Source organism: Coturnix japonica, chromosome 5, assembly GCF_001577835.2.
Source record: "Coturnix japonica isolate 7356 chromosome 5, Coturnix japonica 2.1, whole genome shotgun sequence".
In the NCBI taxonomy this organism is placed as follows: domain Eukaryota; kingdom Metazoa; phylum Chordata; class Aves; order Galliformes; family Phasianidae; genus Coturnix; species Coturnix japonica.
The window spans coordinates 19,337,040-19,481,218 of record NC_029520.1 but is presented as its reverse complement, the minus strand read 5'-3'; the positions used below and the strand labels follow the sequence as shown (position 1 = coordinate 19,481,218).

General features: G+C 43.3%; 3 protein-coding genes across 4 annotated transcripts in view; 1 reads left to right on the top strand and 2 right to left on the bottom strand.

Annotated features, from left to right (window-relative positions):
- The first annotated feature begins 36,967 nt into the window (after positions 1 to 36,967).
- ALX4 (ALX homeobox 4) lies at positions 36,968 to 64,780 on the top strand. Its single transcript, XM_015864508.2, has 4 exons — positions 36,968 to 37,569; positions 55,873 to 56,183; positions 59,802 to 59,930; positions 60,257 to 64,780. The coding sequence occupies exons 1-4, from the start codon at positions 37,170 to 37,172 to the stop codon at positions 60,578 to 60,580; spliced, it is 1,164 nt and encodes a 387-aa protein (XP_015719994.1). The 5' UTR covers positions 36,968 to 37,169; the 3' UTR covers positions 60,581 to 64,780.
- Positions 64,781 to 68,661: 3,881 nt separating this feature from the next.
- On the bottom strand, positions 68,662 to 136,251 carry EXT2 (exostosin glycosyltransferase 2). Its single transcript, XM_015864507.2, has 14 exons — positions 136,118 to 136,251; positions 134,248 to 134,807; positions 133,990 to 134,079; positions 129,007 to 129,123; positions 125,799 to 125,994; positions 123,241 to 123,380; positions 122,325 to 122,418; positions 106,963 to 107,094; positions 96,251 to 96,440; positions 85,555 to 85,721; positions 79,423 to 79,566; positions 78,737 to 78,865; positions 76,224 to 76,306; positions 68,662 to 71,499 (listed from the first exon to the last, which is right to left on the bottom strand). Exons 2-14 carry the CDS (start codon positions 134,781 to 134,783, stop codon positions 71,361 to 71,363), a joined length of 2,157 nt encoding a protein of 718 aa, XP_015719993.1. The 5' UTR covers positions 134,784 to 134,807; positions 136,118 to 136,251; the 3' UTR covers positions 68,662 to 71,360.
- Positions 136,252 to 141,030: 4,779 nt separating this feature from the next.
- ACCS (1-aminocyclopropane-1-carboxylate synthase homolog (inactive)) overlaps positions 141,031 to 144,179 on the bottom strand; it is a 13,999-nt gene continuing 10,850 nt past the window's right edge. For both annotated transcript variants that reach the window (XM_015864552.2, XM_015864553.2), the window contains 5 exons: positions 143,757 to 143,802; positions 143,480 to 143,621; positions 142,772 to 142,914; positions 142,235 to 142,388; positions 141,031 to 142,014 (listed from right to left, as the gene is read on the bottom strand). In XM_015864552.2, the coding sequence (XP_015720038.1) occupies positions 141,767 to 142,014; positions 142,235 to 142,388; positions 142,772 to 142,914; positions 143,480 to 143,621; positions 143,757 to 143,802 (733 nt within the window). In that variant the 3' untranslated portion in view covers positions 141,031 to 141,766. The remainder of the gene's footprint in view (positions 142,015 to 142,234; positions 142,389 to 142,771; positions 142,915 to 143,479; positions 143,622 to 143,756; positions 143,803 to 144,179) is intronic.

The following is a 144,179-nucleotide window of genomic DNA, read 5'->3' as shown; positions in this document are numbered from 1 at the left end:
AAAGCTCATTATGTCACCAGACCAATACCAGCCTTCCTCAAGAAAATGTTTCTGCACTTTGGAGACCTTCTCAGCCCAGCAGCACAACACATATGGGCTCAGGCATGGCTCCGCTGGTGGGTGGCATGGAGCTGAGCAAGAATACCTCACCGGCACTGGCGGCAGCCTCTGGCACTAAAAACCCCCCTCCAGATGCCTCCATAGGTGGAAGGAGAACATCATAGACATCATGTCCTGCTGGTTGATGGCTCACCATCCCCAGCGGCATGGCACAGGAGCTGGAAAGCTCAGTTATGTGTCCAGGCCACTGCTTTGTTTGTTTTTGTGTAACTTCTTAAACTTATTAGGAGGCTGGGGAAAGGAGCCATTGTTTTGCTTTGGCTGTGAGGTCCTGGATGCTTCGCTTCCAGGCCTCTGTCCCAGTGATCCCAGAAATGAGGACAGACTGAGGGAAGATTAAGTCAGTGCCTTAGGAAATTTACATTTGGGGCCTGGAAGAGAAGACTGTCTTCTCCGGAGAATAGAGAAAAGTGTTAGAAATGCAAGTCAGAATATGTATGCATCTGTGTATATATACACACACATACATAAACACTATTTTTTTACATTTCTATGTGGTTAAGTCTGTATCTGCTTATTCCTGTATTTCTCTATTTTAAGGTTCAGATAGACAGAGGTGATTGAAGAATCATCCTCCCACGCACACCCCGCTAGCTATAATGAGGGAATAGCATCACTGTAATTAAGGATCAAGATTCAGTACTTCACAGCCAGTTTTTCTAAGTGCTTCAAAAATCCACATGCTTACTCAGGCTTTCTTAGAAACTGCTTGCCTTGAGGGATCCTGGGGAAGAACTGCAGTGCAGCCTCCTGTGTCTCTGGATAAGAATACTTCTAGAAAATGCAGCAGCAGCATTGCACCCCTCTCCTGGGGGTCCTGCACAACTGAAGCCAGTACCTCCCCCAGGCCCTACCCCATCACACCCCTCATTTAGGATTCAGATAGTGGCTTATTCTCTCCACTATGCCTCTTTCTTTTAAAGCTCTATTTTAACCTCTCTTCAGCATACTAACTGGACAGCCAGTCAAGGGGTGGGCTCTAAGCCAAGGCAAAGGGAGAAACTGCCTTTCACAACAGGCTGTTTATCATGGCAAACCAGCTCTGGCACAGCTGGATCAGGCTGGTGCTGCAGACACTCGGAGGTTCACTTATGGAGAGCAGCTGCCACTTCCCAGGAACCTGCAGAAATTGCCATTGCAGGCTCTCCACAGGGCTCTGCCTCCTCTCTTCCTTTTCCCATGGCAGGAGAGGTTCAGCTTCTCACTTCTAGGCAACGAAGTAATTTTGCCCATGCTGAGATGAATCTCAGGGTCTTGTATTGAGCCAGTGAGCCCACAATGATGGAGTAAGTCTCTTCTGAAGTACCAGGCTGCAGGGAACAAATCCAGGTATCTCCACAGCCAGTGATTTAAAACCTATGTAGGTGCTTTAATATTAGAGAATCTTCCTGAATGACTCAGGAGCTGTTCTAGAGGGAAAATCCTTGTTTTTTTCTATGCTCTTACATGTCTATTTCAGAAGACCAATTCTTGTGCTTTCATTGACATGAACCTTCTTCTTTCCTTCCTGACATAAAATTCTGTGCCTTGGGAGGCATGGTTGCCTTTTCCATCCCAGCAGTAGCTCTGTTCCAACACATGAGAGCCTTGCCGAGCTGCCGCATGTTAAGTGCATCAGGAAGTTTATAGTTACACAGGTACTGTTTCTAAAGCGTAGTGCAACACTTTCTGCCAAGAGACAAGGCTTTCACTTTCACTTATTAGCAGCTCCCTTGTGATAGGGTATACATACAAATACACTGTAGCATTTCCAAATGCCCTTTGCGGAGTTCAATTGTATTTGTGGCTGCTTAGGAGATGAAAGCTCCTTGGATGGTTAAGATGAGAGAGAGTTCAGGATTGCTCTTTCAAGGACCTGGGCTGAATACCCAGACACTGGAAACACAAAGGGAAGGAGGTGTTCTGAAAGAGTTTCAAATGGCAAAATCCATTTAGAAACAATAGGTATCTTCTCAATAATGCCTTTGACCTGACACAGAGTTGAACCTTTAACCACTAAATTGAATGAGCTGATTCAGGGCTAAAGGTGAAGCTGAGGCACTTCAGACCAGCACGGTTTGGGAAATTATCTAATTAGGACTTTTTAGCTGTGACGTCAAAAGCAGTTCCTGATTCCACAGCTGGTTTGTAACTGGAAAGGTTTTTGTGAAGGCTCGGGAGGTCTGAAAGGTCAGCGAGTCCCTGAAAGCTGGTCTGTTCTCTTCCCTATTGTGGCCTGTGCCCCTCGAGTCAAGACATCTGAGATGCCAGCAGCAGCTAAAACAAACCACAAAAATAGTTTATTTATCTTTCTTTTTTTTTTTTCCTAGTGCGCAGCTAGGAAGAAATATTTCCAGACTATGGCAATTGTCAATTGTAAAAGAGGAAGTTCAAACATAATCAAAACCACTGGTGCATCCCAAATTCCCCAGGCTATCCATGGCTGTTGGCTGGATGGAGCTGCTCCTGGCCTCATAGGCTCACAGCAGAGCATGAACCAGGCTGGTGTTATAGCACCAACCAGGACCCTGTTCACATTGGCCCAGAGATGCCCACAGCTGGTGGAGAAGTGCTACAGGGATCATACTCGCCCCTGCTGTGGCTTTCAGGAATGAGTATGGGCAAAATATGATCGTTTCCATGGGATCTTTCTGTCTCAGTTCTAACTCTCATGCCAGGTAGCAGTAGCCTTGACAGTATTATAGTCCATCCATCCTCCTCTGCTGGCTAGACATAAGCCCATAGAATTATCAAAGCCTCTGTCCTGCACCTCTCTTGCACAGACACATTATGTGGTGAAGATCTCTGTGTCACAGCATCTCACCATCAGCACAGCTTTTTTTATTCTCTGCTGAGAGGAGAAAGCAGCAGCTAACAATGATTTGTCCTCTAACTCAGATTCCTAAATCCTCTTTCCTGAGGTGCTTGTTGTTCACAGCCTCAGGATTTACAAAGCATGGCTCCATCAGGAGATCTCAAAGAATAGGTATGTGACAACTCATCATTGGACAGGCTGTAATAGGGAATGCCATCTGAGCAGTATTCGAAAATCTAAGGAGCTGAGGAACTACGATCACAACAGAAAAGGAGAATGGCCTGCCAGAGGGGCCTTTAGCTTGAAAACTTTGGATAGAAGATGAAGGTTGTTTTTAGGAATTTAATTTTCCCTTCTTTGTCTTGCCACTTGTCCTGTTTTCTGTGTTTTATCTCCTCCCTCCACGTGTCTCTTTCCTGCTGTGCCTTTGCTACATTAGAGGCAAACGTTGAGTAAATGTTCCTTTGTGACTTCTTTGTTCTTTGTCTGCCTTAACAGGCCCTAGGATCTCCGGGTAGAATGCAGCCTGCTCCCATGACTAACAGAGTTTAGAAGGAACAACATGCCATCTCAAATGACTTTTTCCACTATGGAAATGACTGCATATGTAACCCTGGAAGACTAAAACAGGCAGCCTGAGTATCCTTCTAAGGCCAGACTAAGTGTTCAGTGAAGCAAGTTTTTATTAAGGGAGCAAATTTCTCCCTGAAATTCAGCCAGTTGAGTGAAGAGACATACAAGTCTGTGGATTTGTGTACAACAAAACAAGGCATGGAGACCCCCGGTCTCTGGTGATGTGCACACATGCACAGAGCTAGGATAGAGCAGAGATACTGAATGAGAAGAGCAATGTCTGTACCATGTTACCTCTAGGCAGGTGTGGCCAGGCTACTTCCAGCTTCTACCTCTGTCTGCAAACACGTACTCCTAGTCTTGTTACCCAAACACCTTTCACAAGAGTGATAAAACCATACTAGTGACCATCACCTTTGGGAATAACAACAAATAAACCCTGTGTTTCATCGTGTTTGTTGCTCTGTGGATGTGAGTTTGGCTTCTGGGCCCATTAGCAAGGGTCCTTTGGCCCATGTTTAATTAGAGAATAAGCAAATGAATTATCTGCTCCAATTCTGCAGGATGAAAAATTCAGAGTTTTGAAACAGGGAAGAACCATGAAGGTAAATAAAGAAAAAGAACAAAGCTGAAGGAAGTATTTTCTGAACAGGTTCCTGCAGTGCAGCAATGACCAGAACACTAAGCTTCCTTCTTGGTGGATCTTTCTTGGCCCTTGTACTGTGGTGTTTTTTCTAGCTGCTCTAACTAAGGTGATAGAGTGGGGAGACTCCTAATGCTGAGTGATATGAGATTGCCATAGGCATATCTGCAGATATTTACTCAGATGATTATTTTTCTTACATGTTGATTTGCAAGGTATTCCAAAAGTGTAGTGAGCTTCTAAACTTCTGGGCCTCAAACATCAGACTGGTGTTTCTCCATCTTAAACAAGCAGCCATCAAGCTGAAGTTATGTGTGTACATGTATGGGGGGAGGCTGAAGACATGCTAATGTTTTTCGCCACAGGTTGAACTCATTTCAGGTCCAGTTTTGAAGGAGCTAAATATCCTTAATTTTCAGTTAACAGCATTGGCCAGCCAACAATGTAGAGCTCATAATCCATCAGATGATGCTACCCCATGTCAGGTAGAGCTGCTTGACCTGAAAGTTGAGCACTGCCTAGCAAGTATGAGATACAGATCAGGGGACATGGAAAAAGCTGCAAATGAGACTCTATGGGTACATGTGGGAGGTGGGGAGTGACAAACTGATTCTGTCTTCATGTTCAAAAATCTCTTTCTTCACATGCTATTAGAGAGGTTGTTGAACATCCTACTGGAGATTTTATAGTAAAAGGACACGACTGGGAAGCAAATTCTCAGCAGTTATTGCAGTCAAGATAAGGATGTGTTTCAGAGTGTTCTCTGGGTAACAATCTCAACCAAAGTAACAAATGCTGTTAAAGAATATTAGCAGAACATCACCTGGACCTCATTAATTTGGGGTGAAGGTCTCTCTGGCTTCCTATGATGGAAAGGAGAGAGTATTCCTGAAACTCATCCACTCTCATGCACGTGCCAGTGCACTGTATGTTCTACATTTTGGGAGGTGTTTTCAGCCCCTTTGCGTAGGGAACCCCAATTTCCCAGGCAAAGAGGGTATATATATGCCATTAAAGGCCCTGGGGAAAAACAGGAAAAATGCCATGCTCAAAACCGGTCCCCTTCTTTTCCAAAGAAAAGAGCTGTGTGACAGCTCAGACAACAGTTGAAAAGATATGCATGTACGTGTATATGTGGATGTACATATACACAGTTCCATAAAAACACTCTCACAAATCCAGTCACACATGTCACAATATGTACTCAATTCCTAGTCAAACTGGGGAAAAAAAAATATCTAGCTATCTTAGATGATTTGGTGACAGGCTTTGCTCAGGGCAGCCTCATTCCAGCAAGATTCATGCTGTCAGAATATGTCCCTGCTGTTCCTAGGCTACAGTGCTTTTACTGCATGCAGTATTCTCACTACCCAGAAAGTCTTTACTCAAAATGTTGTTTCTCAAAGATCAGCAAAGTGGTGATATACTCGTCACTGCATTAATTCCTAATCATACTGGGTAAAAGAGAGAGTGAAGACTGGAGAAAACTGGTTTACATCTCTTTTTCATTCGCTTTCATTTCTCTCCTTTCTTTTCTTCCCCCAAATGGCGGCACTCCCACTTACCAACCCTAAAGCAATTAAGCTGAAGCAAGATAGTAGTGTGCAGAGGGTGATCCGAGACAACCCTTTTATATCAATCTCAGTTTCTGCTGGTCATTCTTCTGACATTTCAAAAGACTGTGATCCTAATGAAAACCACACAAGCCCTCAAAATTAAGTTAACTCCTTTTGTAAAAATGCAAAAGGGTAGAGAAGAAACGGAAAGGAAAAGGGGAAGAGGAAGGGAAAGGGAAAGTGAAGGAAAATTCTTTTCAGGTTGCAGTGGTGCACACAAGTACCATATTGTCTATCAAGCCATGCTCTGCCTTATAACCCCCAAAAACCTATAGTTGTCACAGCTCAGAAAAGCTACAGATATTTCCTGCTCCATCATTTTTTTGTCTCAAGAAAACAAAATAAAATATGTTTGGCATTACTGGTGTAAAGTGTAAGGAACGGATCTGTCAAAAGGAAAATAAAATACAAAACTATGCTATTGTAGCACTTCTTGGCTCATTTTTAAGTTAAGGTTTCCTCGGTAATCTGCAGTCATAAAGCACAAATGAAATGAACCACAGAATCACAGAATTGTAGGGGTTAGAAGGGACCTCTAGAGATCATCGAGTCCAACCCCCTTGCCAAAGCAGGAAGTTTCATCTGTGACTAGATTTCCTCTATTAGAGCTGTGTGAGATCCCTATGAGCCCATCAAAAGGGTGACAGCTCTGTGCCTCCCATTTCAGCAAACCCAGCTGGACAGAATCCGGCCCATCCAAAGGAGTTGGGCTGGCAGTCCACTTGGGCACACACCCTGATGCAAGCTAACATTTTCTTCCACCCTGTGTTACCCAAGAGTTTTAAAATTTCACTCCTGAAACTTGCTATTTGATAGAGTTCTGGAGTTGTATTCTGGAAGTTTGGTGCTTGATGCCTTTCAGTCTGCTGAGGAATAAACAGAACCAATCTTGTTTCTTGTTCCTGACAAGGCAAAGAAAATCAGAATCGAAAATCATAAGCAAATGTTGGACTTTCATTGTCTCTTTATTATACGGAGATTTTTTTAGATCACTTGCAAATAAAGCATTTGCTTTTTTCATCATTTTTCAAGGATTTTGACCATCAGATTTTCCAACATCTGACAGTTCTTCAAGTGCTCACCTTTTAGGTCCTTATCGGAAACTGCTTCTGCGAAACACAGGTCAGTCTGAAAGCAACACAATCCAAAGGAGGTTTGGACACAGGTTATAAACTCAGACACAGAACACACTCTGGAAACTCTCTGATGTCTGTGGATTTGCTTTGGCTATAAGTCCATGACCTCACTCTTTCTGAGTCACCTTGTGGCTCACATCAACACTGACAAAAAATTGGAAAAGCTTCCTTTTGTTCTTGTTTTCTAACCAACTCAAAGACAGCAAAAGACTTTTAACCATACAATGACTGGAGACTTGTAGCAGGTTTTTGCTTGTGTTTCTCATAATTTCTGTTGAGTATAGCAGAAAACAACCTCTCACTGTTGTGATGGGCTCCGTGTCATACTCCAATTGTGAAATCTTCCAGAGTTTCAACATAAGAATGTGGCAATGCAGAGCTCAGACTCCTAGGTATGAACGTCAAGAAAGATGAAACTTGATTGTGCGGAGAACACTACATGCACTTTCTTATAGACAGTGTTATCTACTCCAATGCCAAGAGAAACAGAGAGAACAGAGGTTTTTGGTGTTCTTGGTTTTTGCTTTTATTTTATTTTTTTTCATTTTGTTTTTGATTTCATTTTTTTAAAGAAAGATTTGAAGGTAAATTAAGTTCCCCATAAGAAACTTCATACTCTGGATCTGACCCAGAACACACGCTGCAGAGGCCTCCGGTAGACAGGCTCTCCAGAGGTTTTTAAGAGCAAGTAAGTGAAAGAAAACATGTCACCTTGAGGATGGAAACTTCAAAACAGGCATTTTCTCTCTTTCCATCTCCCCCTCTCTCTGTCTTCACCAATATCCTCAGGCAGCTGGAAGAACCACCAGGGTGATCTCAGTGGTAAACAACGTCCAACATGTTTTTCCCCGCTTTTGATAATGAGTTGGTTTCATCAAAGCTTGGCCCATTTGGAGAGGCTCATGGGGAGTTCAGACCCACGAGGCTTCCTCCTTCACAATGTGCTTTCAAAAGTTTCCAGGACAATGACATCATGAGAAAAATGCCTGTCTTGTGTTGCCTAGACAAGTTTCGGGAGAGGTGCGTTTTCCCACTATTCTGCTTCTCTTCAGGTAGGTGAGTTGGACACAGTAAGCTCAGTTTTTCAGAAAAAATTAGCAGCAACTCATCTGTCCAGAGGCGCTGTAACACAGTCATTCATGAACCAACCTGATTTCCAGACTCCTGGAACAGCTCACAGCAACCTCAGCATTCCCCCAACACAGACTTACAAACCTGATGATGTAAATTGGAGGTCTTGGGTGCTAAACACTTAATTTAACATGACCCGTGGCCATGTGAATTTCACTCTAGGTAGGGACCCAGTATGGAGGTGCTATTGTTGTTGGCTAGAGTTGCCCACAAGCTCCTGGCCAAAAAGTAACTCCTGCAGCCCTTCCATTTGGATCAGCCATTACCTCCCTGCTTCTCTATCTAGGCTGCTATGCTGCAGACTCTTCAATGAGGGGGTTAAATGACTTAGCAAATATACTGGCCACAAGAGTGAGGAACTTGTATGGGGTGTATGTTAGTGGGTGGCCCATCCTGAGCCCCACAGTGCTGCAGCACATCCACATTGCAGTGATGGATCCTTTCAACCGCACTAGATGAGCTCAGGGTTTCTTGGCAGCATAGGCTAAACGCCAAGAAAGATCTGGATCTGGAGCTAATCCTGGCATTTCTGCTGGCAGAAGGACTGGAGCTGGGACAGACACACCTTGTAGGACAGGGCTAATGGCTTTGTTGTCACAGTGAGGGGATAGAACTCTATTTCAGAGGAAAGTCCCAGGAGATGACATTTCTAACCTGTGTAATGCTAATTTTATACTAGTGGGCTTTATTTACGTACCTTAAATGGACCAAATTCTCATCCCTCAAGCCTGCAGCCACACAGATAGGGTGTAATTCCCAAGATCTTTTCATACATAGCAAAAAACATATACATAGATCCGGATCCCTTAGAAATGCACAGCAGTTTGCAGGGCTGGGAACCACAGATGATAACAAAGCTCCTTCACAGCTGACACCTAGCAGCTAAGTTAATTCTCCTGATAAGCAATTGCCACATGGTCAGGCCACAAAGAAGAGCTGAGGGGCCACAGGGGTAAAGAAATACCATGCTCTGGGCCAGTATCTGGGAGACATAGACTGCAACATTTTCACTTTGCTGCATTCTCTCCTCCCTCCCAGATCTTGGTTTGTCACTTCATTTTCCTTAGTTCTCTTCCTGTAAGTTAAAAACAGAAAAACTCAATAAGGAGAGACAGATGATCAGAAGTAGCTATTTCTACAGCCCTGCTGTATGTGCTCAGCTGTATCAGATCCAGCAGCAGGTGGGAGCCCTGAATCAAATAAATAAAGCCATTGCCTTCTGAGTGCTTGATGTTTGAGTATTCCTTACAGTGTTTTCTCGTACTCTGTTTCCTCTCTCTGGACCTGGTGCCTGATTGTTTCCCTCCAAGCACTGGGCTGAGGATCCCCTACAGGCAGATCTTCACAGTGATTGATTTTTTCCTGATTGCTACTGCTGTTTTCAGGTAACTACCATATTTGCCTTTATTCTGTGGATGTAATCTAGTTAAAGACTGTTCTTTGGTTTGTCTGGTCAAGACTATTTTTTCTTACAAGTTACTTATGCAACACTTAATTTCTTGTTTTGTAGATTGCTATTTGTAGGTGTTTTGCAACCCTTTCAATTTATTTGTTTGTTTGACTACCAAGATTTTACTGTATCCTCTGTATTCTATCACCTCCCTCAAGAAGGCTTATGCTTTTTTTCTGGAAGATGGTTTCTGAACACATATGGTCACAGAAAAATTCTTGAAGGACCCTATGGGTAACCTCCTTCTATTGTGAAAACTGACTATTTGAGCCTATTCTTTTTCTTTCCACATTACTTCAAGAAAGTTTACTTTCTTTAGTTAGCATTTGTAAAGCATTTAAGTCTGTTAGGTTACCTTCTTCCATGAACTTCCTGATTCTTTGAAGAGTTCTGTTAGATTAGTGAGATTTGCTTTCCCTGTTCAAAAGACATTTGTCTCACTATATTATGTTTATTTGTATCAATTGCAACTACTGATTACAAAAATTTTGCCTCGAGCCTTCCCTAAAGTCTGGCATCACACTTGCCACTTTCAGGGGCTGATCTAAGCTGAGTACCCTTCACATCAGTGCCCACATCTGGGTGTTCTCAACGACTTTGCAGATGCTGGTGTGGATGCCATCTCCTCTGCATCTCACTTCCATCTCATCTTTTCCTGGTACTTTCACCTAAGCTAGCATCTTCACTTTAAGCAGTGCAAGAGCTGGATCTGGTGTGAGAATTACTAACAGCTTAACAGAAAGTTGCTGCATTTCCAAGATAGAGTTGTGGGGTCTGACAGTGTAGCGCCCTGTGATACCCTTATAAAGCATTAGTCATATTAGCTTAGGGATGCTCAGAGTTCCCTCTTGTGCCTTTTCCCTTTGCAGCTTCTTAAATTCCCTTTAACTTTTTGTAAACACTACCAAAAACTGACAGGCTGATCAATACTACCTCCCAAGCCCACTAGTACTAGCAGTCCCTAATGATTCTTCCTCCTACTCTCTAGAGTGATGGTAAATAGAGGCTGTGGTAGGTGTTGATGTGATTAGCTTGTTTCCCTTATTTGACATGATCCTATAGAGGTCCACCCCCTGCAAGCTCTATCAGATCTGTCTTCCAACCCCTGGGTGGTAAATTAATGTTGTCATTCATAGTTAACCATGAGTAAGTACTCTGAAATGCAGGCTGTTAAGGGGCCCTGAGTGTCAGCTGAGAGCCATAAGTACCCCAGGGCAGAGATGGCATCTTTGCTGTGAATGTAACTAAACTGTGCAACTTCCAGCCTTCACCATTAGTGATGGGGTTTGGCTGAACCACAGTGCTCAAAGATTAAACAGCTTAAAGTTTTCCAGTTCTCCAGGTTACATGCAGCCAGCTCCAACAAAAAGCCTTGTGAACCTCTGGGAGCTTTTTGATGAACTTCTGCTGAATTTGTGGATGCTCACTGAAACATAACCCCAGATATATTTAACAGCACTTCTGAGTTTGCAGCTGAAGTTTAAATGTGATCTCTTTCATCAGAGTCACTCTCAAGCTGAAATGCTGTCTCACCATATCTTAGTGATGATTCTGAGCCAGTTTTGCCTCTCAGGTCAACACTTTGCGAAGAGCAGATATTAACATATGTTGTTCTGCTTCTGCCTCCCACAACGCAATGCTACACTTCGCTAACTTTCTCCAGACCCGGAAAGATTCTCCTTTGCTTGGTTACGGCAATGGCACAGCATGTCTGGATCTCTTTCAAGTGACTCCTTTATCTTTCACAATTGTTTTTTCCTAACCTCTCTTTTCCTCTGCTTATACAAAGTCAAAGATTTGAACATGTTGTATTAGTTAACAGAAAAAAAAATCAACATAGTTAAACTATGCCGTAAGCTCCTCTTCTACTCCTCTTCTCCTCTGCAAAGGAAGAACAAAGGTTCAGCTCCATGAAGGCAGAAGGTGGAGGAGGAGGGAAGGAGGCATCTGTGGGGTTGTGGTCCTATGCTCCTCTGCAGACAGATGCCTGAGGATGGAAGGGAAGGAAGAAAAGGAAAGAAAGAAGGAAGAAAGGAATATTGCAGTAACCACAGGGGTGGATTGGGGGAAGGCATCTGCTTATGAGGTTTCTTTGAATCCTCAGATTCACAAGAATGAAGTTATGAAATGAACAAACTGCTTAGATGCAAAGTGGGCAGTGATGTTATGTAAAGTGTTCTCTCTGGGATTAACCACTGTCATTCACAGTCATTTATCTCATTTTCAGAAGGTTTGGGACACTTGGAGGAAGGGGAAGAAGAACAGATACTCCAAGACTGTGTGTCTCAATGTTCCCCATGTTTGTGGGGAATTATATTACAGCTTTTAGATTCTGTAGATGAAAACTAGGAGGGTTTAGGAGGCAGGAGATGGGTATCTTGTAAAAAGAGAAAATAAACCCCTGTGTCAAGGTTCATTTTTGTTGAACACAGGAGCATTGACCGTTGTCTGGTTTTCTAAGCTATTGAGTTAGGAGGGGCTGAAAGATCCTGGGGGGAGCTGGTGGTTAAGTGGCAGAACAAACGCATCAATTCATAGTTCATGCTACGGTGTGTTAAACAGCTCTAAGTAGCTTGAAGACTGACTGAAATACAGCCTACGGCTGTCTGTCTTCTAACAGTTCATCTTTTATGGCCAATTGCCTACTATGAAACAGAACATTTATGGCATAGTCCAAGTAAAGAGGCAAATGATTCATCCAGATCCAAGATTTAGAGAACAGAATTGAGAGGCTGGTTAAGTTTTAAATCATAAAGAAAATAAGAAAGCATGAAAAGATCAGGTGGCAGGTTTGGTTTGGTATAGAAGGCTGAATTCTATAAGTAGTACCCCAGTGCTGTCTTGCCTTCTTACATTCCTGCTCCTTCCATTCCTATTGTGCCCTTTCCTGCATCATCTAAAGAGTCTCAGCTCTGATGGAAAGTAGATCACAAAATTGTTCAGTCTGTCTGTGAGATGGGCCAGCTAAGGACTGAATATCTCATGCAACAAGTCTGATGTTGTGTGAAACAGGCAGAAAGTCAGCATGAGACCAGTGCAGTACTTAAGTCTCATCTCATCCCTCAGAAAAGCACAGGTGTAGTGAGCAAAGCTTTCCATCAACCATTAGTGAAGGCAGTCAACACTCAAAATCATATTACTGCCCCCACAATGAGACAGGGCACCTCAAGACATATTAAAGTTCTTGTGACACAAACAAAGCTGTTTCTGTGCACAGTCTCCTTCTGGAGTTGTACGGCTTCTGTGTGTTCCCCTTCATCTGGCTGCTGTCTCCCCATTGTGCACCTGCCTTTCCTCTCTTTCCTCTTACCCTGTAAACAAATTATATTCTACAAGCCAGGACGTATAAGCCTCCTGTTTTAACCCATGACCTAAAATCTTGTGAGGGAGTTTTAAAAGCTTTTTAATGATCAGAGGTAAAATGACACGTTAATAACATACCCATCCTACACTATCAGTCTTATCTGAAAAATGATCACCCACATCATAAGGAAGCTCAAACAGCTGAAAATCCAGCAGATGGTAGAAGGTTTGCCCAGAGATGTTGGGCTGAGGTCTGCAAAGACGTCAGTGTGGGAAGGAGGCTCAAGTGCAGAAAAAAAACACATCTGTCTCAAATACCAGCAGCTTCTGCCTTTTTCCCTGGCATCTTCACCAGAAACGTACAGGCAGGAAGGTCATCTCATGTCAGGGGAGTATTGTTTGGTTGCTGATGCAAAGAGGATTTCTTTGCCAGTTTGGGAAGTTCAGCACTACCTTACTCATGCTCAGCTGGCTTATGTTGTACCGCTTAAGGCTACCTATGTATCTACATTCTCGTGCATTCACTGCATATCTTCACATTGCATAGCATGACATTTTATTTCCTAGGCATGTGAAGGGAGTGGCTACACTAGACAAGCAGCTGTGGAGCTGGACTGGTGATCACGGTGTATGCAGAGCTCCCAAATGATACAAGTTCTTCCTTAGGTAACAGATGTCTGAGGTCAGAGTGGTGAGGAATACCCAAAGTTATTGGTTTTTTCAAGTGCTGTTTTCTGCTCACTCTGAAGAATACACTGTAGCCATCACTGAACAGCAGACAACAGCCACAGAAACCAATGCAGTGTTCTGGGAACAAAACATTCCAGTATGTTTTGCTTGTGATCGCTTCTGCCACAATGACTGTGGTTTTCATTAGCTGATCAAGGCTTTTAAAAAGTATACCTGTGTTCTTCCACCAAAGGGTAAAGATTTGTCTTCTCCAGCTCACAGGGAGATAGTTTATCAAATAACAACATTAAGCAATTTCCTCCACTTAGATATGCACAAAGCTTGAAATTCAAGTATGCTGTAAATATGTTAATTGGTTGTTACTTGAAATTATTATGATTCCTGTTATAACCTTATAGAAAGTGATAACTGCATGCAAGTATGATTCAGTGGGTGCTTTAGTGGGATCTTGCCTACCATTCTAATGCCTAGTGTTGTCTACATAGAGGAGACTGAATACTTACAATGAGAATATCCAGATATCTCTTATTGCTAATTGCCTTAGTGCCAGCATGCTTCAAGGCAGGCCAAATTCAAGTCACCTGAAGTTTGAAGGAAAAAAGAAATCTCTTAAGAATGCAGCCTACAGTCAGAACACAGGCAAACAAGCAGCAGCACCTCAGAGCATAGGGACTAAAACAAATAATGGTACCCCACCTGATGCTTAGCTTTGTCTCCAAGTGTGAGGTTGAGGGCTTTCTCCACAGAAGGAATTAAAGATCAGATCTTTAGAAAAGTGCAAGATGAATATCTACAGACTTTTCTTAAAATCAATCAATAAATAAAAATTCTTAGGAACGAGAGGCATAGAAATCAAAAATGTACCTGAACTGGTATTAAATCTTTCTCCCTTTCTGGTCTGTCTTTCATCCTCTCACTTTCCCTGCTGTTCCCATTCACCTTTTAAAATGTATTTATTGACTGTGTTTTCCAGCTCTACCTACTCTCTCAGCTCTGCATTTCTCCTTAGCCACGTCTGCCGGTGCCCACCTTTTCTTTCTCCTGCCCTTGCTGACACTGCTCTTCTTGTCACTCTCTGTGCTCTTGTGCCTTGTGCTCCTGCTCTTTGACACTTTCCTTCTACCTGGATTTCTCAGAAGAGCTTGGTTTATGAGATTTCAGTTTGTAAGGAGCAGCAGATCAGGACCAACACTGCTACGGATGACAGCATTGCTCTGGATCTGCACCATGTGTAGGAGATGCTTATTGAAACCTAGGAGAACCTACCTCTATTATGCAGTCTTTCCTTGCAGAGATGCTCTGTCTTGATCCATCCTCTCGCCAATTGCTCACTGTTATCGTACACAGATAACAATTGTACCAGCATGCGTGATGTGGTGCCCTTTGTTACTGGGGAACATAAGGTGTAGAGTATAGCATGCGAGCATTTCTTCCTTCTGAGAGCAGAGGAAAAACCATAAGAACTGTTATCTGGTCTTTTAATCTCTATCTCCTCTTTCTGGATTACCATATTCTTAGTTTTCTTCTATTTCTTCTATGGATGGAATTGAATAGAAGGTGACTATGTAGATCGATTGAGCTTTGTAGTAATACAATGCATCTATCGCCACTAATTTTCTTCAATAGCTATCTGCCTGATCCGGTTATTTCAGAAGTAAGTTATCTCTATTTCTCTTGCCAAATGTACTAGAAACACACAGTTCAAGCTGATCAGAACATGTCTGTTTTCTTTGGTGGCAGGCTGTAAACCACACAGAAATGCACTGTGTGTGCTGTCAGTTCACTTGCTCTGAAGTGAAAGACTGATGTGCTTCAGCAAACTCAAGAATTTCATGGCCTCTTTGGTTGGTGGCTATCAGTTTCAGGGGCTTTCTCAAGGGGAAAATGCACCAATTTCACGCAGATTCTGGTGAACAGATAAATTTCACAACTTTACTTCCCAAGAGGCATGAAACTTGTCACAGACATGAGGAAAGCAGAGCTCTATCACTGCTGCATTGGAGATGCCCTCAAAAGAAGCAAATTTTTTTCAGGTTGGAAAGGATGCCTGAACTCACTGGATGCGTACTACAGCCTTTATTGGTCATAGTATCACCTAGGCAGTTGAACTGAGCCTCTGCTGATCTGTACTTTCCTATTTAAAACTTTACCTTCTTCTTATGAGCCCAGGTATATCTTTATGTCTCCTTACTTCAGTGGTCAGCAACAGGAACTCATCTCACCCTGCCTAATCTTCCATACCCTTCTGAATTCCAGAAGCACTTCCTTACTACACAGATGACAGAGCAGTGGTGTACATTGCCTAGAGAAGTAACGAGTCTCCCTCCCTGATATGTTCAAAAGCCCCCAGATGTGGTTCTGCACACCCTGGGCTGTTTCTACAGCTGGAATTGTCAGCAAGGCAGTGAAAGTCCACCCTTGAGGGTTCTAACACATCTGCTTATCCTTGGTCTCTATATAGGATTCAGAGATTTATACAAGACTGGGTAATAACATGATTTTTGCAGATAAACCATTCTTTTCTACTGGGAAGTATGGGTGCTTTTAATTATGCCACAGCCGCTCCAGTTGCACCACCATGTCCCATATCCACCAGTGAACCATAGCCTTCAGCTGTTGTCGGTGTGCAGAAGAAGAGCTATTTCCTGCTTTGGCAGATGCCAATAGCTAGGCCAGGGAATGACTGATATTCATCAGCACAAGAAATAAGTCTGGTGCACAAAACCTCAGGAAGAGCCTTGGTTAAAGGGATGAATCCAAGGTATGACTAGATCTGAGCAGATCATGTAGCTCAGTGCTAGAGCTGAACAAGTGAGGTGATTTTTAGTTCAGATGCCAAACTGAAATTTGGGCTAGGCTGAAACTGATCATTAAATTTGTTTTAAGTTGGATCTTTTGTGCTTTAAGAGAGCAATGAAAACTCTGCCCATCTTCTTTTTTGTTTCAGCTCCAAATGCTTTCTTAAAATCAAAGCGATTTGGAGCTATTTATTTTTCTCTCTCTTTCATTTTTTATCTTGTCTTTTTGTTCAGCTATGTTGCAGTTTTAGCTTCTGAGCTGAAGCACATCAGTGCAAGAAAAAAAAAAAAAGTACAAAAATGTTTAAAAAAAAAAGTTTGATTTTTTTTAAATCATTTTTTTTAATCCAAATCTTTCAGCTAAAGCAACTTGTTCATTGTTCTTGTCTTTCCAGAACTCCCTTTTCTGTGTAATTTGTCATTTGAAGGAGCAGTTCAGGTTCACCCTGCTAAGAACAATGCGTGCCCTTCTGCTTGAAACAAGAGCAGGCAGTTACTGTCTGTCAGAGCAGTAGGCATCCCTGTGCTGAGCGGCTCTGGCAGCCAAGGCCGCCAGCAGCAACAGGGCAATGCAAAGAACTCAAGCTGCTGCATCAGTTTAATGCGTTGCCATCTGCAAGACTTGATGCTGAGCAGTAAGGAGGAGAGAAGGCAAGACAAAAATTGTGTTTAAATAACCACCTAGCCCAGTTGGCAATAAGCAGGTTCTTTTTTTCTCTGATGGTTTATACCCTCTTTGTGTTTTTGTTCGACCCAGCCTTTTCCTGAGCTGAAGCCAAGGGATTTTTCCATGTCCCCGAGGAGTGTGTTAGAAAAGCGGTGTTTATGTTAGGGGACTTCATTAACATTATGAGTAAGTTGTAGTACCCAGAGACTATCACAGGCTCAGCAGAATGGAGCAAACGAGTCCTTGTTCCTTTGCGTCATTGGCCCAAGCAGCCACCAGGCTGAAACCCAACCCTGGCTGCTTGCCTTTAGGGGAAAAAATAAGAAGGGTAAAGTAAACAAGGCCCCTGTTCAGCTTTCCTGGACCTCGATGGGAATTGCTTGCAATTATACATCAAAACTATGAGCTGGCTCTGAGCAGGCACAGCTCTGCTCCACTGAGGCTGCAACCTTGTACAGAAACCTCCTGCCCACAGCTTGTAGCCACTCCGGCTGGCCTCTATGTCCTGGACCACAAAGCCAGGAAACTATTAAGTATATGCTTAAACCTGCTGCTCCTCAGGACAGCGCTGATTTGACACCCGCATAGCTTAAAAGCAGGCGTGAGGTTACAGGCTTTCCTGAACATGGTGGCTTTGCCCAGGCTAGGTCTCAGCCGCTCGTTATTTTATCCCGATGACAGCTGAGGTTTGGGGTTTTTTTGCCTGCAGAGTTCCCTCTTGCTCTGCATTCCCATTCCCTTATCCCCTCTCCATCAGGGCACGTGCAGCTGTGCTGTACCCAGGACGCCTCCTGCCTCTGCAGTCTCTCCCTGTCAGCATACCAACATCTCCACACCCATGGTGGAGAAGGCCTAGGCTGCCAGGACAGAGAGAGCAAAAAAGTCATGGATGCAGGTGCCCCAAGATCCTCTGAGCTGCTCCATTCCCTTCTGTCCCACCGCAGAGCCCCAGAGCTTTTCCCTGTTCCCTCACCAGCACAGGTCTTACATATATACGTTGAGGGAGCCCAGCACCTTTGCTCTCCTAAAGAAGTCATAATTTTATACGTTTATAACTAATTTCTTCAAACATATGCTTTCAGAATATAGAGGTGCTGGTATTGCCTACATTTTATTTGGATTACAGAAAAATTTAAGCTTTGGATTTGATGCAACTGCTGAAGCCTTACTTCACTATTAATTTCCCCTCCTTTCCAATAGTGTGGACTCCATGCATCCTCTCCTCTCTTCTCCTTTCCTCTCCTTTAGTAGTGATGCATTTAATTAATAGTAAATGCACATCAGATTTTTTCTGGGCAACTGTACGACAGCCACATTAACACCAGATGAGCCCCAAACAGTTTATTGTTATTACAGTAAATACTGAGTGAATTAAGAATGACTGATCAGACGTTTATTGTGACTGGACTAAATATATGCATCTTCAGTAACAAGATTTTTCAGAAGAAGAAAGAAAAATGCTGGCAGAAGAAAAGTTTCAAATATATTTGCCTCTCTTTTTGTTGTTGTTGTTTTAAAAAAGAACTAATTAGCCAAATTACGTGGCTAGAATTTGAAAGAAAGTATTCACTCCATTCAATACTGCTGTGCTAACCCAAGGTGACACCTACAGAAATAACTTGGAAGTGTCACTTGATGATCAATCAGTTCCTTATGGTTGCAAACGTTTTTTGTTTTGTTTTAAAGAAAAAAACAAACCTGTAGCACTGGGAGTATTAATAAAACTAATAGGGCATTTAAAATCGTGCTGAAAGGCAGAACTGCATTTGGTCGGCAGAAAGGCAGGGGCAGAAGTCCTTGCCCCACGTTCCCCTCACGCTGCCTGCAGCAAAGTGAATGGAAAGCCGGCGCTTCCCTGGTGTGGAGTGCCCCGTGCTCGCCTGGGAACAAAAAGGCAGGAACCCTTATTGAAAAGATTATCTTCCCCATCAATAATCCCCCTCTAAGAGTTCTTTATTAGTAAACCCCACGGCAAAACCTGACATATTTACAGCTTGCAGTAAACTTTATGTATCTGCAACGATATTAATAATAAAGAGCCAGTGACCACAGCAAATCATTCCGGCCTTCAAAATGATCAAGTGAAAGCTTAATTGTACTGAAAAGAGAGAACCCTGACAAGTTTGAAATCCTTCCCGCACACCCTTGCCGAAAAAAAAAAAAAAAAAGAGAACTTAACTGAGATGAAAAAAGTGTGCCGGAGGATTGGAAACATAAGAATACATATTTAGGGGAAAAAAAAACCCAGCCTGATATCACAGGCTGAGCTGAGACAGAAACCCGATCTTTTACATGGAATGGGCAACATTTGGGTCTGTTTTATGTGAATTGCTCCAAGCTGTTTTGGTTAGAAATGCATAGATTTTAAGGTAAGGCGTACCGTAGAGGCAGTGCAGGTCATACCAATTTTTGGAACGCTTTCCCCATTACTTTCCAGCTGACAAAGGTAGGGTCCGAACTTTTCTTTCTTTGCTGAGTAACGTCTTTGCTTTAGCACCGAGCTGGCTTTGGCAGCAAGACACTCATGTTTGCTGCCTGATTGTGCTTTTCAGCACTTTCTCATTCCCTTTCTGCTCTTCACCCTCATTAGAATTATCTGATTTCAGTCACCAACCTGTGCAAATGTTTAGTTTGGTTGCTTCTTCCAATGTCCCCTAAGAAATTTTTTTCCTATAGTTCTGCAGGCTCATCTCTGGTGGGGAAATGGTGAAAAATTATGCTGTTTAGAATGGTATTCTGGAAAGGATGAAGCCAGAGAGCTCCAGTGGGTTTTATTTGCCTTTCATTTTAAATAGAACAACAAAACAGTCAAGTGGGCTTTGTTTCTTATTAGACAGCATTTATGCATTCTTATTATGATTTAAGGGAAAAAAAAGAAAAAAAAAGAACAATACCTTTCCATTTTGCCAGTCAAAAATATCACATTGTCTTTATTTTGCATAACAAAATTGTTAGTGAGTATCTTCATATTGACTGAAAAACAAAAAGAGAGAAATGCTCATGATTGGAATAAGGCAGTAATAACGCAAGGCAACTGAAAATGCCAAGCACTGTATAGGGTTTTTTTTATAAGAATTGTAACAACTTCTAGGCTGTTTTTTAAAGAGTCTGTTGCTGCTACAAAAGCCATCAAAGTGAGTTCTGTTCTTATTGTCTTAATGATTTAATGCTTAGATTTTGGCAGCGCTGTCTTTCTTACAGATGCGTGCTGAAACAAGGAAGGGAAATATCATCATTAATTTTTGAATGGCTGATACGTCCCGTTTGTTGATTCAGAAATTACCACTGAATAACATAACAAGAAAACTATAAAACACTGTTTAATGTGATACATATTAGTGCTGCGCTTACTTGCCGTGTTTTGGCCAATAATTACGTAGCCTTTTAAAATTAAAATTAAACGTCTGGACCACGATGTTGTAATTACACACATAGCTCGTTCTCAGTGCAGAGTGGCTCCGCTTTATTCTACTCTAATAATCACCGAGAGATCACTTTGTTTCACGTTCATTTGGTTTTTTGTCTTCCGAGTGCCCTCTGACAAGAGTTTGTGTTTGTGTGCAAGTGTGTATACAGGCAAACAAAAGCATGCCTCTCTGCCCCACGTATACTCTTGCAGAGAAAGCTCGCTGGGCACCAGGTACAGCTCAGCTTTACAATGAGGACAAGAAAACTGCTGCGGGACCTTCCCTATTAAGTCCGTGCCTCGGAGCCGTGCTGGTTCACAATTAGGGCTTGTGAGCTCGGCACACTCGCTTTCTTTCAGTCCATCCCTTCGGGTTTTTATCTCTTTTAAACCCTTCTTTTTTCACTCTCCTGAGCGTGAGGTCGGATCTGATTTGTTTGCCTGTGCAGTGCTGTTGTTTGTCACAAGCCCTGTTTTCATTGAATCTATTTTGCTCCTCCGCAGCGTGGGTTTAAACACAGGTCTGTGGCAGGGCTGCTGCTGGGTGGCAGCTTTTGGCCCTCTTCTCTCTTCATAAAAATTGACAGAGATTTCACATTAAGGAGGAGAGAATCCTTTTGTTTGAAAGAAAAAGTCATACCCACGGCACAGATCTGCCGTCTGCTGCCCCCAAGAAATTGCTGGAAGAGGCTTAAGGAAAAGAATCAGCTATTTGTGACTGTGATTCTCTTTAATTTATTTTTATTGTCTATTATTATGTGGAGATGTATCTGTGTATAAATAGATTGCGTTACTTGCTTTCCTAATATAACTCTAATTAAATCAACCTCAAAAAAAAAAAAAAAGAAATATTTTCTTGTCACATCTTCAGCTTAACAGCATCAAACTTAGAATTAAATACTGTTATGATTTCATCACACTCAGAAAACTCATGTTTTAAAAACAGTGCCATTCTCTAAACTTATCCTGATTTCTCTGTAGGCTTTTGAGATTTCTAATAATTTTGAATGGCCTGTTTGGCAATTTTCAGAACTCTGTAAACACAGCTCTTGATGTATACACACACAAATATATATGTGTGTGTGTATGTACTCTAAAGACAAGTTATAAACTACACCAAGCTGGCAGCTGGCAGGAAGATTATTTGAGGAGAGAGCACTTTAGTTTAGGGATATAGTGGGTTCTTAATAATAAGCAAGGGGGGGGGGGGAATATACTGTTTTCTTTAAGTTAAGAATCAAACAGTATTGTTTTAATGAACATCTAGAGTTGCAAGAGTGACTTGCAGGCTTGAGTTTGCTCGTGCTCTAAAAAATTTCCTTTGTGGCTTTCTCTGAAAGATCAAAAGGAGCCAATTAACTTTTCTATGAGGTAAACAAACCCGTAAGTGGAAATATCCCTTCTCATTGTCTGGCCAGCACAGCCCGGCCTTTTGTCTGCAACCCACTCTCCCTGGAAGAGGACAGCCATTTTCTGCCTTGTCAGGGGGGACAGGGATGTCCCTGCAGGCTTTGGGTTCTCAGGGCCAGCTGCTCTTCTGCACCAAGATGAAACCTCCATGAGTCTGTGACCCTGCCAAGCTGCGGGTGATGGGGATGTCTTTGGGACATTGCTCCAGTGCTACAGCCCTGTCCTCATGGATCTACTCTGAGAGAAGAAACATTTGATTTGGGAAAAACATGGAGAAAAGGGAGTAAGGTAGACAGTGGGAGGTGCAGAACACCTCAGGTCACCCCAGCTTTGGAGGTGCAAGGTGCTTCTCACCACTCAGAGGAGAATATAACCCATATCTGCATGTGGGGAGTGAGTACATTTCTCCTCTCTCCCGGTCCCATATGGAGCCCATTGAAGCTTGTGAAGTCCCGTGTAGGGCAAGGGCTGGGACACAGCTAGCCACAGCCATGCTGCATGTCCCTCTGAGGAGTAAGAGGGTGCATGTCAAGAGCACTGCCCCAAAATCTGTGATAGACAGCAGCAAGTTCACGGGCAGAAGAGATGGGGCAAGGGTGGGAGAAAGAAAATATGAAAAGACTTTCAGCTGTAGCCTCTGAAGTTTTCTTTGCATGTCGTTAAAAAAAAAGTATGCGCACACACAAAAAATATGCACATCCTTACCCCCGAACCCTGCTCTTTTTAATTTGTGCTGCAGAGGATTTGCCCTGCTCCCCAAGGCTGCCTTGCTGGTGGGGTTAGGCCAGGAACAGCTGCACTCCTGCTGGGGGGGGGGGCGAAACAGAGCCTCGGGGATCTGAGCACCACAGCCACCCTCCTGTCACCCTGCCATCACCCTGCACTGCCGGCTGAGGGGACAGCCCGGCTGCTCCCTGGCCCCCATTTTCAGGAGCACCAGCTGCACTAATAAATACAAATGGCTGAGTGATACCTTCTCCCACGGGGGTAGGGGAGAGTGAGGCTGTATGGAGCTCTGCAGTTGTGTTTAAGTGGAGTCACCATTTTGTCTTGGTGGCTGTGTCAGGTGGCATAGTGGCAACTCAGAGAGTCCAAGCGCTGCTGTGGGGATGGGGGCTGGGATGCCAGCCTGCTTGGACAGACTATGGGCTCTGCAGCCTAGTTCTGCATGACCAAGCAGCCCCTTTCCACCGCAGGATCAGCTAATGGTTCCTCAGAGCTGTTGGAACAGGTTTTCCTGATCGTGTCACCAGAAAGTGAAGCTCAGAGCCTCTCCCCTGACTCCCCATCCCCCACAACTTCTTGCCAGATCTCTTTGGAAGGGGAGTTAGCAATATTCACAGATCCCAGTCATTAGGCCTTTCCTGCGTAATTTCTAAAATGCACTAAGAGAAAGGGGCGAGGGGGGGATAAAGAAAAACTCCTTTATTGTGCTGAAGCTCATAAATTCACTGCAGGATGATTTATAGCAGCAAAGCGTAGCACCTAACTCAAGTCAATGCAAGAGGTTAATATGAAAGGTTAAGGAACTCGGTTCTGGCTGATTTATGGCTGGTCTGTCGGCTTTTATCCTGACCACAGCTCTGCAACTGTAGCCTGGGACTCTACAAAGCACAAGAGGGGGTGGCGGTGTTAAAAAAAATAATGTGTATTTAGACATTATCCCTGCCTATAAAATAAAGACCCCAAAACACTTAAATGACCAAGAAGCTTTCGTATCACCACATGCCACTGCAAAAGCAAAGTGCCTCCGCTTCTTTACTCGCAGGCTCTGAGACCAGCGGGGACGGCTGCGGCCGTCCACTTGGCTTCCTGTATTACACGGGCAATAGGGCTTTCCTAGAAGCTGGGCTGGAGCACGTCCTGCAGAACACCGCCAAGCGTGCCCGAGAGTCTCCAAGCTCCGGGACACCCCTCTTCCCCTGATAGGCAGCACTGCTGTCAAAGGCTACAGAAGGATACCTTGCTCCAAGGGTACATTTGTTTAGCTCCAGTTTCCAGCCTTTGCAGCTTAGGGTGCATTTTTGCTTGCAGGGTAGAGAGGCCCCGTGTGCACAGAGATTTCTGTTTGCAGCTGGCGATCCCCAGCTCTCCTCTTTAACAAAATTATCAAATCATTCTCTGCACAGCTGCCCACTCTAAGATTTCCTTGCTGATCCCATCTTGCCAGCGCTTCCACGGCCAGACAAAGGCAAAGCTGGGGGTGATGTGTGGGCAGTGCTCTTACTGAGAGTTGTGCAGCATCTGCTCCTAGAAATACGCAGTGCTGCTACCGGTGTTGACTTTGCATTAAAATCCACAAATAAATCATTTTTAAGAAATTCTATTTTAATCCCATATTATACAAGCTTTTAATCTAGGAGTGTTAAAACAGATATCGTCAAGGAATTCTAATAGCCAATTTGAATGCAAGTTGACTTTGTAAAGCAGATCTGTCCCAGTGTTAGGAAAAGACAAGCATTTCACTTACAGGGCCAGATCCTGTGAAGCCATGCACTGGCAAGAGACTTCTGTCCATGCACTTTGCCATAGCCTCTGCAGTGCTTAATGCATGACCCATATCAGACTACCCAGCCTGTAGCTCCCTGAATCTTCTTTCAGACCCAGACTTGGTATTGTTTATTCTTGGAGTCTTGTGGACTTATCCTAGATTTACCTCTGTAACTGAGAGCCTTGTCTGGGCAATTGGGAGCAACTCAGAGTGACTGTATGTGCTGGAGCAGGGACATAGCAAGGATAGTTTCACCATAACATTTAGCAGCAATGATCCAAACCCACAAGAAATTCCTGTGCCCACAGGTTTATTACTTTGTTAAAGAAAATTGGGTTTGTCCTTTGGTTTTGTTTAGTTTTTTTTGTTTGTTCATTTTGTTTTTTGGTAAAAGCATCTGTCTGTCAGCAGTCTGGGAGGCGAGATGCGTCCGTGCTGCGGCCAAGCACCAGCCATGCTGTTTTCCCACTCAAGAGAAAAGACTGAGGCCACCCTCATGCAGTGCAGAACAAGGGGACCTCAGCTGCCCCCGCCAAGCCACAGTGTCCTTACAGGGACTTGTGCAGCCCTTGGCCATGGTGGTCTTCACTCATGCTGCTCACCACATGCCATTGCTGAGCTGCTTCTTCAGCACAGCACAAAGGATGCTCACGTGCCAGCACAGAGGGGATAGTGTAGCTGTCTGTTTGCAGATGATCTGTGTGCCAAGGAAATGCTCACCGTCAAAAATAGCCAGTGGGTTCACATGCATTAACTAAACAAGGCACAAAGCTTTTAACCCTGCCTGAAACCCGAATCTCCTGAGGATCTCTGATCAGCAAGAAAGGTACCATTGCATGTTATAGGGAGGCACCGTTTGTTTCTTAGCTGTACAAATAAGCTTTTTGTTTTCACTTGATTTTCTTTATGGTCAATTATGGTTGAATGAGCTCAGATTTTAATATCAGTGTGTTTATGCTACTAGTTGCTGTTCCTGCTGCTTCTGGAGAATAGAGGAGATTGGCTTATGGCCCATATGAGCACAGACTGAGAGGGAGGCAGACAGACAGAGAGGAAAGAAAGTTAACTTTGGCTGCAGACTACACTTCACCCAGTTTTCTAAGAACAAGTAATGGGTAAATTCCTGCTCTTGGCTCTTCAGGCATTTGAATAATCCCCAAAGCACTCAAGATGTACAAATACCTTTGAGAGCTCTTGTGTTAGGGTGGAGTACAGACTTATTCTAATCTGGGGAGGTAGGCATTCATATAAGGAACTGTACATTTTGTACACAACTAGTAACATGCTTAAGCTTTTGCTATGGAGCATTTCAAGCACAAAAAGATCATGTCTCCCTCTCCTCTTGCCTTCCCTATCACCACTTGACATCAATGATTATGGACCTTGGCAGAAAAACTAAATCACAGATAAAAAAAGTAATATAAACAGAAAGACTAATCCTGCTGCCAATGAGCTGAACAGCAAAACTTTTATTGACTTTAGTGCAGGCCAGTCTGGGCCCATGCATACAAAAATTAGGACAAGTCACTGTCTATACTGTGTGAGCCAACATGATGTGGGCTTGAGAGGCCAGGGAGAATATTTCTCATTGGAAACACACCCGCCCAAATGTTTGAAATACTGCAGTTTCACATGAACTAAGTGAAGGACACAAATCCCAAAACTCAACTTTCCTTACAGACCTGGGAGTATGCTTCCTGGACAGCTCAAAAATGATATATATATGTATATATCTTTTTAGCAGGTTGAAAAACAAGCTTTATGTGCCTGTGCTAGTTGCATGTATGTGCATTTGTACTTAGGCTGGAAAGATGGGCTAAAGAAATGAGGTTTTTTGAACACTTGTCAAGACTGTTGGCATGTTCTTCCACCTTTAAGCTCAGATATTTCTTTAGACATCACTAATTTAATATCATGAGTAGCTTTGCTGTAGAAGACGAGTGTGGTGTTTTACTTCCTTAACCAGAGCTGTACAAATGACTACAAAGACATTGGATTGGCCTCTAGTTCCATAAGGGGCCAACAACCAGGGCAGGACACAAAGAGGTGGATCCAGATAGCAAGAGTTCTGTGTTTAGCTTTGCTGAAGATATTTTCTCCCAGTGGGCTAATCTAATTTCTAGATAAAATTAGTGATGGTAGTTCCCCTTATCTGCAGCTCAGAGTGTAGGGACACAATCTTTCAGTTCCAATCAAAATCACTCTTTTTTCTTTGCTACTGTCATTAGGTAGGGATCTCAAAGAATGACAGCCTAAAAGGATCAGCTTAGCCAGCTCAGGCAGCTCCTGCTAACAAAACAAGCAGTGCTTGGCAGGCTGGCAGCTGTTGTGTAGATGTGCAGAGGATGTCAGGGTTGAAAATCTAAGAGGACACCAACAAATCATCCCCACTGCTTCTGGCAGTAGGATTCTTGGGCACTGCCTCAGCCTGCCAGGCTCGCACCCCAGGTAACACAACAGGGGTGATCCTGGGGAGAGGAACTGAATGCCAGGCAAGGGTTAGAATCTAATTTCATCCTCAGCTCTGCAAGGAACCAAACCCTTGTTTCTGTGATATCTGTGTGGTCTCTGTTCATCTGTGCAGCTCAGTGATCTCATCCTCACTGCTTGTCCCAAGGTAAAATATATTTATGGATTTAAGGTGACTGAAGGTTTTTAAAACAAATCTCTTCTCATCCCTCAATAAATATGAAAAAATCATATCTCAGCTTTCTGTTTTGTTTAAATGGCATCACACTACTCCATTGCCCTCATGGAAATATCACCCAAGAGCTGCCTCAAATATAAGCTTGAAGAGAGCTGATGCAGTTGAAGTAAATCACTCCAGTCATTCAGAGTGAACTGTTATTCCCATTCTCCTTATAAAAAGAATATTAACCTGGTAAAAAAAAAATAATAATAATATAGAATAGAATGCTGAGTTTCTTGGAACTGGCTGTCAGTCCACTGGGTCAGTTCAAGGGTTTTGAATAATATATTTTTCTTCGTCTTGCTTGAGGCCTTGAAGAGGAACTACTATGCCTCTTCCAATATTTTGCAGTGCTGTGTGCTATACATAAAAAATAAAGGAATAAGGTGGACATATCCCTGAGCACTCTCCTCTTGTCCAAGCCAGCTGGGAGACTTGCTGATCCTCAGTGCTGGAATACAACCAACATAAACCCATGCAGCCCTCCTTCTGAACAGTACCATCCTTTTTAAACATCACTGGATTTCTCCTTTTCTGAATTGAAAGTAATGATGTGGAGTCAAAGGCCTTGTATAAATTACCATGATGTCTTCAGGGCTGCGTTGATCTGTACAGGTTAAAAAATAGACTGGATATTCAGTATGCTGAGCCTGCTGTAGGGAATTCTGCAGGGAAGGAGGATGGGAAAAAATGTAACAGGTAAAAAGATGGAGCTTAACCACTCCAGATACAGCAGGCTCACATTTCAGACCCATGTGACCACAGACTGGTGTGTTTCTTAAAATGAGTCCAAAAGTCCCAAAGGCTGTTCACTGAGCTCTCCTGCTGACTGCAGGTACATGCTCCATTCACACTGTTTTGCTGTCATAGTGAACAGGCTTGCCCTACATGTCTATAGTCTGCCCAACTACATTTCTGTTGAAGAGAAGAGAGGAAAGAAAGGGAAGGACTGTGTTTCATGTGTAAAACTGGTGTTACCATCATTGAAACCACTCCCCTGCACTGAAAACAAGAGAGCAAGCACAACCTGAAGGAAAAGTCCTGGAGCATTTTCTAACCCTTCTGTGGCTGCAAATACAGTTTTGACATCACTGGAAAGGAGATAAGAGCTCTCTTGCCAGTGTGCTTAGTACCAACTCTTGATGTTTGTTTCATGCTACTGAAGTGAACAGTGGCTCACAGGAAGACACCATGAAGACGTGTAACATATTTTTGGCCCTCTGTGATCTGGTTGTCTTCCTTTTTTTCTTCTGACTGCTTGTTATCAAGACACACTGCATAAGTCCATTCCAGCTTCCATGACATGGAAATTTCAGAGTCACAAACAGTGCAAAATCCTTCTTAGGAGCAGCAGCCTTCCTTCCTAGCAAGGTGCTGTGAACACAATCTGTCTTTTACACTGAAATACAAGAATTGATATGAATTAATTAATATTAATGAATCCCTTCATTTCTGGAAGTAATGACTGTAATATCTGGTTTATGAGGTACCACTTGCCCCACACACCCCATGTCCTAAGCCAAACAGCATGGAAGAGGTTGAATCTAAAGTGTGGTTTTCTCTATATACCTTGTTGACTTTAGCCCAACTTTGAATGTGAATTTAAGAGTAAGATTGCCCTGCTCACCAGATAGAATTGGATCACTCCTGTGCCATCATAGCAGAATTGGATGGCAATGATCCAGTGCTCTTGGCCCAGGGCACAGAATCTTTCCTGCTGAAAAGTGGGGAGATATAAGGATCCCATTTATGCAAATGCTGAAGCGCAACCATACTTGCAGGACAGGGGATGAAAGCTGAAATGTGTCTTGCAGAAAGGGCAATCTCAGACATTTCTGCAGTATTTAAATCCGGTTATTCTCTAAGCCCATTGGCTCCTTCTGGTGTGTCACACACAGATGAGCTTCACATGCTCTGAATGTGAAGGTCCCCAAGATCAGCCCCAATGCCCTTTGCAGGCAAGTGCTCAATGGACAGATGGGACACATCTCTCATTAGTTAGCAACCTGCCTATGTAGTGTTGCTGCCCTCAGCACATTTTTTTAACCACATCTAAATCAAGTCAGATTCAAGGGTTGCTACTTCTGGGTAAGCAATCAGAAGTTTAAATCACATCTGGGTAAATATTCACCATTGTATGCGGGTTTAAGCTGCTCTCAGCAGACTCAAGAGTCATCTCTTGAAGCAAGCACAGAAAGCTTTCTGCTGGAAGATGTTCTGTCACATCTGGGTGTACCACCACCGATCCATGGGCTTTCTTCCATTCTCAGTGGAACACACAGACTTAGCATTGGTGAAAGTGAAGGACTGGTGGCTTCACAGATAAGCAGGTGCTCTGAGAGGTTCAGATAGCTCTGCCATTTACCTTGAACATTACTCGCCATACCCCCAGTATTCTGGACTTGCGTTATGTGGCCGAGATTCAATCTATAACTTCCAGACTGCTGTCTCAACCTCAAGCCCCCATAATTCTCAGTACTTCTGAGCATCCCAACATGGAACTTTGCTTGACACAAGTACAGCTCCCTGGGGTGCAGTTCAAACGTGCCAGGGGAGAAGGACATAATGAGAACCCACGGCAGGACATCTGCTATTTAAGCCAACACTGGAGACCAGGCCTTGGCAGATGTCTAGGAGAATCTTGCCCAAGTGTGCTTGTTTTCCTCCTTTCTTTTTCCAAGTGTTTGTTTCCCAGTTTGCACTAAATTTTATTGAAAACATCAGGCTAATAGCAATGGGGAGAGTGGTTGAGTAGATTTTGCCTCTTTTTCCCTTTTCTTTCTGGAATGCAGCCATCAAAATAAACATTAAATACAAAATCCTGGGGCTTGAGTTATTACTTGTGAGGGTGCTGGGAGGGAAATTTATAGCAACATTACTGTGTTTTGCTAGAAATCTCTTAATGCACCAAAGTGGAGAGGTGTGTGTGTTTTTTATTAAAATGTTACACTCTATAAATCTGAGCAGCAGGGAGGACACAGGTGGCCCTGGGGCTCAGCTGAGCGGACTGTCACTGCTGATGCGAAGGTCTGGCTGTCCATCCAACCACTGATGCATCCACAGTTCCCGTGCTGCAGTGGCTGTGGAGGCACTGCTTTTGTTTCATTGGCGTTATCATTTTTGCTGTTGGTTGTGCTCCTTTTCTTTCCCCATCTTTCTGGTCTTCAAGCCACCACAGATAACAGTTCATACCAAGTCACTGCTCCTGCCTTGGAGGTGGGTTTGCTGGTGGTGTCACCCTCCCCAGGTTTTCTTAGTGCTCACTTCAGATGATGTGGAGCTTTCATGGGTGGATGACCCCTAAGAGCTGAGGGTGGCTGCTGATGGACAGAAGTCATTCCCTGTGGCTGAGTGAGATTTCTGGCCATGCAGTTTGGAGGTTGGCTGCACATAACCAAGGTTTCCAACTCAGCAGTCTAAACTGGTGTCCAGCTTTCTCAGTATCTGGAAGAAGCAGCTCTACACCTGGGGAAATCCCAGCCTTCTGTGTTCCTGTGTCTCTCAGTGCCCTTGCACCCAAAACTCACCTGGGAGAAGGGCTGATGCTACTGAGCTGCTCATGGGATGGAGGTGGCAGAGACCTGCAGGACTCTTGAGCAATCTTCCCAGCAGACAGCAAACTCTGTGGCTCTGTGTGAGTTTGCGCGATTGCTTGCCTGAGCCTGAGTTTCCCCACCTCAAAACAAGGGCATGAGATTTGCCAGTAAATACCATCCCCAAGGGTTGTACATCCAGGCAACCCCTCTGCCTGCTCCACTGTTGGCAACCTTTCTTGGGTGTTTTCTATAAGAGAAATCCTGAAGCATCTTGTGAAGATCTGCAAGACCCATGGATCCAGATCCCCCCAGTTTACGCTGACACTATCAGCACTGATTGGGTTGGTTTTTTGGTTGGTTGTTTTTTTGTTTTTTGTTGTTGTTGTTGTTGTTTGGTTGGTTGGTTGGTTGGTTGGTTTTTTTGTGGGAGCTCAAAAAAAAAAACCAAAAAAACAACAACAACAAAAAAAAACCCCCCAAAAAACCCAAACCAAACAAACAAACCAAACGGAAAAGCCACGTTCCTGGAAGGCTTTAAAAAATAAGCAAGCAAACGAGTAATAGAAAAGCAAAGGTCACAGCTCTGGTCAGAAGGTTCAGGGGCAGCAGGGAGCCCCGCTAGGAACCCGTCTCGGGACGGGATGAGGAGGGGGCGGCAGCCGGGCTGCAGACTGTCCCGAGAGGAGCCGAGCAGAGAAGTCAAGCACGTTATTTCCAAATGCCCTTTGCATCCTGGCTCTGCTCTTCTCCCTTGTCAGGACATTCTTGGAAGGGGCTTTTCGACACCTCACCTGACCTCCCTCCCACGCCAAAAAAAAAAAAAAAAAAAGTCCCTAAAAGCTGCTTTCTCTCTTTTTCTTCCCTCCCCGAGTGAGTCCGATGGGAATCTCGAAGAAGGGGGCGATTCCTTCGGGGCTGCCCCGTGGATCGGTGCTGCCCACGTAGGGGCGAGAGCAGCGCAGTGCCGCGGGGAGCGGGCCCGGATCATGTGTGGGAGCTGCTGTGGCCGCTGTGGCCGCCCTGAGTCCACTTTCCGGCTCAAATCGCACGAAAAATAGTTTGCCCTGACCGCCTGGTATGTTGATGTGATTCTTGTTATTGGGAGATAATTATAATAAGGAAAAAGAAAAATTCGTAACGGTTAATATTCTTAGCAGCGGGTGGAAAATGTATTTATTCGCGGGGCTCCCGTCGTGTTTGTTCTCGGGATGATTTTCGGTGGTTACTCGCAGATTACGAGAAGAAAGACGGATTTTTTGCGAACGACCCGGGAGGGAAACGGCGGTGCGAGTGGTGGGACGTGGGAGCCGCGAACGGGGCTGCCGGCCGAGGGGACGCAGCCGGGGCTTCGAGAGGGGCAGCACGGCGGAGAGGAGGATCTCCCCGAAGCACGGGCTCTCCTCCCCTGCCCGCCTTTCCGGGAGCTCTTTCCGTCCGCCTCGCGGTGGGCACCGGCTGCTCCCGGCCGAGGGATGCGGGCGGTGGGCGACGGAGCCGGGGCCGAGGGAGAGCTCCCTCCCCGCTGCCCCTCGACGCTTCTCCCTCGCTCGGCTTCTTTTCCCGTCGCCCCCCCGCCGCGGGTCGTCCCCGCTCTGCCCGGCTCGGAAAGGTCAGGGGGAGCCGCGCTGACAGGTGCACCGAGTGCCGCCGGCTGCCTTGCTCTCGGAACCCCCTCGTCCGCGGCCTCTTTGTTTCGTGCTCAGGGCAAAGAGGACATTCCCGGGGGGGAAACGCCTCACTCACGACACATCGCGGCCCCCTCTGGGGCTGCCCTCACCCCGTGCCCGGAGCTCTGGGTCGGGGGTCCCACTGAACCCAAAGTGTTTCCGTGCCTGACACAGGGGCTGCGGATTCGATCAAAAAATAACCCCTGACTTCAGCGAAAGGTCTGGCGAGGTCACGAGCCAATGGAAAGTGTCGAGGAAATTAATAGCAAGTGGATTTTTGCCTGCGGGAAGGAATTTGCAGATAGCCACTGACAATTCCGCTCCTGCGATGCCCTCCCAGCTGACGGGCACTGGTGTCCGGAGGAGCGCTGCGGCCCAGCGCTGCGGCCGGAGCTCCCCGGGCCGAGCCCGGCGCTGCCCACCCGGGTCCCGCAGCGCGGAGAGGGGCGCGGGGCCGTCCCTACGAGGCCCTCCCATTGGCTCCCGCCTGATGGCGTCATCGGGGGCCCCGTGATGCCAAAGACGCTGATTTTCGGTTCCATGATTTTCTGAGGACAATGAAGGTGGGGAAAAAGGGACGGAGCTGTGCCCGGGCATTGAGACTCGGGGGCAGAGAGTAGAGAAGGGTCCATAATCTTACTCGAGCACTACCCGGCACTGAATTGAAAACAAAAACAAAACAAAACAAAACTGAAAAAAAATCAAATACATTATGGTTATTAATAATATATATATATATATTTCATTTTGCTGGTTAACCTGAGAGGAGCCGGGGCGGAGCGGGGCTGGAGGCCGTAACCGAGAGCACAGACAGGTGCCAGATTCGGATGCACACAACGCGGACTTGGTGATCTGCCCGGAGCGCGGGGCTGAGAGGCAGCGAAGGGACTTCGGGGTGAGGGGGAGAGCTGTGTCCGCACGAGCCCGGGGGGCAGGGGCAGCCCTGCCTGGCCCGAGCCTCCTCCTGCGCTCTCCCTGGGGTCAGCTCTTTTTCAATGTAAGCTCCCTCACGCCGCCAGGAACGCTTTTTAATAATGATCGACACTGCACGGATAGAGGCAGAATGTGTGTATTTTACGTATACCTCCTAGCACAGCCCCCGCCCGGGGGTTGTAGAAGGGGTTGTTGAGCCGGGAGGTACAGCGGAGCTGTTGCTGGGCAAAGTCCGCTCCTGAAATAAAGACTCGACCTTCGTACCGATGCAAACATAATAATGATAATGATAATAATAACGACAACAATAATAGTGACAACAACAACACTTTGGGGAGCTTAGCGCAAGGACTGTTCCCCCTCTCTCCCCTTTCTCAGTGCCGTTATAAATAGGCCGCCTTCAGATCTCTGTCCGGTACAAAAGGAGCCCGCAGCTCTGAAGTGACCACGCCAAATAACCCAATGAGAAAATAAACCGGAGACGATTTCCAAGAGCGAGGTTCTGCCAAAGGGCGGAAGGAGCGGGGTGAAAGTTGCCCCATCTTTGTAGCCCCTCTGGTGAGGTGAGCCCCCTCCCCGCATCGCTCTCTCCCAGGAGGGAACAGTGGTCCTGGAGCGGCCCCCCGAGCCCCGCCGTGCCTCACCCCGGGGCTCCTCCGACGGGGGTGGAAAAGCGGAGGAGCGTGTTTCGGGCTTCTCCCCAATTTGGCTGCGGCACCGGAGGGCACTGCGGCCTGTGGCCGGCCCTTGGCACAAGCCGGGGTGGCTGAGATGCAGGAGATGGGCTGGGGTCGTTTTCGCAGAGGTGGCGGTGTAGCATCCACCCACCGTCGCCCGCCCCTCGCCCTGCGCCTCACCGCGAGCGGTGCCCGCTTCTGCCCCCAGAGAAAGAGAAGGGCCCTCGGGAAGGACCGGGAGGAGCTGCCCGGCCAGCCCGCTTCACTCGGGGGTGTCGCCGGGAGGGGATCACGCACGGTCGCCGAGGAGGACGCGGTGAATGGGTCCCCACACGGACCGGTCTGGCGACCGCTGCCACCCGGCGCTCGGAGCCGAATCGCTCCGACCTGAGCGTCCCCGTGTGGGAAGGGACACTCGGGAGTACCCACTCCCAAACCAGCGGCGGTTGTGCCCGAGAGCGGTCCCGATATAAAGCGCACACAAACGCACGCTTCGTGAATAGCCCAGCGGAGCGCAGACCTTTCGGCTGCTCTTTCGCTTTTCCCTTTTGGAAGCGTTCTTTGTAGGGACAGAGCAGATTAGGGGACACTCGAAAGAAGAACGATGGGATGGGGTCGCGCCCCTCCCGCCCCGCGCCGCCTCTCAGAGCCCCGCACAGGGCCATCCCGCACTGGATGGGCGGTAGCGGGGAGAGGAGCCCGGCGGCCGCGCGTCGCGGTTCTGTTCGAGGGGCTCCACGCACAGGAACGGGGCTGGGGGGTCCTCCTCAAAAATACCCGGGAGGGTTTCAAGGATAACTCACCTCTGCCAAAGGAGAACGCTCGGGATAAGCGGTTTCCCGTTATACCCCTCCCTCACCACCACTCCGCCAGCTATTGGCGTACGCCATTTCTCTCGGTAACGATTCCCGAGGTAACCGCCCGCTCCCAGAGGCACAAATTGGCCATTGGAGAAAGGAGTTTATTGCGTTCCTTTCCGCGGCCGCGCATCAACCTCCGCAGGGACCCAATGGACTTTTCGTTGCAGCCCTGAGCCAGGAGGGGCCGCGCAGCGCTCCCCGGACCGGCTCGTCGGTGCCCCCGGAACCCGCATCCCGGCTCTGCTGGAAAAATAGTAATAAAAGAAAAATCACTTCCATCGTCTCCCGCTTCATCCTGAAATCTCTCCCTCTCTTTTATTTTATTTATTTATTTTTTAAACAGCTATTTTAGCATCAGCTTCGCTGAGCAGAAATCGCCACAGAACTGCACAGCTTCTTTCTCAGAGCGGTGTCTCCGCAGCCCTCAATGCCCTCACAGCCCACGTTGCCTGCACGGCTCTCACTGCCCGCACACAGCGCGCACGGCGGCCCAGGAGGTGTGCGGGGCTCCTCCGGCTGCGGGCAGCGGGCATCGGGAGAGCCCCGCCGCCGTCCGTCTCCAGGGCTGCCTGGTAGTGGGGAAAAAGCGGCGTGCGTTGTGGTGCTTTGCTTTTTATTAAGTCGTGGAGAGGGAGAGAGGAAGCTGCGGTGGGGGGGAAGCCGGGAGGTAAAGAGAGAAACGGAAAAACGAGGAAAGAATTAAGCAGGTAATAAAGAGAATAAGGAGGGAAAATCCTCTGGAAGCTGTCTTGGAACAGAAACCTGCGGGAGCCCGGGGCGGCCGCACGGCTCAGAGAGAGAGGAATGATTCGAGACCAAGCGTGGGGGGCGAGGGGGGAGCCCCGTTCTCTCAAGGGCAGCGCCGAGAGGTGACCCCGCGGCTCGCTCCGTCCTCTCTGCTGCTGCCTGCCCACAAACCCCAGCAGGGGCGGCGGCTGCCTCAGTCCCCCCCCCCTCCCCCAGCAGCCCCCCGCTCCCCCAGATACCTACAAAGAGATGAAAGCCGCAGGGCTGCCCCGCTCTGCGCTGGGAAATAAACCGGGGGCAGCGGGGGGACACGCGAGCTGGGCTCGGGGGGAGCCGCTGGGAACAGGGAGCCGCCAGAGCCCCCGATCCCAAAGGAGTTAAGGGCCTTCTTCTCCTTCCTTTCCTTTCTTCCTAGCTTCTTTCTTTCTTTTTCATTTTTTCCCCTCTTTTCCTTTTTTTTTTTATTTTTAACTTTTTTTTTTTTATTTTTCTTTTTTTTTTTTTTTTTAAGATGTGAGAGACTAGACAAGGAAGCAATGTAAAAGTAACTTCATTAACTTTGGAGAATGTCCTTTAATCCCAAACAATTTTTTAAAATTTTTTTTTTTAAACTTTTTTTTTTTTATTTTTTTTTTTTTTTTTTTTTTTTGACTGAAGAACTGTGGATGCAGTTTGCGTAATATCTTTATTACCGAGAACTTCAAGGTAAGCGGGCAATAGGAACCAGATGTGGGGCCGGGAGGAAGGCAGGGCGAGGGCGAGGGGACGTGCGAGGGGCAGCAGGAGGTACCCGGGGGAGGGGGCATCGCGTTGGCTGCCGGGGTGTGGGGGGGGCGGAAGGTGCGCACTGATTTATTTGTAAGCCCCTTTTGGGCCGCCATTGACCTCTCGGAGCAGTAAGGCCCCTTCAGCCTCCTCTCCTTTGCAAGTTCACGTCTGACGGTCCCAAAGCGGATTCTGTGCTCTCGGGGGCCCCGTTACAGCCCCGCCCTGCCCTCCCTCCAGCCCCCCCCTCCCCCCCAGTTAGTTGCACCTGGAGAGAGCGCGGCTGTCCGGAGGTAAAGAACCACGGCCGGGTGCCCGCTGCCAGGGGACGGGACGGGCCCTGGGGAGCAGGGAAGGGGTTAACGGGGCTAGGGGAGGCCCAGAGGCCCAGAGTCGCGGGGACCCGTGCTAAGGAGCCCAAAGGGGGTGGGGGGGGGGATGGGGGAAGGCGTGGGGTTGGAGGTCCCGCAGCTGCGTCGCTTGGCCCAGGGTCGGAACAAATGGAGCGTGGCAGCAGCTCGAAGCCCCGCTCATCTCCGCGCCGGTCCCGAACCGCGTTAATGTCATGTGCTCGTCGGCTTCGTATTCTGTTTTTTTAAACATAAAAAGCTTTATTTCTTTTAATGCGAAAGATACGACCCCCACCCCCCTCTGCCTCCACACCCCCATCTGCATCCACGCACACCCCTTCTCGGGCCCCCTCCCCTCCACTGTCATCATCTCCGTATTAATTGGGGGAGAGGTCTCTCTTCTTTTTTTTTTTCTTTTTCTTTTTTTTTTTCTTTTTCTTTTTTTTTTTTTTCTTCTTTGTGCGTGGGGGGGAAAGAGCCGAGAAGAGCCTCTTTGGGCGGCGGAGAGTTCGGAGGGAGAGAGAGTGTGGGAGAGAGGGAGGGAGGAAGGGAGGCAGAGCCCCTCTGAGCGCGGATCGGGGCCGGGCGGCCGCGGCTGAGACCTCTTACAGCTCCCGGCCCCGCTGTGGGTGTGCGCGTATGTGGGAGGGGGAGAAAGAGAGGCTCCTGGTGCCACTCCAAGCGCATTAAGGACACTTGGGCCTTTTAATTTTAGGAATGAATGCTGATACTTGTGTTTCTTATTGTGATCCGGCTGCCATGGATTCCTACTACAACGCAGCCTCCCAGGGCGCAGACGGCTCCTCGCCTTTTAGGGCATTTCAAGCGAGTGACAAGTTCGGCCCCGCTTTCCTGGCCGCCAAAGGACAGAGCTTCGGTGACAGCGGCGCGAAGTGCCGGAGCCGCTACAGCCCGCAGGAATGCCCGTCCCTGGACGGCAGCGGGCAGGCGCCGGGCCCCGCCGCGCCCCCGCCCGCCTTTAGCAAATACCCGCAGCCCCAGCAGCAGCCGCCGCACCTCTACATGCAGCGCGGCCCCTGCAAGACCCCCCCGGAGAGCAACCTCAAGCTGCAGGAGAGCGGCGGCCACAACGGAGCCCTGCAGGTCTCTTGTTACGGTGAGTGCGGGCCGCGCGATCGGGCCGGGCCGAAGAAGGGCTCCCGGGGCCGGGGGAGCTCCGGAGGAGGCAATGGGTACCCCTCGTTCCGTTTTGCCGTGGTTTTGAGGCGAGCGCAGAGGAGGGAAGAGGCAGAGGATCGGGGAAATCGAAGTAAATGAAAGAGAAAAGCAATGCGGAGCGCCGCTCCGTGCTGAATGCCACCGAGGATGGGTTGCGCTGGGAGAGAACTTGGGGCGAATGTCACCGAGCTCTGCCCCCATCGCAGCCCCGTCCCACTGCCCCTCCCGCTGCTGCCCGACGAGGCCGTGCGCCGGCAGAGCTCCGGGGCCGCTCCTCCGGTGTGTCCTGAGGCTCCCCGGGGCGCGCTGTGCCCGGGCGGTCGGAGAGGGGAAAAATTGGAAGAAAAAAAAAAAAAAAAAGGAAGAAAAATAAATCAAAATAAATCCCCGACCTTCTATTTTTTCAGAAGAAGGGAAAGTAGAAATGAAACCTCTCCGTCGGTCCCTCCGCGCGCTGCGGGCAGAGAGGGGCTGCCGTGCCTCTGTCCAGGTGCGCCCGCCGTGACCCTACCGGGCAGGGACGGGGACGGTGACATGGATGGGCACTGCCGGGTGCACTGGGAGCAGGGGGAAGGACAACGGAGAGAGGTGGGGGAACGGTAGCGCCTAGAGGGACCCCGATACTCCAGCTCCCGAGTCCCCGTCTCTCGCTGTCACATCAACGGCTGCTTCTGTGCCCTCTTTGCTTTCTCTTTCTCCCCCACACACCTTCCTTTCACTCTGTGCAGGTGTACGAGAGCGCAGACGAACCTCCCCGGCCCCATCCACCCTGAGTAAAGTGGAAGGGGTCCCCGCACCCCTCTCCCCATGGCCTCGGGCCCCGCTCCCCGCCCAGCTGCTCCCCCCGTCATTTACTCTGTGCCAAGACCCGCTCATCCGTACCAGCCGGGGCTGCTCCCGTCACCCCATTTTGGGGATGCACCCCTTCCCTTGGGAAGGGGCCGAGACCGGCCGGTGGCCTCTCCTCATCCGCGGAGCCTCGGGGCGCTTCGGGGCAAAGCGGGGCGCGGAGGGAGTCCGGTGCCGCCCCACTACTAACGGGCTCTCTTGTTTCCGTAGGCTGAAAAAGCCCCGGGCGCCAGTTTAGCCCCCGAGGGTATTTTGCAGCCCCGGGCAGACCCGCCTGAATCTGCTCCCGCCGTCACGCCAGCGGGCAGCCCCGGTCCTTCTCTAAGGGGACTTCAGATGGAGCCCCGGGTCCGGAGCGGATGGCTCGGCTCGGCCCGGCCCCGACCGCCGTGTGGTGCGTCTGGGATCGGTGGGGCTGTAATAGGAGCCACATGGCTTCTCGAGGATAATTAACAACAACACTAATAACGAGGGCAAACGATTTAGGAGGGCGTCTCTCTGATGGTAGCCACGTTCGGCTTCCTCGGTGCTAAAGCAGAGATGGTGGCCGCGGGCTGAGCCCCGCCGGGCACGCACCGCTCCGGGACCCTCGGGGCGGAGGCGGCCGTTCCGCTCCCGCGGATCGCAGAGAACGTCGGAGCGGCGGCGGTTCTATCGGGATGGCCGGGACAGGCCGAGCCCCGCCGCTACTCCGGCGTTTGTCCGTCTTTCCGTGCCGTCCACCGGGGCTCGGTCCTCTATTAAAATAACTCCCCCTCAAAATATAATAATAATAAATATATGTATATATATGTATACACATATATAATAACAGAGCGAAAAAAGCGCGAGGCCGTGGAAAAAAAGAAGCCTCTCCCCGGCGGTGCTCTCTCAGTCTGCTCGCTGCGCTCATCGAGCTGGGGCCGATGCCCGTGTGAGCCGCTTGAGCCAGCCGGGGGATTTCTTCTTTAATTTTAATTCCTTAATAAACACGTTCCGAGCTATAAAAAGCCCCCGCCTTCCATTTATAGCTCCCGGCGTCTATTTCCAGATCGAATCCCTTCCATTGCATTGTACGGATAAATATAGGCAGAGAGAACAGCGGCCGCACATCGGCGCAGACACAGAGCGGCGGTCCTCGGAGCGCTCCCGCGGGGCTCCCCCCGCTGCGGACGGCCGCGCTCGGCTCCCGCTGGCACCGCCCTAACGGGGGGCTGCGGGGCGGCCCGCGGAGCGGCACCGGCAATTAAAGCGAAATCTTCAATAAAGCCCCTCGCGGCATCCGAGGATGATTGATGCGCCGCGGTGATTGAACTGCTATTTCTACTGCGCGGAGCCGGAGTTAAGTTGTGTGTCCTGAACTTACGTGCGCCTATACCCGCACACGGCAAAAGTATGGGCTGGAAAACGTGATTCGGGCGGTGAAGGGAATGCGATGGGGACGTGCACCCACGGGAGGCAGAGAGAGGAAACGGCTTTCTTCGTGCGGAGGAAATCTGTAAGTGCGGGGTTAAGCACATAACGAGCATTTCTTGTCTTTAGAGAGCGGCAAAAAGCGCAGTCTGAAGCGCCCCGTTGTTAGCAGAAAGCGAGCGCCTTAGGAAATATTCGTCCGCTGCGCACTTTATTATTATTGCTATTATTTTAATTGACACTTCTAACGCTTTTCTCCTCCCCTCCTCCCCCCGGTGCACACGGCAGGCCCCCCCGCCTCCGGGACGCACCGTACCCGGTGCCCGCTGATGCTACCACGGTGGCACCGCTCAGCCGGAGCTCCCTGAGCCGGCCCCAAGCGGGGCGATGCCGCGCCCCCATCCCCGGGCCCGGTTCCCTCGGACCCCCGCCCGCCCCGGTGCGCGCAGGGCGGACGGTACCTCGGGGTTCGGGGTGCGCCGCCGCCCCCGTTCCGGCTCCTGCCCCGCGGCCGAAGGGAGGCGGGCGGGGAGAGGGGGAGCTGCCCGCACCCCGGGGGCCGGGAGGGGTGGGGAGGTGCTGCCCCGGCCCCCCGCTATAAAGGGATGCTGTCGGGACGCGCGGCGCGGCGCCAGCAGAGTGGAGACGGAGGAAGGAGGACGGAACCCCGGGGAGGAGAAGGGCGTGCGGCCGCGCTGGCGCTCTCCTTCCCGCAATAAGGTCAACAGATCCGCCACTCAGGGAGAGGAGGGAGCTCCCGCTGGGAGTCGGGCCGAGGCGCTCGGCGGTGCGGGGCCTCCTTCGCGGGAGCTGCGGAACCCCCTCGGCCAGCGGCGAGCCAAGGTAGGGCCCCGCTCGCCTCTCGCCCTCGGGGGGGCTCGATCGCCGCTTTTCGCGAAGACGCGTCGCGCTTCTCGTGGCTCGGCCAGAGGTCTGGCTGGGGAGACCTCGGTAGGATTCCCAGCCCGGGCTGTTTTATACCGCTCATGTGTCAGCAGAGCGGAGCTCCCCCCAGGAAGATCTCTTTTCACTGGAGCTCTGTTTGTTTTCCATCTGTCCGCTGCCGAGCGGGATTAGCTCTGCTTTGGCCCCGCGCTTCTGTAGCGCACGGTGTAACCTTACCGGCGACGGGACGGGTGCGGAGAGAGAGAAAAAAGCCTTCGACTCGTCCTTGTCTGAATTGTTTTGAAACAGACTGGAAAAATACCGATGGGGAGAGAGATTTGGAGATGCTTACTGCGCGCGTCTTTTCCTAAGGGTTTGATGTGCTATTAACAATATATGCTGATGCCAGATAGCGCAAACGAGCTGCGTGTGTGTTATCTGGGGCTTCAGGCTGTTTATTTTGTGCTCCCTTTGAGTGCGCTCTCGGTGCGGTTGCATGACTAACCGGCTACAGTGATTCACTGGCTGCTTTCTGGGTGATTGCTCCAAACAAGTTGTGAATCAAAAGAGAGCTCCCTGGCTGTGGTTTCTAACCTCCCAAGTCAAAACCCGGAGCGGGTTTAAGGGGAGCTGATGAGTGAACTTCAGTCCTTTAGATCTCGAAGATTTATCCCCTCTCCAAGCCCTGCGTTCAGAATCGAGATGAGTTTCCCTTGTAAGAGAGAGGTGGTGTCTGTCTGGGAGGCTCTCAGCCAAGTTCTGCGCTGGAGGACATCTCCAGCCACAGCTCTGGCCCTCCAGCCACCCCGCTGCCCGGCTCTCCAGCTGAGTCTGTTCAGGGCCTTCCAGCAGCTGTACAATTCTCAGCTAAGAACTGTGGTGCATTTTGGGCAATAAGTGACTTCTCATCCCATTTTTCAGCTGGAAGAACTGAGGTTCAGAATGCATGAACAGCTCGTGCAAGGCCAGGCTGTCGCCACGCAGCGGCATCAGTGCGATCTTCCCCAGGCCCAGTTCCAGCAGCAAGACTCTCCCACAGCTGTGGAGGGATTGGTGGAGTTAGTGGGAAAATTCAGCAGGCAGAGGTTCCCAGTTTGATTTTGGAGGGGGTGAACTTGGGTTTTCTTAGCCAGGCTCTTTTTTGGTGCAAGAAGTTGCAGCAATCAATGTGTTCTTGTGTGTCCCAGTGTAGAATGGAGGCTCAGCCTGCCAATCCACACTAATGGGCTCATCTTGGGCAGCCGAACAAGCAATGGGTTGGTCACTGCTTTTCAGAAAATGCTGAGAAATCTCTGCCCCAAAAGTGCTGTTTTTCTATGCACCTGGAGGAAAAAAAAAAAATCCTGATCTAACTATTAATCAGTTTGGAAAGTAAAGGTCATATATATGCCTGGAGATACACTTCCAAAAGGAAAAGAGACAACTCTGGATGAGGAGAAGCCTGAGCTCTGACACAGCTGATAGAGGATGCTGTGATTTGAGAATCGTTTACAGAGGGGTGGATGGGAACATTGAGTAACTTACAACTATTGTATGTCTCTCTGCTACGCCAGTTTCTGAAGTAAAAGTTTTTAAGTAGAAGAAGAAAGCCACATATATATGAAATGAATGACCTCCTCTTTACTTTCTGCATGAGTTCAGGCAGATCAGTGTAATTACACATGCTGACTCTGTTCATGCTCACACACAATCTTTGCATTTTGACTGTCACCTCTATAGGCACAGTGTGAAAGAGCACTTCTGGACAGCATCGTGTTTTAGGGGCACTTTTCTGCTGAAGAGAGATGGAGGGAGAAGGGATCAGAGGCAGAAGAAAGGAAGTTGAGAAGGGGGAGCTCAGAAAACTCGGAGGAGTGGTGTGCAGTGGCAGACAGCTCTGTGTGGAAGGTGCTCTGGGATTGATTTTATGGACAGCACAAACCCACCAGCACCAAATTCTTCATCTCTCCATTGGGGATAGCTGTGATTCAGCAGTCAGTAGCCACTGCATTTGGGTCCCTGCAGGGTCAGACTGTGACAGGCTGCTATGTAATAAGCTGTGGTCTAGCTTTGTCTTTGGCAAAGACTTAACTCAGTTAAATGCCTATTGAATCTGATAATTTCTTTTTTGGAGAAAATGTGAATTAAGGTTTTACCCTGTTGGTGTTAATCTGCTTGGTGGAATCAGTATTATTTCTAGGTGTGTTACTTATTCCTTATTACTTATTACTTTTTAGGTGCAAGGCAAGTCCTTCAGCAGGTACCAGAGTTGGAAGGGCAAGTTGTTTCAGTCAATGGCAGTTGTGCTGAGGTGGTGTGGAAATTTCATGCTGCCTTGAAGACAGCAACTGCCTTTGTTTAGTAGAAGTCTGTGAGCTGGGATGCTGCTGAGGGAGGAGGGACAAAGCAGGGGGAGCCACCACACCAGACAGAGCCATGGAGGGCTTGGGGGCCTTGAGATGAGGAGCAGTGCAATGAGAAGCTCACTCAAACCCTTCATACAGTCCTGGTGGTGGGACATATGTGTGCATGTAAGGCAGAGGGATCATAACTGAAACCAAATTTGAGGACTCAAAGCAAAACAAAGCCGGTTATTCAAAGAGAGATGAGCAAACTGAGAAGACAGAACACTTTGGGCAGGCTTCTATCTGGGGAAAATGGCAGGAACTTGTAATATCAAGCCTGGAAATTGCTCCTGTTCATTCCTTTTGTGTTTAGGGAGATTGAGAGGTCTTTGCATGCAAACACTGCTGCACTGAAGAAGCACCTCAGGTCTCACTGGTTCCTCCCTGCACAGAAGCAGCCTCCTCAGGCCCTCAGACACTGCTGACTGCTTCAGCTGTGAGTGGTAATGCTGGTGTCAGGGTAGGGCTTGGTTTCCTAAGGGAGAAACAGGGAGCTGCATATTCTTCTGGTGTGAGAAGGATCAGATAATGAAGGTGCGTACAGAAAGCCAAGCTAGTCAGAAGCAATAGGAAGTGAAAGGAATCTACATGAGAATAAAAGCAAAACAAAGCTGTAAACTTCAGTGAGTGAAGGGCAATGTTGGGAGATTTCCCAGCAGTGGTCAAAGACAATGTGAAAGTGCCATTGTGCAGGGACATTGTGCAGGGAGACCCTTGGGTCCAGCTGCAGGACCCCCAGGTGATGGGGAACTTGGGGCTGGGGGAGGTTTTCATGGGACAGGAGAAAGAGGAAATTGTTGCTCAGTCTGAGCCACAGCAAGGGCTTCTGAAGGAATGGAAAACTATCCCAAACTGGAAACTGAAGGATCACCAGGATACCAGTGTGTTGGGTGTGCAGCTGTCCCAGTGCTGCTGGGCTGTCTTGTAGGGGTTGGTCACCCATAGGACTGTCTGTTTCCAGCACCTGTTCTCTGCAGCACAAGGAAACATCATCGATTTCCAGCCCCAGCAATGCCAATGGCAAAAGGACTCTCCATGAGATTATCATGTATCTATTCTCTAGCTGAATGGAGCCCAGCCTGGCAGCACCGATGCATGAGGAGAGCATGAGGCTGAGCACTGGGCAGGCATGATCTGCAGCCCAGCCTGTGTGCTGGTGTATGGGTCGGGAGGCTGAGAGCCCTCCTGGAGCACTGAGTGGTTCTGTTCCAGCTTCTCCTCCAATGGTGCATGCCCAGACCTCATCCTGGAGTGGAGTCAGGAACACAGCTGTGGTAAGGACCCATACCTGAGAGCTGAGAAATGCTCAGTAATAGACATAACCTGGCTTATCAAGATTTGCTCTGAAATTCTGTAAGCAGATTGGAGCCAGATATCAGTCTGAGCTAGACAGGACACAGCCAAATGCTAGAAGGCAAGAGGAAGAGAAGACCCACCTACATTGGCAGAGGACCTGCAGACATTTTGTGCTCCCCACGTCTCTAGATGCCAGTGAGGACTTCCAAGATAAATAGCCAGTGGACCAATTGCTAGACGTTTAGACAGATTGTGGAGAAGGAGGAGGCCAGAAACACTCCATGAAGCTGTGGGATTTATGGCAGAGCTTAAATGTTGCATTTCATCCCTTCAGCAGGAGTCAGAAAGCTGCTACTGGAAGAGAGGGAAGCTGGATGCCTTAAGTCATACAATGTCCTGTGCTGGAGAGAAGAGTATTTTCATCCAGCTCATACCACTTCAAACTATTAGAAGGACTTTTGCAGGATAGAGAGCAGTGGGGGGATTGGCTGCAACATCAAACATGAGTGCAGCGGCTGCGTTAAGTGTGGCTCTGGTAGGGAATGGAAATGTGGGAAGGCTTGTTGTAAATATATGGCTAGTCAGGACAGAGCCTCGTAAAAACCTACCGAAAGGCCCGAACACCACTCAGGAAGCAGGGGCACCTGGAGCTGCACATACTGAGCTGGGTGATGCTGCTTTTAAGTCAGGGCTGAAGCTGCAGCAAGGCTTTGTGGTGCCCAGGGCCGGATATTAAGTTTGTGTTCAGACCAACCCTCTTTTAATTTCCTTTCAGGAGGGGTACATTTGTGGCTGATTCTGTGAAAAATCCCCTTTTCCTTGGCTTTGGTGGTAAAAAGTGGTGTTCTTGGTTGTATATCCAATTTGCCTGCATTTGGCAGTGGTCCACTTGAGAGGGAGACCCATGGAGCAACCCCAGCTGCTGTAGCAAGAGAGGGGCTGCTGCCTATGTGTATAATGTACGGGCACTGCAGATGCTTGTTCAGGTTCTGCAGTTGTTAACCAAAACTAAACAGAGTGAGAGACAATGGGGCAATCCAAAATGGAGCAATTCATAGGTGGAGGAGAAATGCCAGTGGGAGACTGAGCTTCTGGGCTCCAGGAGAGACCCCAGCAATGCTCAGTGTGCAGATTGCTGAGGGTGGCACCTGATCACTGAGCCTTACAACCCTTAAAGACATGGCTTGTGTGAAAGAAAGAAATTTGGGCAATGTTTGTAGTGCTTGCTTCTGTGGGCAGGCCCCTGAGCTGTCTCTTTGAGCTACCAGCCAGCTCTTGGGCCTTGTTTCTTGTCCTCACTGGGAGAAAGGCCAGCAAGTTCTGTGCTGTGTAAATTATGTAAATCAAAGGATGTTTGTGCCTTGCCATTAATAGATAATATCAGGGATGTGCTGTACTGGGTTCATTTTAGTTTTCACTGTGGATCTGTGGAGGTTAAAATGGTTTTCGTGCTGGGACAAGTGCATAGCAAACTGTGGCATAGGTTCCCCACCACCTGTGTGCACTCAAGAGACAAACAGAACAAGGAAAGCATGGCTGGCCACACTGTTCCTGTGACAGCTGAGAGCATCTCAGTAAATGGTGACCTTTCATGGGAAGTTCCCAGTGTGAGAGGAGAGTGACATGGCACTGGATGGTCCTCCAGCCTTCACAGCTCTCCTGGGCACCAATCCAGCTGCCAGGGTCACATCTGCAGACCTACAAAGGCTAAAGAACACCACATACTTCTTGTGAGAGGGGAAATTCTGCTGCATACAGACGGGGACAGGCACAGTGCTGACATCAGACCAAAGTGAACCCAACTGCAGGCTGACTAGATGCTGCAAAACTTGCTAGCGCTGAAGTGTGGCATGCACGTGATCCCATAGTGATCCAAACCCTTGATACCTTAATCTAACTTTCTGGTATGTGTATGGGAAATCACAGCTTGAACCTCTGATTAATCAGTGAGGCAAGTGTTGGGTCAGCTGTGGGAGCACAGGTGAGAGCAATCCAGCTGTGCTCCCAGAAGGGGTGGAACTCAACTCCACCTCCTCTAAGACCTCATTTAAGGGCTGACCACCACTGAGGCAACATCTCTTGGAGATTGATTCCCAGTGGAGACTGCCTCAGCTTTCTGGTCAAGGCATCAACATTGGTGAGTTTTTCTTTGCTAATAACCTTTGACTATCTACCATCATCTTTGTTAATATCTTTATATATTAGCTTATAGTACATCCCTTACAGTATGGAAGAGAACTCATGTCTTGGCATCACATGGAAATATGCAGCATTCTTATTTCTTCTTTCTTTCACAATCTACAGAAAACTCTTCTGCTTCATTCAGTAGATGTGGGATTACAAGAAGGAGGTTCAAGGAGCTACAAACAGACCTCCAAAATGTTCCTGGTATCAAAGCAGGGTGTGATGCAAAAAAGATTCATTCAGCAAATATGCCTGCTTTTTTTATATCTATTCTCTGGGAAACCTTAGAATTTAAAGACAAAATATTGTATAGGAGACAGGGAAATAGAAAACTGAACAATGAATGTTCATGAGAGTTCATTAGATCAGAAATCCTCCAAAAATAAGAGGTTCTGAGGTTTTGCTATGGTATCAATACCACCAGGTCCCTTGAGGTTGTGTTCTTTCTTAGTCCAAGAGATAACTAGTTGTAGCAGAAATGCTAAGTCAGGGTTTGAACCAGTGATTGAGCACCTTGTGGAAGGCAGGGCCAACCCAGCAGAGCTCAGGGCCCTAGATATAAAGAACATGCAGCAAGGCAGATGATTTTTGGCTGAAGTATTCCATCAGGTTTCTTAGATGCTAAAACATGCAGTAGGATCATGCTATGGCAGGTAGTGTGGGGAAAGTTTAACTAGTGCTGGGAGGAGACACTGATTCTGGCTGCAAGTGCCCCTTGATGGCATAGATATCACCTTGTATGTCTCTGTGGTAGGCTCCTTTACAGACATCTGGCTGATTGTACATCCCTGGAGATGGAGAGCTCATAGAATCATTTGAGTTGAAAGGGACCCTTAAAAGCCATCCAGACCAACTCCCCTGCAGTGAACAGGGACACCCACAGCTACATCAGGGTGCTCAGAGCCCTGTCCAGCCTGACCTTGCATGTCCCCAGGGTTGGGGCATCCATTACCTTTCTGGGCAAGATGAGGAGCCTAAAGCAGATAAGCCACAGTGTGCTACAGCAACCATGTCTACCTACAAACACGTGAGAGGCCTCCTGGCCCAGGAGAAGCTGTCAGAGGTGCTGGGTGGGCCCAAGAAAACAAGAACAGAGCCATGAATGTTGGGTCTGATGGAAGTAATTTCCTTGCTGGGGGATAATGAAGAATGGCCAGATTCATCTCACCGGGAGATAATGGAGCACCATGATTTTCTTTTCTGTTTAGCTCTCACTATGTTCTTGACAAATTGCATTCATACACGCCATCTTTCTCAGCTGGTAGTTATTTTACAAAGGAGTTATTACAGGGGAAGGTTATTTGAGTATGCACTACTGTCTAAGTGAACTGGACTCTATAATGGTTGTGAGATCACATTTATAAGTACCAGCTCCATCTGCTGTGGGAAGTAACCATGGGATTTGATTCAATCTGATTCATAAAGCTGCATGTCCACTTCAGAAAAGAGAGAACACAAGCTACTAGTGCTCCCAGAGTCTCCAGTCCCAGGCGAGGCTCTGGGAACTGGCAGATGCAGCCGAAGGGTTTTTTGACCCCTTCTTTGGGTTGGAAAGCTCCTACTGCTCCTTTTTGGCACTAATACCTTTATGCTAAAACCCTGACTTCTTGGGATCTGCAGCCTTCTGTGCTCACTGAAGGAGTTTTGTAGCTTGGAGAACCACAATTTAATTTGACTGTGTGTCTTAAGAGCGAAATGAGTAGCTTCAGCAATTGCACGTACCTCTCATGCTACAAAGTTAGGACCAAATATACAGTCAGATAGCAAACCTCAGATGGTGCTTTGTAGGAAGCTGGGTTTGGGATGAAAAGGAAGAAGAAAGCAACCTGCTGTGGCCCAGCAAGCTCTCCTTGCAGGCATCTCTTCTTATCCAACCCAAGGGTTGGAGTTGCCCCAGGAAATGGAGAACAGCTAGTCCTGTTTCCCATAATGGATGCCCCAAGTCCTTGGATGCTGGAAACTGAAGTGATCCTGGCTTTGCCCAGCAGTTTGCACATAAGTGTTAATGGGTTCCTGAGTCATGCAGCCAAAAGTTGATTTGTGCTGGTGAGCTGAAGGTGGGGATGTGATGGACTCATGGGGTCTTTCCAGGTGCTTGGCTGGGTGAGCATCGCTGCTGGAAATAGATTTCTGAGGCAAATACTCCTTTTCACAAGTTCCTAAAAACAATTTCTGTAAATATTTGCTAATGTTTACTTGACATTTGCAGTCAAGCATGTCAGTATGATCCTACCCTGGAATGTTAACTGGAAACAAACAAGAAAGTGGGCATGAGCACTGCTGATGTGAGTGCAGTTTTCAATTTAGACTGATTTTCATGGTCATCATCTTTCACATAATGACCCACTTCTGCTGAGAATTAGTGGTGTTGCAGAAGGTTTGCTGTTTTCAGGTGTTGTGACTTTTTGCTCTCTGTTCAGAGGCACAATACCAGAGCTGCTGTGTCTACTGTCTGACTCTTCCTACCAAAAGCTGCCTCTAGTTGCCTCTAACTTAATCAGAACTTAATGATTTGGCTAAAAACTCCCACAGCATGTTTGCCTCTGGCTGTTTTTATAATACTGAGGGTTTTTTTTAAATTTCATCTGAGATTTTTCCAAGGGCATGGCTAAAACTAAGTGCATTTTTGTTTTTTCCACGTCAAATAATAATAATCTCACACTGCCTTTTATCAAATATTCTGGTGCTTGGTGCTGTGGAGCACAGAGGGGCAGGGGTTTGAGTAGAACACGTGCCCTCTTCCTTTTCTCTGAACAGGAGAAGGCTGAAAGAGCTGTGGTTCTCACTGGCTCAGCAATGACTGAGCTTTGACTCTCACACCTAAATACACAGCAAGTTTCACATGCCCTGGACAGGGTTACAGCCAGCTTTGAGTGCACTCTTTTTGTAGTGGCCTTTTCCTCCTGTAGATGGTCCAGCCTTCTTCAGGCCTGAGTGTTGTAGGGGAACATGTGAGAAAAGCTGTCCCTGGGAAGCAGTAGAAGACAGGGGTATGAAACTTTGTCATGGAAAAAGCTTGGTCTGCAGGCTGGGGAATGTACTGCATTGAATGGGGGGCCTTTTTCCCTCTCTTTTGACTTGGGTTTTGCAGTGCTCTGAGTTACGTGATATGAGGAGTTTACCCTTTCAGCAATTTGCAGCTCCCCTTTCATAAGTAAGGAACGTTTCTGTTGAGGCTTTCCTTGTTCAGCATTACCTAATGGATTTTTTTTTTCCTTAATAACTGTCATTTGCCCTGTGCCTTGCTATTCTCAACTGAAAATGAAAAATGTCAGTTGCCGGCTGTGAACAGCATTCATTATTCATTTACCAAAGGAATCTCGGGCACATTCATCCCATTTCCTCTTAGTGCCTCATTATCAATAAACCTTTACCCTGCTGCTTCTATAAATCATTTTCATCCCTTTGCTTTGTAAGCCAAGTGCTCGAGGTCCTGCACAGGTATCTCACAGGAATTGTGGGCCAAGTCAGGCAGTGATGTTTCTACTCCTTGGTCAGCTGGTGAAACTTCATTAAGAGGAAATTATGAGTTGTATATACATATGGATGCAGAAAGCAGTGTACTGAAGCAAACAGAGAAGTTGAGCAAGAGTTTCAACCATTCTTGCCTTTCTCTCCGTGATCCCAATGCAAAATTTGCATGGCTGGTGTTGTAGCAGCCTTGTCAACTGTGGGGGCAGTTTCCTCCATGGAAGGCCGATGCTGTGTCTCTGCTGCAGTAGAGAAATTTTGTGGTGGATGCTCTTGTGGTACGTAGGCGCTGGTACCAGGGTGAGGCAGGGCTGGCAGCCACAGAGGCCAAGAGCTTATTAAACTTCACTTCAGCCGGAGCTGAAATGTGCTCTTCTAGTACCAGGCAGCAGAGGTTAATGGAGCCCTTCTCATGTATGTTTTATGACACTCTTTTGGGATGCATATAAAAGGACTGGGACTTTTGGAGCAATTTAACTAAATATTTGTTTAGGCTGTGTAAGGAGCAGCTGGGGTTTCCAGGCAGGTCAGACATAAATGGATATTCCTTTATCTCCCCTCACCCCTAGAAACTGGATGGCTCCTGTGGTGCCCATAGCACCAACTCCATCCCCTGAACCCACAAAGGGGAGAGGTTTGGCAGTAGGTGAGACAAGCGAGGAGGGGTCTGGAGGTAATCAACCTGTTGATGCCAGGCTTACTGTTTTGTTTTCATTCTTGGTCAGCAAGTTCCTATTTCAGCTATGCTGCTTTTTGCTTCAGTTTGTATTTTTGCTGCCCTGCTCCTCTCTGCCAATAGAGTTGATCCCTGCCTGCCTCCCATCCCTACTTACTGTGAATTGGAGGTTTGGTAGCCAGAATCCTAATTTCATTCTGGAGTGCTTACAAAAGCCTGGTGCTCACAGGAATGTTAGCAGTTCCCAGACCTGGCTGGCCCTGAGTTTCGCGATGTGCAGCAAGAATGAAAATAAGTTCTAATTGTGCTTCCAAGAACAGGCACGTTTGGTAAGGGCTGGATATTTTCTTTCCCTCATCTGTGCCTTTCTTTACTAATCAGCTGTGTAAGACTGAGGAGCAGCAGAACTATTGTGCTAAAGAACCTGGCCTGCATTTTGTTTCAACATTTAAACTCAGCCTTTTCTGTGGTTCAGTGAGGTTCAGCCAGCTTTGGGTGTTTTCTGTTTTTATTTCAGCTTTCCAATTTCCAAGCAGGAGTTGTAGTACCCCATTTCCCTTTTGATGCCCCAGTATCTCACAAACTAGGGACCGAAGCTCCCCTCATACTGGATGCTTTCACTTACCTGAGGGTCTGTGGACCCTTTGGAGGTGAAATCCAAATAAATAGCTGCTGGCGGGTGCGCAGGCATGAGTCTATGACTGAAACAATATGAAAATGCTTTGGAAGAAGGAGACCATTTCTCCTTACAGTGAGGCCATCACTGCAGACGTTCCTGTGCTAGAGATAAGCAAGCCTGATCAGTGTGAATACATGGGCTCATCAGGGAGAGGCAAGGTCTTCTGTTTCAGTATCTGGCACAAATCTTCATCTCCTTTCATCATCTGAGGTGAAGCAGCCAGAGAGCAGCCCAGCAGTTTCATATGCTCCCAGCAGGGGCAATGGCTGTGCATTCTCTTGGTCCAGTTCTTTTCCTGTGCTGCATTCTGGCAGCCAGTAGGAGAGCTGCAATGGCAGCAGAACCATTCCTGTGCCTTTGAAATTTTCTTGTTAGCTCTCTCCTGCTCTTCAAATGGGTGTGCCTAACAGAGAAGGATTTGGAGCATAAACTGCCTTTTTTGCTCCAGTCGCCGTTTCTATTCGGAGTTAGCAGAATAGATTTAGATAGATGAGTCCAGCGGAGGGCCACTAAGATGGTGAAGGGCCTGGAGCATCTCCCCTATGAGGAGAGACTTAGGGAACTGGGTCTGTTTAGCCTTGAAAAAAGAAGGCTGAGAGGGGACTTGATCCAGGTTTATAAATACCTGAGGTGTGGGAGCCATAGTGGTGAGTCTGGTCTCTTTTCAGTAGTGCGTGGGGACAGGACTAGGGGTAATGGGATGAAAGCACAGCATAGGAAGTTCCCCACGAATGTGCGCAAGAACTTCTTTACAGTGAGGGTGATGGAGCACTGGAACAGGCTACCCAGGGAGGTGGTGGAGTCTCCTTCTCTGGAGATATTTAAGACCTGCCTGGACGTCTACCTGTGTGACATGGTGTAGGGAGCCTGCTTTGGCAGGGGGGTTGGACTTGATGATCTCTAGAGGTCCCTTCCAACCCCTACAATTCTGTGTAATTCTGTGTGATTGTGTGATTTTTTTTTTTTTTTTTTCTGTAAAAGTCAGTTTTGTTAGTGTTCTTTAAATACTATGATAGAGGAGCAAGCAGCATGTAGTGCATTCTCAGAGCTGATCCTGAACTCTCTGTATACAGCTACAGGGTGTGCAAATTCACCAGCTCAGGTAATAAAGCAATGTGCTCATATGAAAGCATTCCCAGCTGCTAGGCTGTGTGATAGGTGGATGTACACACAGGGACTGCTCAGCTTTGTTCAGGCTCTAGGGACATGCAGGCAGGCTGGGTACAAAGAGCTGTGTTTGTTCTTATCTGGAGTGGGAATGGAGGTGTTCCAATCAGTTCTCACTCAGCAGTGAGAGCAATGCAGCTGTCATAGTGGGGGCACTTCATGCAGATTTCTACCACTTGCATCTAGGAGAGGAATGATGCTTAATGCTACACCTGTGACCCAGTGTGGAGGTTTTGTTGATTATCTGCCCTCTGCTAACAAAATCAGTGATTCCAGAGCCAGACACAATTCTGCATCTTCTCTCTATCATTCTATCTGTAGATCTCAGAGTGCTTGCTCCTTGAATGGAGATAAACCTCAAGATTCCTTCCTTTTAATGAATGAATAAAGGAGCACAGCTGCTCCTTATTATCATATCTAACCCCAAATGTGAATTTTTTAAATGAAGGCCCTGTGCTGCCTTCTGAGCAGCAGAGGCAGGCAAGAGGCAGAAGGCTGCAACAGCCAACCTGGAAAACAGCAGAACAGCTTCACCGTGGGTTGAGGAAGGTTCCAGGGCCATAGGGTTGCTGCTACTGCTGGGGTTCTGGAAGTGTGCAGGCTGGATGGTGCTGCAGCTCCTTCTTGGTAAGAGATGCAGCCAGTGCTGCCCACACCAGGCCTGAACTTCAGGGCTGTTACTGAAGCATCAAACCATATGCTGCCAAGACAGTGCACTGGGGAAATATCCCTGTGCCAGCAATGTTCATGACTTGTGCAGACCTTGTGTCTCACAGTCTTGTGGGGTGTTGTGCTGTTTCTGTAGGATCTGCCTTTACTCGGGGGAATGGCAGCAGATGCTGTGTGAAGGAGACATTGCTTTGAGTTGAGCCCAATGCTGCTGTGTGCTTTGGAGACGCACTGCTCTCCCCTGCCATGTGGATGTGCCAAGCTGAATTCGCTTCAAATTAAATTTCATGGTTAAGTTTATACACGGAGAAGACTTTACATCCTCATCTTTCCAAAACAGCCAGTTAGGAACAACCCAGATACGTGCTTTGAACCCTCAGCATGGCTAGAAGCCTGTTCCCTGTGGGGAGGGATCACTGCAGGGTCACTTGGCCACCACAGTGCTCAAGCACACAGTGTGTGCTAGGAGTTCTCCAACCTGAGGTCCCACAAAAAGATGTACTGGCACCAAAGAAGCATTTCCCTTCATGCAGGGATCCAGAAAGAAGATATGGCAGAGCAGCACAATGCTGGGGACACCACAAGCCTGGCTGTCCCACGCTGCCTTCTGGCATCTCCTGTGGGGTGACACTGATACAGCAGTACTGGTGGTACAGCAGGCAGATGAGGCACTGGGAGAGGTGAGCAAATCTACCACAGTGAGTGTGAGGAAGGAGTCCAGAGCAGCAAAGGAGGCACCCAGCAGTCCTGTCAGGCTTGTAAGGGTGTAGCGATGCTCACATTACCTCCTTGTCATGGAGATCTTCACAATCTGTAACTCAAGGTTTCATTAGATTTGATTAGAAACAGACACCCCAAACTTTGCATTGAAGCTTTGAGGCCATCTCCAGTTACAGGAAGTCTGGACATATCCATATGCAGATGTATGCAATTTGTTTCACTTCAGCATTTAGCATGACTAGTTTGAGGTCAGGGATACTGTTCCCAAGGAAAGGAAGTTACTCCTCTGGATGCAGAGCAAAGGGAGAAGAGGCCATCCCTGTGGGCTGCCTCCAGCCCATCTTCTGCCTGTGGACAGCCAGTGGCTGAGCACTGGAGGTGAGAAGTACCAGGGAGCCACCAGGGGGTGGCCTCAGGGCCTGTGTTCCTGCTGCAGGGGTCTTGGGGAGCATTAGAGTCAGCCAGCAAGAAGGCATGGGGGGGAAATGCACCCAGCTTCATGACATCTTAAATTAAAAGGAAAATAATAACAATGTAACTGTGATAGGATGAGAGATAATGACTTCCAGTTGTGCCAGGGGAGGTTGAGGTTGGGGTGAGGTGTTGGAACAGGCTGCTCAGGGAGGAGGTTGAGTCACCTGGAGGCGTTCAAGAAACATAGAGATGTGGCACTGATGGATGTTGATAGTGAGCATAGTGGGGATGGGCTGATGGTTGGACTTAGTGATCGTAGTGGTCTTTTCAAGCCTTTATGATTCTGTGATTCTATGAACTAATAAGTTCCGTTGGTATAGCATGTGACTGATATACTCAGTGCCCAGTGTGATGAATCCTCCTAAGAACCAAACCAAAGCACCAAGATGATAGACAACATGAAGCTTGAGCTCTTCATGAGTCTGAGAGAACAGCAATAAATCCTTCTGAAAATCCAGTAGAGTGGTAGAGGCAAATAGCTCCCACACCTCCAGCATCAATCCCAGTCCTGGCCACTTCTCTGCACTAATTAGGCAACTTCTTTCTCAAAGTCCTTTCATCTTTTATCCTCCCACACTCAACTTTGTGCCTTCCTGCCTTTATGCCCAAAAGCAGTAGCCACATTTCATCCTTTCCACTTCAGCCAAGTTACATCGACTCAGCCTTTCAGCTGTGAAGGTGAGTGCAGACCTCTTCACAAATCCACCCACTTCATGCTTAGACTATGAAGCTGTGGCTGGGTTGCTCACACAACAGAAAAGCTATGCATAAAGATGAATTAAGCTGAACAAAGTTGTAACTAAGGGTGAGAGCTGGGGGATTTCTAGAGACTTTGGCAAATATGTCTGCGTAAATGACCTCGGAGATGACACTGCAGAAGTCTCCCAAGGGGAAGCTCCTCACAGGGAGAACGTTAGATCCTGGACATACTTTAAATTTCATATTAGTTTGCTTGTAAAAAAAAAAAAAAAAAAGCCAGGTGTTATGTTCTTGCATTGGTAAGGAGAGTTTGAGCAGAAAGTATTCCTGCAGCCTTTCCATCTAGAACCTACAGGAGATGTGGGTGGAAGCTCAAGGCTTGTTGTGTTTTTCTACCCTGTACCAGGCTGGGGCTTTCTACAGGTGTCCTACATGGGGTGTGGTGACGGGCACTGCTTTGCCAAGGGCAGCATGAGTCCTCACAGCAGGCTGTGGGGTTGCCGGGGGGGGGGGGCATCCATGATAGGAACACATGCCCATGGTGCCCAGTCCCAAGCCTTTTCCCCTTACTGCCTTCCCATCACTCTGTTTCTATTAAAGGCTTTTCCCACTGCTGGAGCTCTCAGGCTAAACAAATCAATTGGTCGTAAGGTTTACACTCATTTTCTTCTCTCTTTCTCCCTCCACACTGAACAGGTAAAGAAAGCAGCTTGGGAGAGGCTGACTTGCAGCCAAACGCTGACCCCTCGGGCATGGACAGCAGCTACCTCAGCGTGAAGGAGGCTGGAGTGAAAGTCCCTCAGGACAGAGCCAGCACGGACCTCCCCAGCCCCATGGACAAGGCAGACTCGGAGAGCAACAAGGGCAAAAAACGGAGGAACCGTACCACCTTCACTAGCTACCAGCTGGAGGAGCTGGAAAAGGTCTTCCAGAAGACCCACTACCCTGATGTCTATGCCAGGGAGCAGCTAGCCATGAGGACAGACCTCACCGAGGCCCGAGTACAGGTAACAGGGATGCCTTAGGCTGGGCTAGGGGCAGGTGAGCCTTGAGCCCCATGTCTTCGAGCTGAAGGGGCAACAGGACTGGTGAATCCCACTGCATCAGGGGGCCAGGAGAGATGTGTGGCTGAGATGCAGTATTACAGGTGCTTCCTGCTGCTAACCTGGGTGTCCAACCCAGCCAAACCCCCAAACAAGAGATATTTAAGTGCTGCTCTTTCCCCTGAATCAATATTAACCCAAAGGCTTGGTAGAGCTTAGAAGCATTCGCAAAACAGAGAACTACTGCTCAGAGCAGACACCTATGACTCATGTTTTGATGGTCACCTAAGGTTGCTGGGAAGCCAGGACATCATCTTGTCATCTAGCTAACTCCTGTATTCAGGTGTTCCTGGGACCACTACCTCTACAATTCACATTAGCATCAGGAATATCTGGAGTGGGAGGGCATCTGGTTACACCTCTCATACCAGGACCCTGCTTGCTTTCTGCTCTGAACCCTACCAGTATTTGACACAAAGCAGCTAGGCCAGCATCCCTGTGTTCCTCCCTGCATATTAATTCTAGGTTCATTCCTAGCTGCAGGGCTTTTCTCACCTGCTTTTTCAGACCAGATTGCAGGGTTCAATGCTCTTCCCTACAGCTGCTTCTCCTTGTATCAGCTGTGGCTGTGTCTCAGCAGAAAGTAAAGAGGCTCCTGTTGGTTCAATGGGGAGGGGTGGGTACATGGCAGCATCCACACACCTGGCTTTCCTCTGTGTCCAGGCAGAGTTGTCCCTCCTCGGCAGCACAATCCAGAGCCCTGGGAGCACAAGGGATGGAGCAGGATGAGATGGCAGGGGACTTCATGCCTGGGGAATGCAATGACTCCTCTACCCCCCTTCAGAGCCAGCACTCTGATTGCTGGGACTGCTAATGAGATCTTTTTAGTGGTGCCCCTGTGATGTGGCGGGGGCTTGAAAGTGAAAGGGAAATGTCAAACTCGGCTGTAGCAAAATCACTGCCTTGGAGAGAGGAAAAAAAAAAAAAAAGAAAAGAAAAAAAGCAAAGCAAGAAGTAATATATCTTGATCCCTTTTCCCCCATAAAACCCTGGGAGGCTGGTGGAAGGAGCGGAAAGACTGAGCTAAGCCTGCAGGAAATTAAACATGAAATGAAAACAAGCTCAAGTTATTCAGTTCTCTCATCCCAGGCTCCAATTTCCCATTCCAGGCCACTGATAAAATGGTGTCCAGTTTCAGTGCTCAAGGATGAATTCTGTCTCTGTTCTTGCAGGCTGGAAAGCAAAGGGCTGGTGGCCATCACTAGCAAAAGGGTGCATGGCCTGGCCATCAGCATTGGGATGAGCCTGGAGACAGACAGATGGACAAACAGCAGAGGCAGGAAGGGGCAGAGGTGGGGATAGCGCCCACTGAAAGGGGAAGATCAGACAGAAGGGAAGGGAACTCAATTTAATCTTTCATTTGGCACTAGGACTGCAGTGGTGGGCAGCCCTGGGGTAGTCCCAGGCACTCAGTGGTGCTGTGGCCCCAGCACCCCAATGGGTATTCACACAGCAGCACCAGCCAGGCAGTGGGGGGAGCAATGCAATTCATTTCAGCCCTGCTGCCTCCACAGCATGTCAGAGTGTGTGCATATGGATTGAGGTACCAGCATATGGCTGCATGTTTATGGAGACAAGAAACATTTTCTGTTCTGTAAATTTTTATAGGATTGATTGGATACATCGGGGCTTATCAAAGCGCTGTCTGCAGGAGTCAGATCCATGGCATTGGCCCACACTCCCTCCCCACTCGTTCACACCAAGGTGCAGGGCAACAGGAGCACTCTTGCAGGCACCCTGTCCCCACTCACAGACATAACCCCAAGCAATGCATCCCTTGGTACAGCAGTGTCTCAGCTGAAGGTGACAGGCGGTGAACAGAAAATGCACACTTGGTGCTTTCTCAGTATTTTTTTTCTAGATTTCCTCTTTCGGTACCTTCTGAATTCAAGGAAGCCAAGGGAAATTCTACAGAGGAAGATACCAAGCATCCTGAAAATAGTTTGATCTCAAAGATAAACAATCACATTTAAGAGTGATACAACTGTTTGGGGCAGTTGATTGCAAGCAGCAGTAGGGCACAGGGAGCATCTCCATGCCCTGGGCCCCCAGCACCTCATCTGCAGGTGCCCTTCAGCCTCATGGGTTTGTGCAGATGATTTGCCCCAGCCTCCCAGCTTGAACTTTGGGCCCAATAAGTTTAAACTACTTTGCCTGACCATTGCTGGCCCCGTCCAACATGAAAAAGCTGATGCTGGGGTCAGCCCCAAGCAGGGCAGTGCAGGTGAGTGCTTGCCAGGAGGGATCTGGCCACATGTGCTGGGCATATGTCAGCCCCAGCACCAAGCACAGCCCGCACCATGCTGCCTACCTGCAGGCACCCGCTGTGCACAGCAGGGCTCCGCCGCCCCGGGAGGAGCCGGGTCAGCACCACTGGCTGTGAGCCCGCAGATCAAAGCGGCACGATCCCGGCCAGCCCTGGGACTGGCCTGCAGCTGGGCTGGGGCAGCTGTGCCAAGAGGAGGCAGAGGAAAAGCAGACGGACGGATGCCTGGGGCACCAGTGTGCTCCTGCAGGATGCTCTGCATGTGCAGTGCTCTCATCTGAGGTGATACTAGGAATGTTCTGCTGAACTACACCCTCTGGAAATCCTCATGGGGTGGAAATTGCAGCCATAGGAAATCCTCAGAAAGCACAAATCCTTGTGCTGGTTTCTTCCTGGACTAATTTCTAGCTGAGCTGACACTGCAAAAGCTGTTTGTGCCCATTGCCTGACTCACCAAGTACAAGAGCAGTGCAGGGGGGCTCCTGTTTCCGTGCTATCTCTGCAGTGAGGTCCCGGTCCCCCAGCCCTGGTCACGGTGCAAAACTTGAAGCAGAAGCAAGAAGCTCCCAGCCTGCTCCTTTCATGCGCTGGCGTGACCCGCACACCCCAGCCCCTGGTGATCGCATGCATCACTCGGTGCCTTCAAAGCAGCTCGTGATTGATGTGTTTCCCTGACTCACAGGCTTCAAGAGGCTTTGAAGACACTGGGCCAGGCTCTGATCTCTCTTATGCCGATGCAAATCAGGAGCAATGCTGCTGACAACAGTGCAATAATCCACACTGATGTCAAGCCAGTAAAAATAAGAGCAGAAACAGAGTTTTGGTCTTTGCGCTGCCTCAAAGGCATCTGAGCAGTACTGTGAAGAGCTGCAAGGCCTGCATAGTGGAGGACATACAACTCATAAGAGTGCACTTGTTTCCAGGAGCTAAGATGGAAAGCCTTTTCTTTCTTTTTTTAACTGTTAATGAAGACTAAGAGTTCAGTAGTAAATAGAAGTTCTCAGCCAACAGAATCTTCACAGCCAGGATTGAACCTGGGGAAAGCCCCAGTGCCGCAGGTCCCAGCCTGGCACTGGCACGCACAGATGTTTGCTCCTTGTCTGAGCATGGGGGATCTGGGTCATCCCGGGGCAGATCTGGCTGCAGGGCAGGGGCCAAGGCTGGGCTCCTCCTCTAGACCCTGGGTGCTCAAAGCTCTGGGCTCCATGGGCTCCCATGCCCTGTGCTCACAGCCCCGCACCCCTCTCTTCCCACAGGTCTGGTTCCAGAATAGACGAGCCAAATGGCGCAAGCGGGAGCGGTTTGGCCAGATGCAGCAGGTCCGGACCCACTTTTCCACTGCCTACGAGCTGCCTCTGCTCACCCGTGCTGAGAACTATGCCCAGGTGAGCACATCTCCTGCCCAAATCAGTCTGTTCAACACTGCCCTGCTCCTGGTGGTCCTCAAGCCATACTTTGCTCCTGGGGTTCATCCCCTGCTCTCAGGCTGAGGTGCAGCAGCATGCAGTTGTGCCACTGAGCAGCAGAGGCATGGCAGCTGTTCAGCTGGGTGTCCTGTTGTGCTCCTTTGAGCCCAGTTGGGTCACAGCCACCACAGCGGGCACCAAACCCTGTTGGGCTTCAGATCCATCACGCACTGTGTTTTCTAAACATCCTATAAAGGTCCGAGGTATTGCCCCTCCCCAGACCCTGATGCTTTTTTCCCCCACAGATCCAGAACCCCTCCTGGATTGGCAACAACGGAGCCGCCTCCCCTGTGCCCGCTTGTGTCGTCCCCTGCGAGCCGGTGCCGTCCTGCATGTCCCCCCACGCGCATCCCCACGCGGCTGGCGGCGTCTCCGACTTCCTCGGTGTCTCCGGAGCCGGCGGCCACGTGGGCCAGACTCACGTTGGCGGCCTCTTCGGCACGGCCGGCATCGGCCCCGGCCTCAACGGCTACGAGCTGAACAGCGAGCCGGACCGCAAGAGCTCCAGCATCGCGGCCCTGAGGATGAAGGCGAAGGAGCACAGCGCCGCGATCTCCTGGGCGACATGACAGGGCTGCCGCCCAGCGCCTCGGCACACCGCGAGAGCCAGTGGGGAAGCCGGGAGCCCGTCCAGCCGGGACTCCAGCCAGCCCTTGCCTCCTCGGGGATGTGAAAGCAGCACTTTGAGCTACCCTAGGTGTATAGAGGACGTGCGTTAAAGTAAGTGGCGTGTGCCCAGCACAGACATGGGAGGTCCTGGCCTCCTGGCACCAGGTCGGGGCTGTGCGGCAGTGCTGCTGCCGCCTGCTCCGGGGGTGTCCTCTGCTATCGCCACTGCCTCCTCTAGGACTTGGATGTCTTTTCTCCCCGATCCTTTTTCTGACACCAGATCTGCCTTTCTGGAGAGCAAGAGCCCTCCAGAATCTCCAGAGGCTCCCCTGTCCCTCCACACATACAGCTCTTCACTCCTCAGAACCCATCTGCCTTGCGCAGGGGATGGGACAAGGACTCTGGCACCAGCAAAGAGACGCTCTTCAGGCTGCTCCTGCCCCGTGAGAGCCATGGCTGAATGGGGCGAGGGGGTACTCAAGGTCAGAAAGGTGGTGGTGCTATCTCACCTTCTTCCACCCAGCAGGAGATCAAGCATGGAGCTTGGGGGCCTCTTGTGTGGGCACAGTGCTGCCACGTTGCTGTTCTCGATGGCTCTCCAGCCATCCAGCTAGAGATGTGCATATGAAGTGATTGGCTCTGCTGGCCCCATGCAGAAGGTCACACCCCCATGAGCACTTGGCGTTTGCTCTGTTATAGTTGTGGTTCTTGTGCCATAGCAAAACATGTTCTGTAGTTTTTACAGGGCCAGGAGTCCAGGACCCCAAAGAGGTACAGCTTGAGCGGAGCACAGACAGGGCTGTGTGATGGCATCCTCTCATTGTCCCTGGCCAGCACTGTCTCTCTCCCATCACCTCTCATTCTCTGCTTCCCCAAAACCACCTGCCAGCACCTACCCACAGCTCCCCAAGCGACAGAGGGAGGGCCAAGGATTGTGGATAATGGCATTGCTCCATCTCTGGCCCCTCCAGTCCCCCCTCACCTAGCAGAATGAAGGAAACACCAGAACTTGCTCTCTCTCTTGAAGTCCCACCCATGGTTTTCTCCCTATGTGTTCCCACTTGCACAACTCTGTTAGTCTCCTCTGCAAGGCTACACCTCTCTCAAGCCATTCGATGGCATAATAAATAGCACCAAGTATGATTTCAGTTTCCTTCTGCCCCACCAAAGGTCACCTGCAGCCATAGCGCACAGCTCACGAGTGGAACTCCAGCTTGATGAGCAAGAGAAGTGCAGGGTTTTGCCCCTTACAGCCATCACCTCACACTCCATCCCATCTAGGTGCAGGGAAATCTGGAGGCCCTTCAAAGAGCTGCAAACAGGCTACAACCAAATGTCACGATGCAGGTTAACTGCATGCCATATAAAAATATATCTACAGTGCCTTGATATTGCCATATGCAACATGGATGATTACATCAGTGCTAGATCAAATGTACCACATACTTAATAGAATATGGAAAGACATGTAGTGCTGTATCTTGTCTCTGTAAATACGCTGAGATGCCTGGCTCAGTGCACCTTGGGAACAACATGCAGTCAAGCTGACTTTGTGGGTGACCTGGGCTTTTCTACTGAAGCAAACCATACTCATGTCCCAGCCTGAATGTTCAGCTGAGTTATCCGACTAAAAATGTGCTTCAGGTGCTAAAAATGATAGAGATTACTGAATAGCTCTGGATCACTGCCCTAATCTCTCTTTTTCTGCATGCACTGGCAATAATGTTACAGTTTAAATTGCAATGAACACCACCATTTACCTTACCCCTGACTTCCTTGCAAAGAGCCCTTTTCCCACAATGCAGAGGGAAAGGTGCTTTTCCACTGCAGTGCTCAGCCCCCAGAACTGAGCAGTGTGCAGCAGGTTGAAAGGGTGCATGGGGATGGATGCTGCAAGGGTGTGGGTACTGCTGGCTGTCCCACTGGGTGGCCATGGCCATGCTGGGGCTTTGCTGCACTCTGCTGAAGCTGAAGGGCATTCCTTCCTCAACTCTCACAGGACCAGGATTTCACCCAGGATGCATAACAGCTCATGAGATGAAGAGCATCATCCTCTCTTCTTTGTGCGCTGGCCTCTGACAACCCTAATCACTGCCAGGTGTGCCCAGCCCTGAGCTGCTGGGTGCACTGCAAGTGCAGAGCTCTGCTCCCATGCCCCGTTCACCTGCATAGCTCCTCTGCATCTGCCAACCTGCTGCACCATCCCACCAGCAACAGCCTGGGCATGCAAAGATGCAGGCAGGTCTTCAGCTGTGTGCATCTGTGCTTACACACACCTTTTTAAATTAATTTAATAGATTTTTTTTTTTTTTAAACTAGCTGTTAAATTAACAAGAAAAGCTGTATATATATATATATACACACACACTTAGATATGTGTGTGTGTATATATATATCATCTAAGCCAACCTGCATTTTTAAGGGTCACAGGGTTCATGCTGTTCTTGCAATTCAAGCTACCACAAGGATGCCTTTTAAAATAATAATAATTATTTTAATACTTTTCAACTCTATTTATGACTTTCTTCTCTATTTATTTCTTCTTTCTTTAGTATTTCACTCCTGTCCATACATAGAGTTGCAGTTCCCTGGCTGGGATTTAGATGGCTGTGAAGCTGCAAGTTTTGCCTTCCATTCCCCAGCCATGCTGTATCCTTCATGGTGCAGCACTGAGCCCCTGCTCCCTGAGCTCCTCTGCTCCCAAGCTGCCCTTTTCAGTCTTGCAGAGGGAGCAAAGGAGTCTGTCTTGCATTGCCCAAGGCTGGAAACACACAAGACATCCCAGATTTTGGGGCTAGGAATGGCAAGCAGGGAGAGCAGCACAGTTCCCAACAGGGGTTGACCCATAGCCAGGTGCTGCTGGTTGCAAAGCGCCCAGAACAGTTGTGCATACATCAGTGGCAGCAGCTGCAAGCCAGTGGTGAGCATCCCAAGGCTTCCCCAGTTTCTGTCCCCTCAGCCTTTTAACTCCTCTGAGCATCTCCTGCTATTTGTGCTGGAGCACATCTGGCCTGTTACATCGGCAGGGGCACCGCAGCAAAACCACCCGCATGGACACCCAGTGTGCACGAGGCGGCAGAGCTGCTGCACACGTGCGTGGCACCCCCTGCAGCACTCCCCTGGGGAGCAGGATGCAGGGGCTCTTTGGTGGTAGGGGCTTTTTGGGGGTGGGGAGGCCGGGTCCCATCTCATAGAGCAGAGCAGCGCCTTGTAAAATGTTCTCCAAACAAACAAAGCCAAAAAGGTAGTTTCCTGGAATAGGATTTAAAAAACAATCAGGCAGACACAGAGATCTGTGTTTATTTTGCTGCACTGACTGACACAACAGAAAGCAAACAGACCGAATTAGAAATTAAATCCAAATGGGAACAGGGGGAGGAAGTGGGCTGAAAGTCATCCCCAGCCCTTGCTGGGCCCGAGGAGGCAGTCCGGCACAGCCTGGCACCCCATTAGCTCTTTGTTGGTGCCCCACTCCCCACATTGCTAGGTAGGTAGGTAGAGCTAGGACTTTTGTACTACTGATTTTTTTGAAGGACAGTTTTCAATGTGTAATAATATATCGGTTTAGGTGTGCAGTGTTTGAAAGAGAGACTGGGAGAAAGAAAGAAAACGAACCTCAATCAATATCATTGTTTTTTTTTGTTGTTGTAAGATACTGTAACCTTGTATAAACGCAACCATTTCTTTGTTTTCCTTTAGCTTAAAGGCCTGGGGTGGAACGTATTAAAAATAAATAATTAAAAAAAAAATTAAAAAGTTTTTAAAAGTTCAGGAAAAAAAAAGAAAGAATAAAAAACTCCTTACAAACATTGCCACGTGAGGTTTGTGCCATGCAATGTTAATGCCTGTGCAGCCGTGTATCAGCAATTCATTACAGTGGAACATTAAAATAAGAACGAACACACTTTGCAGCTTGGTTCTTTCCATATTTTGTTTTTTTTTTCCAAGTAAGTTATTGCACTTGCAGCTTCTTTCCTTCTTGTTTGTTTGGGGGGAGGGCTGGGATTTCTGGGCACTAATTTTTATTTCTCCAGTTTTTTTAAAGGGGTGCAATTGCTGGGAAGGCCCCCCCTGCCCCCGAGCCGCCGTGGCCGCGGAGGTACAAGCACTGTTGTTGTTGTTTTGGTTTGCAATAAACTCCTTCTCTTCTCTCCTCTCAACTGGAATCTGTCTGTTTTGTTCCTGACTCATGACAGATGAAATGCGATCAGAGGGGCCTCCAAAATCTCACGTTAATTGAAGTTGGCAAAAAATACTAACAGTGCCCTTTTGAACTGCTGACACAGTGCAGAATGGATTAGCCGGGGGTAGATTAACAACAGGTGGCAGCTCACGGGCCCGCTGCCCCTGCCCTACAAAGAGATGGCTGGCAGCCCGCAGCCTGGCATGGCAGCATCTCAACAGCCTCCCCCTGTCCCCCACAGCCCACATGGGCACTCACTGGGCTGTGGGCAGGCTGAACCCCCGGGCTTGGCCTCTCCCTCAGCCCCAGAGGTTCTCAGCACACACCCGTTCCTATATCCCTCAACCTCATCCTAATGTGGGGAAAATACAGCACTGGCAGAAGCAGACTGGGTAAAAGCTCAAGCGCCCACATCCAGATGAGTACCAGAATGTGCCCCCTGCATAAGCAGAGCTGAGGAGGTACCCAGCAAACACCAGCAACCCACCAAGAACAGCAGAGCTTTCCATCAGCTGGCCGGGAGCACCAGCTCGGTTCAGCTGGAGCAGGGCTGTTTTCCATCTCTCAGAGAAACGGATAATGCAGGTGCTGTTGCAAGCTTATCCATTCCTCTCACTTGCAGAAGAAAAATTCCTTCCCTCCCCAAGCACTCAAAGACAGATTCTCCAGATGTTGGCAAAGTTCTGACTATAGAGAAAATAAAGCCAGTTTCAGTAACATCCTGCCTGTATGGGTTTACATCAGAAATCACTCCTGGACTTAATATTGCCAAAGAACTCAAAAGTCTCCCCATTAACTCTACAGATGAGATGCCCAACACCTTTTGCTGAAGCTACGTTTTCCCATTAGCTTTACAGAAGTTGTTTAAAANCACACAGCAACATTTCTTGCTGGGAGATGTGGCTACAGCACCCAAGTTAACACGTTCCTTACCTGCTGGAGAATATTACTTTGAGGCAGGGCAAAGTTCAAGCAGTTTTAATGAAAAACAATTCTTTCTTCCTGTAAACTAAACAGATTTGCCATTTTTTTTCTTCCTTTTTTTTTTAAAAAAAAAAGCGGGTTATTAACCTTTAAACAGATGTATGTACAATAATCTTCTCATCAGCAAGAAAGGCAACGGCCGTGCAAGGTGCACCTATTTATGGCCAGATGGAGCCCACATGTAAAGGTGTTGCATTTAATCTGAGGCAAACAAGTGTTTATTATTTGTGAAAGGATCTTCCACTTTCGCCTGCTTGTCAGTTCGTAACTTACTCACAGGGCAAAGACAGATGCTCTGAGTTAGCAGTGAGCTCCTTTTGCTGCAGCCTTGCTGAATTCCTGGATCTCATTTCACGGTCCTTTCTGCTTCCAACCTTTTCCCCTGTCTGTCTTTGTATGAAGTGTGGCAAATGGGGTATTGTTCCCCACCAGCCCTCAGCTGTAGGCACCCTAGTGTTGGGTCTCTGTGCATAGCTTGCAGCTGAGACCTGGCCCTCTCTTCTGAAGAAAGGTGTCACAGTGTGTTTTCAGACAGCTAGACCATCAAGCAAGAAGCAGCATTTCTCTGGACTATCATCTTCCTAAGGGACTCATCTACCGGGTGAGAGGTAGAAGTGAAGGCGTTAACCCTGGGCAGGTGAATATCTATAAGCAGCACTTTACCCAGGCTTTGGCATTAACTTTCCAGGTTCTCATTGCTGCACAGAATGGGGGCAGAGGCAGAAGAGCTAAAATTATACTTAAAAGCAACATTTACAGCAACAAATCTCAATTGCACACCATAAAAAACTTACATGGTTCTGTATAGCCCAAGATCTTCATGTCTGCCTGTCAAATGGTCCAGCTTTCACCTTTTCACAGTCTTCCACCAACCGATATTAAGGCTAAAAATCCAACAGATTATATCATAATTCTTCTAGTATTTTCTTATAATTCTGCAGAAATAGTCACAACACATATTATTTCTCTTCACAGATACACCATTCTTCCCCTGTCAATCTTAGCTGCTGTCTTTCCTGTTCACACAGATTAGTACTGAGCACTGATTCAAGTTCATAGACTGAATGAAACCATGACTAAGTTGCATTGATCTTAAACCACAATTATTGTATAGCTGTCATTCTAGACTGAACAGGAACACTTCCTATTTAGGCAAGAAAACAGGCAAGTGGAACAAGTACGGGAAATTTGAAGTGGAATTACTGGATCCTTTTCCAAACTAATGAAAACAGCAAATAGGCAACATTGCAGGGAATACCTTTGAGCTGTGCTGCCTATTTTCAGTTGGAAAACTCCTTGTGTTCTGCTAGCTCCACACCACTCCACTTAATTGCATCAATTGTCGCTGTTATCCTTTAATGGGAAACATAACTCACGTTCAAAGCAACCATGAGAAGCTGCAGACAGGGGAATCCTGAAGATCAGCAGAGGTGGGACTGTATTACAGCCTTTTCCATCAGGCTGAAATTACACAGAGTGCACCAGGAATGTCTCTAAATGGCTTTAAGCCAGGACAGGCTAAAGCATGCTGACAATGAAAGTCAAGGCTAGCGGCCTTGGGACCGAGCTACTCAAAACTCTAAAAAAACACCTCAGACAGTGTAGCAAATTTGTTAAAACAGAGGTTTAGGATACTGGTATTCAACTCTATTTTTACCCACACAACCTCCTAAGGCCATGGGTACACCACAGCTTCTCTCCATGTGCTTATCTACAATACTAAGTAAGATACTTACTCAAGCAGGAGGCGTGAGATGCTGTTTGCTGTTCTGCTCATACAGCAGTGGTGTCCATGGCAAAAACAGCTTACACTATGTATTTGTATGCTCACAACAGCATGAGATACAACCAAAACACTCCCAACTCATCAGTAAACTAAAAGGCTTCTAGCTGATATTTCTGCTAAGCAAATGCACGTCTCCATCTGTACCAAGGTTTGCAAGAGGGTTGAAGTGACCACCTGTGCTGTAGTACTGCTACAGCAGTAGCTTCCAAGTGAAAGGGCTGGATGGGAGACATATGCAGTACTAATTAACCATTTTGAGATCCTTCCTGATCAAAACATGCTCTACCTGTTGTAAGTATGCTAGTTACAAGACACTTATTATGGAGCTTTCAACATAGGGAAGAACTACTTGCTGCAGTAAAGTCACTAGTATTTGAACTGCACCAGCAGAAGCAAGATGGGCAGCAGGACATTCAAGAGCAGGAGATGGCAAAGAGATCAGTGCATGTTAGGGTTTGAATTGGCACATCCTGCAGTGAGCCAGTGGGGCTGGGAGGAAGGAAAGAGTCAATACAACACAGGGAGAGCTTGTGATGCTAAAAACACACACTTAAGACTTACCAGGACTGGAAGGGCACACGGTGTGGTCCATCATACCCCTCACTATTCACAGGTAGGAAGGTGTATCACTCATAGGCCCTTTTGCAGTATGCTCGGTGCAGAAAGTGGTGGAACAAAGTGCTGCTACCACACTGAATTCCACCATTATGATGATTCAGCCAAAGCTCTATTCTCAAAAGCACAATTCTTCAACATTTGCTGTCTCTCTTCACAAAAAGAAAAAGGGTCTGTTCCCTATTTCTCTAAGACAAATGCTACTGTCAAATCTTGGCAGAAAATAAGAGTAACAAGGATTTGTTCAAAGAAGGTGACTGGGATATATTCGTGCAGAGCAAACTTCTGCTTCAAAGAAACATCCATTCTGCTTATGGGAAAGACAAAATACTGACAGGTCTTGATGACATACATGGTGGATATTCAAGTTCAACACAGATTTGTGTAGCAAAATAGCCCAGATTCTCCCTTGTAAATGCATTTGTATTTCCTTATGTATACCAACACAGCTCTGAAAGTGAAATACAACAAACTCTCCTTGGATTTATCTTTTAATACACCAATATTAAACTCTTCTGATAACATATATACAATGAAAAGTGAACAGTGATCTTAATTTAATGACTAACAATAAAACCATTCCAGTCATATAGGTACACCTTACCTCTATAGGCTTAGCATCAAGAACAACAGAACAATTATAAATGAAATGAAGAAGTAGGTCATTCTACACTTTTTTTTCTTCAGTCAATTTTCTCCATGGCATCAGTAGAGAAAAAACTACCATTTAAGTCAGACGGCCCTATAAAACCAACAGTAAATTGCTAAAAGACAAAAAATAAAATAAAATAAAATAAAATAAAATAAAATAAAATAAAATAAAATAAAATAAAATAAAATAAAATAAAATAAAATAAACTGGTACATATCACTGGATGTTTTGAGGACAGAAAATTCACTCTGACACTCTGGGGTGCAGACACAAAGACCTGCTGCCTTTTAACTGACTCGAGACCATAGACCAGTCTAGAAGGGCTTGTTAAGCTGCACCCACCCAAAAATATACAATCAGCCAACTGAAATCCTCCATGTCTTTTTACACCTTGAGCAAAAGATGTAAAACTGGCATTACTGAAGAAGAACAAAAAGAAAATCACAGCAGCTTCACTATTCTGTGCAAGGAAGATGTAACAGATCAGTTACACTGCTAAGCTGAGATCAGCCCCCCTCCAAAAAGACTAAAATTCAAGTGACCACTACACTGTCACAGCCACCCTTTAGACGACAAATTCCCAGGGGAAATATGCTGGTATCTCTTGATGCTCAAGCACCAGGACATAAACCGACAGAAAGAAGCAGAAAGAAACTCCATGAACACACAAGACTGCAAAGGAGAAATAGAGAACAGATACAGACATTCCTGTATCTTGTGATACCCACTGTGCAGCAGCAGATGTTGTCACTGCTAAAGCACTCCTAACTCCCTAACATCCCTCTCACAGCAAGTCAGGAATGAAACAAAGACTACAGTGAAAAACATTTAGTAGTAATTAAACGTTCCCAGAGATTTGGACGATACAGTTTACAGGCACGTCCCAACGGAGTTATGAAGTGAAGCATCCCCTCAGAGCTATTGTTCCAATATGATTTTCATTCACAGCATATCCACTGTGTTGGGCAATAAGATAAGTCTTAGTGGGGGTGAGACAAATAGGAGCAGATGTTTCCTGTTTCTAGCCTGACTTTCATTTGGTTTCTGTCATTGCTGCCTACCCAGCTTAGGAGAGGGGGTGAACTGTGATGCCTAACACTTGTCCTATTGTTTGAGGTTTGGCAAAATCTGAGAAATAAGGTTGCTCGCAGTGGAATGGAACGATGGTCCATCAAGTAGGCTATCCCTGTAACTGGCAGCAATGGACATTTCAAAAACTGGTTAAATCGCCCTTATCTGGTAACAGACATTTTATCTGTGGAGCTGGAAAGGAGATCTTTTTCTCAGCCCAGCTTGAGATCATCCTTAATATCAAAGGACAAGAGGCAATAGTCCAGGCAACTTTATTTCTAATTTTACTGAATTTAGTTTTCTAATTGAAGTTAATTTTGGTGTTGAGAAACATTACCAAGGCTTGTAAGAAAGGTAATGGATCTCCAAAGCTCTGTTTCAATGGCAGCCTGCAGCAATGGGTTCCTTAGTTGAATTACAAACTAAGACCCAGCAATTTTTTTCCAGCAGGGTACAGTGCGTATTAGTAATACCTTGCACATGAACACATCCCTTCATATTAAGGCTGTGAGAATTGCTGCAAATTGAAGTGGTTTACAAACCAATATTAAAACAGACTGTTTGCTGAAGAGGATTCAGACATTAAACCTTTACTTTGTAGCTGTTGTTGCAACAGACAACCAGGATGTAAAATCGTTACCTGGCTTTTCTGCTGAAAAATGAAAAGCGAATATATCTTAAGATTGAAAGACACATTTCTCTCTGTATAATACAACTGGTTTTGACACAGTGTCCCAGTATCTTGCATCAATGCAGCAGAAAACCTGAGATTTATGCAGAAAGGAAGGCTACAGAAAGTGGAGTTGTATCCTGCAGGTCTCCGCATTAAATACCATCCTGCTGTGTGCCTCAATTTGCATAAAAAAAGTAAGAAAATGCTTTTTTAAACCACGTAACAAAATACTGATTTTTGTTGTCAACATTGTAAAAAAATAAACAGTTGTCCCACTAAGCAGGAAAAATGTTTGTTATGCAGGTACATAAGCCCAAAATTAAGCTCAAGATGGAAGTCCACCAACCACCCAGAAAATAAGCTCCTCCCAAAAGAGCAGCTATACGTTGGAGACAGTTGCTTCAGATGGATGGATGCTTACAAACCAGAGGGCCAATGCACATTCAATTGAAGAAGTCAGTCATGTCACAGAGAGAGAAATTCAGTTTTATTCTCCCAGATGCACAGTCTCCTTTGGAGAAGTGTTTGCTTGACATTTCTGGTAGGAATTGTCAATAGATTCAATCCTTTGTGAGCAACAGAGAAGGAGTTGTTCAGCTTTCCTCTACATCTTAGTGCAATATGAAAGGAGGACAATGCATCAGAATACACTAATTGCCATCTCCCTCAGATGTAACCCACTCTCCAGCATTATTTTTTTCTTTTAGAGACTTATATTCTTCTTAGTACCTCTTCTGCTGGTGTTTTCAGTGGTCAGGTTTGTCTCATAGCTGCCTTTACAAGCTGCCGATATTGGGAAAGCTCTTCAGTTTCTCAGGAAAGTCATCTTTATACAGAACAGGGTCAGCACGGTGCTCCACCACTTTCAGAGGCATGGTCCCAAAGACAGAGGCAAACTTATTGATGCATTCAGATCTGGTAAAAGGGAAAGCAGTGTGATTAAGAACCGCAACAACCAGGCTGGTTATCAGCTCCCACACCAACATAACTGGTAGAAAAACAACTTGGTTAACCTTCCTTCATGTGTTTGGAAGAATCTTAGCCATATTAACTACCAGTAAATAAGAAGAGAGCCTCACCACAGAGAGAACTAAAGAGAAGTTGGTGTTCTTTGATTTATCCATTTAATCACAGAGAAGAGCAAGGGGATGCCGGCAGCAGCACATGTGCACTTGGAGGTCAAAGCTTCCCCTTTCCCTCCCCCTAGAATTCCAGTCATTCTTCAAGCAATGTACATGCTGTAAACCAGAACAGATTAACTGCCAACATGTCTCTTAAAGGGCCACTATTGGGTTGGTTTGGCTCAAAATGAGAGTCTTGCACAAAACAAGCCTCCATGAAAATGAATTTCTACAAAAAGTCTTTTTTTTTTTTTTTCCAGACTTCTTCAGAAACCCTGCCTTTCCCAGAAAAATAACCACGCTTTGTTATATATGTGGCACTGATTATACTGTAACTCAAAGGTAAAGCTAAATAAAAATTAAAACAAAATGAACTAGCTTATTTTCCTAGTCTAAATAACAGCCTTGAGTGTTGAGGCATCACATTAGCACAAAGGAGATCAGATCACTGACAATACTTCCAGTTTTAATAATTTCAGGTGTCAGTAATGCTGTGAAAGGGAGCAGCCATGTGCTTCAAAAGCCAAGCAAACAGATGTTTAACCTTACAGTGCTCCTTTAGCTCTTTCACTGAAAGGCGTGCTACCTGTGTCAGCAAGGCAAGGAAAACGTGGCTAATCTCACCTCAGTCAGTGCTCAGCTAGCATTAGCTGCTTACTTCATAATGCAGCTCTTAAACATTTCAGACACTGAGAACCATGATGACAGTCCCCAAGATGTAACACTACAAGAACATTTTTTCTGCCATTTGGAAACAAAGAGAGAGGAGTGCTCTGACTCAGCTGGGAAGGTTGCCGTGCTGCAAGCAGTACTGGAGCAGGTCTCTCTGCAACCACTGCTCTCCCTTCCCGACCCCTTCAGAGGGTTAGGGGGTCATGATGGCTCCAGGATCACTTTCCTGAACAGACCCAGTCAATCATACCAACTGAGTGTGACAGTTTTGTGATGGAGACCGCAAAACTGTTTTTCAAAACTAATTTCTCAGTCTCTCAGCCATTCCATACTCTCTCCTTAGCTACAGTAAATGACTGAAAAACACAAGTTCAAGTTGCTGAAGAGCCACAACTCTGCACAGCTATTTTAATCCCCTTCCTGGCCTGAGGAGAGTCAGAAAGTGACTTAATGGGTGATACTTGAAAAAAACTCTCAATGCAAAAAAATACAGAGATCTCCTTTTCTGCAATCTTCTCATATCCTCACACTTCATCCTACTCTACCTCTGGGTTCAAATCTTCATGCTAGGAAATAAACAAAAAGGAGCTCAGAGAGGACGAGGAAACCTTGCAGTGGCAAACTGCAATCAAAGTTGTTTCATAGCAGGAAAGCCCAGACTTCACAGGCTAGGAAGTAGATGTGTATATGAGAAGCCTGCACAGCTGCTGTGCCTCACTGGTTTCTGGAATACAAGGCCTTTTACTTCTACTCCACTGGTTCAAATCTGCCTCTGCCAAGAATGACTGAAAGACATTGTAATGTAACAGCTGCTTGGTGGCCTGTGTGAAATGAATTAGTTATCTCAGCCTGCTGCCGGGTTGGCATATGTCCACGTCACAGCCAACACTGTCACAGGCGGAACTAAGCAGCATCCTCTGAGCAGAACATAAAACCAATTAGACAGTGGAGACCCAACTGCTCTCTTCCCCATGAAGTCACAAAACTAAGTTGAATTTGAGGTCTTAGAGAAATACCAAGATGGACACCCTCTACAGCCAAACTCATTCCATGGTAAGACCAGGCATACCAGTACAACATCTTTCACCACTGAGAAATCACCCCTGGGATGCTAAAGAAATGTTTACATGAAAAAAATGGCATTCTAGTCATAAAAGTTAGTCCTCAGGAAACATCAAACTCAAATAGTAGAAGCAGTTTTTTTGAGTGAAAGAAATGTCACACACAAACCACAACATGTGTTTGAAGGAAAGTTGCCTCTTTCAAAAAGATTTCATCTCCTTCACTGAACTAAATCACTTGAATGCTCAAGTATTTGCCACTTTCAGATAATATAAAACAGAAAGGACATCTAGCACATTAAACATTGAGAAACAGGAAGGCAAAAAAACATGTTGTCCTATATAGAGAGTAGGTGTTTTTCTTGGCTGTGTTGTTAGCTCTGCAAATTCATACTAACAGAGGCATCTTTTCTTCCCACAGTTATTCATTTTTCCTTTGCTCTGCTGACAAGGTGCAGTTGTGCTCAACAAGGCATTTAGATAGTGTGAATCAAGAAATTGGGAGCCCTGCTGTCCGTTGCAGACTGGATCAACTTCATACATGTTAAGGTCTCCTCTTCTTTGCAACTCAGATATTTTTGGCGATGGTAACTCTGCACCCACACTCTTTGGTCAGATATCTGCTCAGTTTGCCTCTTGAGGGAAAGCATTCCTATTTTGACTTCAATAAATAAAACACCACTTTCATTGCTGCTGCAAAAGCAGCTCAACTCTTTACTACATTTACTGTACAATCACCGGGTAGATGCTGTGCATCTCTGTGCTATTTCAGAAACAAAAACCCATTTGTCTTGCAAACAGCAGGATGATCCCTGGATATCTGGGCAAGTAACTTGCTCAGACTACTCACAATCTGTCAATGGCAATAAACAAGGGCCAGACACCTGGGGAAGCTGCAAGTGAAGCTGATAAGGGCTCTTTGCCTGATATCCCAGGCATTATTCTGGGTATCCAACACTGTAATGTACCAAGTTATTGTTCCATAATATGTTGTTTTCTGACACATATACCTTTTCCATTTACCTTCTCAATTAGTAACAGAAAATAGCTAACATATCTATATGAATGTTATCCAGGTGTAGCGTGTACTCTCAGAATTTATGATTTTCAAAATGAAGCACGAATCTGCGAACCACCAACTTTTCTCCTGCATCCAGACTCCATGGCAGTATTTGCACTTTTGACTGGACAAATAAAACATGTGGATGTGCACTCAGTGTAACATTTCAGTTTCATCTCAGTTACTGTCACTGTCAGAAACTACAGTGGAGAAGCAATGCAATAGCTTAAACATGTTCCGGATAAACTGTCAAAGATACTTTACCTTGAGAACACAATAATTGCTGGAGACATGGAAAAATGACCTTTACCCTGCATCATAATGCACTCTGGAGGAAAGATGGCTTTTTCATCTTCTGTTTTTATAGCGCTAACCTTAATGAGAACCTACTTCATGTCTGAAATTCCTACACGCTGTTGTAATGCTAATAGCACAATCATAGGAAAGCTCACCTGGGTTCTAGGAGTCCATTCTGCAAGCCAGCACAGAACAGCTAGATAAATAACATCCTCCTGTGCTTCTTTCAGCTAACATTTAAGAGCCTCCAGCCCCTTTCTAAAGGAGTTCTCTGCAGAGTAATTTTTACTTTCTTCATGGGTACCTTTTACAACTGACTTTATCTATATGTATTTTTTAAGCTAGCCTTATTATACATCCTGTCCAAACACCTACGGTTTAACTTTGGTAGTTGCACTCTTCAATGGACAATACATTTAAATTCTATATCCACGACGAGTGCGATAAACTACTTGTTTCACAAAGAGCAGGATGGTCCCTGAATACCTGCGCAAGTAACTAACTCATGCTACCTGCTCACAGCTCCCCCATCAATTGTATGGCTGCAAATGATTTTCCCCAAAGCTTGCAGAGGAGATGCTACAGGCTAAGAAGCCTGAGGGGAAAAGCCTTTGTCTGCCCCTGGTTAACATCACCTAATAATAATTAATGTACATTTATTCTCAGCTCTTTACAAACAATGACTCAAAAACCTTTGTGAAAGTGAGCCGTGTTTTCCTTATTTTAAGTATTTAGTAGCCAGTGTAGAGGGAAGTTTAGGGCTTGGCCAAGGTTAGGAAGCCATTTTACTGTAAAGAGAGTAATGGAACTCTTACAGCTATGCAGCTTACAGTATTTCACTAAGCATTTGTTGCCTTTGCAAACACATACTTCATTTCAAAACAAAATTCTCACAAAATATAATATTACTGCCATTGTTAGAAAATGCCACATGCAGTTGTGCAGGTGAATGCCTTTCATTATTGGAAGCAATGCATTTCAGAAAGACAGTGTACAAAGAACAACGCAAATAACATCAGCAATTTATATCCCTGTTAGTCAGTCATTCTTCAGTAAGCAAACAAACTGGCTGGATAAAAAAATAAAAAAATCTCATATTCCTTACTGTTCCATGATACAACTACATTCCCTGATAGAATATAAATGTGACATTACTGAAAACACAGCAAACAACCTGTATGTCATACATGCCCGATACACTTTACAGCAAATCTGCTAAAAAATGTACCCTTTCTAAAGTTCTTTCAGTAGTCTGCTTTTCAGTGTCACATTATCCACTGTGGGAATGGCTTCTGTTGATCAAATCCAGGAGACATTCTTTCAAAATTAGTATTTTACAGAAATATAATCAGCAAGTGGTTTTGATCCTAATTTAATGGAAATTTGGGTAAGAAGCTAGCAATCAGAGGATAAAGAGTGGTCACTCACCTTTCCACCATGTGCGTCTGGTCCAGTGATAACCCATCGATAGCTGTGCATTCTGGACATTTGAACTTCTTTCGTGGGGTCACCTGCACAAAGGCATGCCAGATACCATCGAATATCAACAGAAGGGACATTAATCTCCTTGCACAGAGAGCAGTGCAATACCTCTGAACGTGCCTGCAGTGAAAACTGAGCTGTCTCAAAACGGGGGGGAGAAAGGGTGGGGGAGGCAGGAGGGGGGGGGGATTTAAAAAAAAAAAAAAAGAAAAAAAAGAAAAAAAGGCCACTCCATTCCTCCATTCAGCTCCATCTGGCCTGGCTGACTGCAAAATTCACAGGGGCCCAATAAAAACGGCTTGGAGGGGTTTTTCCTTCTGTAACTGAAAAGAAGTGGCGATGACAAGCTCCTTAATTCCTGTTTAATGACTGTTTTCTCACTGCCAAGGTCCCTGTATAAACACCATTTGTTCTTGCAGCCATAACAGCGATGAAATATAGCTTCCCATACTTCACCGTAACGTTAATCCAACAGACGCTCTTTTGCTCACTCCAGTTAATAGCTGACTGGCAAACTCTACAAGGCTCTCTGAATTGCACAGAGGTGCCAAATTACTCTGCTGTGCCCTCATACAGCTCAAAAACTTTTTGAGCAAAAACGCACACTTTATTTTCTAAAGACTTTTCTAGGAAATGCAGCCACCAGTCCCAGTAAATGATGATGGACAGAAGGGAAAGCAGGCCCTGCTAATTGAAGTAATGCCTGGTGGCCTCTAAATCTCATTCCAGGTTGACACACTTTGAAATGAATGTACAGAGTGAATGTCCAGACTTGAAAACGTGTCGAAACATGTCAGGAAATTAATTCAGGGATAAAAAGTTCATTTAAAGCTGATCTTGCAATTAACATTCTTGCAATTAACATTCCTATAAATCAGCTGTTGCTAGACCAGGACAGAGCTGCGGACAGTTGGCTATTTCTTTCCTTTAGTGATCTCAAATAATTAAAATGCATGTATGTTGGTTGGTGTATATACACATAGATATCATTTAAATTACCTTCTTCATACCTCAGCTGGTTATTCAAAATAACCACCAGATGCAAGTGGTAAAAAACAATTCTATGTTTCCAGTTAGCATAAAATTTTTACTAAATAAAGTCTTTCCTACTATGAAAGTAGAATGAGGAACCATACCAGGGGCTGAACAGCCTCAGCTCTCTCAGCCAGTCCATGCAGGGGAGGCATTCCACCCCTTGGATCACTTTTCCTGGACGTTCTCAAATAGATCCTCAGTACATACTGAGCGCTCCCCATCTGGACGCAGTATTCCAGGTGAGGTCTCACCAGCACAGAGCAGAGATCCAGTATCACCTTCCTCACCCTGCTCATCGCACTTCTTTTGATGTTGCCCAGGATATAGCTGGCTTTCTGCTACATTGGATACCTCATATCCAGCTCAACATCCACCAGTACCCCCAATCTCCCAGCCTGTACTGATAGTGGGAGTTGCCACAACCCAGGCACAAGACTCTGCACTTGGATTTATTGTACCTCAGCAAGTTCACTTGGGCCCACAGCTCCAGCCTGTCTAGGTCTCTCTGAATGTCATCCTGTCCCTTGGGTGTGTTGCACCACACAGCTTGGCATATTCACAAACTTTCAGAGGGTGCACTTGATCCCACTGTTGATGTCACTGGTGAAGATGTTGAAGAGTACTGGTCCCAGTACTAATCCCTGACAGATACCACTTGTCACTGATCTCCATCTAAACACTAAGCCATAAACCACCACTCTCTGGGAATGATCTAACAACTAGTTCCTTGTCCATCAAGCAGCCCACCCCTCAAATCCACATCTTTCCAACTTGGTGAGAAGGATGTCATGGGGGACCAGTTGAAAAAACAGGAAAGAGTTCTGATTCTCTGTTTATTTCCATGAGTGCCTGAGCTTAGAGAACTTCAACCTCTCTGTTCTACTGTGAGGGCTACTGCATTTTTTAATAACCAGTCTCAAGGAGGGTAGACTTAGCTTAGGTATAAGGAAAAAATATTTTACAGTGAAGATGGTGAGGCACTGGAACAGGTTGCCCAGAGATGTGGTTGATGTCCTGTCCCTGGAGACTTTCAAGGTGAGGCTGTACAAGGCCCTGGGCAATAGCTGTGAGGTCCCTGTTCATTGCAGAGGAGTTGAATTACATGGCCTTCAGAGGTCCCTTCCAACCATAAGGATTCTAGGAAGGACCATGTCAAAGGCCTTACTGAAGTTCAGACAGATGACAGTGCTGGCTCCTTCCTTGTCCACTGACACAGTTAACACAATCATGAAAAGCACTGAGGTTGGTCAGGCAGGACCTGCCCTTGGCGAAGCCATGCTGGTTATCTCATATCAATTCCCTCTCTTCCATCTGCCTAGCATAGCTTCTGGGAGGATCTACTCCATAATATCCCATGATCTTCATTTACATGAATACATACATATTTTCAAACACTGTAAAGTTAAACTGTGAAAAAGTCTTACCTTGATGACTGACTTGCCAGTGACATTTGCCACTAGGAAATTCATGGCAATATCTTCACAGTTCATATGGGCATCCACCCAGTTCTTGATATCTCCAGGCATTTTGTAGGTGTAAAGATAGTTGAAATACTGCAGGACAGATGGAAAAGTAGAGAAGACAATTTTAAACAGAGATGCAGTAACTATGAGACACTAAATCTTTCAGTCACTGAACAGCAGGGAGCTAAGGATGGATTATGGACAAATTGTGATACAGCCTACAGCCAAGGACTGCTCTAGCAGATGAAAAGCATTACTGGATGCTTAAGTGCATTGTTATTTCATTTCCAAGCCACACACTGATGTCTTTACAATTAATTTTTTTGGTGTGTGTGTGTGTGTGTGTGTGTTTTTTTTCCCCCTTAAACTTCTAGTTACAAAGCTACATTCATTGCAAAATATGCTATGTTCTTACTGGTCAGGCAAACCAACAAGAGTTCTTCTGTAAGTTTCTGAAAGTAACAGTTTTATTTTACAGGCAGAAACAAATAGGTTGTTTCCATGGGAAGAGGAAGAGTCTCAGGAAAAGTTGGCAATTGGTTTTCTGGTTGTTGCAGAAAACTATTACAGCACCACAAGACATTCACAGAATACGGCTCTTAAGGAGTGGTTCATGTTGTATACCACAAGTTGTATATTACAGATACCTTGTGATAAAATGCTGCCCCAGTGAGCACCATTGAGACTTCATTGGTCCATTCGGATTCATATTTCCATTTGTTCATCTCATGGTCCCAAAGATGCAGTCGGCCTGGATATCCAACCAGCCTATCTGGGAACTCACGCCAAACCTGAAGAGAACAAGAACACTGTAGTAAATTTTCTTGCATAGCAAATACAAATGTCCAGATGAAACATCTACTTCTGGGAGGGTACCAGTACAGTGGGGCAAAGACCATTTCAATTCTCATAAGTCCTAATTCCTGAAATCAGAATATGACTGGAAAAAGTACAAAAATACCTGAGCTTGCTCTGGAAGTACTCAGTGGTTCGGGGATGCTGTATTTCAGAGCAAACAACCACTAAGCCATATTGACTTTCTTCTTGTAGAGAAATGCAACCAATTATTCAAAAAAGATTTTAACACTAATTAAAACCAAGCATGACTAAAATGGAACTTCAGATGTTAAAATCAGTAGATACGGCTGCAGCCTAACTACTTTTACAGCTGGCTTTGGATCTAACCAACCTGCTTCCTTTGATAGGAATAGGCTTAAAATCAACTTACGTTTTAATATTTCTGGTGTTTTTTAATGGGTGCTAGGATGGATCTACTACTACATGGAGGGCCTCTTTGCCCCTGACTTGTTCCAAACAGCTGGATACAATCAAGATACCATCCTTGTCACTCCATACATTATTTTGTAGCTGACTACAGGATCAAACACAGTAGACAAGAACAAGGAGAAGGGCATCATTAATGCAACCTCAGATCTCCACACTTCTGGTCACATTAAATAATGGATAAATTTTGCGTAAGGAAAAAAGAGAGAAAGGATGACAATTATTAAGAGGAGTCTGAATGCTAATTGCTTGCTAAATACACAGTAAGCCTCTTTAATAATCAATAGTGAAGTCAATATTCATCTACATTATATGCAGACAAATTATTCAAAACTTGTCCTTTATTTTGATCCAAAGAACGGCCAGATTTGTCAGAAAAATGTGCTCCTTGACTCTTCAACATGCAGTGTTAAGCCACAAGAGTTTCTGTTTCAGATTGGTAACGCGTAAGTAAGCAAACACATATCCAGATTTCAATGAGTATGCCAGATCAACAACAACAATTCCCAAGGGTCACTTTACATGCAATTTTTTTTTCTCTGAACTAAACACCAAGAAACCCTACAGCTGAATCTGCAGTACAGAAAGTGTCATCTGGAATTCCACAATACTGCAAACCTAACTTTGCCTGCAGTTCACTGAGGGCACTTGCCATGTGCCAGTACATTTCAGCTGGGAGCCTGGACTGTTAAGGACTCTATGCAAGTGTATCCAGTCAAAGCAATGCGATAAAACAATCAGCATTAATTTACTGCTCCTGTATCTATGTTTCTGTGATTCTGCATTAATATATACCTTTTCATCTACGCATCTCAACACATTTTTATTGCTGTCAGTTAATATAGCTTCAGAATCCCATGATGAGAGCAGTTATTATTTCAAACGTACAGATGAGGAAACCTGCCAAAAATTGCACGGGAAACAAGAATGGGAACCAGATCCTCTGACTCTCTGTCTTGTACTTTAACCAGAAATCAATCCTTCTAGACAGTTCTAGGGCACATGTACTGGGACAGTATTTAGATAGGAAAACCATCTAACAGAAGGCCCTTAAAAGCAGTGACAATCTGGAACTCAAGAAACAGGATTCACAGTACATTGTCACGAATTGTTGCCACCTACTAATCATAAACAAATAAACAAATAATAAAAAAGAAATCCAGAGAAGACAGTGAGGGCTTGAGATACCTACCATGCTATGACATGACACTAACAAAGAGCAAAAAGACAAAGGTATAGCCACTCTCAAGATTTTATTCCTTACATTCTAGGTCTCAAAATATAATGGTTATATTTTGCTGGTTTTATTATTATTGATTTACTGTTAAAATGCTCACTTCACAGCTGTTTGAAGGCACCACCACCTAAGCTACTGAGGATCAGCAAAGAATTTGACAAACACTACAGATCTGTACCACACTGGGCTAAGAATCCTCGTAAAGGGAACGACACGCATATTAAATGCAGCTGAAGGAAAGATTAAACTCAGCTACTGCTTCCCAAGGGATTTCAGCGCCTTCACAACACTCAACAGCATATTCATATTCTTTCCAGTTTTACCTCTCTCAATGTCATCTCAAAGAGTCCAAACAACATAAAACAAAAGTCAATAAAATGCGTGTTACTAATACAGATTTCTTTGTATCACCGAAAAGCTCAACATTACCCCAGCTCTGGCCTCTGAAAATTGTCAGTCTGATGCACTTAAAAATAACTTAGTTGTATTAAACAAAGATTCCTTTTAAATGTAATGCTATCTAAGTCAGTGGAAAAGCTTGGCTTCTTCTTAATGTTCATCACTGGCTCATTCAAAGCTAACTCTGGGAAAGGCTCCAAATAGCTGCATCCAGCTCACTGCCCAGATCCATACAAACGTTTTGTGCCAAAATTATTATGTACAGCTACTGCTTATAAGAAAGCTTTCAGAATAGGTAAAGTGGTAATTTTTCTTATACTACTCCCTTTTTTGCAGTCAATTTTCTTGTTTGATGGTTGCCTATAAATTTTTCGTCTGTTAGGAATACATTCCATCTCAGACAGTGATCTTATTAGCTTTCACAAGCTAAAGAAGGATGGCTTGAGTTAATACTGCTAAGGGACACAGCCAGGGAAGAACATATTGCCAAGTGAAGAGGAGGTATGCTTCTTTGCAGCTAGTGCTATTCCAAGGACTCTGCTAGACAACACCAAAATTAAATATTTTTGGATGAACCATCTCCCAGACTAAAAGCAAAATAAAACAAAACAATTAATTTAAATTCTTAAATTTTCTAGTTGTATAAACTGAATACAGTCACAGTTTCCATCAATACTGAAAGAATGGAGCACTGGCTATCCACAATTTAAAGAAAAATTGAGGTAAGATCACTGAAAGAGTGATCTAAAAGAGGGAAACTAAAAGAGGGATGATCCAGGTTAGATGTCAGGGGAAATTTTTCACTCAGAGGCCGGTGAGGCCCTAGCTCTGCTGCCCAGAGAGCTGTGGGTGTCCCATTCTTGGAGGTGCTTGAGACCAGGCTGGATACAGCCCTAAGCAGACTAACTTAATGGGCTGGCCAACTTTCCCATGGCAGGGGGTTGGAACTGCATGATCTTTGAGGTCCATTCGATGATTCTACCCGCAGTAGGAAAAAAGTTACCAAAAACAATAACAACAAAAAAAGCCCAGAAACATAGTACTGCACTAAACTATTTTGTCTACAATGAAAATGCACCCAGAGAAACAATCCTAATTTAGATTTTTTTTTTCAAATATTCCTTTAATAAAAATACTTTGTAAGAACACCTAACAATAACTTTGTAACTACCTAATAAGATATCTTCATGAACTTCGTACTTGGAAACCATTATCCCTTTCTCAGATTGACAGAAATGCTAGCAATCTGCCCTGGGGCCAGCCGAGGCTCAGAGGTGGGAATACTAGAATGCATGCTCCCAGTCCCTCATTCAAACACCAAACAGTTAAGGAGCAGCCAACAGTTCTGCTTTAATTTTTTAGGATTACGATATTTTAAATACTTGCTCCTTTTCTTGGCTCTCTAATACTCTCTCTGTGAAAAACAAAGATTGGTAATTATGAAAAATGATCCAGCCCCAGAAGATTATTTCCAGTGCCTCAAGCCATGTCTGTGATTTCAGTATGTAATGTACAGAAGTAGTCTTTTTTCATAAGTCAGAACGTCCTGAGTATTCTTATGCTACTTTAATGCAGCAGCACACAGGGACTATTTTTCTGCTTGCTCCAATAGATTTATGCAATGCAATAAATCACTGTACCATAATAGCTCACTTTTAACAAGTAAAAAATGTCTGACACTTTGAGTGTTACTATAATTTTTTATGGCTGAAAGTGTACCGAGATCAAAGCTTCTGGGTTTTTTTAGGCTTGCTCTATACATTCAGACAAGTCTGTGACAGAGAGGGTTTGGCCATATGTTTAAATGTAAGGTCTAAGGATGTCAGGAGGAGAAGAGAAAATTACAAAATGTCACGTTCCCAACCCTTCTTATGACCAAAGCAGAAGCAGAAAAACTTTTAAAAGAAAACTTTCTAGTAACATTATATGCTGCTACTGTTCCCTCTGGATTCCCCTGCAAATGAGTCAAGAGTCTGAGAGATACTTTTTCTGGTAACACACATAAACAGATAAATAAATTATCACAGGCTGAGGACAATTTAAACATCTGGGAGCCAGCTCAGGCTTGTCAAACAAGTCACAGACACTCAGGGACAGGAAAGATCAATCTTCAACCCCTGATTTCTGTGCCAGAGAGTAGGAACTACATCACTCACCCTTCTTAAGAGGAAAACTGTATATTTATAAAATAATCCACCGTGCTTCTGTATTCAAAGACGTTTTTACTCATTTATTTTACAGGGGGGAAAAAAAAGGCAATCTCAAAATGTAAGGGTTTAAGCTTCCCATGGGTTTGTCTCGACTATCTGCTTTATAAGACATTTCAATTTTCCATCTATGTGGCCGTGTAGGAAGATAAATTCTCAAAATTAAAAAGGAATAAGATTTATAATAAATAAATTAAAAAAAAAAAAGCTTTTATTCTGCCAGTATAAGCAATTACGTGTCCAAGCAGACACCAAACACAAGGCCTGTTGCTCGGGTAGAGCCTGCAGCCAACAGAAGGTCAACAATTCAGCAAGCACAGCTCGGCAGTCAGACCGAGGGACATAGCTGTCACTTTGTCATACCAGCCACAGGGCAATTTACTTCAACTTTCTCTGCCTCACCCTTTTGCAAGAGGATAACACTTTACTGCCTAAGGCACCAGACTCAATATATATGAAGTTACAGATTTTCTCAATTTAGCATGTTCTAAATTAATGCTTCAGTAGCCTGGACTTCACAGTACTAACTCAAGACTTCTGGCTGACACAACTGTAACTTAGTTGCAGTGGTGCAGATGAAAATTCTGCTTCAAAGCCCTCCAAACCTGTTTTGCTAGTAGCAGAGGTTCATTTGGAACTACTTACATGGTTGCTTAGGTTTAATCTTATTTACTTTGAGCCAGCTCTAGGAAAATCAAAATGGAAATGGAGCCAGAATTTACACAGCATGCATATTATGAATGTATTATTTTTTTATCACACCAGTGAAGTAGCAGTTAGAAGCACCAACACAGACATAAGTAAGTTGGCTTGCAGAACTGCCAGCACTTCATTGTTTTGCTGCTGTAATGCAGTGCTTAAAATGTTCTGTGTCATGACCAGAGTAAAGAGAAGAGGCATATGTTGTAGCTAAAAAGCCTCACTTCAGTTGTCTCCCCTCTTTCCATCTTTCATTCTCCATGCACTAACTCATTACTACTTACACAGAAAGGGAAGTAATTCCTTTGAGATACACAATAGATTAAACCTCTACCTCCTGTCTTGTTCATCAGCGTGATGGCAATGTACCCCTACTGACAGAGAAAATGCTGTTTTACAGTAAAGAGGCCAATGAAAAAAAAAAGTTATTTTTATTCTATGGTGTACGAATGTTAACAGGTTGATAATGGGACAACTGAGCAAATGACTTATTTTAAGAGACTACATCATAGCAGCCAGCAAGGTAGAGAGTGTGCAAAGGTATGGAACTTCAATCAACCCTTGTAATCCCTGCTTAATCTCCTCCGAAATATCTGAACCATTAAGCTATACAGTACTAAAGTTGTCATATCTGGAAACTTTTTGAAACTGACGGAATGAATCCAATTCACTGTTTCCAGACCAATTCCATTACAAATTTATGCAACACAAATTACGCAATGTTCTCTAAAGGCTCTTGGTTTCACAGTGCCAATTACTGATTTTTTTTTTCTGTTAGCTGGCAGTGTTTTTCATAAAATAATCGTAATCTGTAAAAACATGTCATTGAGCACTGAAATGCCACAATAAACTGAGATGCAACAAATTGAATCAGCAGTACACTCTCTCCACTTTAAAAACACACACTATGTTGAAATGGACAGTGTAAGAGGGGGAAAAAAGAGTTCTCTTACCTCATAGCCAAATTGGAGCTCATCTGAAGTTAGCATAATGATATCATCATCAATAGCCAACACTGCTTCTGTTTCGATCTCATCATAGGGGAAGAAGCGGTTACTGAGTTTGTTTTCTGCAGTCCTAACAACTTTCAGAGGAACACGAATCTTTGGCCAGAGGGAATCTAGAGAGAAATATTAAAAGAAATGTAATTCAACATGATAGGTTACTTCTAAAAAGGTCTCAACTTCTACCTTAGTTTCTCTTTACTGATCTTCTTCGAACTCAAAAATGCAAATACATGAAGGCAAGAGATAAAGTCTCTCCTGTTCACTGCAGAGAGCTTCACAGTAAGCTGTTTGAGGGATAGTTTGCCCCAAACAGCAATCTGAGATAATTACATAACAAGAATCAGTGATACTGAATGCTGATTTAGGATGTAAAGCAAGGAAATATTTTACTCATCTGCAGCTATTTAACCATTTGAAGAAGCAGTATACAATCACTGACTGCAGTCTAGAGTCATAGAGAATGTATAAAGCAATGTCAGTACAAGTAAGCACTGAGAAAACTCAATTTTATTTTAATAATTAATGACCTAAATGCACCTAAAAATGCTGATCAGTATAAACAATGAAGGAGAATTAAGCAAACTACTAAACACATTGAAAATTTTCAAAATCATATTCTATTCCTAAAGAAGTATGACTGGAAGATTAAGTGTAAAGCACCAAGCTAAAATTAACAAAATAGACTGAATAATTGAATATAAAATATTAATTCTAAATGCACTCATAATCATTTTCCAACACAAAACATAACAGGAGTCTTTAATACAGTTTAATTCATTGCAAAAACATCAGAACATCAAATGGTAGATTAATAAGAAGATAGACAGCCATCAAGTACAAGTGTGATACATTGATTTCTTCCCGCTTTCATAGTGAACATTTATTTTAATAAGAGTTTGAAGGAAAAGAGCTTGAGTATGGTAAGAGGAGACTGAGTATTTTGAAAGATACTGCTGCAGACAGGAGACAAATGAAGACTTGAGTGAAACGGAGGGGCTGGCAGAGTGGTGTATGAGAAGAAAAGAAAGAAAATACATTAAAAGAACTACAAAGAAACTACTAACAGATTTTGTCTGTTGCTCTCTGTGTCAAATAGAAATTTATACCAGCAGGGTCTGTAAGAACTGATACAGGGCCTGAAGCTACTGAAATTTTCATCAATGGTCTGAAATAAATACAAAGACTGGGGATATGAAAAATAGTGAGTACAGTACGGTCATGCAGAGAACTCTGAACCACTTAGTAAACTTAGATGTATTAAAAAAAAAAAAACAAAAACAAAAACAAAACAAAAAAAAAAAGATAAAGCTCAATACAAGATTAAACAATAGGAAAGGCAATTTTTCTCTTTTTTTTTTTTCCTCCAAAAGCAGCTACTGACAAGAATTAAGAGGACAGAATGGACAGCATTCTCAGAGTCCTATTTTCCTAAGGGAAAATAGACTGATGTAGTTCTTGTATGGGTAGATGGGTAAATAGTGGGAAATGTTGGGGCAAGAGTGGAGGGCAATTAAGAAAACAACAACAACAACGAATCTGTTTCTGGAAGAGTTCTTAGAAGAATTACCTGAAGAATTCAACAGGAAACACCAAAAGTAAATGAGTTACAAACTGATACTTCCAATTCCAGAACAATCCAGAATCAGCACTGTGTCCCAAAAAGGTTTGCCCCGTTTCCACTGTCATCAGGAAGATGAACTGACATTTATTTCTAGAGAAGAACAAGAGCTGTTTCATTCCAATGCGTACAGCTACCAACGAGCGAGTGTCCACATCCTCATTGCCAGCAAACCTCTCAGATATAACTGCTTACCCAAACACTCTTCAATAAAACACAGAGCTACGTGCTCCTTCAAGAACTTCTTCACTAGGAAAACAAAATCCTCTTTCCAAACCACAACAAAGGTCTTCAAAAGCCAGTTTTTTGGTTTTTTGTTTCTTTTTTGGAGCTTTTTTTTTTTTTTTTTTTCAAGAAGGAAGAAGAAATAGACTGATATTTATTGGCAATATTCTAATTCAGTTTCCTGCCCTGAGGTTATTCCTGTGAAAGTGAACTATAAAATCTACCTTTATCTGGGTGATTATGTAGAGCATGGCTTCTGCCTGACATGTATGTAGCTTCTTGTTGAGTTTTACTCGTATTTTCCCTCTAGCAGAAACAGAACATTGCTTTCTTACTAGTTTGCCATACATAATGCGAGCAGACATATCTGTTAGACAGTTTCAAGTGCCTTACAAAGATATACATCAAGCCTAAACTCTATAGACCCATTTAACATTAGCAAGCTACTTAACGACCTTAGGCTAATTGCCAGTAATTATCCAATTATCAAGCATGTATTGGTACAGAAGAATCTTAAGTACCTTGTGAGATCCCCAAGAGATTCCCCTGCCAGTGTTTCAGAAGCAATCAGAACTGCTACAACCATGTATACATATGCACATATTTATTATATAAATATCAACAACACCTATCATTTAGAAACACTAATGTGTTTTTTACTTGGGATTGCTTTCTTCCTCTTGTGCTTTCTACACATATGTAACAGAATGACAACCAAACTACAGCAAAGATCTCATTTCAGTGCAGGAATATTGTGAAACAAAAATTAAAATCCAAAAGCCACTAAGACTGGGAAACAATAATTTAGAATATCAAGCAAGCAAGAGCACTTTAAACTTTAAGTTCTTTGCTCTTTGGAAAATCAGCTGTTTGATAACTTACTAACAGTTACGTCACTTGCATAAAAATATGGCAAATGAAGGAAAAAAAAAAGAAAAAAATGAAGGTGCAATATAACTGCAACTGGTATGCATCTCAGATGTCAGCAAATCCTGTTAAATCCATGTGATTTACCAGGGTCTTGGAAAGTTTCTCAAAATGAGCAATTCTCAAAATGAGGTAAGTTACTCTGAAATAGTTGTGCTTTGAGAAACATAATACAAAGTGTTCAACTCTGAACTCAAATGAACAGAAAATATCAGCATTTTGGACCAACTCCGAGTAATACTTTAAGGTATCAGTTACTCTGCAGTATGCAAAAAGAAAGGGTGAAAACTACTTGCTGCTTAGAGGCTAATCAGATACTAAACGTTGCTGTACTTACAGAGTTGGATGCATATGGGAGATGCCAAGAAGTAAAATAAACTTGGGTTGCCACTATACAGACTACTTGAAGAAAAAGGACCATCACAAAGGGTGGCAGACTTCACTCAAAGATAAAGTATTTCTGGTTCAAATTTAGCACTGCTACAGGAACTCCAATGTAAGTACATAATCAATAAAAAGGCAACAGTTTATTCAGAAGCCAAAGTTTCTGAATACATCAGGAAGTTTAAAATTGTCAATAATTATTTTAAAAGAAGACAGCAAAAGACTGAACTTTTCCTTTGTACACACAGAAAGAATGAGGCATAAGGAGAAGTCTGAGGCAAGGTCTAACACCACAATTTCAATTTTGAGATCCTGCTTGGAAAGGCAGCGTTCTGAGAAACCTGAGCACTAGCAAAACCCATATGGGAGAAATTCTCATTTTAGTTGACTTTAATATAACCAAAGTAAAAGTCTATGCTTTAATTCTTACAGTAAGTGGGCGCAGTATCACTTAACAGAGTATGACGAAGACAAAAGAAGCCCAAGATGAGAAGCGATGGACAAGACAGATTGCATATTACAAGATTATATGAGGACCTTAAAGCATACAAAAGTAAAAATGCAAGTTTGCAGTGGGAAATACTCTTACCTCTTTTAAATTTAGCAAGGGTTTTCTGTGTATACAGCAGAAGACAAAGGTAAAACATTAAAACAGAGCTCCCTGGAGTACACAAAGTTTATCTATATGCGAAGACTGAAAAGAACAACAAGCACCTCCTGTTGTGTATCACACTGAAATAATTATGACAGACTAGTGTTCAAATAATACTTACACTTGCTCTTTGGCAACAAGACTCCGGGCATTCTTGGCAGTTTGCACTATTCAAGACTACTGATCTGCTGACTGCAAAAGCTACCACAGAAAACAGCATGTGGTCTTCTGAAAACAAAATCAGCACTTTCCAAATTTTTCCAAATGCAGTTTCCACTTCTAATAGGCTTATAATCCCTACCAAACATGACTGCAGTTCTGGCCAGCCCACAGTCCTGCCATTAAGTCCCGTAACTCCACATCTCACAGCAAATTTTTCAAGCATGATTTCAAGATGATTTCCACAAACTATAGGATTAAAATCAGTGCTAACCTTCACTACCCCAAGAAAGAAGTGCTGTAATTATGCTCCCGTTTAAAACACTCAGCTATTAATGAAGAGCAGCAATAAATAAATAAAAATGATAAGTAAAAAATCCTCTAAATAACTCACTTTTCTACAGTTTTCAATTACATGAAAGACATAGCAAAGAGAAGGGATGACAGTTATGAGAGGCAATTTTCCCTCCTCCTAAAAAGAAGATTTTTTTTCCATATCTCTCCAGATTTACCATCTTGCCATCAGATGTCTGTAATGAAAATGTACAAAGGCTTGCAAAATGCATATATATAATAACGAATTACTGTTCTCAAATCCAGACCTGTTTCTCAGCTCAGAAGGAATTGTTAAATAATACATAGGAGAGGGGGATCATAAAAAACTAATAGACAATGATATTTCCTCTTTTCGAAGAGCGATAGAAACATCATCTTGTTAAACAGCATCATTTAATGATTCCCCACTTTTGAGAAACTGGTAAGTCTTCTAGCAGTACATATGATATTTTCTATCTTATCCAGAGGAAAAAAACAAACAAACATGTGTTTGCATAGGAAATTATTTGCTCTAATTTTTAGGGATCATCTATTTCTGATCTCAGTGTTCAACACAGGAAACGAGCATCTGTTATTATACAGAGCTAAATAATATTTTTGGGATGCTCGCATTCAAAAATTGCAAGCAATATTTAAACAAAGATGGCTTGTTGCATTTCCAATTGAGAGGAGCAGATAGGGATAAGTAAGGAGGAGCTGAATATAGAGCATAGTAAAAAGCTCAAAGGAAAGCTCCAAGTAAAAAATTCATCACTCCTCAGTAGTAAGAGCAATATAATGAATTAAAATTTAAGACGACACACTTCTTGGGTAAAACATTTTGTTGACTCGCATTAAGATGCTCATATAGACACGTTCACACAAACACACTGTTTTATTCTCTCGGTAAGGACAGCCCTAAGAATCTCATGACTGCAGATTACTTGGCACCAGAGTTCATACACAGCTCAGATTTCCTGCAACTCCTAAGTAGTCCTCTGGGAACCACAAAAAGGAAAAACCTTTCCAGTAGTTGCGCAAGGTAGACTAAGATCAATTTAAAAAACTGTCAGAAAGCATCTCTAAACATGCATCTTTGTATGTATCAGTAATTGCTCAGATGCTCAACTCTCATATCTGATCTTTCACAAGATCTTCCTGCTGATAATCCTTCTAATTGGCCTACAGTAGTCTGTGTGAATTCAGCTAGTTGAAACAGAGATGAAGAAAGCCCAATGAAGGAGGTTTTCCAGTCTGGACTTCAATACAGAACTTAACTGGTATCTGAAGTTGCAAAAAATTGTCAGAATTAGCAACTTCTTACAACCATTTACTACCAGCATTCCTTCAGCAATAGCTTACTGGAAAAGTCTGTCCAGGTGCTTAGACTTAGAATGAACTGCCTAAAAAAAGCTTCTTCCTACCAACATTGCAGTTTTTGTATTGGTCTACAGTAATGCGCAGAATCCCTCTTACATATAAGGAACAAATTAGTGGTTTCTAGGACATTACTGAGAGTCTCTGCTGGCTTTGTTAAAACTAAATTTGTAGACTACCTTCAGAAAAAAAATCTTGAGGCGATTCATGGAAGATTAGAACAGTCCTCAGTTCTCTATCTAATCAAAGAAAATGTAATTAAGTACACTGTGAAGAAGACAAATTAATTCAAAGCCTAAAAAGAAGTTCAATAAAACATTCCTACCAGTGCCAAGCATTAAAGGCACAGTAGGAAAAAAGCTGCTATTTAAGGCTACTTTTTTTTTTTTTTTCCCTTTTTTTCCTTAAGATATGGTGATTTATAGGACACTCAGGGTCTTTACCCCCAGTGTTTTTTATCAGTGTTGTCAATTAATAGTATCAAACCAAAATAAAAACATGGTTACTGTGGTAACATACATAAACCTAACAGTCTATATCTTATTCTGAGTTTATCAGCAACTTAGGTCCAGGAAATTCTGCTTATAGAACTATGCAGATAATACACATTCTTTAAAATATACTTTTTATTTTGATAAAAATGAACCTAATAAAGAATAAATAAATAAATAAATAAATAAATGATTGCTAGCTTATCACACATTTATCGACTTTAATGCATTTATACATTTTTGATACCATTTATGTGGTAGACAAGATGATTTCTTCAGCTGTCTGAAATGTGAAACATACGATGAAATGTAAGTGGAAATTACCATCACAGACTATTTTCTTGAACACCAGAACTAGTAATTTAGACAAATTCAAACGAAAGGGCAAAAGTATTTGACTGAATTGAGAAAATAAAAAAACATCCTGTCTACACAAATATTCCCAGCAGCAGACACTTGGACCACAATGTTTATTTTATTGGATGCAGAGAGAGTGAGAGAAAATCATTTTTTCCTATAGTATTTTTTTTTTATTAATAATATACATAGAGCCACGGGATGTTATGGCTGGGTTAACAGGATTCTTGTACAACCCATATGGATGAGTATGTATACAAAACTCAGCCAAAGATGCAGAACAGAGATCTCATTCCCCTACATTTAGAATACACTTAAGATCAGCAAAATTATTCCATAAAGCACTAAAATTCTGGATTAAAATTATTATCATATGCAATACTTCCTCTCTGCTGTTTCACACATGAGATCTGACATTTTTACCACTGTCTCTCTGAAAAGTTTGAGATACCTCCACAAGACTCCTGCATTGCTCATACATTCCTCAGCTGAAGCTTTCTTTTTCTTCTCCTAAGATACTGCTCATATTTTGAGACCAAACATAAGATTAAACTCTTGATTTCCAGTTTCATCCAAAGCACAATGTTGTTATTTTGGTGTACACATTGAGCAATTACATCAAAATATACAGTAAAGCTTCTACCTCTTTAAACACATGCATATTTACATCTCTCTCTCAAATAGAAAGCATGGGAAGAGAGTGCATTCTACCAAGCAAAATAAAGACTTAATCACAAGACTTTCCTGAATCAATTCCTTGCCCTTAAATTGAGTGATGGTGAAGATGTCACCTCTGTGACCTCAGTTTCTAAAGCTGCAAAATGGGAATAAGCAGTTAAAATAAACCAAGACGTATAGATTCTTGTTAATGCCCTAAAGGTTTTCATATTTAGAAATAGATTATAGTTACAGATTTCAGCATCTTCATAATAATAATGCCATGAATAATGCTACTTAAACAGCATGTTTTAAACAACAGATCTTAGTGTTTTTCGAAAAACAATATCGTATTCATTTTACAGCCAAGGAAACAGGCTTAGCAAAAAAAGAGTTGCTCCCATTGAGCAGATAAAATGCGCACGTCTGGTCAGTGTCCCAACCCTAAGAACTATATGCCTGAGAAAATTAATTGAAACACTGTTATTCAGTGCTCACTAATTTATTTCTCAAAAATCTCCAGAGATAACAGATGTGCTCCTCACTGTGTTCAGGTGATTGCATGGCAAAACAAACTGGATTCAGACCAGACAGCTATGTGACTAAAGACCAGTCATTTAAGTTTGTAGTAGTCACCTTAAATTTCCTTCAGACTCAGTGAAGACAGAAGGGAACTACTGCAAGGATGCTTTATTTCACCATAAAATAAATATATCATGCAGACTAGATGGAGATGCTTACTTTTGTTTATTTATTTATTTAGCACTTCTTTACATTATTTGGGTGAAATTTTTCCAGTCAAGTTTTCAATTTATCAGTTGACCTTTGTTACTTAGATTGTTAGTAGATAATGTGATAAAGAGTTTACTGGTTTGTCAGCCATATCAGAGCTGCATTAGCCCCTGGCATGACTAGATCTGAAAAGCATATGCTTTATGTATATCCCACACTCCTGCTTTGCTGACAAATGCATCTCTTAGCTCAGAATTTACTAAATAATGAAGAGAAGTAAAAAGGATTTAAGTCTTTATGGAATTTTCCATTTCTTGAGGGGAGTAGCTTCTTAAATTTTGCACAACATTTTAATTCTCTTCTCTTCTTAAGTCCTATCTTTACTAAATTTTGCTTACATAAGGGCATTATTACAAGCAGGTAATTATGCATTAGAAAAAAAAAAAAAGAATTAAATATCAACATGAATTCTAGAATTTGCAAGTGTTTGAAAATCTCAGTTCCCAGGGACAGATTCTCTCTGTTTACAATACATACTGTTCTGATAAAAATATCAAGTGTAATAGGTGTCATTTTCAATTTTAATACTATTCTTGTGATGACAAGAGCAACTCATGTCATATTTGTGCAGAACTACACCAGCTCCATTTCAAGAGACTCAAATCCAGTTCACAATTTACTGCCTATTATCAGTGCTAAAGGCAACCTTAATGTCCTCTACTCAGCCCTCCCTCTTGTACACAAAAACAAATCACAAAGGGTTGCAATGCCAAAAGCCAAGACTTGCTTCTGTCCAGAAATGTCCTGTATATGTAAATGATCAGGAAATACAGCTCTTGGTGCTTGAGTAGGTTAAGCACCTCAGCTTCACTATAATCAATTAAAAGAAAATAGCCATAAAAGTGCAGATACTACTGTAGGGTAATAAACTAGACTTTATCAGTGACATTGGTGCACATTACAAACTTCAAACTCATTCCTTGCCTTAATCCATCAGAAACTTCCTGGCTTTAACAGGCTATAAACAGCAGAAGCTTTGAAGTCCATGGATTAGAATCACTAATAGACAGACTGAAGGAGAGACTGGCTGAAGAGCCAAGTGGAATACCCTGCATGGATCTGAAATGAAACAAGTTAATTTAATCAAACTGACCTCTCCTCGGTCATAGCCCAAGATTATAATGGCTATAACAGCAATAAGGAGACAAGGAGCACTGGAAACAAATGGTTATTTACTTCAGTGCAATGCTTAATCTAATATAAGGACACAACTTCCTGGGCATTCAACAGCAACTTTATACTCTAGAGACAACAACAGTTTTTTCTGAAGCTACTTTATGACTTCATAATAATGAAGACAGAAAAAATTAAACACTTCAATTCTCAAGAATTTTTAAGTTCAAGATTAATATGAATGATTTAATAGAAAATATCTTGCCAACGTTTTGTTTGTTTCAACTCTCCCACTCTTCTACTTTCCTTTTCACTCAAAGCAAAACATGGAAACAATCCATTTGGGTCAAATCCACCTGCACTCAGTAGATGTTCGCTCACAGCTTACATAACCGAATGAGTGTAACATTAAGCATTTTAACTTTCAGAGAAAAACTTTTAACTGCAAAAATTCCAGCATCAACTTGTATGCAACACTTCTTACTTCAAAAGTTTGCAAAGCATTTTATAAACCACTAAATTCTGAGATGTTTAGCACAGCAGTATTACAGAATGCTTTTCAAAGCAAACAATAAAGCTACTTGCTTTGAACTGCAGCAATATGCCAAAATGGCAAATGAGCCAAGTGGAGGGTTGCAATAGCTTGGCTCCAGAGAAGCTGTCAGAACATGGCAGATTGAGAAAAGTGGTCAGGATTAATTTTTGCACTGCATTTTACCACTATGCCTGGTAGCTGACTCTGAAGAGTGCAAAACTGCAGCAGCTGAAGCTTCTGAAAATGCAGATACATAGCAAGGAGTCCTAACAGGTTTCATTTGCTTTAGTAGACAGATGAATACACAAAGTTCTACACCACCAAAGTTAGCATTTTTGAACACATATTCCTAGAAGACGGCACTTATTCTCCCAGAAAAATATCACCTACATTTTCAGATGAAAATGACCAATTCATAGCTATGACATACAGGAAACAAACTCATTTATAAATACTGTAGATGTAGGCTTTCATTAAGAATGAGAAAAGAAGACTAACTGCCAAAAAAAATGCTCATATCTTTAGTACCAGTGTTTAGAACTTATGAAGCTCACCCGATGTAGCAATAAGCACAAAACAAAGGTCTGTGAATATACCCTCACTTTAAAATAAACACAAATTTCAAAGTTGGAGTGATCCTGCAGGTTCCATCAGATTCTGTTGCACAAACAGAAACACAGTATCATATGTGTTGGAAATAAAAACATTTAAATCAAGGCCCATATGTCTTTCTACAGAGAAAAAAAAAAAACACCTAAGCTTTGACAAAACAAAGATGAGTTTCTCTTTACCACTCTCCAAAACAAAAGTAAGGACAGCCAATGTCTCTGCAACTACTTCATGTTACCTTTGACATTGAGCTGGCAGCAGAACCACTGGAATGTTTATTTTCATCTACTTTGGCCCTTTCTCATTTCACTTTCAAAAGCGTTGCCACAAAAATCTCGGTTTACTGTTTTGAAAGTAACTAAAGAATAGTTTTTGAAGGCATGTTACTCCCAGTTTCACCCTCCTCCACTACACCTAGCACGAAGTCTTACCTTCAGGTGGATTCTTGTTCTGGTTGTTCCAGACAACAAGCAACTTGGATAGACTGGGCACTTTGGACACCTCGGTGATGACTCGGAAAAGACTCTCCACCCTGTCATAGGTCAGAACTATTGCTGTGAATCCCTGGGACTGTGGTGGGATCAATGGAAGGAAGAGTGGGTTGCTCACGCTGCTCCATTTCTGTGAAGGAAAACAATAAAATAATTCAAATAAAAACAAATATTACCGCAGGGAGTAACTCACATAGCCAGCATTCAAGTGTCAGAGGTGAAGTAGGCTCAGAGCAGGCAGAATGATTCTGTGATTTCAGCAGAAGTGAACTTCAACAATATCTCAAAACTTTTATTCTAGCTTCTTTGTTATTTCAACTGCGTACAGGATGGGCTTTAGGGAAAAATCAAGTGGAAGAGGCAGATAGATTTCTGGAGAAGGAAAACTATGGTAAATTTTGAACTCAAACACCAAGAATCAATTTTCATTTACTAATCACTATTTCAAACATTTATATTTACAGTCAGGACTCATTGAACAAACAGAAACCTAAACAGCCATGCAACTTCAGAAGTGAAAAAAATAAATTAAAAATAGCAAAAAAAACATATACCTGACATAAAATGGGAATCAAGGAAAAAAATCACCAAAGCAGACACTAGGAGGAATAATGTAATAGCTTCCACAAAATTTGGTTTGTTAAACGGGGTGAGAAAACCTTTTCTGTCAAAACACTAAAAGCATGAGATACAAAGATGAATTTCAGAGAGTTATTTACCCCTCCTGAATTTTAACTAAGGCATCCCTCTTAAGACTTTAAAGGTCTTATTTCAATACACTGCCAGCATAAGGAAGCCAGCTCAACTGGCAAGAGACAAGACAGTGAAATTCTCACTGCGTGTGCCAACCTCATTTGGAAGCAACAACGCAGAGGAGGAAGCAGTGAAGGGACCGCTCAACAGGAATGAAAGCGTCGGTGTTCTAGTCTCAACTTTTCCATTCCAGCTGACGTTCCAAGCAGATACCAAGGGTCAGAGAGAGAAGCAAAGGGAAAAATAAGACCTTTTGGGATGAGGTGAAAAGCAGAGTTAGGAAAGCAGAAACTGAGCAATGCTGTTTTGCAGGGAAGTTCTGAACGCCAGCCTGTAAAAACTATGAACACTCATAAGCAGCCAGCAACTGCCAGCAGGTTACAGAAACCTTGTGAGGATCTCCAGCTAAATTCATACTCGTAAGTCTGCTTGTGTTAGGGGAAAACAAGTTTTTGTGGTTTTTTGTTTTGTTTTGTTTTGTTTTTTTTAAATCTGTAATGAGGAAATAAACATTGCAATTTTCCACGTTCTGATTTTGTCTTTACATTCTGCAGTCACCCTCCTCATGCCCAGTGGTTAAAAATTTCTAACCAGAATGTTTCCTAACTCGTAAGATGGGGAGAACTGAGCCTATTTTGCTTATAAAGATCATACCATTTTTGACTGTTTTAGCAAAGGAAAAAGATTTCTATGTGAGTACTATTTACTTCTACGTACACATAAGCATGTAAAGGAGGAAAAACACATCAGATAGAAAAACAGTTTTACATTAAGTACAATATTAGCACACTGTTTTATCTATGATGGTCTAAGGACACATTCCAGGCAAGAATCTGTCAGTAGGAGTAATACTAGACTTCCCAAAACAGCCTGGGAAGACAGATTAGTCTTCAGCTACATACATCCTTTAGCATGTCTCATGCAAGTAGCATTTGGTATACAGTGTTGTTAAGGTTCCTAAAGGAAAAAAATGCAGTTTTCAGCTCACAGATGTAATAGAAACAGCAATAATTATATACAACTTCAGTTCACAAAGGAGACATAGCTACCTGAAGTAGCAGAGGACTACAATCTCAGAATTTACATACTCATTGCTTTAACAATGGATTCATGCATAGGCAAATTTTGCATACTCATTTACAAGAAGTGGGCCAAGTCTCTGATTTTGTTCCAGTTTCAATAATTCCTACAACAAATCACTATCAAAATGTTAATAGAGCACAATCCATCTCATTAAAGCTTTACAAATTCATTCCCACACAACCACCACCCCAAAACTGCTATTACCCAAATGAACCTTGTAATGTTGAGAAGCTCTTTGAAACAACACTGAGAAACCTCTTTTCATTAATACTTGTAGTAGAGATTTAATGTCATAGTCAGCAAACTGCCAGGAAAATCTTATGCTTCTGCCCTACAACAAGAAATAACTGGTAATCTATGCTGTATTTATTGCTTATGGGTGAGTACTACCACTTAAACTAACAGTCCCCACTTTTTCTGTGGCCACAGCATCTCCTACAGAATTACTTGCTATAATATCCCTTGAAAAGGACTCTACTGTTTACACAATTCTAAGACAATTTCAGTTCCTCAAAGAAAAATTAAAGATGCACATGTACACGTAGCCTACAGAAATTACCATTATTTCTCTTAAAAACCTGTATTTTATGTACGCTTAAATTCCTACCTTTACTACTTTCAGAAAGGCACAAACATCTTCCCCTGCTGGTTATAACTCAGGAAAAATAAGACAACATATCAGGTGTTTTTGCTCATGCATCTACTACAGGGTGATGGAGGAAAGGAAAAGCCTGTAGACACACTCTAATGGGTGGGAGAACCAAGCCTCTCATTTGAGAAAAACATTTCAAAAAGGCAATTAAGCATCTCTCAAGTGCCATTAAGAGCCAACCCCCTGCTGCCTGCCTGAAGAGTGTGTCTACAGTCTGAGACCTATTGACCCCGCTTTCTACAGGAAATCGGGCAAATTCAAGCCTCCATAATTTACTAAAGTCTTCCAGATTTCTCCTTGGGAAAAGCAAACCATACAGGCAATTAATTCAACAGCAATCTAATTAAATCTCCATTATGGCAGCGAAGTATGAAGTGGATAATGACATAGAGATGGGTTCTCCTAGTTGTTGATCAAGAAACCAAGGGTGAAAGAACATTTGCTCCAGACCCATCTTTATTAACACTCATGATGAAAATTCATAGGAACTTTCCCTCTCAGAAAGAAGAGCAAGCAGCAGCACTGGACTGATTATCCATCACCTCTCCTTGACAAAGTGCTGACATTCAACTATGGATAAGACAATCCTTCACTCTTGCCCTCCCAGCTAATATAATTAGAAGAGCCAGGATAATGAATCTAAGATTGATAGGTTGTTTGCTGTGAATCATTTTAATGGGCAAAACAGATCAAGTTCAAACACCAGTTCCCTTAGAGTAATCTCATGTCACTTAGGTCTGACAGCTCTTTGCAGATCACATGAACAGCCAAAGTACTGGGACCTGAATAACAGCAAGAACTCTGAGGTGGCTTAATGCTGGGGAGAGAAGAAATTTTAGGCATGGATAAGTATTTCAAGGAAGGATTCAGGCTACTGCAGTTGTGCATGCATACTTGTATCTTAGAAACTAAGCATTTTCCTTTCCACTGGAAACATCAAATGTTGCTCTTACCCCAGTCGTAAAAAAACAACTTGATTCTATTTTAGGATAAGTTTATGTATTAAGGATAAGATATCAAGGGAGTTGAATTCTCCTTATGTGAAATGCGTAGGGCTGAGTCCCATTGTGGAACCTTCAGGTTTATGTTAGCCAAGTTTTAAACAGACTGTTCTCAGGACACAGAAGTGAGAAAGGTAAGGGTTTCTGAATATCACTGACACTGGACTTGGAAATGACCATTCATTATAAATACAACAGATCCTCAAAGGTATTTGCATAATACCGCACAAAACTAAGATAAGGTCCTACCCTGCATTCCTTATTTAAGAACACAGTGAGTGCCATCAAAAGAGACTTGAAAACACACTAGACAGCAGACAGATTACAAACTACGACACAAAATGGTCTCTAGGAAAACAAGACTTTAAGATGTTACTCCATATTACAGTAAAGAGCCAAGAACTTCCCCAGACATCATTTAGTGGGAAAACTCAGCAACAGCAGTTTAGAATGAAATTTCACAGTTACCATGAATAAGACAGTGTGTTTTCTCTCTCTATATATTTTATTTTCAATAACCAGATTTAGTTCTTATTATAGTCAACATATTATAGGAATCATACAGTTTGAATGACAACAATTCTCAGTTAAAAGCACAGAGGTAAGGGGAATAGAACGATGAACTTATACAACAGCTAAGTAGTCTGTCTATATATCGAAGTGATGCAGAGATGCATCCCTTGCCTATGTGAGTAAGCTTTTTCAGCTGGGCTGTTCAGAATATCAATCCTAACCTCAATGTGGTTTCAATTATGAATCGCTAGACCAAAAAGGCCTTGATTTATTCTATTTTTCTCCAATTATTCATGATAAGCTTTTATTGAATACTTTGAGAAAGTATTTCATCATGCTTCCCATCCTTAAGTGGTCATAGGGCAAAACCAAAGGAATTAACCTCTCTCCTTCTCTGGAGCCAACCATGGCACTTATGCTCCCAGAATCACAAGTCAAGTTGTATGGCCAACATTTCACATTCTGATGAAGATTACAAACCTTCCCCAAAACCATTCTAGCTAAGAGGCACACAGGAGTTCCTATTCCTACTTCAGTGATGAAATCTGATACCATCTGAATCCCCCCTGTGGCGCAAGTGGTAGAAGTGCCACTCTGCTACACAGAGGCTCGAATCCCGGGGGATTGGACTTGATGATCTCTAAGGTCCCTTCCAACCCACACGAGACTATGATACTATGATGATATGAATCACAGATTATGAATGCCAAGATATATCACACGACTATAATGCTAAGTTATTCAGCATCTTTTTTTGTTTAGCTGCATAAATTTTATCAGCTGTCTGAGCCCTTCGGACACTGAACCTATTGGCTTAACACATCTTTTGACATAAAAACTTAACTTTGGGTTCATTTCTTCAACTCCTTAATTTTAATAATGTGCTAAAGGAACACATTTTCAGTGAAAAGAAGAGAATTATCAAGAATAAAGCTTGCATTCAAGCTTTCAATAAGACAGGTAAGCTGAAGAATCCAAGAGCCGCAAAGATGATTAGAGGGTTGGAGCTTCTCTTTTTTGGAGAAAGGTTGAGAGAGTTGGGAAGTTCAGCTTGAAGAAAGCAGCCCCAGGGAGACATCACTGTGGCCTTCCAGTACTTAGAAGGAGCTTATAAACAGGAGGGAGACCAACTTTTTACATTATTCAATAATGACAAGACAAGAAAAAATAGTTCTTAACAAAAATAAGGGAAATTTAGATTAGACATTTGGAAGAAACTCTTTAACTCAGAGGGTGGTGAGGTGCTTGCATGGGCTGCCCAGAGATCTGTGGATTCCCCATACCTGGAGGTGCTCAAGGCCAGGTTGGATGGCACCATGGGCATTTCTCATTTACAGGTAAATAAGTGTTTATAAAAGTGTATAATAATATTTGGTTAATGTTCTGAAGATGACAAGTGATACTAGGATGTTTGTACCACTATAATATTGGCATCATCTGGGGACTATGAGCTATAATAGTCAAAGAGCTTAAAATTAGTTTTATCATTTAGCAAGTGTGATCTGTCTGGTAATTGGACAGAGTCCACAAATGAACATACAGCTTAGGCTTTTCTAAAGGAATGGCATTTGTTGCACAAAGTTAACTTGTCTATTTGTTTTAGTTTAAGCCAAACGACGGTTCTGTTTCCTGTCTCACTGGGAAAAAACTAAATCTAGTACGTTTAATAGTATGTTAGGCATGGTGATATTCTCAAGTGATTTATTGAAGTCTGATCTATATCACCCAAGGTCAGAACTCAAAAGCAGCCACTTACAAACAAAACCTAATGTTTTATAGGCCTATGGTATAAACAGACTTAAAAGAATTTCAGCAAAAGCAACTAAGGAAAAACTGGAAAAAAGTCATCTGACACATTTTTTAGAAAGCCATGTATGGAAGGTATGAAGTAAGTAGAAGGAGAATTTAAATAATCACAAATAGCTAGTTTGTGAAGTGAAAAAGTAATTTACCCCCATTAATGCACAACGAAGTTCTTAATTGAAGGTAACAGATCATGTCTCAAATCACATCATTAGTTCTAATGCAGCCCAAATTGGTAACAATCAGAATGAACTGCATATAAGTCACCATTTTCTGGCTTACTTGAACATAACGGATTGCTGCTACCTAACGGATAATAGCTGGACTAACCAATACGAAACACTACTTGCCCTCTCTTCATTAAAAGGCAAAAATATAGTGTACTGCTATTGAAAGTATTATTTCATTACATATCAGCATGATATACATATATTGCTCTTCCACTTCCTCAACAGTATGAGTAGAAAACTATGAGTAGTAAAATCATCCACTTTTCTTTAAAGAATAACAACAACCTTCAGTCAAATGATATGAACTGCTTGGATCCCTTTGCTCATTCAATGTGTTAAGTACACAACTAACTGCATATGCATTTATCTTCTGTGTACCTTATATCCCCTTCTGCTAGAAAAACACCCTCATGCACTGCTGCTGTGCCCACATGGTGGTGAAGATACTCAGGCAACAGTCTCACTAACATTTTGAGCCAATATAAGCCAAACTCATGCCAAAAAAAGCAGCCTTCCAGCCACCCACTCCCTCCTTTGTTTCTCCCCATCTTTCTTTTATTTTGCTGGGTAAGTTTTACAGAAGGAAACAGATTTCAGTTAATTCACCACAAGTGATTTGGAAAATTCAAGAAGGAGGTAGCACGGGGAGAGGAAATCATCATCCAAATGTGGAAGAATGCAGGACTGCTTCTTTTGGCAACAGCATCTGCTCAGAGCAGTTTGGAGTGTTTGGGCAACTACAGTTTCAATACAAGGTGGTGGGCTGGTGTTTCCTTGTGATGAGAAAGGAGCAACATCTGGGGGTTAACTTATATACAGACCTAGCTATGAGCATGCCTCACTGATTTTAAATGCATAAATATCATTCCATGCTGACTGTCCAAGATAACAGCTATCCCCTCAGATAAAAGCACCAATGTAATTTTGCTGAAAAGAGAATGTAATCATTACTACATTTGTGAATGTTCTAATTCCTGACACCTGTTACCAAAGTTCAAGGTAAAGCAAAGGGAAAGTCTTCAGAAAACAGTTCTAAGTCCTTAACTGTCCTACTTTGCAAATGATGTCAAACTTGAGGCAGCCCTTTGTGAATGACGCACAGCTTCATCTTTATAGCTACTGTAGTTCCAGACCTAATCAAGCATATCAGGTCCCCGAGAATCTTTTGTCTATCATACATACAGGCTAACTCAAAGTAGGTTTAATTCTACCATACTGTAATAAAAACAATAAAAGGCCAGTACAATATAAAATCATAGGAAATAGACTGAAATTAGATGACAAATCTTAAAATGGGGAAAATTCATGAGTTTGCAACAGCTCAACAAAATAGAGTTTAATGCATATCTCGGACTGTTATGAGCTACGCTAATTGTTGAAGCAGAAATGCTTTCACTGCTTTATTTTACATCTGAAGCAATTGGAACAACTGTGCAGCAAAACATTAACAACCAGGGCATTTTACTGAGCTCTAGCACTCTGTTACTTTTCAGGACTCTAGCAGTACACTACACAAAATTAACCCCTAGAAGGGCACAAAGAAAAAGGAACACTGCACTATGAAGTCAAGCAGGTAAGCAACCACAGCCAAGGATTCTCACTAGCTAAGAATTCTTCTCTGCGTGATGATCCTGCACAGAGAGTATGCTCTTCTTTGTGCTAGAAAGGGATCATGCTTCTAGCAACTGAGTACAAATAAGAATTAATACAAGCCCTTTCTGTCTAAATATTCCATAACCAAACCTATGCTGTCATTTTCAAAACATTATTACTTTGAGCTCTGTTAACAGCCTTGTACTGATTACAGGAATCTCTAACTGAAGTAAGCCTGTTGCATTAAAATTGTGATTGCACCTTCTGTACCTCCTGCTAATCTGCCTACAGCCTATATGTACTCTTTCTGCAACTCTGCATTCTATTCCTATCTAAACTGTGTAATGGGAACAAGAGAATATGTACAAGCACCACATTTAATCCTTACTAACCACAGCGTCACGGTGAACAAGGAGAGATAGAGCTCCACATACTGAGCCAGCCTAGTCCAAAGGAAAAAATAAATGACAAGTTCTGGAGGTACAGTTCTGGCCAATAACACAAGAATTTTTTGCACTGAGTTACTTGCACATTTCACTGTGATATTAACGTTAACTTGCAGGTGCTTCAAAAGTTACCTATATCCTGACCTTGAGGCCAACTTGAAATAATTTTCTTTAAATGTTTCAGTCTTGGAGTTTATTTAGAGATGAATATGGCAGTTTTCTTGCAAATGAGGAACACATTAAATTCGTCTTTAGTTATTTTGTCTTCTTATCAGAGTTTGAGAATACAGTTAACATCTTTGGCTACCTCAAAAGTACATATGTACTTGCTTTCCAACTACCATTTTTCATCTGGACTAACTAGAAATCACAACAGTGCTGAGTCCACATTAGGCACAAGCTTAGATGAGAAACACACTCGGGCTCAGGTAGATCCTTTTTTCTGTAACAAGCAGAATTTTGATAACTGAATACCACAATTATTCTTTAAAATGTTCTAAAAGATCTCCACGACTTATTAAATTTACTGGCAGACACTGTATATATCATCACCTTCCAAACTGTCTGAAATTAGAAATATCTGATTCCTGGAGAATATAATCCCTTGCAGATCACAACTGCAATATTCTCTCACCTCAAAGAGATAAAACATAATATATTCATCTAAAAAATAATCTAAAAAATTGGCTGGGAAAGGCTCCAGTTTTTTACTTCCAAGGAAATAACATGGTTCAAAACCCAACAGCATTAATTGGCTAAAAAAAGAAAAACACCACAAAAAGAGCCTGATATAATGAAATTTTCATGCATGCTCAGAGCAGCTATCAAAAACCCCAGTTAAAGATATCATGGGGTTGTGCACTTCTGTTCTACAAATTTAACTGCTTTTGAACAATTCCCGATCTGAATTGTATTTTCTTTAACTGACCCTGTGAGAAAGGGTCATAGGCACTCTGTGCTGCTGGCTAATATGGAGCTTACACAGCCCATAAAGGAACTTTTTTATGATGTTTCTGTTTCATATTGAAGCAAGAAATGTATTTGTGCACATATTAAGCAATTCTCATAGACTAGGATAAATATCAAATTCTTTCAACTGCGACATAAAACCACCGAGGAACTGACCATGTATGGCACAAGACTCATGATATGAGGTGTTGAACTCCAACGTGCTGGACAAATTCCAGCCTGCCTAATTGCAGTCAGCCCTCTAACTTTTCTTTGCCATTGCATATTGGTATAACATTCCTACTCACTCCCTGTGCTGCCCTAGCATGACACTGCTGTTACGTGTTCCACCACAGCTTCAGTGCTCTGCTCTACACATTGCTCCATCTGTGCCAATAAACCTGCCTAAGAACCTCTAGGTTGAAAAACTAAGTATAAATGTCTTTTTTCAAAGTATGTATTTTAGAAGGTCAGAAAAAGCCTGCTTGTTATTCAGACTTAAGTATAACTTGTCCAGAAATTGAAGGGTTTCCAGAACAGGAGAGAACCATAAGAGGTTTTCATATCCCCTTTAAAGCCTCCTTTAAGTATATTCTCTTCATTTTACTAGGTGCTTCATGATGCTTGACCTGCTAGCATAATCTGAAGGCGTTAAGATACTTTGACTCCCTTCACCTGCAGCAGCTAATTTGCTGCTTAAGTACTGACAAGTGTCACATTTGTTCTCAAGTCAATGACAAAAGTAGACCAATGCTTTTGACTAGGCAACAGAAATTTGTCTTCTAGCCCTTTGTAACAACACACAATCAGCCTGAGGAGTTCGAAGTAAAATACACAACTCCTGAGCAATCCCACGCAGCTTCCAGAGAGACTCTCTCTAACCTATTATAAAGTGAGACAGTTAACAAGTTTCTTTTTATTAGGAACGCAAAACTATTTTTTATATTTAGACATAGAAAAAAATTAACTGATTATGAGTGAAAATCATCTGCAGCCTTTATATAGTAAAAAATCAGAACCGGCTGCGTGGTGCAGAAGGTTAATTAATTCTCCAGCATTTCTTCTTAGCAGAGGGAGGTTCAACCAGTAAAACATTTAAAACAAACAAACAAAAAAAACCCCACAACCAACACTCCAGCAAAACTTTGATCATCTGTTTCTGTATGGGAGAAATTATGTAAAAAAACAAGGAGAAAATTACAGGCATAAGACTAATCAGCTATTTATTTCAGCAGAATTACATTAAAGACCCTAGCAAATTAAGATCTCCAGTACTTCCACTGTTTCCACTGCAGTTACTGAATATTAGGAACTCTAAACTCACTTTAAATGCAGAAGAAATAAATGTGTGTACGCATGCATGAAAAATAAATAAATACATAAATAAATAAATAACAAAGCGTGCAATTTGGAGTGCAACAGCCAAAGTTCGTATTTCACAGCCAGTACATAAAACAAACTGCTAGTTATTTTGCCAGTTGTCATAAAAATATATTAACTTCATCTGCTGGAGTTACCAACACAATGCATACACAAACACACATAGAATTATTACCAAGTTTCATACCACATACCTCTTAAAAAAGAAAAAGTCATTTGTTTTATGAGTGAATCAAATGAATTTACTTACCACAGCTGGGGGATCATTCCATTCTTCATAAGAAATGGCAGCATATGGATAAATTCTATCATTGATTATCTGAAGAGTAGCAAGAGCAATTGCCTTCATCGATCGGAAATATGCTTCCCAGAACCACCTTGCCTGCAAAGAGAATTAAATTCACTTTCCTACTGAACAGATCCAGTGTTTAATAACCAGTTCAGGGTTGACAAATATAATCTGCTCAACACAGACAACAAGCCACGTGGAAATTAAATTAGAATGCGTGCTTACTCCAACTGGGATATTTCTGTAGAGAAAGAAGCCAGAAGACTTCAAACTCGATTCCACTTCCATGTAAAAGAAGACTTAGAGCCAATAAAAAGAAGCTATGGCATTACTTTGCAAGTGATTAACAGAATGAAAAACCTTGCAAATACTCAAAGAAGAAATCAGTCACTTTCACATTCTTACTATCAGTTTTCTTCTTGAAAAAACATCAAAAGTAGTTCAACCATTAAAAAGAAGTTACTGTTATACTCAATTTTCCCAAAGCAGAGGGACCCACAGTGCAGCTAAACAGCCTAATAAAGGCATGGAACATAAAAGGTGGAACTTAAGTCACACTTAAACTAGATCAACTGGAGAATTTTAGTACTCATGAACTCCATCAAACTAATAACTCCCCTAAACTCCCCAAACAAAAATTATAAAGATAAAAATCAAGATCTTTCATAACAGTCCATGCGCTTTGCTAATTAATAACAAACATTCATCTGGGCTAATTTACAACAAAGGAAGTATAAAAGTGCATGTTCAAATGAAGCATGTAATTTCCTTGTACCCAGGCACACCAAGTTTCACAGAGAAGTCATTCTCAAGCCCTGTATGTTACGTTTAAATCTTATCCCCGTTTCTACATAAGATACAAATGTTGGGAAAAAAAATAGGGCTTCAGAAATGACAATGCTGGCTTCTCTTATTTTCTATTAGAGATAAAAACAATTTTTTCAAATGTCTAGAATCATCAAATGATCCTGTAGGATCACTTCCAACCCAAGAGGAAATATGCACTGCCAATAAAAATAGTTCAAGTGTTTTGGCCCAAGAGATGTGACATTTCTCAACCTGATTTTTCTTCAGGAAACTCCAGCACCTTGAAGTGTCCAGAAAGTAATTTAATTTAAAATCTCCCTATGGTTCAGTATTTAGATGGTAAAGCAATTAGAAGAATTACTCTCACTCTCTGCTAAGGCTTAGTAGCTGAGTAACAGCCTGATAGAGTCTGACCAAGAACAGTTCAAAAGAAATGTTATGTCCAACAGTAATAGCAGAAGAATTAAATGAACACATAAGAATAAATTACATCTGAACTCTTAAAATATCAAAAAGGCATAAATAAAGTAATCATCATAATCTAAGAAAAAAAACCCAAAATATTCCTTTATCTCTGCCCCATTTTTTAAGAAAACCATATTATCCACAACTCACCAGTATGAGACTTGGAAAGAAAATATAGATTGAGAATTAAAAGCGACCAGAACAGTAAACTGAAGTAACAGAAATGCAGTAAGAAAACAGATTCCAAATATCATTATCATATGAGACAATGGCTTGAGAAAACTACTGCTATAAGCAGCACTGACTATGAAGTGGAAGCTGTTTTATGCAGCCTTTTAATATGCAACTTTATGAGTAGTACGGAAATGTGTATTTCACCGTTACTAATTGACAGCATTCCTAACCTGTTCAGAGATTATTTGTATTGCAACTGTGATTATCCAGCTTTGTAACAATCAACTCTGTTTTTCCTCCTTTAGCACACCTGGGATGGATCTCATGTAGTATCTCTTTTCTGAAAGAACATTTGTAAGGTAAGATTACACCTTTAAATCAGAAGCAAAAGCAGAGAAGAGAGCAGAAGAAATTTGTTTTTTATGGACTAATATTTATATAATTATTTTTTTTTAATAAGGAGCTAGAAAATGTTCCCACAGTTGGCTGTAATTTTTTGGAGTGTGTTTCTTTAAGGCAGAACTCAAAACCTTCTAAGGGGATTCTAAGTCTCCAAACAGATGTTTCAGAGTCTCATTACTTCCTCCCCACCTTGTTTGCTTTTATAAAGCAGAATTGATTAACATGGTTTGCCAGTCTCTGCTGCTCAGCATGGCGAGTTGCTAAACATTTTGGGAAAGTTCTCTATTGGGAAGATGTGTGTCAATTCCATTTGAAATGTATTTTCTGCTCTACTTGGTGTGGTTGAAAAGCTTATGTTGGAATGTAATGAATACCTAGGGGGAATAAAAATCCCATGAACGCACACAAGGATATGGGAGAGAAAAACAAGAAAAGCAGCACTGGAGATCTGTTCCTGCCTCCTATGCCAACTTTCTCAGTATTCTTACAGAGCTTTTCTGAGCTGTCCATTTCTCTTTCCCTCACCTGTGAATTTAGGAGGACAATTGTTACGTTCTCGAGAGCAGCTTTAACATACTGGGAAACGGTTCTAAGTTTTCACAGTTACAACATGTTAATTGTCAGAGCTGACCTGAAAGGCAGCTGAACATGTGTTAACCTATTGCATTTTATTCTGGGTTTACATCTTATCTGGAATTGCAAACAGGTATTTGAGAGATACAGATTCTTTTCCCATATCTGAATTTCTAAATAAGTAGAAAATATGGGATAGATCCAACACAAAAGATGGAAAAGTATTGTTTTCTGTAACTGTTTCACTAACATGCAGAAGAGTCAAGGAGGGGGGTTGAACCACATGAGAGGTTCCTTCCAACCCTTATAATTCTGTGATATGGAACTGACTTGATAGAGAATGAGAAATACAAGATACTACTGGGTTGCCTGTTGGGTCTGAAGTGACTAATATATCATATGAGACAATAGATTCCACATGAAATTAATTCATCTGAATCTGGAGAAAATTTCACAAAGCCAAGACCACCTCACCACAGAAGCCAAAGACCAAAGGTACTGGAGACCAAAGCCTTATCTCTCTTCTGGAGGCAAGATCTGCAGGCCAAAGTCACAAACACAAGCATGCTAGGAGTAAACAACTGTAAGTTGTCTCTCTTTCCCCCTGCTTCTGAAGGATAAAAATGTTTCCTATAATGTAGAGGTATTCATGTATCTTGACATGTATACCTCTTTGTGTAAGGCTAGTAACATCTATAACAAACCTACCTTAGATTTCTTCAAACTTTCAGGTGGAGTGGAAAATGTGGGATTCCATCAAACAAGTTTTGTCATCAGCTGTAGGTTTTTCTACACATGGGATAGGAAGAGACTAAGCAGAAAACACAGAGCATACACTGGTATAGGCAAGAGCTGGGGACAGATGCATTTGCAGCTTTTTTTGTAGGAGACAACAGGAAAAGCGCAACAGGCATCAAAAGTGAAGCCTAATGACAGAAAGTAACATTTATTTAGTTAAGGTGTTATTTTCCTTAGAAATAAACACACTTGGGGGCCTAGCATCTCTCTATAAGCTCTTTACAAGCCAGCACAGCATCAGGTTACAGAGTCCATTCATATAATGTTTATAAGTTCTAGTGTTAATGCTACTAATGGTGCTCCAGAGTAGAGTGCAAGACAGATCAATGTAAATCTTTTGATTAGTTTGTGGAAAGAAAAACACTAGGAATCAGGCAAGGAAAGGAAAGGAATATTTTCTGTAACGTTTAGATTAAGAGGAAAAATATTCCACTAAGTGAACTTTTTAGACTTATTTTTTTCACAGCCTACAACTTGGTGGGAGTTAGGAAAGTTAGTAAACAAGAAGAAATGAGATTCACAAAAGAGCAGTAAAAGTTAACTGCCCATAAACCACTACTTCTCTCAGCTTCTAGGTCAGGAGCCATGACGCTGTAAGATTTTGCCCAATGCAGGAATTCAGTGTTCCCAAAATGCCTTGAAAAGGTTTATGAGACCTTGAAACAACCATTTTTACACTATCTGAAGCGACTCTACTTCAGTGTTCTCCCTTCTTGACTCTTGGCTCTTAGTGTTTCTGGTTTTCACTCTGACCAGTTTAGTTAGTCTGGTGAAAAGAATAACATGATGTAGCTGCTGCAGTAATACTGGCCTTGAAAATCCTCTCCAGGTGATATGTGATCTTATTTTCAGTCTTGGTTCTGTTAGTTGCTTACCGCCAAATGTTTGACATTCATCTGACCCTTTGTTTCTACTTCAGCACCCCAGCAATATGTGTAATAACCATCTTACAGAGATATTGAGATGCAACTTTTTCAGACCTTCGTAAATTTGGGATTGGATAGAACTTAGCTTTATCCTTCCATTACTTGTAAAAAAACCCCAAAACTTCAAACTAATAATGTTCAGCCAAGCAATGCTTCCAAAGTTACTGTCTGTAGCATCCTGTTGCTAACATGAATCAGCAGCGAAGACATGCAGCACAGACATGGAAGGTATTACAAGAAATGACTACACCTCTGCTGTGCAACTACCAGCTCTAGTCATGGAAGTTCAATTACAAAGACCTTCAAGTTCCTAAGTTGCACAATACTGAAATAAAATAGAATGTTTTTTAAGTTACCAAAACCTAACTAATTATTGCCCATTAAGAAGATATTGTACCTGGTCACATGTCCTTCATACCCTTTCTAAGAGTTGCTTCTAATGGAACATGTTGTTGTTCTTTTAATATTATTCTGAATTTTCATTCCATCTTTCTACTTTTGATTCATAATTGTGCTTGATTCCCAAGTAAAACTCCTCAAAATATTCATCTATTTAACTCATATAACCTATATGATATACCTATGGAGAAGTATTTGTTAATTAAGACACTTCTGCAGGCTTATCAAGCAAAATATTTAAGAGAGAGGTTCTGAATGGACATTTTGAGGTGCTGTTTGTACATCACAATTCAAAAGTCTAAAAGTATAAAAAAAGTATATCTTCAAAAGCAGAATAGTTATTGAGTTTAATCCCTAGATTAACACTCTCAACCATAGTAATTTCAAGTCCTAAAACAAGCGTATTTGCCTACTTTAGATACACAATGAAAAGTAGAACCAAAAAACTTCTTTTTTTCCTTTTTGAAGCTGCCAATTCAGAAAAGGAACAGAGGTCAGAGTTCAAAATGCTAGTCTTACCCTTCAGATACCAGCCACTTGGGAGTAAGTCAATTATACAGACTCTCCGTTTTATTGCTACTAAACTACTTGACAAATGCTGACTCATAGGAGCTAAGGGTAAAGGAAAATGTTAGTGCAAGAACAGATACTAATCTTAAGCTTCTTGTACTGCAGCTTTCTTCAAATTCTCCTCTTCAGTGTTTTGAAAAGAATCACTTGTTACTTATAATCTATATGTACAGAAAAAACTACATGCATATGTAAACGGTTGATGCACACCTCTTAAAGTTAATATTTTAAGTCTTGATTCCATACTCACAAACAATCTGTGGCTCGATTTTTATTTTTTTTTTTTTAAGTTTTCACCTGCTGTTATGAACAACAGTGTGCACTGCTAAAAATCTCATGCAAATATAAGACGGAGAAGAAGCTGTTCTAATAGATTGAAATGGTAACATTTTATATGGTTTTGAAATCCTACATTAGTTTGACCCCTAAAATAGATTTCCACTATTTACGGTCCTAACAGCAGCAACTGCATTTTAAAATAGCAAGAACACAAAACTTAAGTAGGTAGTAATTGCACTCAACACTGATATTTTTCCCTCCTACCACAGATTTCTTCAGTTCAAACTTGCTTTTTCACTAGGCAGTATGTCAACCTGACAAATCTGTTGCAGAAGGCAACACTGCACCAGTCAGGAAACCTGATTTTTCTGCCCTGGTACCCTACAAAGTCATTGTCAAAATAAATTTCAGTGATGGAATCAAGAAATGAATATCAAAGCTATGAGCAGCACAGAACCAATACATTCTCAGTTGTAGTTGGGAATACTGTTCCAAAGTAGGGAGACAATCAGTAAAGAAAGGAGCAGGATGAAAAAAAACAAAGTTCAGATTAATGAAGCACTCGGAGCTTTAAAAAAGCAACATAGAAAAAAAACCACCATTTATTGCATTTCCTTTCATCACAAAGAATGTTCAGCTCTGTCCTCCTGTTTATGAGCCATGCGTTAGCATCACAGATATGAGAGAATAATACAGATGCTCAACTGGTTTCTAGATATCTATATCTACATAGTCACTGAAAATGATGTAAAGACAAAAGAAAATAAAAAAAAAATTAAAAAATAGCCCATTCTTTCTCCTTCAGTTTCCAGGATTTTGTAAGGCTCTCTAATGACCCCAGTGAGTCAGGCTGTTACTGTGAAGGGGCAGGAATAGCTAACCTGAGGAGCAGGCAAAATGACTTGGGTGTGTGTGTCATCTTTTTTACAATAGCTGGTCCTTTGCACACTCCCTGTTAACTACATGAAACCAAACCAATGGTAACCTAGGCTTATGCTACCATTGATTCTACAGCAGTCCAGAGAAGAATAGAGAACAAATATGTGTATGCAATTGTAGAGAATGTTCAACTACACTATGACCAAAATTTGGGGGCTGCGGGAATGTTTCAGCTGCATTTCTTGACAAATGATGGACAGCTCCTGAAACTGAAAGCAATAGGTTTCTAGTCCCAGTGGTATTGCCTTCAAATATGTCTATGTTCTCAGGGTGGATCAGTTTTCCCTGCTGCAGGCATCCTGCTGAGAGGTGAGGTCCCAAGCAAAACACAGGAATCTGACTGCAAGCCTTTGAGGTGGCAGGAGCCAAGGGGGGTTCAAAGACAAGGCTGGCTGGTGGGCAGCACCTCTGAGTATTGTGAAGGTTAGAGGTTAGTAAAGCAGGAGCCACTGGCCAATAAAACAGTGTTTGGAGAGCCCACTCTACAGATAAATTGGGGATCTGTTTACACCTTTCCCAGCTTTCTGAGTTACACACACTGACGCTTCCCACTGCGATCTTGTCCTATGTCCACTAGCATCTCCCCTTCTCAGCAGCTGCTCTGTTCTCTGCTGGTTGGCTTTATAACATGGCTAAAGGATGCTTGGAAACTTTTAATCAGCATCCAGCATCAAAAATAAATAAATAAAAGCACAAGCGCTTTTATTTGTGTCAACTGCTGCAACAAGATCTGTCTTGTTTGAGATTTCCCATGACTGCCGTACTAATGCTGGGAGAATAGAAGCTTAAAATCCCTTGATTAGAGAATTTAAACATAAAGCAAGCCCAGTGCCAATCACACACATGAAAGGACAGCTCTCTGAAGCAAGAAAAAAAATCATCTAGGTAGAGTTACCACCACATTATAGCATTCAAAAATCAGTGCATACCTCACTTCAGAGCTTAAGCCCTGTATGAGGAAGAACATGTCCTTTTGATGACATGTTTTCATGTTTCCTGTAAGCTATATAGCTCTATTTTAAATAAGCATAAACATATATATGCCCACTCAAACACTTTCAATACTGAGCAATTCTAAGAGAGCATTAGCGCTCGCTTCAGTTCAATACAAGCCTGTCTCACTAAATCCCATGATGTTAAACATGAAGGACTGGCAGTCATATCTTTTTTTTTCTCCTCTGCATCTATAGGAAAAAAAAATATCAGTTTACAACTTGGCATTACCCTTTTCCTCCACACCTTAAAAATAAGTGACATAAGCTCAAGCTATGTACACACACTTCGCCCTTTGCGACTCAAACTGTCTATGCCTGTATGACTGCATAATTGCTGGTCATGTTAACACTCTGAGATGGTCACATCACAAAGGAATAGGGTTGAAAACTACTTTATATAAACAAAAGAGTTGATAGACACCAACTGGAGTCTTTTACTTCATCTAAAATGATGTGCTGCAGAGGAATGTTCTTCACTACGTGAAGCCATGTTTTGGGGGAAAAAAAAAGTAATCACAGTGATAAGCATAAAGTCTCTTCACAGAGTCCCTGCTATCTCAAAATAAAGATGGAAAGTACACCACTGACCTGTGTTTGCCTATTTATTCTGTACTAATAAAAGTGTTAGGAAGTAGCTGTTATTCCCCTCATGACAGATATGTAACATGGCATCTGCAAGAGATGGAACTCAATTATCAGGGGGATTCTGTGAAGCACTGGTTACTAAACACAGGTGGCAGCAGATTAGAAACAAGTGAGTATGAGAGGAAGAGTGCACAGCCCAGTTTGGGGCTGCTAGCTTACTGAAGTATTTCAGACAGTTGGTTAAGAGGTGTTCCACTCATTCTCAGGCCTAACCTAATCACCAGATTCAGGATCAGGAAGAGTTTTTACCAACTGACATTTTTCTGCTATTGTTTGCTGCAGTGTTGGGAAGCATTTTATGGTAAACTGTGCTGTGTGAGGGAACAGATACGATGTATTCCATGGATCCTGTGGGACTAGAATTCCCTTACCCAGCTGAGTCCAGTTGCCGGAAACTATTTCTGAAGCTTAACAGCAATCTAACAAGAGGAAAGAACCAACCCTCAGACACAAGTTATACTGCTTGTCAGCCAAAGGGCATTACAATGTATTTCTAGCACAGTCCACTTTTTCAGTCCTAACAAAGATACACACATGGGCACCTAAGAAGCTGTTAGACATATCAGCACAACTTAGGAAGCCTAAAGGAAAAGGCATTTAAAGATTATCTGGCAGCAGGCTGCCTGTACAGAACATGCAAAGCCTTTGTAACTTAAAGCCAAACATTTCTACTGTGTTGCAAGATACATTTGATGTAGTCATTAAAACAGGATCCAGGACTTCTAAATTCCATTATTAACACTGCCGTTTGACCTTGGGAAAGCTATTTATATCTCTATCTACTCATTAGGAAAATGGATCCAACACAAAGTTATATTAACTATTAGCGTTTAAGAACTCAAATGCAAATACTACAGCAATACAGGGCATTTACACCATAAAAGACAACCTTATAACAGTCTGAATAATGAAGGAAAGGTTAAGCAGTGCAAGTAGATTTGATAAAGAAGTGTGATGTGGTATAGACTATGCAGAGGGAGAACAGAGAGTAGTAAGAATTACTACAACTCCAGGAGACAGGCTTAATCATCTGCTTTATGGGTATGACACAAACCACTCTTAATAACACACAATAACTTTCAAAAGAGGTACAAGCTTCTTCAATTTTTGGATCACCTGAGTTTTCTGTAGTATATCCAAGCTGTGTATAGCGATCTGCAAGGGGTAAGTACCTAAGACCCACTTTACAAAAACATAAAGACAAATTCTTAAACAAACAAACAAAGTCTTAAAATAGCCTTATTTTGCTTCTACAGTTCTCGTTTAACCTTTTCGTGTACAGAGGCTGCAAACCTAGATCCTAAGGCACCACAGCTACATCCCAGCAAGATTATTCAATAAGGTGCTGATGACTCTCAGTTTTCAGAGCTCTTTCTCAGAGATGCCATGAAGCCCACTCTGCAACAAAGCAAGATTATTTTCTTCATTCCAGAAAGCAGCAGCAGGAGAAACAATAGGAAAAATGTCTAGGATAAGAATACTTGCAACAGCAAGTGAAGGACAGGGGGGGAGCAATGAAAGTCTCATATACAAATGCCAAGGATTCTACAACTCCCTTGGTGACTCTGGCAGTAATCCAGGAAAAAGTTTTCTCTTTCCTTTGCTGTTTGCAGCAACAAATCTTTCCTCTGGAGGAGGGGTGAGAGGGCTGCAGCTAACTTCACTGCATCTGATAAGATGGCAAATTGTCCAGGTCTGACATTTATGGGGGACCTGGAGCTCCACTGAAGCACTCTGGGAGGATTAATGCAGGGTTAGCCTCTCCAATCACACTCCTTAAAATGCTACAAATGGCAGACAGATGAAAGTTCATTTAAATTTGATAATGATGAGTCTAAAGAACCCCAAGACAGAAGCTGTCCCCTGTCAGTGAAAGAGCTGCATCTGGAAGCTGAGCATTTTCATTAAAAGAAGAGCTGTAAACCTAACTAAAATCGCAGAACTTCCAGTGCTCAGATACTGAAATGAGGTTCTGATTAATTGATTAAGAAGAACTAAATCCCACCTCCTTCTTGTGAGCTGCACCACCCACAAGAGAATTCTATCATCCATTTGCCTTAACTCTAACCAGGACCGTTTCAGTTGAAGAATGGGAAGTTTCACGCGCCTGCACTCATTGCTTGGAGCCAGCAGAAAGGCTCATATAGCTGTCAGCAAGCTGATAAGAGCTGAAATTACTCTGCAGAGCCCTCTTTAAAGAAGAGCCAAAGAAGCACATTAAATGAAAGGGAGGAGGGGTCAGAAAAGCCAGCCACTCATGTTGTCTTAACGTGGCACTAAAACAAGTCATTGATTTATGCATGTGTCTTCAGCTCTGCTTGACCTGGAGTCTGAAATTTTCTTTAGGTCAGGGCTGCGGGACATGGCACAGGCACTAGAAAAACGATAATAACTTGTCCAGATATTCTGACTGTGGGAACAAATGCTGCAAAATATATGTTTCCTAACTTTCATTTTATTATTATTTTATTTAAATTGCACTTTTATTTTTTTTAAAACTGAACTAACTGATCTTTTAATTGTCTACCCAGGCTGAAAAGACAAGAGATTGGAATCATCTAAACATACCTGACATTCACTGAAGTGGAGATACAGTTTTCAAAACAAAAGCACACTGAAAATCTGCAGAGGTTATTCCACAAGGCAACACAGAACCAAGGTCTCCTGCAAATGTGAGTCCTGAAGCTTTATCTTCTGCAATGTATCCAGCTGTTCCCACATTCTGACAGCAGTCTGCAGCAGGTACCATAGGAGCTCCCACATACAAGCATCCCAGGTGCAAGCCACCACCTTCCTGCGTACTCTCTAACTGCCTTAAGTTTGCAACTCATGTCCTCTGGCTTAGGAAGTTACTACCTTTGAATTCATCTCTAGATTTCTTCACTCAGCCCTCTAAGCTGATAAAAATCCTTCACTCATGAGATTTAATGTTTGGAAAATAATCTCCTTACCTGAAAACTGTTCTCCAAGGAAGAATGTCTAAATAAATGAAGGAATGACTCTTGTATTCCCAGCACTTGACTGCTTTCATATTCTGATCACATGCCTTAATGAGACTTTTTGTGTTAAAAGACTTCCAAGTATGCTGATATTCAATAAGGAAAACATTAATGAATCATCTGTATGGTGAGACATTCATCTCAGAAAAAGAAAGGGGAAAAGGTGCAGAGGATCAAATTTAAGGTGCGGAAAATTGTTATACAAGTCAAAGACATTTCTGTATCAATTACAGTAGTGAAATTTGTTTCTGTAGATTAACAGACATTCAAAGCAATGTTAGAAACAGTTTAGCTGTCAGGGAAACTATACAAGGCATGGCATAAGCAGACATCAGCCAAGTTTATTTTTGCCTTTTCTTTCCACCTGTGTCACTCCTGCTGTTCAGGACCAAAAAATATCTGTTCTCATTCTCTACTATATATGTTAACAACATTCACTTCTATTTCTTATCACTTCACTTTTAGGACTTTGCTATTTAAGTGGGTGCTGCTTTGTGAAGCAGACTAAATGAAAGCATAAGAATGTAATGTCAAGTCTGCTAGGTCAGTAGCAGTGCAGCTGAGTTGCTCATCAACTCGCCTCTGGGCATTTCTGCCAGCATTTCAGATTCCATATGGAACTATTTGTGAGAGGGGGATGGTTCAAGGAAGCTTCAAAGAAAATGAGTATGACAACATTACTGTACAAAAGAGACAAGACAGCAGTCCCAGAGATGGGCAGATTTCATCCAGACTGCTATTAACTTCAGCAGCTCTTGAGCTGCTTGCAGTGAGGACTTACTTCTGATGCTCAATGCATTGGAGAACTAGAACATGTTAGCCTCCAGTTTCTAGGAAACCAATTCAGGAATCATTAACAACAAAAGGTTCTGCAAGTTTGAACCATAAAAGCCTACATTAGCATGGCTTGTCTTCAGAGATTTCAACACAATCATGTATAATTGCAAGATCTCCCACACAGTGGGTTCTGTTCAAATCAATAAATGACACTTTCTCTTTTTTGGAGCTGATACTACACACTGGCTTACAAAACAACTGAACAAATAAAGTTGTACTGTAGGAAATCACAGCCCAGGTCACACCAGCAGTACATCCTGGCAGGTTGGCAGGTAGCTCCAAATCTAAAGCACCTGCATTATATCCTTTTCACAACAGTACTGCCTGATGCTCATGGATCAGCGTAAAAAAGTGCAAGAAAATCTTTTCAAGTATAGGTTCTTACATACTGCAGTGGCTTATCTTAAAGCGTCTTCCTCTTTTCTTCAGCAAATGTATGGCTTAAAGTGCTTCCAAAACCAAAGCAAAAATGCATAACACTTTACTCCCTAAAAGCAGTTGATCTATTTCAAGCTGGAAAAAAACCAAATATTTGTATATACCCTTAGCACCTGTCTCTTCAGAAGTCTCATTCCAACTATAAACTCCCCCTACTCCTAGCATCACTTACTTCATCTTTAGATTGTGAATCTTTATTCCTCTGTCCCTGTGCATTGTCACAGAAATGAAGTCAAGACACTGAAAAAAATTGCTTGGGTATTTTGACCAGTCAAAACGTCCTACAATTATTACTTTTTTCCCGAATCATTCAAATTGTAAGAGAGCAAGTAAGGCATGCAACTGCTCCCTACTGTGAGGCTGATGAGGAGGAAAGAAACAAATCTGTAGCACAGGTGGAATATTACTGCACATTTATCAATGAGGAAAAGCAATCAAGATATTGGTAGTCAGCACAATATCAGTCAGTAAGTAGATTTTCACCATATGAGATTTCTAGGACGTAGAACCATGTAACAGCAAGGGAATTTCACAGATACTTAAAATGAGATTCCACCTTGTAAATACTGCTGACAGGGCATGAAACATATGGATAACATGCTCAAGTATCCTCAGTATACAGTCAGAAACAAATCGAGGAAGACAAGAGGAAGACAGACCTCATAATTTCCTTGCAGTATTCTCAATACCAAAGCATAAAACTGAATTCCCAACTAAAGCACCAAGATGTGAGAGCAAGCTTTAGAGATACTCCTGATCTCCAGTGAACAGAATCAGTGTTTCCATTATATTCAGTGATATTTTGGATCCAATGACAGTGACTGACACAAACCACTTACAGTTCACAAAACTCTCTCCAGACACAGACCAGTACCCCTTTCCGTTTATTAAATATCTTCTATTTTAGCTTAATTTCAGGAGTTACTTATAATATGGATAATTTACTCGAACTAAAGTTGTTTAATTGGTTTGCTTCAAAGTATCTGAGAAATATATTGTGAATGTAAAGGGAAAAGTGAAAGAGAAAACACACAAACTAGTGGAGGTTCCTGATTTCATACTTTAAAATTACTGTTCAAACAGTCTATAATGTATACCACATTCTCTGTAGGAGAATATTATCTTGATATGATTATTATATATTTGTCAAATGGACAAGAAAATCAATGTATGCTTTTAATGAACTATTTATGTCAGTTCTAAAGTTTTATCAGGCTGAACACTCCTGCACTAGTATTTTTATATTCACAGAAAAGCAAGAAAAATCAAGCAAAATAGTGTTTCTAGGAGTTGCAGTTATGAAGCTACTTCTGCATTCCACTGCAGCAAATCAATGCTGCCAATGGGCCCTACCATAATAGTTCATTTGTCTGTAGGGACTAAAGAGAAAGGAGACCCCTGATGGCTGACATGATATTTGCAGACTCTCTGAACAGAGAAGTCAAGCTTGCAAAAGATTTCAGGCAGGAAATATAACACTGGATTTGAAAGTAGTTTCTCCACACATATCCATTATTAATGTAACTATGCAATTTTTGCTTCTACCTAGTCAGTGCTAATTTACACTAGTATTACAGGCCACAGACTGAGAAACCATGTGTTGGGTCACTTTGTACAAAAAATCACACAGAAGACAACTTCATTACTGACGTGCAAAGCAATTTTAGAAACATCTCAAAAATCTGTGGAGAAAACTGAATACAGAAATCCCATGCACCTTTAAAAGTCATCTAAAATCAAGTGGTTTACTTTTTCCCCATGTACCCAGCACTTACTTATTCTTTGGCCTCAGTTCCTCATCAGAAAACCAGAATTCCCCTACCATTTAATGATAAATGTTTAGTACAATAAGGTGATGAGGATTACAGACTCCAGTTGTAAGTTTACAATACATGCTAACATCTTGCTTTATTCACCTCTGTCCCCATAATGTAATTTATATAGTACAGCCATCAATAGATTATGGTTGAATCCACAGCCCAACATGTAATTTGAGCACAAAACTTTTCACACCATGAAAACCCTCACAGCGCCAATTCTGTTCAGATAGTGATGACATGTATGAGCTCTTGAGTAAAAGGAACTGATGATGATGGTGTCCATAGAAGCAAAGTTCTGACAGTAACAAACAGAAATCAGCATCAGCTGGAGTGAGACAGTTTCTTTTGACTCCAACCATACAGATTTTAATCACAAGTTTGGATCTCTTCTTGTCAAATCACAAAATAAGTAAAATCTCCCTCTCGCAGGAATCATCAATTTAGTTAAAATATTTTAAACATTTTTCATTTGATGTATCTCTCACATTCTGGAGAATTAAAATTTGCCTACAAGACAAAACTTCTCCTGGGACACATGTAAACTCAAACATTGTTGTTCAGACAATTTAAATACTATGTGGAAAAAACAAATATATGTTATAATTTCATCAAAAACACATTAATAAATGATAGTAGGCACTAAGTCTGCCTTCAGGCAGAGCTTTCAGCCCAGTGTGCACTAGGAAAGCAGAGTACACACAAGAAAGAAGTTTGTGAAAGTTTGGTTTGACTGGATTGGTAAGAACATGCATTCTCCACTCACTGTAAAGACTTTTATATGAAAAAGCAGGTTGTCAAAACATCAGTTTCATGTTTCAGATGTGCTGCAACACAGGATGGGGAGGCTTTGATCACTGTGGATACTGAGAATCCTATAGTATATTTCACAATAGCATGTAAATTAAAATAGGTTGGAGAAATTCCAATCTGAGTAACTGGATTCTGCCTACTCAAGTGTTCTTCTGCAATTGCAATCACATGCAGTATTCTTAACTTCCTGACCTAAAGGATAATGTAGTACTTCTCAACAGCTGCTGTTTAACAGATTTAGCTGCATCAGTGAAGGGTAAGAATAAAATATTAATAAATAATGCTGAATACATATGCTTAGCATAAAGAAAGAAGGTAGAATGTTCAAAATGTTAACATGAGAGAACATTCAATGCCTCAGCATCCAAACAAATTTCACAGTAATGCAGACATAAACCCACATTAACTGCAAATAAAGAATAACTTAAATACAGTTCATTATTTTACCTGTCTTTGCATCTCTTCAATCTGTCGTTGGGGAACACTTTGCAGAATACTGTACATTTCAGGCATTTTTTCTTCAGGGATGACCACAGAGGCCCTATAAGCAAACATCCAGAAAAACAAAGAGGTAAGATGAGAAAAATTACATTCTACATTAAAAGAGATCAGCAGCTTTTAACACAGAAACTTGTTTTACATTTACTATGATGTGCTCAGAAGATATCAGTAGAAATAAGCAGTATTCTCCTAGTGTAATTTATTATTCAGTAGCAACTCCCTCATGACCACAGTCAGCCTGCCCATAGATAACACCACAGAAGTCTATGGACTGATCTGCAAATCAAACTAGTAAATATGGAAGGGACAGAGACACAAAATTCCTGAAATCCCATCCCTGGACTGCCACTGGCTTGCTGACAACTTAGATCTTTCAGAGTGACAACTGATAGCACCTACAGTGCTATCACACTAACTAGTAATTTTGTATTATCCTAAGATCACATAACTGAACATTGTGTACATATGGAAAAATTACAGCAAACTCAGCTACAAAGTAATAATGCTTTTCAGTCTCAAATGAACTTAAGAATTATGATACAATATAATAAATTTGGCATTCAGATGATGTTACAATGCAGATCACTCATCACTGAATGCAAGCTTAAGACAACAAAGGAATTCTGGCTTAGAAAACATATCACTGGCTACAGGATAAACAAAAAGCTCAGTCAGCTTTGCTTTACTCTCCTGTTTACAATACATAAATATACCAAGGGCCAAGACCACATCTATCTTATTTAGTATTCTATTCACTGTAACTACCAGTACATTGGACTTATCACAGTGGTTTCACTCAAATCACTAAATGGAACAGATGCCTCTTAGTTGCAATTGGATGTACAGTAGTTTGGGTACAGACCTCTTCCAGTCCAGAACCTCAGAGAAAGGTAGAATGTAGGAGTCAGCAATTATGACTGGGACACAGCCAGCCTGAAGAACATCACTTAGTACAGCCTGTCCGAGGCGGGCTCCACGTAGAACAACACAGAATGTAGCTTCCTGTCAACAAATGGTACCCAACACAATGATGAGGAAAAAAAAAGCAGTATTAGAATTGAAGAAGGTATGTACATATATGCCCTTTAACTTGGGGGGGTACTCTCTCACTCTATTCAGTATTGCAGGACCCCAGACAGAGCAGCGCCTCCAGTTTTAGGCAATGCACTCCCAGAGAAAAGCAGCACGATTAATTATCTCAAGAGTGTGACCAACAAGACTCAACAAGAGTACTTATTCCAAAGGGGTATGAACGGGAGGAGGGTGGCTAAAGGGAGCTTCGAGGATAGAAATAGATTCCACAAAAAAGAATACTTTCAGTTTATTCATGCCCACAGCACACAGGATGAAAAACTATGAGTTGAAACTCCAGGAGAGAAGGTATCTTGGCTATGCTGCACTCATCCTGTAGATAAGGTCTTCAGTTTACTTCAGTGTTACTGAGGAACCTTTCTACAGATTCAAGATGGCCAAAAAAACATACTTGTAGAGTTCAGCTCTCTCTAAGAAAGAGAAATCAAAGTTGACACAGGGTCTTGCACAGATAAGAAAACATCTTTCCAGCTAGCATTCTGTGGCCTGAGGAAAAGGAGCCAGGAGGCACAGCAGGGTAGAAAAACATCAAAATGGAACTAGGAAATACAACAGGGTTTGCTGGATCTTCGCTCGTTTCCTAGTGCAATTGTGAAACTTGTGCTCATATTTGTAGAGAACTGAAGAGTCTGAGAATCTTGTCCAAGAGAAGACTGCAAACAGGAAACATTAGCAATCCAGAAGCCCAAGAGCCTGGCTAGTAGGAAATCTGTAAAGGCTGTGCTGGAAAGGATGAACAGGGATCAGTCCTCAGGCTTCCTCCTTCCCCCAATCCCAGACAGGAACAGAAGGAAAAGAAGGGTGGGTGAAATGGAGGGAGCAGAGAGAACAAACACATTTTAACCATTCAGTTGCTGGATCGCAGAGAAACAGGTGGAAGAAATCCTACTAGGGTCTGGGAGAAGGGGGGTGGGGAAGAAAAAAAGAGCCCAGATGTGGACACACATGCTCATCTGCCCAGATAACCATTTTTCCTGTCTAGACAAAGGTTACTATAAATACATCTCCTCACATCACCACTGTTATCAGCCAGACATTCCAAAGGGAGATGCAGAAATCTGCTAAGGAAAGTATTTTAACAATCTCTGCATGCGCCAGCTCTCTTCAGAGATATAAAATAATATGTAGCAAGATACAGATACAGATCCTCTGACTTGCTATCCTTGAGCTATCCAGTCAGTACTTAAAGAAATAAAGCAAAAAGATTTTTTTCCCTCCCCTTTTGACTGGAAGTTAAGGACTCATTGTGACCCCATTGCTCCTGCTCCCTCTCCCTCTCCCCCTCCTCCCCAAGGAATTTTAAACATATTTCCTTCAAAACATAACAGGAGGGGTGGAAACTTTGCCTTTCTTCAGCCTGTTTGTTATTTTATCATCATTTGTTGAAGTTCAAAGACAAATTATGTGCTGGTGGCCACAGACAGAGCACAGTGGCCTATGGCATAACTCACTTCACCACACCATATGCCAAAGCAACTCTATGCTAGAGAATTGCCAAGAGACCCAGGGGTCTGAGAACGCTATCTAGTTTTATCTTCACTGACACATCAAAAGGCCTCTGGAAGTTGGGCCAAGGCCATCAAACACATTTCACCTAGATGTTTTCATAGTTGCATGCTGACAAGTCTTCTAGCTCAGTCCATTGCGTTTATAGAGAGTATTTTGTAGGGTTTAACTACTAAGTTGCACACAAAAAATACAACCTGATGAACTCTCTTTATTTGTAGTGGTCTTCCCCTCCCCCCCCCCCCCAAAAAAAAAAAATACACATAAGCTCTGAAAAGTTCATTTTAATCTGTAATGCAACTAACAAAGCAGGCCTCTATTCCAAACTCCACCTAACAAGGCCTGAACTATAATAAGTTAGAAATCAATTTGAAACTTATGCCTACTGAAGGTCACTTTACCAGTCATTCTCGAGATGTAGATTCTGAAGTTCTTCCCTAGTTTTAAAGCAATCAATTTTGCCCGACCTTCAAAATTTTCACCTCTCATTGCAGCTGGATTTTGTGGTATCTCTTTATCCTTTTTTAAGTTTACATCATGTATTCATGTACTACCCCAACCACCATGACCAACCCCATTAGGTTGTACATACTATATAAGCAGTATTTTCAGACTGCAGTGTAGCTCTCTAGATGAGCTGGAGTACACAGTTCTCCGTTCTATTAAAAACTGGAATAAAGTTGGGATATAACATCCCAGCTAATCTAATGAACTGTGCATTTGCAGAACATTAAACGAAATTTCCTATCAGCATTAATTTAGCTCCACAGCTAAGACAGTCACCAAGGGGGGAAGAGAAATCTGCCGAAGAGACAGTCTTACCTGAAGCACTTGTGGATAATCAAAGATTTGATTGTTGTGACAGCGTTTGCGAACAGCAGGGACCCCGTCTGACAGATTTGTACATTTGTCAAGCAGCAGCACTGATTCCCCATTCTCAGCCTGAAGAGCTTCCAACTCAGACTGGTATTCTGGGTGCAGAGACATTTGAGATGACAGAATGAAATACCTGCGGGGACTGAAAAAACACAGCAAGTTTACTTGACAGCAATACAACTTGACTTCCAAGATGCTGAGCAACACATTTCCTTCCACTCTAGAAAAGTTGATCTCAAAGAATCACAGAATCACGGAATCATTCTGCTAAATGTGAACAGAGTGCCAAGATCATATTTTCTGACAGTGCAGAAAAGGATGCAATATAATTAAATTTTTGATCTTAAATGGCTTCATGATTTACAACATCAAATAAAATTATACTTGGAAAAAGTGCTTGTAAGAATAGGCACTTGCATCATAACCTTTTTTACAAATTGAAATTAACATAATTTGTCTACATAATAAAACAGCTTGCTACTGAGGCTTGGTGTCTGCGTACTACTTCAAAGTAGGTAGGACACCAAATGCTGCTACTGCTTTCTCCTCCAGTATTATTTTTATATCAATTTTAATCAGAAAAAAAGATACTGAACTATCTAATCCCATTCACTCTTAAGTGCTACCACATCCCAAAAGCATGAATATTCAAGATGTATTTCAATAATGAATTATTTCACAGCTTATTTAGAATTGGAGGTAAAACATACAGGAACAGTCTCAGATTAGAAGCTCACACTTTAAAAAATGAATTTTGTTAATGCTGGAACATATCACATTGTACAAATGTTATGCTCATTTAGTCTTGATTTTTTTAAAGTAGACTGGATAAGTCAAACTACTTCACTGCTTCCCATTCAAGGGAACACGCAGTGAGAGCCTGCCCTCACACAGCCAAAATAACGCAGGAAATAGGAGGCCTGCACTTAGGATTCCAATTCTGCTCTGCATGATACTATTTTTAATTTACAGCTTTGAAAACACACACAAACACACACTTTATAAAGTCAGACCTTTCCTGCTGCTCTTCTCACCCCTTTTACTTATTTTCCTGCTGGTCACTTCAGCGGATCCAATTAACAGATAACACTTGCATAGAATTTTTTTAAAGGCACTCTTGTTCCTAAGCCTCCAGCTGCTACCATCTTGCTACCAACAGCTTTAGAGAATGGATATTTCTTGCAGAGTTGGATCTAAAATATTTCAAACTATCCAACTAAAAAGGGAAGTAAATCAAGAACTCTCAGTTTAACTCTATAAGAAGAAAAGTAGGATTTGCCTTTAAAAAAGAAACCACCACCACACAGTAGTAATAATGGAGGTTTATGACCAGTGAAAAATTGCATGATGTTTAAAATCAAATTCTATCTTAAAACCATTGGCATCCTATGACATCCAAACCTAGTGATTAAATCATGTTACAAAAAAAAGTACATTGCAGATACCAGGAAATAACACTTTAATGTAATGGGATGTGATTATTTATCCCGATTAAATTTGAACTTGAGCTTTGCTTTCGTCACTGTCTTCCTGCATAAAGCAAAGAAGCCTGTGAACGTTTCAATTAGTAACGCTAAATGGCCACTAGATGGTACTCTGGAGACTACAGTTGGTTCCTCACAAAAAGTGTGCCTTTGAGAACACAAACCTCCCATCAAAAATGGGCTGACACAGCACTTAGTTGACTATATGAACAGTACCAGCATGATAGCATCTCTCTTTGTAACAGACTCAACACTCAACAACACTTTGTAACAGACTCAACTCTGCGTTGAGCCATAATAATACTTGAGATATATGAAGCATCAGTTAGGATTCAACCAGATGTCCCTATACCTGCCATGTCCAGAAGTATTATAAGCAGGAGCATAAAGTGTGTGGGTAAAACAAACTTCTGCCATACAGCTTTGTCCTCTAACTGACTACCATTCCCTATCTGGAGCAGCCCAGAGCAATAACCCTTACCAGAGGAGATGACAACTGGAGCCAAGGCTCCAGCTTTTGTCTGTTATCAGCAGCACCCTTTCAATAACAGTTTTCAACTCTACTAAAGCCATATTCTTTGGAGGATGTTGTTAGAAGAAAGGCCCTAAAACTTCTGTGTTTCCAATCTTGATATTTACAATCAGTGAGAGCATGTCATTTACCCCACTGCCTTCAGTCCATTCAGCTTTTAAACAACAGCACAGGTAAGAACCTGCTACAGAAAAGTTTTCAGCTGCGTAATTAAAAAGACTTAGTGAAATGCTTCTTTTGTCTTTGCGATAGTAATTTATTGCCATTACTTTGTTTTTAAGTATCTTAAATCATCTGAAGAGATAATTTACAAGGGAATTACTTTGAATTGCAGCCTTGCTTTACCTTAAGCTTTAAAAATAAACAAACTTTAACAACTATTTTTATTTTCTATAAGTTGAAAATATATTCTACGTATATTGAATCTAATGCTACTCAAAACACTGTTGTCCTGTTTCACAGTTCAGTTTCTGGAGTGGATCTCCAAGAAATACTGTCAGACTATCACCTACTACACTTTAGTTTATGAAGTGGGAAGACAGATTCATCCCTTCTGTATCCCCAGTTCATAGATAACCCACAACCTGATGGATTAGCCAACACTACTAACTTTGGAATCACCACGTATTTTAACAAGAAAAGCCATGCATGAGCACAACTCTTAAATAAATTGTCCTAGCCTGCCAAGAAGCTAGCAGGTATGTTTGTATTTGATATGATTTTGTAATTTTTGCTATTGGTATTCCACATCATGACATCATGTGGAACACAAAGAAGAAGAACTACATGTCCCAGAGGACCTCATGGTCAGAGAGGAAAATATGTCACAGAAGTGACACTCGTTCTCTCTCTCACTGCCTGGCAGCAGGTGTGGGTATGCTTCCAAGCTGTGTGCCTTCCATTTCAAAGTAGGCTTCTCGGTCTTCGGAAATGCTCTGTTTGTATCCTTAAGCCCAGCTCCTATCTCCTTACCCCTTCCCCTTTTAACTTCCCATTTTTGGGTCTAGGGGGCCCATGGGCCTGCTGCCCCCCATCACAGAAATAGATTCATCTACATAACTCCATGACAGTATTTTATTGGCATCTGTATCACATTCAGGATTCAATAGACTTTGCCAATTCATTGGAATTGCTTTACCCTGGTCCTCTTTCTGGCAGATCCACTTCTGCAGACAAAGGGCTGTATACAGGAATACTGACATCGTAGCCTTGCCGGTAAGTCCACGTGGAAAAGCCTCCACCAGCTAGCAGAGCTCTGAAAAATACAAGAAAGAGACTGTAAACAGAGGATGTAAATCATTCAGACTCAGACCATGATTTACCAGTTATCATTACCGGAACAGCAATAACAGTTACTGAGATAACAGTTTTTCCCTCAACTTCTGTCAGTGGCATTTTTATGCAGTTTTTAGATTCACTTCAGCCTTTCTGATCTGGGCTTACTGCCAGACTGGATACAGTCATCAATGGAATGTTTGCAGTGGCATATGACCACTGAGGAAAGGACCATTTTGCATTCTTATAGGGAAATGGAATCTATTGCTGTCATTACAATCACCCTACATTTTTGCAAGCTTACATGCACTAAGTCCATTTTAATTTAAAGAAACACGTTCTTGATTATTTATATCAGTCATCATATTTCTCAGTGCCTGCCCAACAACAGTGCATAGCACAGATCTCAGAGAGTCTAACAAGCTGTATTTTGGGTACAAGTCCATATAAAATACAGTATTTTGGCAGCTTGTAACAACTCAGGACTTCTATGGTAAATAAAATTTGTATTTTGTTTTCAAATAACTGCACAAACTTCAGAAACTGCAGAAACACAAGTTTCTTTTTACCTATTACAAAAATAAATAAATAAATGCTATAAGCAGAACTCAATGAGAGCACAGTATGCTATGAATCCAATCTCTAAGAGTAGAGGCAGCTTGGGACACTGTGCTAGAATGCATGGGAATAACCAAGGATGGATAAATTAAGATATATTTTAACTCCTCAGTGAGATGACTCTGTCTGTGGACTCTCCTAAATGGGACAACCTTTCATAACATAGAGAAAGAGCTTTAAGTAACAGAAGAGAATCATGCGTGCAGAAGAAAGCAATGCACCATTCACAGTGCCAGAAGAAACCAGTATATTATTATCTCTTTTCCCAAATCTAGCTTCTTTGAACAAACGATTAGAGGCCAACAGCTTTCCAGTTACATTTCATCCCTGGTGACCAGGTGGCACGCTATACACATCATCTGCTTCCAAAAGGTGCTTTCATTCAGCTTCTTTAGTGAGACTTCTGAAAAGGCTGATTATACTTTTAGCTCTTTGTTAGCAACAGCAGGGTGAGCTATCCTCAAAGTTGCCCTAGAGATACTGTGTTTGCCCTAATTACCACTTAAAGAAATTTGCAGAAACCTGTCCCCAGGCAAAGAAGCAGAACACAAATAGCATTTCTCTAGGCACCATGGAAAAGGGCTTGAGGAACTGTACCCATTGCAGCAGCTTACAATCACAGCCAGCATCCTTATCACAACCTTGCCCACTGTCATAGTTCAGACTGGAGCAGGCAGGTCTCATCAGTAACATGAGAAGAACATCATTATGAGAACAGATGAGATACTGAAAACACATTGGGTGAAGTAGTTGTCAGCTATCACTGAATTAAATGCTTAGTATAGTGTTCCAAGCAGTTTTTCTACTGCTCTTACACAACAGACTATGATTTTACCTAGTTATCATCCATGACTATTTATATTTTCCCCTCAGAACTCATCAACCTCATTAAACAGCTGCATGTTCTGCGTCTTCTAACACCTTCAAGGTGTTCTGCAAGATACTTCCCTTCCTGCTTTAAACTGTAGCACAGTTGTTTAGCATTCCCATATCCCATTTTGGTACAAATAAGGCTTCACTAAACATCATTTAAGAAGCTCTTAGAAAACCATAGACTCTGGATTAGAGATGTATTTCAGTTCAGTGACAATTACAAACTCAAACACTTGCCTTCCACTGCTCTTCACTCAGAACACAAACCACTTGTAGACACAAACTATTTGTAGAAGCAGAAATCAACTTGGGAGCAGGATGATAAATCAAGGACGTGTTGAGTGAGAATTTATGATCCAAGTGCTTATTTGGGATTCCTTTCCAGTGCCTCCCTTTTGGTGACATATATGCGTTATGTGTATATTATGTGCAGCTCTCACCCTTGAAGCTACATGCTCCAGGGCTTATCCATCAACTCAACTGCCAGGCAGGAGAAAAACTGGCTTAGGCATTTCTGTTCTTGCATTTTACAACCTCTTCTTTTTATAACCCCCTAATTGGGAAACTACAACCAGATTGTTTTAATTGGATCCGGTGAAAACATGACAGCACCTCATCAGCCTTGAGAAAGCAGGTGTGTCATACAGACATTTACTTAAATAAACCCGCAGGGAACCAACACCAGCTAAATAACTCCTCTCAGATTTTCTTTCTATGGTGCAGTGAGGGAAAAGAGATATTAACTCCTAATATACTCAAGGTGAATAACCTTTAAATAGCACTAACCAACAAGCCTGTTTCAGAGCAACTTTTCACCACTTCCCAGATACTGATCCTGCTTGCTCTCCAGGAAGTGCCCCAACTGCTCTGCACTCTTGTTTCTGCCCAGCTGCCAACATCATCGGTTTTCTGCCAGATCTCACAAGTCACTGAATCCCAATTCGTCAGCTGAAGCAGAATGAAAAGGTATCATCATCCCTACATTCAATTCTACAGCTACAGAGTGGGTCAGAAAAAGAAGCCTCTTCATCCACACTACTGTATTAGATTTAATAACACTTATTAACAAATAAAGAAATTACCTTTCATACTTTATGGCAAGAGATTACATACATTACAGCAGCTCATATCAGCAACATAGCCTCCACACCCTAAAGGCAGACTTGCATTGTTGAAATTATGGAATAAAGTGCTTTTATTTGTCTCTGAGAAATCAGATTTAAAGATTTAATAAACAAACAACATCTCAGTGAGGTAGTTTAGCTAAAGATCTTTACTTATGTAAAAATAATATATAAATTAATTCCCTTCTGGGCAAAAGGTCTTACTTTACCTGGATTCATATTCTGCAGCAAATCAGCAGAACACGATTCTATTATATCCATGATCCATTACTGCTCAACTAGGTATGAGAAGGTGGCCACGCTCTCTGAGCAAACTTCACAAATACTACCTGTGTATTTCACCAGTTGCCCATAAAATCTTACACAGTCCTTAAGGAGCTATACCTGTAAAGTTCAGACCTGTCATTCAAAATCCATCAAACTCTGCCAGAACACACTTATTTCAGCCTCACAGCCCACAGCACCATGAACAACACTGATATACACTTTGTGAACTACCCATTCTGTACATTGTGGACGTACTCAGATGAAGAAGGCATGCTTAGTTCTCCTGTTCTGTTAGATATAAGACCTCCAAAGGTCTCCAAAACCATACTGCAACCATGCAACAGCACTTAGGCCCTTCCAGGACTAGGTCCTCACAAGTCACTTTGTCACAGATCACTTATTTCCACACCCGTGGCCAGGATCTGCGCTACACTTAGTACTGTCTGGTAGCTGGCTGCCTACAAAAAGGTATCTCCACCTTTTCTCAAACACTGTTTCCTCTCTACTGTATTAGAACTAGTGGTTGTGCAGCTGCAGAACAAGCTGGCTCAGCAAGCCATGGCAACTGCTGTTCCAGGAAAACAAAAAGGTTTGTTTGTTTGTTAAGTTAAAATGACATAACTTCTTGTGGTAGCATGGGAGACACTTAGAGAAAACATCTACCAAAATAATACATTTCCTGCACACTAAGCTAGGGTCAAACATAAATGGGCATTTGACACAGTTTTAACCATGCCATGCAGTAAACCTCCAGCATTCAAGAAAAAGTCTGCTTTTTCTATGGACACAGGCATACACATATAGTCCAAGAACAGCCCACTCTGCTGAGAAGAGCATTGTTAAATGAAAACCCTTGTTAAGAAATACAAATCTTAAGAGCTTTGTAGGAACAGATTTACAGGCTTGGTTACATAAGAACGGTGCTTGGCTGCCCTCTTCAGGATAATCCACATCCATATAACGTATTTCATAAACTAACAAAAACTAAGAAATCACAATCAGTGATGCAATTACAAAGAGTAAACATAGTCTTCAAAGATGTCCCCTCCCCCCCCCCCCCCCCCCCCAAAAAAAAAGCCAACAACCAAATGTGTGTCTTCTGGCATCGAAGGATAATGTTTTAAATCATCTTTGGCGCAAAGAAATCAAGATACACTCCAAACTCAACATTCTTAGTTACAATTCCATATCTCAGGGAAGATTCTGTTGACAAAACACTCAGCAGAAGGTGGCTAACCTTGATTTTCAAGGGAAGGACTGGTTACATGGGATCTAAACCAGCAAAGCTAATCCAGTAGAAACATATTCAGTAACAGCTTCTAAGCTAATGAAGTTTCTCTTATTCCAATTTGCTTTGCCTTACAACTTCCTTTTCTCCTCCACAAGTAAACTGTGCTGCAAGTGAAAATTAAGCTCAGGAGCCTTTTAAGCTCCTGGCAGATATCTGAAAAAGACAGAACAACTATGAGCAATTGCCCAATTACCAGTACATTATAACTGTTGAGATAACAAACATTGATGAAAATCAACACAGTTTTAGTTTTGCCAAGTAGAACACCTGTTTTAAAACATCCCATGTAAATGTTCTGGCTTGTATCGGAAAGTTGAAGTTAGGAGCAATCTTTGGATTTCTACTTTGCATCAAGTGAGACATTCTGTAAATAGATCAGGTTTTCTAATGCAATATATGAGTCTAACCTGAAAATTCTCCACCCTTACAGCAAGCACAAGAGCTAGGACAAACAAATGCTACAGATTACATTTCCTGTAAAATTAAGAATGGGAATAAACTGTTGGAGCAAACATTTGACCTGTACAAGATAGGGACTTCTCTGCTCCCCTTGACAAAGCCATATTCCAGCTTTGTAAAGGTGAAGGAGCTATCAGCTACAGTTCTGAACTTGCTGCTTCTCCAAAGGCATTTAAATAGAGATCTATGCATTCAAACCCAGTAAAACTCATACCTATCTCTAGGAACATCCAGTGCAGTGTTATAATCCGGTGGCCCTCCAGGCAACATATTGAAGAGCAAGTGATTTGTGCCTCGATCCCATCTAAAGCAAAAGAAAAAAGAGACAACCATTATAAAGATGTTCTCTATAAACAGATGATAAGGTCTGTCCAAGACTAGCTCTAGCACTGACTCACTGCATCCTCCCCTCCAGCATAATTTTATTCCACTTGAGTTCTGCAGAGTCCTATGTGGAGGTTTCAGCAAGTACCTGGAGAGCTGTGCCAAAGCCTGAGCTGTCTCCTTGATACGGAGCGTGTTCTGATTGAGGACATCTATGGATGGTACAAAAAGGCAGGCTCGGTTGACATCATCAGTGTAGTATTCACTATCAGAGATGGCAGTCAGTAGCTCATTGTATTCCCTGGAAATAGTATTGCTCACTGACGTCCCATATTCATCCACATACTTTTTCAGTGAGTAGATGTATACTTTGATTTTGTTTTTGGGATTAAAGCCACATCGATAGACATCAAAGCAGGTGTGCATTCGGCAGCTGAGGTCTCCCCGCTCAGGAATGGGACTGTCAGCTGGAAGTTTGACCACAGGCACATCATGGACACTGCGTTTTTCAACAGTCCAGTCACTGGACGACTCAATGGAGTGAGGCCAGAACTGGAACACTCCTGTGGCAATTAGGCCAAGCAGAACTATGGAAAAGAGAGTGATGTAGTAAATGCGATGCTTGGTTTTCATTCTTGGGATGAGGGCCGGACCCCGGGTGTTATATTTGGCTGACGCACACATAATGGAATCAATTATCTCTTGTCTCTGCAAATTAGAAAGAAAGAGTTTTAATGCTGAGCTCTGGAGGAGACACAAAGTTATCACCGCGCAGAGAAACACTTTGTTAACCCATTCAAGACAAGTTCTTTGCCTCAGCAGATTTACAGTAGAACTCCTTCAAAGCTCCTCTGGAACATAAGATGCCAGTGGTTATACATTGTAGCTGCCACTTGCCAATGACTACATCAAACCCATCTGCAGCTGAGATTCTCCACAGGTGGCATAATGCCCAGCTTAGCGGTGAGTGAAGAGATACAATGTGGATACCACGTAACAAGGAAAACCTGGCTTCAGGATACTGTTTCAAACACCGAGTGACCTTCAAATCAAATTACATACCTTTGACAAGAAAAATGCCAAAGAAAATCTAGACAGAAAAAGGAAACAGTTCGTTGGCTTTGACAATATGTTTGAGGGGGGAGGGTGGGAGAAAGAGTTCTATGAGTTGCAACTGCAACCATATCAACCATATCTGCAACTGTGATATCAACCATATGAAGAAAAGCATCTAAAGAACAGTTCACTGTAGTCCAAGTAACACTGTTTAGCAATTAATATGATGTATTATAAAGTGTCACAAACACAGTCACATCAGTACTACCGTTGCTGACTGTTCTTTAAGCTTTTACATGCAGAATCACAGCTTCACCTATGTGACTGAAAGACCAGCTACTCGCAGCACACTGAAAGCTGATCAGGTCATCTGCTCCAGCTTCCACATTAAGTAAAAAATCCATGGCTCCAAGCTGCATGGTATGTTCTCATGCTTGAAGAACAATGCAGGTGATCTAATTATATGTTCAGGACAAACATGGGACACTTGACAGAAAGAAAGGTCTCACGATCAACTGTACATCAGATAAGAAATATGAATTAAAAAAGTACCACTAAGGCATAAATAGCCTTAATAAAATCAGCTGATGCTGATCTGGCAGCTGTTGACAAAAGGCTGTCAGGACAGGGTAAGTGAACCACGAAGCAGCAGTTCAAGCCCACCGTACAACATAACATCCATGCGACTCCCACTGCGATGAGCTTCACAACCAAAAGCTTTCCGTCTGCTTCTGACTGCTATCCCGTTATTCCACCCTCGCTGTAGCGCTCTCATTACCACCAACGCCGTCACCCGACGGAGCGCTGGGCCTGACCCTCGGTACAGACCCTTCCTCTCCCCGGGGCCGCAACACCCGACCCCAGCTCCGCGGCACCCCCGCTGCTCTTCTCCCATCCGCGGGTTGGATACGCGGGCGGAGTAAGGCAGGACGGTGCAGGCCGTGCCGCCGGCCCCGACTCACCTCTACCCACGGTCCCTCGGGTGCTCCCCGCCGGCCGCCCCTCCTGGCCGGGCACCGGGCACGCCGCCCGTCGCTAACCGGGCCTGCGCCGTAGTTGCGCAGGCGCACGGCCGCCTCCAACTTTGCGCAAGAGATGCGCCACCCGGACCTGAGACTGTGAGATCGCCCCTCTGTGTTGGGAGGGAGTCACTGCAGCGGCACTGCGGGTTGGAATGCGGTTCGTGAGGGTTTGCGAGATTGATAGCCAAGCACTGCCGCCTCCAGCTGTCAGCTCTTCCCCGCACCTTGTCCAGAAGCGTATCATGCTTCTTCCTCAGGTATCTTGCAGAGGAAGGCCTGTATAGGAAAATGGGTAGAACAAAAAGCACACAAACCCCTTTCCCAAGGGGAACCGTGAGCCAGCTCCTCTCCTGGCAGGGCAGGATAAATCCTTGGCACAAAACACTGTGCCAGAACCACACACACTCGTGTCATGCCAAAAAATAGGTGTCAGTGATCCGCTCCTTTGCCAAAAATGTGATCCTATGTACCTTCACATGGCCCTCTTTGAAATCCTGTCACCCCAGTGCCCTGGGGACAGCCCCTGGCTGCAAAGCCACAGTGCAGAATCACCTCCATGCTTTCCCCTCACCCCTGGTGCAGTTTGCTGGGGCACTTTGCCCATCCATTCAAAATGGTAGCCCTGCAGCACCTGCTGCATCCCACATATGTGCCTGCATGCTGCCAGCCCCCCGGGCCCTGTGCTACAGTCCATTGCTCCCTGTGCCAGGAGACACCCAGATAGGCAAGGAGGCTTCAGCTCTATAGGAAAATTTGGGTGGTAGTGCCATTTTATTGAGAGCTTAGACTGAACAGAATGCAAGCAGCATCAGCCTTTTCTTCTATCCAAACAGCGAGAAAAAGTGGAGGACATAGTCTGTCTGGGTACTACCTCAGGGAGCCTATTTGTATGCTGGTGATGCAGCTCAGCCAGACAAGTCTGCAGCAAGATGCTATTTTTAGACTCTCAGTTGCCATTTATAGCTGGTAAAAGTATTCATCAGCATCTGGGTATCAGGCTATCAATTGTTATAAATGTAGAAGAGAGATGGGATACTTTACCTCACTTGCTTTGCCCTTTAATGTCTCACCTTATCTGACCCTCCTGAGGTCACCTGGGGACTTGTTGCTGAGTACTTTGTCACCATGCCATACACTCACCGTCTGTCACACACAGCCCCACAGATTTTCTGCTAGGACAGAAATAAATGGCCACAGAGCCTTCCATGCTGGGTCTCCACTCACTCAAAGCAGCTGCAGGAGTGGCTGCGAGGTATCTGGTGCAGCCAGTGCTGGAAGCAGCACGTTCTGAAAAATCCTTTACAATAAAATGTTGTTCTAGGAGGGAAATATGAAAATCAGTGGCTAGGGAACATCTTTTCCATCTTTACTTTCAGCCTATGGCATAGTACAAGTCACAGCTTATACTTCACTTCTGAAACACTTGCTAACGGCTACAACCAGCAATCAAGGTACTGGAATGAATGAAGCAATTTGGTTCTGGCATAAGAGAAAGCAGGATTTTGTACCAGCCAGAGCATTGTCCTTCAGCTTATGTCACAACTGAACAATGCACTCAGTCATGGCACTCAGCTGATACGTGGGCTGAGCAATATCTGCATCCAGCATCCATCCTCACATCTGCAGCCTCCTGAGCCATTGCACACCTCTGATGGGGCTGCACTGTGCCTGGTAGTGCTGGGCAGCTCGTAACCTGCCAGCCTCTGTGACCTGAGATCCAGTGCTGCCTTCCCAAGCCAAAAGGAAAAGGAAATGTGAAGAGACTCCAGCAGTCTGCTGCTACAGCTCCCGCAGCAGGATGCGAGCTGTGAGGAGATTCGTTTGAGCAAGCATTCCCTGCAAAGAAACCCTGCTGTGACAGAAGCGCATGGGTAGGGATGCTCTCCGTGTGCTTCCCTGTCCCCAGAGCCCTGAGGTGTCACGCTGTGTGGAGGCATTCATGCTTCACCAAGCAAGCACTCCCTGCACCGCACTGCCTGCGTGCTCACACCTCACTGACCGGCAGCGCCGAGGGGATGGGGCTGCTAAAAACAGCATTTCCTCGCGGTGTTTTTCCAGACTATTTTTGATTCCCCATTTTGATAAGGTCGACTGGCTCACTGCTAAAAATAACCAGTCCTGGCAAAGTGAGGACAAAAGGCAGAGTATTTATAACCACCTCCAAGTAAAGTGCATTTGTCACTGGCCAGTTGCTAGCATTTTATGTAAGTTGGTAATAAATACAGAATTAATTGGAGTGAAGAACGAGTGCACCTTGCTCCTCCAGGCTTCTCCAACAGGATACGTGTGGGTTTTTTGTACATAACCTCGCAGGCTGCCTTGTGTGATCTGAATTGCTTCGGAAAAAATAATCCAAACCAATCCTCACTTAGAGGAGCCTCTCCCACTAAAATGGCCGCAGGTGTAAAAGCAGCTCTATTTGTTTGCATGCCTGATACTTCAGATGCAGATATGGCTGAGGTGGGATTCACACAGCTTACTCCACGAAGAAGGTTTTTTTTAATTATCTTTCCAATGAAATGTAATCCTGCCAATGGCAGAAAGGCATAACTCTGCAGGAAATTACCTCCTCTAACTGGAAAATTCTAAACATCCCTGTGAAATAAGTGTGCTGTGAGGAGGGGCTGGAACTGCTCCTGGCAAAGACCAGAAACCATCCAGCATCCTCTCTTTGTTCACATGAATGGGAACAGAAAAGCAGAAATTACAGGCAAAGGCAATATTATCACTTATTAAAATTACAGTGGATATATACGGTGGAGGCTTATACTCCATGTGATATACTCAACTTGATGGCCTTTCATATTTCATATGAAATATTGCTTCATTTATTGATTTATTTTAATGTAGCTCTGAGCAGCTTTATTATTTCAGATGCTGGTCTGTTTGCCTATTGCTTGCCAAACTGGATAAAGAAACGCAGGGGGCACTCAGAGCTTATTCATTTCTCTGTGTATTTATTTCTTTACTTCTGCCACACAGAAAACAAAGAAAAAGCCTGTTAATGATGCTAAGGAGCAATAGTGTACACAGCACACATCTGGCAGGGAGGCAGCAGAGTGAAGGAAACAGTGACCAAGGAGCTCTTGCACAGAAGAGCCCTGCTGCAGCTCCCTGGAGCAGCAGCCATCTTGGCAGGGCATTCAAGTAGCAAGCAGCAGCCAGCCATTGGAATGACTGAAACAACTATTCTAATAGTATGCTCCCAATGCCACATTTCTCTACCCTCACTTCTGGTTATATTCTGAGTTTCCATCACCAAGCTAACTTTGCCCAGTGGGGAGTTCTTCAGGAAGTTAAAGCTGAAAAAAACATGAAAAACAGTCCAGGCATCAAAATATTCATCTCCTTGCTAATTCTAGTTGCCATAAGCTCAGGTGGAAGTGACTTTGCACCACAGTATTGTAGCTTCTGTTGAAAATGTATTGCAGCCTCTGCACTGCAGAAAGGTGTGTTTTACTGGTCTTTTCCACATGGACAGTACAAAAAGTCCACTTTTTGAACAGTAAAATTCTACATCGAAGTGAATGCTGGATAGCAATATACTGCAACCATTGGGATGGGTAAAAAGTCTAATGAAAAGAAAGACAAGGGCAATTAATAGCTTGAATTTGTCCTAAGAGTCCTCTAAAATGCAGTTTCAGTGAATGGCTGTACAGGCTTGCTTTGTCACTTCAAAGAGCTGTCTCACTTTATTTTTGTTGCTCAGATACTCCATGGGATAAACAAGTGGGCAAGTCATTAAGTCCATTTGCATTTTGGCTCCATGTTTCACCTCCCACTCATGTGAGGAAAGCTGTCGTGTGCTGTATCTTTCTCTGTGAACAGTCAAGTGCAAATGCAAAATAAATGATGATAACCTTAGAGTGTGCTTAGAACTATTTTACATGGAAATGTAACAAACTACTAAGCAAATACATTGCTTCCATCTATCCTCTACCCTTGTCTCCCCTCACTGCTGTCTGAGATGGAGCGGTCCATCTGTCCACAGCACTGCCTGCTCCTCAGCCCCTGCTCCTCACTTTCCCCGAAGTTCTCCACAGATAAATCACCAAACTGCAGCTGCAGTACTTATCTGCTACCTATGCTGTGGTAATTCTAATTATGATATAGACACACGCTTTTGTCACTCATTACGTGTCTTTCTGCCCAAATGTACAATGCCCAAGAACAAAATCAACAGAACCATAGAACAGCTGATCACTGATATTCTACCATGCAAAATAACTGTTAAAAGAAAGCTCTTTTTCTTGAAGACTGGACCAAAGAATAACCTAAATTATTTTTAGTCTGAATTTTATCTTTCACCTCTCTAACTCATTATATTCAGACTCCATAACGCTACCAAGATATAATTTGGTACTGCCAAATCACAGGAGGAGAGTGGTGCACTAACATTCACCTTTCATGGACCATTTCCTTTAACTCTAGATTAATAAGTATGCAGAAAAAAAAATCAAAACAGTTCAACTTCCTTTAAGATATCAATAAATGTAACATTCTGCATCTGAGAAAGAAGCTTTCCAACAAAAGTACTTTGTCACCATGATATGGTGTCTTTCAAAATGGAAAAGAGAGGAAGAACAGGAGACCAGAGAACACAGTTTAGTCAAGAAAACTGCTTTGCCTATTGATAGACTTAGTTGTTCAGGTAACAGTGGAAGGTGCCACCTTGAAAACCTGTGAGCATAAAGTAGGTACATTCAGCCCAGTGGTACAAGGAACATTCTCAGTAGTGTCCTGTGAGTAATCTCACAACTAACTAGAAGGGATGGACCTCAGCAGTAGGGAGGCTGCAGAGAGAATATCGCCTTTCCATCACCTCTCCACTCCTAGTTCTTTTGTGGACATAGTAGGCTAAGAAGCCAATGGGCACTTTTTATTTATACAAAGTGAAGGACAAAAACAAAAACAGGCATTTTACCAGCCAAGGGGGTTAGACACTGATCCAAGAGTAGAATGGAAACCAACTCAAAATGAAAAAGCTTTACAGAACTCAAACTAAATCACCATGTTCTAAGAGCCTCACCCAGGGAGATGGCTTGGTACATGAGCTTATTTACCCCTTACTGAGGCTACCTTAGAATTGACATTTTATCTCCCAAAAGCATCTCTTTGTGAAAACAGTCATATTCTGGCACTGAAATAATTGATTCCGAGTATCAGTAAGGAAAAGGGAAACCTTACACATTTTAACAATCTCAAACCCCACCTTCCCAGAAAGAGTGAAATGAGAAGTATATAAAAAAAGACACCACAACACCACAGGACCTTATAAGAGAGTTAAGAGCATATTCATTAGAAATGAAATACAAAATAAAATGATGCAGCAGGTGAACAAAGCCCCCCACCATTCCCTACCCTCACCCCAATCCAAGGAAATCACCTATATAATACAAATCAGAGACATCAAGTGGGGTAGAGGAGGGATTTTACAAAGTGATTTTCTTTCTGTACAGAAAATATATTATTTGCTGAAAGTCAGTGCTGAGCTCTTAGGGGCCCAGGACCATTCATTTAATGCTCAAGAACATGCCTAAAGGTACACTGGCCCCTGTTGCTTCCTCCACTGTAGATCTCTGGCTTTCTCTACGCAAGCTGTTCTGCTGCATTTTTCTGTAGCCAATCAGATGAACGCATCTGCTGCTGCAGGAGGCCAATGAGGTCACTGAGATTGGAACTACCAGCACAGGAAGATTCCTGGTGGCGGGATACAAAAATGACTTCATCTGTGCTATCTGCTTTGCCATCCTGATCTGACTGACAAGGCTGCTGCTTTTCCTCAGACAGTATCTCCCGCTCTTGTTCTTCCAAAACCTTGCGGATCCGCTGCATACCTGCAGTTGTAAAAGGAAGGGAAACATTAGTGGGTGAATCTAAGTAAGACACAACAATCTCCAAATCCCTGTCAGATCCAGAAAAATTTGGAGCATTGAAGTAAGAAAAAATGAAAAGACAAGAGGATAATAATTATAAGGTAGTTCAGGACTAAGGAGAGGAGGAAATGGTGCAGCAGATTCTCTAGTGGAAGGAAAAACAAAAGAAAGCATCACTCACCCAGCTGTAGTCGGTTGGTCTTGTCAGCAAAGATGATGCGGAACCATCCAGGTTCACTGCACTCAAAGGCTTTGCCACATGATAGGAGGACCTTGTTATCAAGAAAACGCCTCCACAGCAGCATCTCCTCTTCAAATGTTCCTGTCCTAAGGTACTGGGAGAGTCACCAGAAGGGCCAGAGGTTAGTCACATATAGGCTAACTCACAGAGACCCTCATGAATATGTGATTCCTATGAGGTCTGCAAAGGCCAGGGGAGCCACCTTTTACCTCTGAAACACAGCAGTTGTGATATAAAGGAAGAAATGGGAAGGAAAGTAGCTTGAGAGCAGTAAGATTCCTGCAAGGAGGGAAATGCACAGGCAAAAAAAAGGAAAAGCATGCACAGAAATACCAGGCCACCCGTTCCTCTGCTTATCAGACAACCAATGAGACTTTAACAAAAAGCTTATCACAATATTGAACTTTCCCCTGGACAAAGCTGCACCATGTAGCTGCCCTCAACCCAGGAGGAGCCTCCTTTCCTAACACTACCAACCTTCCGGAAATCAATCCAGACAAAGAAGCCTGCATTGCGGTTGAGAAAAGGAACCCCAAGTGTCTTCAGCTCATCCGTCACATATGTATGGGCAGCTTTCAGGCGGGCATGGTTGGCCCTCAGGTACACCTGGTTGATCCATTCTAGCCAGAAGATTAAAAAAAAAAGAATCAATCACAAAATGACTAGGAATAAAACTCACAAATTGACTAAGGTTTCCAAAACAGCCACAGTGCCATTTTACATTTCGTCCTTCCACAACTCCTTTTCTGTTTCCTCAAAAAGCAGAAATGGGGACAAGAATTATGCAGCAGTTTCATGCACGTACACATCTCCTTTACCATTCTGCTGTGCTCATGGCTCTTACAGCTTGAGTGCTAGCACCGCAAGACTAGGGTAAAGCTAGAAGTCCCCTTCCACTTTCCTTTTCATACAAGGTTGCGATCCCTGCTCTGTACAACACTTGCTGCATTTACACATATAGTTATCACACTTCTTCAGAGCTGCTCCTCCATGTCTGCTGATGAAGAACTCTGCAGTGCTCCTCTGTTGTTGCTGTCAGCCACAGCTTACAGAGGCAGCTTCAGGATAATGGATAGAAGCTGACCACACAAATAAGAGACCACTGGGGAAATTAAAGGGACAGAATCCCCTCAAGTACCAAGATAACAGGATGGCATGAGGATCCTACATTAGCTATTGACTCACCTCTGTCCCTAAGTAGCTGTGCAACTTTGTGCTGGACTGGTCCACAAACCCCGTGGAAATAACACAAAGAAGCCACTGCATTAGCAACATCCTGGTTCTCTGTATACAAAGTACCAAAACGAATCCCAGAGACGGCAAAATCCTGCAGAAGACACAGAGAGACTACTGTTTTGAACAGGAAGGATGGGCTCCTACTAACACTGCTTTGTTCCTTCAAACTCGAGGAGACTGAGGATAGCAGTAAGGAAGCCGCAGCACAGCAGCAATTGGCACTCACCTTGGTTATTCCCCACATCACATGAGTCCTCTGTGGATCAGGCAATCTGTATGTAGAAGGATGCAGATGGGCAATTAGTGTCATAGGTGCTGAAGTTTTGGATCACCAGTGCAGTGTTGCAAAAATAGAGAGGCAGCATTACACAGTGGCAGCACAGCATAGATCACTGCTCAAGCAGGGAAAATCCAAATCTGACCGGCCTTTAGAAGCAAGGAACTCCCAGGAACAAATTTTAGACACAATTTTTAAGTATTTCAGATGTAAGCATTTCAGATACTCACACTAAGTGCTGTATTTTATGTGCAGATTTCCTGCGTGTACTAAGTTTGCAAATGTAATACTAAAAATAGATACATTTTCTAAAAATTTAAAGTAATTTTCTTTCTTTCAAACCACAACTCTTTGTAGAAGGAGATTCACAGT

Bases quoted from the DNA above. Each gene is read 5' to 3' on its own strand.
- ALX4 (XM_015864508.2), top strand. From the start codon at position 37,170: ATGAATGCTGATACTTGTGTTTCTTATTGTGATCCGGCTGCCATGGAT. The intron at 37,570-55,872 runs GTGAGTGCGGGC...CACACTGAACAG, and splicing joins CCTGCAGGTCTCTTGTTACG to GTAAAGAAAGCAGCTTGGGA. The intron at 56,184-59,801 runs GTAACAGGGATG...CTCTTCCCACAG, and splicing joins TCACCGAGGCCCGAGTACAG to GTCTGGTTCCAGAATAGACG.
- EXT2 (XM_015864507.2), bottom strand. From the start codon at position 134,783: ATGTGTGCGTCAGCCAAATATAACACCCGGGGTCCGGCCCTCATCCCA. The intron at 125,995-129,006 runs GTAAAGCAATTC...GTGTTTTTTCAG, and splicing joins CTGCCAGAAAGAGGACCAGG to TCCCCGCAGGTATTTCATTC. The intron at 107,095-122,324 runs GTAAAATAATGA...TTCTCTTTGCAG, and splicing joins TTGAAGAGATGCAAAGACAG to GCAAGGTGGTTCTGGGAAGC.